Source organism: Zingiber officinale, chromosome 4B (assembly GCF_018446385.1).
Source record: "Zingiber officinale cultivar Zhangliang chromosome 4B, Zo_v1.1, whole genome shotgun sequence".
NCBI classification, from domain to species: Eukaryota; Viridiplantae; Streptophyta; class Magnoliopsida; order Zingiberales; family Zingiberaceae; genus Zingiber; species Zingiber officinale.
Genome location: NC_055993.1, coordinates 83594367 through 83703661, shown reverse-complemented (window position 1 = coordinate 83703661; position 109295 = coordinate 83594367). Strand labels below are relative to the sequence as shown.

Below are 109295 nucleotides of genomic sequence, written 5' to 3'. Positions count from 1 at the left end.
CATGGTCAGCAGATATCAGAGTAACCCTGGACAAGGGCATTGGACTGCGGTAAAGCATATATTAAAGTACTTGAGAATGACTAGAGATTATATGCTAGTTTACCAAGCAGACGATTTGCTCCCTGTGGGTTACACGGATTCAGATTTCCAATCAGATAGGGACAATAGTAAGTCTACATCAAATTATGTGTTTACTTTAGGAGGTGGAGCCATTTCATGGAGGAGTGTTAAGCAGAAATGCGTTTCGGACTCAACCATGGAAGCTGAGTATGTAGCAGCCTCTGAGGCAGCTAAAGAAGTAGTATGGCTCAGGAACTTTCTAATGGACTTAGATGTGATTCCTGGTTTGCCCAAAATCATCACAATTTATTGTGATAATAGTGGTGCAGTTGCAAACTCGAAGGAACCACGAGCTCATAAGGCAAGTAAACATATAGAGCGCAAGTACCACCTGATACGAGATATCGTGAAGCGAGGAGAAGTTGTCATCGCCAAGATTGTATCAGCGGATAACCTGGCAGATCCTTTCACTAAGGCCCTTCCGGCGAAAGATTTCGATCCGCATGTGGAGGGAATGAGAATCAGATGTATGGTAGAAGATATGACAGCTTAGTTATTAGTATAAGTGGGAGATTGTTGGAGTGTATACTGAAAGCCTAAACTTTTGTAAACATTTATGTTGAATAAAGAATCACATTTGGTCAATTTATTTGTAGTTGTTCAATTAATTTATATTGTAGATAACATAGTATGTGGTGTCACATATAGAAGATGATGTTATCAGTACCTTATAAATTATAAACAGTAGCTCACGACCAAAATAGAAAGGAACAAACCATTGGAATGTCGTAGTGTAACGCCCGCCCTTCCAGGTAGCACTAAGGCCACCCCAGAGGGACGGACGTCACTAAAACATAGACATCAATTATACTAATGCATATGGATTCATGGCAGCGGAAGACATATATAATTAATTGTTTTTTTTCATATCATAACATATACCATATGCATCTAGTTCTCTTAACATGGCATGTGAAGTCAAACGTACCAACATAACATGAGTAGGATATCATACTAGCTGAACATTATCATAAGCATAGGTCCAACATTGTTCACATGCATAACTTAGATAATTCAAAAACTTAAATAGATCTATCCACCAACACTTCCACACACATCCTCATTGTCTTTCCTGCTCTGCTCCCTTAAACAATCCATTCCTTGCCTTTATCTGCAGTACAAGGAAAACGTGTAGCTATAAGCCAAAGGCTTAGTGAGATCCTTGCCTACCCATAAATCCGAAAAACACATAACATAACATAACATGTAGAAACCATAGCATAGCATAACATAGCATGAAGAATCATAACATAGAACATATCTTATCATGTAAAAACCATAACATCTAATAACATAACATGAGGGAAAACATAACATAATATATCATATCACATAAGGAGCATAACATATCAGAGTATAGCATGTGAGTGTATATCATGATTCATATCACATTCTGTAAGCGCATATCATGAAGCATATCATATCATGTAAACATGTATCATAAATCATACCTGTTCATAAGGGTGCATAAACATAATTTCATAAATATGTGCATGTAGATGGAATGCACATATGCATCATGGAATGCACATATGCATCATGCTTCTTTCAAAACATATAGTATACATACTTGAATATCATATCATCATCATGAGAAGGGTCCCGGCTTGTACCACATGTAAACATAAATGCGCGCAATCCCTAGGACAGGGTAGCTAGCCCCGAACCTACTAGGGATCTAGGTCCGTTCATAATCCGTCGACCTAGGGGCGTACTGAGGAGCCCATCCCTTAACGAGGTCCGTTCATAGTCCGTCGACCCCGGGGCGCTTATGGAGTCCACCCTTGGTACAAGCCATACAAAGTAAAATATCATGCATATCATATCTCATCATATCATACATGTCATAATTCTTGTCATATCATGAAGAGAGCTCTTGGTCCCAACTTAAGGGAAGCAACTCTTTACCATAACATGAAGAATGCTCTTGGTCCCAACATAAGGGAAGCAACTCTTTAGGCTTTTCTTCTTACATAAGCCATTCACACATGCATTATATAACATGTTCTTATCATAACATAAAGTATAACATGTTATTTTCTTATCATCAAACTTGGCATATCATCTCATGAACTTAGCATAACATATCATGAACATGGCATATCATATCATATCATGAGTCTAGCATATCATATCATGACCATAGCCTATCATGTCATAAGTCTATCATATCATATCATAAACATGGCACATCTTATCATAAGACATAGAAATGCAACATATCGTAAAGCATATTTTCATCACATCATAAAGCATGAAAGCTTAATCTACTTATATATCAAAGTCTACATATCATGAAAATGCATAAGCATGTTTGGTTAGGTTTAAACTCTTTCCTAACCCAATTAATCCATCTTGGCCGAACCATATCAGTAGGTTTCAACCTCATTTCATTCCATATGAAGCATAGAACTTATCCACATAACATGAAAACTTGATCTAAGCACATACAAGGCATTATACTTCATGAATAAGCATGTTTGAGTTCAAAACTCTAACCTTAACCCATTTATCTCAATTTGGCCGAAACATATCAGTAGGGTTCTTATATCATTTGGTTTCATATGAAGCATAGAACTTATCCACATAACATGTAAACTTGATCTAAGCACATACAAGGCATTATACTTCATGAATAAGCATGTTTGAGTTCAAAACTCTAACCCTAACCCATTTATTTCAATTTGGCCGAAACATATCAGTAGGGTTCTTATATCATTTGGTTCCATATGAAGCATAGAACTTATCCACATAACATGTAAACTTGATCTAAGCACATACAAGGCATTATACTTCATGAATGAGCATGTTTGAGTTCAAAACTCTAACCCTACCCCATTTATTTCAATTTGGCCGAAACATATCAGTAGGGTTTCATATCATTTTATTCCATAAGAAGCATAAGACTTAAACATGTAACATGCACATTTAGTCTAAGTACCTATAGAGCATTGTACAAGTACCTACAAGGCACTATACTTCATGAATAAGCCTATTTGAGTTCAAAACTCTAACCCTAACCCATTTATTTTCATTTGGCCGAAACATATCAGTAGGGTTTCATGTCTTTTTATTCCATAAGAAGCATAAGACTTAAACATGTAACATGCACATTTAATCTAAGTACCTATAGAGCATTGTACAAGTACCTACAAGGCACTATACTTCATGAATAAGCTTATTTGAGTTCAAAACTCTAACCCTAACCCATTTATTTTCATTTGGCCGAAATATATCAGTAGGGTTTCATATCATTTTATTCCATAAGGAGCATAAAACTTAAACATATAACAAGCTCATTTAATCTAAGTGCATACAAGGTATTGTACTTCATGATCTAAGCATATTTGAGTTCAAAACTTTAACCCTAACCCATTTATTTCAATTTGGCCAAACATATCAGTAGGGTTTCATACCATTTTATTCCATAAGAAGCATAAAAACCTTGGTTATAAACATGTAAAAATTCATACATCACAAAGAGGTACAACTAGTATGGTTTCTATTTAAAATTCTTGACCTAAGGCCTTATAATCAATTTTGGCCGAACCATATAGATAGGTATGTCTTTTTTTTTTTTTCACAACATGAAGAATGAAGACTTAACTAACAACATGTGAAATTCATATATCATAGAGTAGAAAAAATTAAGCATGTGATCAAAGAAAACTTATTCTAGGTCCTCTCTTCCATCCTTGGCCGAAACATGCAATAAGGCTCTAAATTTCTCTTCTTTTTTTTTTCTTTTTCTACAACATGAAGCATCTCTTGTCACTTATTAACCCTAAGTGACTACCTATTCTTTATCTTGACCACATTCTTGCAAGAAAATTTTTAGAGTTTCGAAAAACATTTTAAACCGAAGCTACTTGTACTGCAGTGAGGGGATACTCACTTCCTTGCGCTTGTTTTCCTTAGAGATTTAACCTTTGTTGAGGATCCTTCCTAGAGAGGGGAAGCTTCCTTGCTCCTTGGTCTCGGCAAGAAGAGGAAATGGTGAAGAAGAGGTCACGGTGGAGGAGGAGGGAGTAGGAAGGTGAATGAGGAAAAATGCCAACTCATTTTAATTTCCTCCTTTTATTCATCATGAGAGGAGGAAGGAAAAATATATTTTTCTTCCTCCTTTCTTTTACTCTCTTCATAATTAAGAGAAAAGTCTAGATACATCCCTTCTTGGTGAGTAAGAAAAGAATATTCTAGAGCATCTCTTCATTAGAGAGGAAGAAGACAACTCTCACTTCTCCTTCTAAGAGAAGAGCCTTTTCTTCTTACATTTAATTATGGTTTCCCTCTCTTTTCTAACAATAATTTCTCTTGGTCTAGTGGTTATCTTATTCAGGCATCTAATGAGAGATCTAGAGTTCAAGTCTTAGACCTTATATATTTTTATTTCTATTTTATTTGTTTAAGTGTTCGACTAGGAGCAAAATTTAACTAAAGCATATATATTTTTTTCTTTATTCATGATAAAATATTCTAGAATTTTGCTAAGGACCCTATGGGTGTTACACGTAGTGTAATTAGGAATTAGTTTATCTTGACTATATAATTACACTAGTACATTTAGAGTGTATTGAGTAGGACCATTTGAGGTTGTTTCTTTTATACTAACTTTATAAAGGAACATATATCTCAGTTATTATGGAAGTGTGTGCTCTTAATCCTAATATAATAGCAAGCACATATATTTGATATTTATTTCTTTAATTTATCAATGAGTGAGATTTAGTTCGATGAATCAATAAACTCGATAAGTTGGGAAATGATATCACTTATAGTGTGTGTTGTTGATTATAGAAGGAAACTGTGTCCTAGAGATACTAGGTTGATAATGTCCTCAAGAGGAGCTCATAAGGATTGTCATGTTAAACTCTGCAGGTGGACTTAGTCCGACATGACGATAAGGTTGAGTGGTACTACTCTTGGATTAAGATATTAATTAAATGAGTTGTCAGTAACTCACTTAATTAGTGGACATTCGATATCTTAAACACAGGGAGACTAACACACTCATAATAAGAAGGAGCCCAAAAATATAATTTGGGATTGGTGCGGTAATTCAATAATAGTTCTCTAGTGGAATGAATTATTATTGATAAAATTAAGTTGTGTGTTCGGGGCGAACACGGGATGCTTAATTTTATCGGGAGACCAAAACCAATTCCTCCTCTCGGTCCCTATCGTAGCCTCTTATTTATAGAGTACTATACCCACATATACCCATCTTCTATACCCACCTAAAGGGGGTCGGCCAAGCTAGCTTGGAATCAAGCTAGGGTCGACCTAAGCATGGTTTAAGGTGACTGACCCTAGCTTGAACCCAAGCTAGAGGGGGCCGGCCATATTAAATTTAAAAGAATTTTAATTTTAATTTTTATTATGTGGAATATATAATTTATTAAAGAGAATTAAAATTAAAATATCTCTCTTGTAAAGGATCTACAAAAGATTAAAGAAAGAGATTAAATCTTTTTCCTTATTTGTAGATTGGTGAGATATTTTATTTTCTCTTTAAAAATTATTCACATGTTGAAAAATTAAAATTATAGAAATTTCTTTTTATCAACCATGAAGAGATTTTTGAAGAGAAATTTTATTTTTAAAATTTCCGGAAACAAATTAGGAAGTTTTAATTTGTTGATTAAAACTTGTCTAATTTATTCCTCCATGATGTGGCCGGCCATTATAGTTTAATTGGAAATTTTATTTTATTTTTCTCAATTAAATCATGTCAAGGAAATTAAGGAAATTTTATTGTAATTAAATTTCCTAATTTACCAAGGCTAAGGAATATAAAAGAAGGGGTGGGGGTGCCTTCATTGGATACAACCTCTATTATTTCTCTCCATCTTTTCCTTGGTGTTGTGGCCGGCTATCATCCTCTCCCTCTCTTCCTCTTGTGGTGGCCGAATCCTTCATCTCCCTTGGAGCTCTTGTAGTGGCCGGATACTACTTGGAGAAGAAGAAGAAGAAGGAGAGAAAGCTTGCATCTCTTGGAGCTTGGTTGGTGTTTTGTTCTTCATCCTTGGTAAAGCTTCTTTATTGTGGCCGAACCTAGCTAGGAGGAGAAGAAGGTGGTTGGTGTTTTCTCATCTCGGAAGATCGTTGCCCACACAACGTCCGAGGTTAGAAGAGGAATACGATAGAAGATCAAGAGGTTTTTCTAGAAGGTATAACTAGTAATTTTTCCTTTCCGCATCATGCTAGTTACTTATGGAAATAATACCAAATACAAGAGGCTTACGATTCTAGTATTTCGAATATGTTTTTCGATGTTGTGTTTTTTTTTGTTTTATTTATCCTTGTGATTTGATTGTTCTTTTCGGTTAACCTAAAGTTATTTTAGGAAATTAAATATTAGCTTTCCATAAAAGGTTTTGTCTAGTCGGTGGTGGTTGCTCCCATATCCAAGAAAGCCGTGTGCCTCGCCACGTCAGTACTGGGAACCAATTATGGAAATTAATATTTAATGGAATTAATAACTTAAGGTGATTTGGGTTGAACGTGTTAAGTTCCGCAGGAGACCCAAGTCAAAACCTAAAAGAACAAATACATTAAGTTTTGGATCAAACGTGTTAAGTTCCGCAGGCAATCCAAAATTTAATTTAAAAGAAAACATGGTAGCTAGGAAAAGGTTCAGACCTTTGTACAAATTTTTGTACAGTGGAACCTCTAGGTTTTCCGAGTAGCAACCAACACTCTCTGCTGCCGCACGCCTGACAAGACAGGTAGATATCCTCTACTAACATGACTAGCGTCTTTTTAAATTCTACGGTCAAATCTTCTTCTAGGTTTTCGAAACTTGGGATCGGACGGCTGAGAGCGACCTATCATGTGGTTTATAAGCCTCACGTGTGTCATCGTCTTCTCCACTTTGTGCCTTCATCTTCGAGCTTCGTCGTTGTGGCATTTCATGTCTTCGCTAGTGATCCCCCTGTACTCTGGCAATCTCCCGCTTCTCTGATCCATCTTCCGACTGAGGAATGGCTTGAGTCGGACGACACTGAATTCTGAGCCCCTGAGCACTAAATAATCATTCAAGGTCCGCTCGCACAGATATGGGCGAACGCTTGAGCCCGCACAGCGTTCATGACTCCGAGGGCGCTCGCGGATAGTCATACCCAGATGTCCACTAGGTAAGTTTTTTGTATGTTCTTTAATTTATCTCTAATCGCCTCTTATATTTCTTTGGTTCTTCGCGGTATTGAGTGGAGAGCCTGGCCATGTGTTAGAGACTCACATTTTTGGAACAGGAAGTCAAGCAGCTGAAGGCACCGAGCGGCCAATCATCTGCTTCTCAGAAGCAATTGGAGCAGATGAATGATGAAATGTCTCAACTAAGAGCCGATCTGGCCAAGAGCGCCGAGCAGTTGGAGGCGGAGAAAGCAAAAAATGCCGAGCAAGCCACCCAATTAGCTCAGCTCAATAAACAGGCCAACACCTTTGAATCCAAAATCCATTCGGCTGATACTAGGAAATTCCGGGCCATTGAAGATCTGGAGATCAAAAATAAAGAATTTCGGGTGTTGGCCCAAAACTTGAAGGATGCTGAGGCTGCCTTGAAGGCATAGCAAGACGGACGGTCGGCCGGCCGAGCAGACTGCAACGAAGGCCCAGCTCGACGCCAAGGATGAAGAGCTGAGCAAGTTGAAGGAAGAGCTAGAGGCTTCCCGAGTGGCCTTAGAGACTTATCAGGGAGCTGAGTCGAGTAGGTTTGTGTTGGAGTGTATACTGAGAGCCTAAGCTTTGTAAACATTCATTATGAATAAAGAATCACATTTGGTCTAATTATCTACATTTGTTTGTAGTTGTTCATTTAATTTATATTGTAGATAACATAGTATGTGGTGTCACATACAGAAGATGATGTTATCAGTACCTTATAAATTATAAACAGTAGCTTACGACCAGAATGGAAAGGAACAAACCATTAGAAAGTCGTAGTGTAATTAGGTATTAGTTTATCTTGACTATATAATTACACTAGTACACTCAGAGTGTATTGAGTAGGACCATTTGAGGTCGTTCCTTTTATACTGACTTTATAAAAGAACAAAGACCTCAGTTATTATGGAAGTGTGTGCTCTTAATCCTAATATAATAACAAGCACATATGTTTGATATTTATTTCTTTAATTTATCAATGGGTGAGATTTAGTTCGATGAATCAATAAACCCGATAAATTGGGAAATGGTATCACTCATAGTGTGTGTTGTTGATTATAGAAGGAAACTGTGTCCTAGTGATACTAGGTTGATAATGTCCTCAAGAGGAGCTCATAAAGATTGTCATGTTAAACCCTGCAGGTGGACTTAGTCCGACATGACGATAAGGTTGAGTGGTACTACTCTTGGACTTAGATATTAATTAAATGAGTTGTCAGTAACTCACTTAATTAGTGGACATTCGATATCTTAAACACAGGGAGACTAACACACTCATAATAAGAAGGAGCCCAAAAATGTAATTTGGGATTGGTGCGGTAGTTCAATGATAGTTCTCTAGTGGAATGAATTATCATTGATAAAATTAAGTTGTGTGTTCGGGGCGAACACGGGATGCTTAATTTTATCGGGAGACCAAAACCAATTCCTCCTCTCGGTCCCTATCGTAGCCTCTTATTTATAGAGTACTATACCCACATATACCCACCTTTTATACCCACCTAAAGGGGGCCGGCCAAGCTAGCTTGGGAACCAAGCTAGGGCCGGCCTAAGCTTGGGTTTAAGGTGGCCGGCCCTAGCTTGAACCCAAGCTAGTAGGGCCGGCCATAATTAATTAAAAAGAAAATTTAATTTTAATGTTTATTATTATGTGGAAGATTTAATTTGAAAGAGAATTAAAATTAAAATATCTCTCTTGTAAAAGATTTACAAAAGATTAAAGAAAGAGATTAGATCTCTTTCCTTATTTGTAGATTGGAGAGATGTTTTATTTTCTCTTTAAAATTATTCACATGTTAATAAAATTAAAATTATAGATATTTCCTTTTATTAACCATGAAGAGATTTTAAAGAGAAATTTTATTTTTTAAAATTTCTGGAAACAAATTAGGAAGTTTTAATTGTTGATTGAAACTTGTCCTATTTGCCTTCCAATGATGTGGCCGGCCATCACAAATTAATTAGGGAAATTTTATTTTATTTCTCTCAATTAAATCATGTCAAGGAAATTAAGGAAAATTTATTTCCTAATTTACCTAGGCCAAGGAATATAAAAGAAGGGGTGAGGGTGCCTTCTCAAGACACAACATCTATTATTCCTCTCCCTCTCTTGTTCCTTGTGGTGGCCGGTCCATCCTCTCCCTCTCTTCCTCTTGTGGTGGCCGAACCTCTCTCCCCTCCTTGGAGCTCTTGTGGTGGCCGGATACTACTTGGAGAAGAAGAAGAAGAAGGAGAGAAAGCTAGCATCTCTTGGAGCTTGGTTAGTATTTTGGTTTTTCTCCTTGGTGAAGCTTTTCTTTTGTGGCCGAACCTTGCTTGGAGAAGAAGAAGGTGGTTGGTGGTTTCTCATCTTGGAAGATCGTTGCCCACACAACGTCCGAGGTTAGAAGAGGAATACGGTAGAAGATCAAGAGGTTTTTCTACAAGGTATAACTAGTAATTTCTATTTCCGCATCATGCTAGTTATTTATGGAAATAATACCAAATACAAGAGGCTTACGTTCTAGTATTTCGAATATGTTTTTTCGAAGTTGTGTTCTTTTGTTTCTTTCTTTTCCTTGTGATTTGATTGTTCTCTTTGGTTAACCTAAAGTTATTTTAGGAAATTAAATATTAGCTTTCTATTAAAGGTTTTGTCTAGTCGGTGGTGGTTGCTCCCATATCCAAGAAGGCCATGTGCCTCGCCACGTCAGTACTGGGAACCTTTTATGGAAATTGATATTTAATGGAATTAATAACTTAAGGAGACTTGGGTCGAACGTGTTAAGTTCCGCAGGAGATCCAAGTCAAAACCTAAAGAACAAATAGATTAAGTTTTGGATCAAACGTGTTAAGTTCCGAGATCCAAAATTTAATTTAAAAGAACACATGGTAGCTAGAAAGGTTCGACCTTTGTACAAAATTTTTGCAGTGGAACCTATAGGCTTTCCGAGTAGCAACCAACAATTGGTATCGAGCTAGGGTTTTGCCTCATGTATTTGGTATTTAGTTTAATTATGCACATGTCATACATAATTTAGGCAGGTTAATAGTAGGAGGTGCTAACTCTATGGATACAGGATCCAACTATTATGGCTTTTAGTTAATTATGTGTGTGATTGGACCCTTGGACATGTCAAGGGCAATTTATATGTGTGTGCATGATTGTATTAAAATACAGCAGGAGCTGTATTTAGTTTTATTAGGATTTTATTTTTGATCTAGATACATGTACATTCCTTTTATGGAATATAGGATCAAAATGTAAAATTCTATTTATGTCATGGATCGAATCTTGCAAGCGTGGAACCTTCTAAGGACGAGGCAATGAACTCGGAGCAAGATGGATCGACAGTTAGACCGGTGGCGAATATGGCGACTTGGATGACAACACGGAGGACAATTAAAGATAAAAGCCATAATAGTTGAAAATTAGATTTTCTATTTATTGCTTTTATATTGTGCTGTGTGTGCATGTTAGTTTACAAGTTTAGTAGGCTAGCATAGTTAAAATTCCTCATTTATAAATAACTAAGTGGGAGAGGGATTTTTAAGTAAATCCCATGGTCTCCATTACTAGTTTGTAAGTGATGCAAACAAGCTTGCACGTTGGCTCTGAGTGCCTTCCTCCATAACGGATGAGCTTGTTTGCGGACCACTAGAACAGACTTCCATTTATGGATGACTATAGGAAGTTAATTAAGAGCGTGTGATCTTCCCCAACGGAAGGGGCATAATCTTATTAATGGACTTAGTGTCAAGTAATGGTATACACTTAGACACATCTAATAGTATCCTCTCCAACGGAGTCACTGTGTGTGACCAAATAATACCAACTATTAATTTTATTTGTCAACAAGTTAGGTTGACAAGATAATAAAATTAATGGGTTAAAACCCTCCATTTACAAATGTTGAATTTGTATACGTCCACACTAACGTGGCATACAAAATTCACGGTGTTTTAAGGTGTTGGTTAATTTAAAATAGTATTGTTTGAGGAATCAATATTATTCTAAATTTAGAGTTCTCACCAAAAGTTATTTGTGATTCTTAGGATGACTTTCAACCCATTGTCCATCATACTTCAACAAAATAGACTTACTGGACCAAATTACATAGATTGGAAAAGAAACCCGGATATTGTTCTTACTGCTGAAAGCTATAAATTTGTACTTGTTGAGCATTGTCCTGATGCACCCACTGGTGAATCTACCCAAGAGGAGATTGAATATCATAGGAAATGGGTAAAAGCAGATGAGATGGCGCGGTGTTACATTTTGGCTTCAATGTCAAATGTATTGCAACATCGGCATAAAGATTTACCAACAGCCTATGATATTATGAACAATCTCAAAGAACTCTTTGGGTATCGATAGGGCTTCTAGACAAGAAGCTATGAGAAAGATAATGACAGCCACCATGCAAGAGGGTACTCCTGTGAGGGATCATATCCTAAACATGATGGCTTATCTGAACGAAATACAGATCCTTGGAGGAGAAATTGATGGGGAAACCCGGATCGATATGATCCTCCAAACCCTACCTAGAAGTTTTGAGCGATTCCGTTTGAACTATAATATGAATAAAAGGATTTATTCATTAGGGGAACTACTGACAGAACTTCAGGTATTTCGTCACAATGCTCAAATTCACTATCTTGAAAATGGTTCTACTTCTAAACCAAAAGGTAAGAAGAAGAAGAAACAAACTGGTTCAGCAAAGAAAGTGAATAAATCACGAGTACAGGATTTAAAGTGGAATGAAGAAGCCAAGGGCAAGTGCTTCATCTATGAGCAGTCAGGACATTGGAAGGCGGATTGTCCTCGTAAGAACCAAAACAAAGGTATATCTCATACTCTAGTTGTTGAAACATGTTTAGCGGTGTTATCTACCCGCACCTGGTGTGTAGATACGGGAGCCACTGATCATGTCTGCAATTCCTTGCAGGGGATCCAGGAAACCCGACGCCTATCTGAAGGGAGATTATCGTCTGGGCAATGCTACTAAGGTGGCAGTTGTTGCGATGGGAGACGTCTACTTATCTTTTAGTAGAAATAGAAATTTGGTTTTAAGAAATTGTCTTTATGTACCCTGTTTTAGAAAGAATTTAATTTCAGTTTCTAAACTGTTTTTAGATGGATATTCAGTTTCTTTCAGTAATGATGTAGTTATTAAAAGAAATAAAGTGATTATCTGTTTTGGTGCATTAGTTGGCAATTTGTATATTTTAAATCCAAATTCTTCCACAAAGCAAAACATGGAAATTTATAATTCATCTTCTAATTCTAATAAGAGAAAAGAACCTGAAATGAACCAAGCATATCTTTGGCATCTAAGGCTTGGTCATATTAACTTAAGTAGGATTCGAAGGCTTATAGCCGATGGACTTTAAGTTCATTAGAGTTGGAAAATTTTCCAACTTGTGAATCTTGCTTAGAAGGTAAAATGACCAAGAGGTCGAAGGCCAAGGGGTATAGAGCCAAAGAAGTGTTAGAGTTGGTTCACTCGATTTGTGTGATCCTATGTCATCCGGGCAAGAGGAGGTTTGAATATTTTGTCTCTTTCATGGGCGATTATTCAAGATATGGATACATTTACCTAATGCGCAAGTCAGAGTGCTTTGATAAGTTCAAAGAATACAAGGGTGATGTGGAGAAACGACTAGGTAAAGTATCAAGACACTCTGATCGGATCGTGGTGGCGAATACCTCTTAGGAGAGTTTAGGAATTACTTATCGAGGTCGGGATTCAATCCCAATTGTATGCACCTGGAACACCCCAACAGAATGGTGTAGTAGAGCGAAGGAATAGGACTCTTATGGAGATGGTTAGATCAATGATGAGTTATTCGAATTACAATTCGTTTTGGGGATATGCTCTGGAAACAGCAGTATACGTTCTGAACTTAATACCTTCTAAATCAGTTTCTTCTACTCCCATAGAATTGTGGAATGGGCGAAAACCAGTCTAAGACATATTCGGATATGGGTAGTCCGACACATGTGCTGAAACCAGATCTTGATAAGTTAGAATCTCGTACAGAAGTTCGCGTGTTTGTAGGATATCCCAAAGGAACGAAAGGTGGTTTATTTTATAGTCCTAAAGACCGAAGGTCATTGTTAGCACCAATGCCCGATTTTGGAAGAAGACTATATAATGGATCACAAGCCCGATAGTAAAGTTGTTTTAGAAGAACTTAGAGAGGACATGTCTACTTGATTACCAACAAGACAAGATGAAGTACCACAAGAGACCGCAACACGTGTCACATGATACACAACCACAGACGGTGCCTCGTCGTAGTGGGAGGGTTGTAATGACTGAAAGATTCATGTTTTGGGAGAGTCTTGGACTTGATCCCGGGTAAACATGAACGATCGATCATATAATGAAGCACTCCAAGATATAGATCGACATCTTGGCAAAAGGCAATGAATTCGAAATAGAGTCCATGTACTCTAATAAGGTCAGGAGCTTGTAGAACCACTGATGGTGTAAAAGCCGTTGGATGCAAGTGGATCTACAAAGGAAAAGAGGACAGACGGAAGGTAGAAACCTTCAAAGCTAGGCTTGTTGCGAAAGGGTACACTCGGAAAGAGGGAATCGATTATGAGGAAACCTTTTCACGGTAGCCATGCTTAAGTCTATCCGGATACTCTTATCCATTCTCATATGGATTATGAGATTTGGCAAATGGATGTCAAGACGACTTTCCTTAATGGAAGTCTTGAAGAGAACATCCATATGAAGCAACGGTTTATTGAAAAAGGCAAAGAGCATCTAGTATGCAAGCTCAATCGGTCCATTTATGGACTAAAGCAAGCTTCAAGGTCTTGGAACATCCGGTTTAATGAAGTAATCGATCATATGGATTTATTCAAAGTCCGGATGAGTCTTGTGTATATAAGAAGTGTAACGGAAACGTGGTGGTATTTCTTGTACTATCGTAGATGATATTTTGTTAATTGGCAACAATGTCAAGGTATTATCGGGCGTAAGGGTATGGTTGTCCAAACAATTTGATATGAAGGACTTAGGAGAATGTGCACACATTCTTGGGATCAAAGTTATAAGGGATCGCAAGAAAAGAATGTTGTGTCTATCCCAAGCTTCATATATAGATACAATCCTTACTCGTTTTAGCATGCAAGACTCCAAGAAAGGTTTCTTACCTTTTAGACATGGAGTAGCTCTATCTAAAGAGATGTCTCCAAAGACATCAAAAGAGATAGAGGACATGAAAGCGATTCCTTATGCTTCGGTGTAGGAAGCTAATGTATGCAATCTATATACGAGACACGATATACTGTTTTTGGGCATGGTCGAGTGAATATCGAGTAACCTGGACAAGGACATTGGACTGCGGTAAAGCATATATTAAAGTACACGAGAAGGACTAGAGATTATATGCTAGTTTACCAAGCGAACGATCTGCTTCCTGTGGGTTACACGGTTTCTGAGATAGGGATAACATGAAGTCTACATCGGGCTATGTGTTTACTTTAGGAGGTGGAGCCATTTCATGGAGGAGTGTTGCAGCAATGCGTTTCGGACTCAACCATGGAAGGCGAGTATGTAGCGACCTCTGAGGCGGCTAAAGAAGCGGTATGGCTCGGGAACTTTCTAATGGACTTAGATGTGATTCTGGTTTGCCCAAAATCATCACAATTTATTGTGATAATAGCGGTGCAATTGCAAACTCGAAGGAACCACGAACCATACTATAGCAAGTAGAACTGTATCACGTATGATAGACGACGTGTAAGGGAGGAGAAGTTGTCATTGTGCATCTTGGTATGAGTGGATACCAATCCTTGCAATTTGATAGCTTTAGGGTTGAAGGAATCATATGGTGAGAGCTAGTCTTTGTAGAAGTGGGAGATTGTTGGAGTGTATACTGAGAGCCTAAGCTTTGTAAACATTCATTATGAATAAAGAATCACATTTGGTCTAATTATCTACATTTGTTTGTAGTTGTTCATTTAATTTATATTGTAGATAACATAGTATGTGGTGTCACATACAGAAGATGATGTTATCAGTACCTTATAAATTATAAACAGTAGCTTACGACCAGAATGGAAAGGAACAAACCATTAGAAAGTCGTAGTGTAATTAGGTATTAGTTTATCTTGACTATATAATTACACTAGTACACTCAGAGTGTATTGAGTAGGACCATTTGAGGTCGTTCCTTTTATACTGACTTTATAAAGGAACAAAGACCTCAGTTATTATGGAAGTGTGTGCTCTTAATCCTAATATAATAACAAGCACATATGTTTGATATTTATTTCTTTAATTTATCAATGGGTGAGATTTAGTTCGATGAATCAATAAACCCGATAAGTTGGGAAATGGTATCACTTAGTGTGTGTTGTTGATTATAGAAGGAAAGCGTGTCCTAGTGATACTAGGTTGATAATGTCCTCAAGAGGAGCTCATAAAGATTGTCATGTTAAACCCTGCGGTGGACTTAGTCCGACATGATAATAAGGTTGAGTGGTACTACTCTTGGACTTAGATATTAATTAAATGAGTTGTCGAACTCACTTAATTAGTGGACATTCGATATCTTAAACACGGAGACTAACACCTCATAATAAGAAGGAGCCCAAAAATGTAATTTGGGATTGGTGCGGTATTTCAATGATAGTTCTCTAGTGGAATGAATTATCATTGATAAAATTAAGTTGTGTGTTCGGGGCGAACATGGGATGCTTAATTTTATCGGGAGACCAAAACCAATTCCTCCTCTCGGTCCCTATCGTAGCCTCTTATTTATAGAGTACTATACCCACATATACCCACCTTTTATACCCACCTAAAGGGGCCGGCCAAGCTAGCTTGGGAACCAAGCTAGGGCCGGCCTAAGCTTGGGTTTAAGGTGGCCGACCCTAGCTTGAACCCAAGCTAGTAGGGCCGGCCATAATTAATTAAAAAGAAATTTTAATTTTAATGTTTATTATTATGTGGAAGATTTAATTTAAAAGAGAATTAAAATTAAAATATCTCTCTTGTAAAAATTTACAAAAGATTAAAGAAAGAGATTAGATCTCTTTCCTTATTTGTAGATTGGAGAGATGTTTTATTTTTTCTTTAAAATTATTCACATGTTAATAAAATTAAAATTATAGATATTTTCTTTTATTAACCATGAAGAGATTTTAAAGAGAAATTTTATTTTTTAAAATTTTCGGAAACAAATTAGGAAGTTTTAATTGTTGATTGAAACTTGTCCTATTTGCCTTCCAATGATGTGGCCGGCCATCACAAATTAATTAGGGAAATTTTATTTTATTTCTCTCAATTAAATCATGTCAAGGAAATTAAGGAAAATTTATTTCCTAATTTACCTAGGCCAAGGAATATAAAAGAAGGGGTGAGGGTGCCTTCTCAAGACACAACATCTATTATTCCTCTCCCTCTCTTGTTCCTTGTGGTGGCCGGTCCATCCTCTCCCTCTCTTCCTCTTGTGGTGGCCGAACCTCTCTCCCCTCCTTGGAGCTCTTGTGGTGGCCGGATACTACTTGGAGAAGAAGAAGAAGAAGGAGAGAAAGCTAGCATCTCTTGGAGCTTGGTTAGTATTTTGGTTTTTCTCCTTGGTGAAGCTTCTCTTTTGTGGCCGAACCTTGCTTGGAGAAGAAGAAGGTGGTTGGTGGTTTCTCATCTTGGAAGATCGTTGCCCACACAACGTCCGAGGTTAGAAGAGGAATACGGTAGAAGATCAAGAGGTTTTTCTACAAGGTATAACTAGTAATTTCTATTTCCGCATCATGCTAGTTATTTATGGAAATAATACCAAATACAAGAGGCTTACGTTCTAGTATTTCGAATATGTTTTTTCGAAGTTGTGTTCTTTTGTTTCTTTCTTTTCCTTGTGATTTGATTGTTCTCTTTGGTTAACCTAAAGTTATTTTAGGAAATTAAATATTAGCTTTCTATTAAAGGTTTTGTCTAGTCGGTGGTGGTTGCTCCCATATCCAAGAAGGCCATGTGCCTCGCCACGTCAGTACTGGGAACCTTTTATGGAAATTGATATTTAATGGAATTAATAACTTAAGGAGACTTGGGTCGAACGTGTTAAGTTCCGCAGGAGATCCAAGTCAAAACCTAAAAGAACAAATAGATTAAGTTTTGGATCAAACGTGTTAAGTTCCGCAGGAGATCCAAAATTTAATTTAAAAGAACACATGGTAGCTAGGAAAAGGTTCAGACCTTTGTACAAAATTTTTGTACAGTGGAACCTATAGGCTTTCCGAGTAGCAACCAACAGTTTGATCTCATGAAGTAAGCCTACATCCACTCAGATTCTTTTAATGACAAAGTCGTCGATCGGGCTCTTCGTCTGTTCGACCTGGCAATTGAAGGGACGTTCGAACAACTAAGGGAAGGTGGCTACCTCCCCGCTGCTCTATCAAGCAAGGTCATCAGTCGGGGCAAATTAACTGAGTCACTATCCGATGATGTCTTAGATTATCTAGAGTGAGTTAGTTTGAGTGTTTTGCCTCTGTAAAATTTTAAAGTTTCAATGAATGCTTGTCCGTCCAACTAACCTTTATTCTCTTAGTATGCTAATTTCTCAGCTCCATTTTCAAGCGTCGCGTAAACTCGTGTGGCCTCGTGTTTCTTTCGATCGATCGGTCGATCCGTTTTGTTTTCAAAGTTGTCACTTGACCGTTTTAGTGTAGACATGGGTTTAAGGTTGTCGCTCGACCGCTGACGAAGACAGGGGTTTAAAGTCACCGCTCGACCATTGATGGAGATAGGAGTTTAAGGTCATCGCTCGACTGTTGATGGAGACAAGGGTTTATAGTCGTTGCTCGATCGTTGATGGAGACAGGGGTTTAAGTTCGCCGCTCGACTGTTGATGGAGATAGGGGTTTATAGTCGCCACTTGACTTTTAACTTGGCCTGATTGGCCCAAGAGTCTAGAAAACTTTGGTTTTATTTATGTTGACCATGCATTCAGAAGGCATATGCACAAGTACATGTTGGGATGTATACTATAAGCCTAGCTTTTGTATGAACATCTATTTTTGAGATATTTTGAAATGAGAATCACTTTGGTCAAATGTCTGCATTTTATATTTGTATATATATCGATGCAGTTGTCAATTTAATTTATATTGTAGATAACATGGTGTGTGGTGTCACACAGAAGATCATGTTATCGGTTCCTTATAAATTATAAATAGTAGCTCACATCCAAGATGGATAGGGACAAACCATTGGAATGGTTGTAGTGTAATTTGGTATTAGTTTGTCTTGACTATATAATTACACTAGTACACTATGTGTGTATTGAGCATGACCATTTGAGGTTGTTCGATTTATACTGACTATATAAAAGAACAGAACCTCTATTATTATGAATGTGTGTACTCTTAATCTCGATATAACAACAAACACATATACTTAGTATTTATTTCTTTAACTTATCAATGGGTGAGATTTATTCGTTAAATCAATAGACCCGATAAGTTAGGAGATAGTACCATTTATATGGTGAGATAGTACCATTTATATGGTGTGTTGTTAATTATAAAGGGAAATTGTGTCATATTTATGTAGGTTGATGATGTCCCCTTGAGAGGCTCATAAGGATTATCATGTAAACCTTGCAGGTGGCCTTAGTCCGATATGATAATAAAGTTGAGTGGTACTACTCTTGGAGTCAGATGTCGATTAAATGAGTTGTCAGTAACTTATTTAGTTAACAGACATACGATATCTTAAACACAAGGAGATTAACGCACTCATGATAAGAAGGAGCTCATATTGTAATATGGGATTGATGCGGTAGTTCAATAATAACTCTTTAGTGGTATGGTTATTATTAATGGACTTGAGTTGGGTGTTCAGGGTGAACACAGGAAACCCAAGCCCATCGGGAGGCCTAAACCAATTCCTTCTCTAGGTCCCTGTTGTAGCCTCAATATATAAAGTCTCGCATCCACCTTTCCATATTTGGGTTTGGTTTAACTTGGTTTAGTTTAACTTAACTTGGTTTTAGTTTAACTTAACTTGATTTGGTTTAACTTAACTTGGTTTGGTTTAACTTAACTTGGTTTAATTTAACTTAACTTGGTTTGTTTTAACATAGTTTGTTTAGATTTTTTTCTAAACAAAATTTTATTAATTTTTCTTTCCTTGTAACCGACGATAAGTCTATAAAAAGGAGTATGATGTGGCCCCTAAAATCTAACTTTCTATTATTCCATAACTCCCTTCTCTCCTTGTGGTTGCCGCCCCCTCTCCTCCTCCCAGGGCCGGCGGCACAACCCCCTTTCCTCCTCCTTGTGGTCGGCGCCCTTTCCCTCTCCTAGCTTAGGCCTTTCACCCTCCTCCTCTTTGCTTAGGGTCGGCCCCCTTATCCCCTCCTCCTCCTTAGTGGCTAGCGCCACTTCTTCATCTTGGTGCCCGGCCGCTTGAAGAAAGGAAAGAGGAGGAAGAAAAGCAAGAAGAGGAAGAAGAGAAAGAAGAGGAAGAAGAAGAGAAGAAGATTAGAATGTGCCAAATCCTAGAGACTCCTTTTGTGACCGACGTTTTGGAAGAGAAGAAAAGAAGGGTGGTGTTGTCTTAGTAGATCGTCGTTCACACGACGTCCAAGAAGAGGAGAGGAATACGGCAGAAGATCAAGAGGTCTTTAGCTACGAAGAAAGGTACAACTAGTTCTTTAATTCCGCTGTGTATTTAGGTTTGTTCTCTTCATATTGATTTTGGATATCGATTTTGAATACCAACACAAGAGACCAGCGATCATGTACTTCGATCAAGGTGTGCTTTGATCATTCAAGAACTTGCTTAATTGATCAAACACATGTCTGATCGAACGTGTGGGTTGCTAGGAATAGTTCTGTACTTGTATAATTTTTGTACGAAAAAATTAAACAGAACAGAATTCCAGCGCCCTTCAGTACATTTATGTTTGCTCACGCACCTCTCACCCGAGCCTGTAGGATTGAAGATGATTCGCACTCCACGACTGCTCAGTCGTCTCCCATTTTTGTCTTCCAAGTAATAGGCCCCGAGCGGAGTTTTTGCACAACCTTGTAAGGTCCCACCCATGGTGCCTCGAGTTTGGTGACGTCGTCGACCGGTTTGACTTTCTTCCATACTAGATCATCGACTTGGAAAGACTTCGAGATCACCCTCCTGTTGTAGTTCTGCCTCATCCGCTGTCAATAAGCCATTAGCCGAACGACCACCTTATCACGCACTTCATCTACCAAGTCAAGCTCTGTTTACCTTTGCTCGTCGTTTCTCTCATCGTAGCATCGCACCTGGTCGAATTCTACTCCGACATCCACAGGGACTACCGCTTCTCCCCTGTATACCAGCTGGAATGGTATTACATCGGTCACCTCCTTTGGAGTCGTATGAAGTGCCCACACTTGAGAGCTCGTAGACCCAGCTACCTCCTGCGTGGTCGAGCCGAGTTCATAAGCCTCTGAGGATCTCCCGATTTGTAACCTCTGCCTGGCCATTGCTCTGGGGTAGGCGATTGAGGTGAAGGTCTGCTGGATGTCATAACCTTCGCACCACTCCTGGAGCTTCTGACCCGCGAACTGCCTCCCGTTATCCCAGACGAGCCGGCGAGGGATGCCGAATCGACAGACGATGTTCTTGTTGGTTGCTACTCGGAAAACCTAGAGGTTCCACTGTACAAAAATTTTGTACAAAGGTCTGAACCTTTTCCTAGCTACCATGTGTTCTTTTAAATTAAATTTTGGATCGCCTGCGGAACTTAACACGTTTGATCCAAAACTTAATCTATTTGTTCTTTTAGGTTTTGACTTGGATCTCCTGCGGAACTTAACACGTTCGACCCAAGTCACCTTAAGTTATTAATTCCATTAAATATTAATTTCCATAATTTGTTCCCAGTACTGACGTGGCGAGGCACACGGCCTTCTTGGATATGGGAGCAACCACCACCGACTAGACAAAACCTTTTATAGAAATCTAATATTTAATTTCCTAAAATAACTTTAGGTTAACCAAAAAGAACAATCAAATCACAAGGAAAAGAAAAAACAAAAGAACACAACATCGAAAAACATATTCGAAATTCTAGAACGTAAGCCTCTTTATTTGGTATTATTTCCATAAATAACTAGTATGATGCGGAAAGAAAAATTACTAGTTATACCTTGTAGAAAAACCTCTTGATCTTCTACCGTATTCCTCTTCTAACCTCGGACGTTGTGTGGGCAACGATCTTCCGAGATGAGAAACCACCAACGCACCTTCTTCTCCTTTCTTCAAGTTTCGGCCAAGCACTATGCTTCCAAGAGATGAAGATCTTTTTCCACCAATCAAGCTCTAAGGGATGTAAGCTTTCTCTCCTTCTTCTCCAAGCTAAAATCCGGCCACCACTTGATCTTCAAAGAGGAAGAGAGGTCCGGCCACAAGATGGAGAGAAGAGAAAGGAAGGAGGCCGGCCACACCAAGGAAGAAAAGAGGGAGAAAATAATAGAGGTTGTTCACCATGAAGCCTTCTCTACCCCCTCTTTTATAATCCTTGGTCTTGGCAAATAAGGAAATTTAATTAAAAACTTCCTTAATTCTTTTGCCATGAAAAGGAAAAATTTATTTAATTAAAAACAATTTTCCTTTTCTCAATTTACATGGCCGGCCACACCAAAGCTACAAACAAGGAGAGTTTTAATTAATTAAAATTTCTTAATTTGTCTCCAGAAATTTATAAAATTTCTCCAATAATTTAATCCCTTCATGATTGGTTTATAAAAAGGAAATTTAATAAATTAAAATCTTTCTTTTAAACATGTGGATAAAAAAAAGTTATCTCTAAAAATTAAAATCTCTTTTAATCTACAAATAAGGAAAGATATCAAATCTTTTCTCAATCTTTTGTAGAAACTAATAAAAGAGAATTATTAATTTTTAAACTCTCTTTTAAATCATGAACATGGTTAAAAAGGAAAGTTTTCTTAAAATTTAAAATCCTCCTTTAATCAACAAATAAGGAAAGATTTCAAATTTTAAACTCTCTTTTAAACATGTAGATGATTTACAAATAGGGAAAGTTTTTACCAAAAATTAAAACCATCCTTTTAATCTACAAATAAGGAAAGAGATTAATCTCTTCTCTTAATCTTTTGTAGAAAGCTATAAAAGGAAATTTTTAATTTTTAAACTCTCTTTTAAAATCATGATATCCACATAAGAAATAATTTTAATAAAAATCCTTTTAAATATTCTAGTGGTCGGCCACCTAAGCTTGGGACCCAAGTTTTGGCCGGCCACCTATATGGCTCATCCACTTGGTCTTGGCCGGCCCTAGCTTGGGTTTCAAGCTAGCTTGGCCGGCCCCATTGGATGGGTAAGAAGGTGGGTATGCGGTGGGTATAAATCTCTATATACTAGAGGCTACGATAGGGACCGAGAGGAGGAATTGGTTTTGGTCTCCCGATGAAATTAAGCATCCCGTGTTCGCCCCGAACACACAACTAAATTTCATCAATAATAATTCATTCCACTAAAGAACTATTATTGAACTACCGCACCAATCCCAAATTACATTTTGGGCTCCTTCTTATTATGAGTGTGTTAGTCTCCCTGTGTTTAAGATAACAAATGTCCACTAATTAAGTAAGTTACTAACAACTCGCTTAATTAATATCTAGCTCCAAGAGTAGTACCACTCAACTTCATCGTCATGTCGGACTAAGTCCACCTGCAAGGTTTAACATGACAATCCTTATGAGCTCCTCTTGGGGACATTCTCAACCTAGATCACTAGGACACAGTTTCCTTCTATAGTCAACAACACACACTATAAGTGATATCATTTCCCAACTTATCGGGCTTATTGATTCATCGAACTAAATCTCACCCATTGATAAATTAAAGAAATAAATATCAAATATATGTGCTTGTTATTATATTAAGATTAAGAGCACACACTTCCATAATAACTGAGGTCTTTGTTTCTTTATAAAGTCAGTATAAAAGAAACGACCTCTAATGGTCCTACTCAATACACTCTAAGTGTACTAGTGTAATTATATAGTTAAGATAAACTAATACCTAATTACACTACGACCTTCCAATGGTTTGTTCCTTTCCATTATTGTCGTGAGCTACTGTTTATAATTTATAAGGTACTGATAACATGATCCTCTGTGTGTGACACCGCACACCATGTTATCTACAATATAAATTAATTGAACAACTACATTTATCATAAATGTAGATATTTGACCAATGTGATTCTTATTTCTAGATAAATGTTTATACCAAAAGCTAGGCTTTTAGTATACACTCTAACAGTTCTGCCAGATGAACTTGATGATCATCTGCTCACTTATCTTTACCAAGGGCTCAGCCTCCACCCATTTTGAAAAGTAGTCCACAGTAACAAGTAGGAACATTCGCTGACCAGTTGCCATGAGAAATGGTCCCACAATGTCCATGCCCCATTGGTTGAACGGGCAAGATGTTGTGGATGACCTCATCTATTCAGTCAGTTGAAGCGAAATATTGTGATACTTTTGGCATGACAGGAATGTGGCTATCATCCGAGCGGCATCCTCTTGGAAAGTTGGCCAGAAGTATCTGGCTAGGAGAATCTTTCGAGCTAGCGAACGGCCGCCTGGATGACTTCCACAGGAGCTTTGGTGCACTTCTTGCAAGATGTATGCTGTGTCCTCTGGTCCAACACACTTGAGCAAGAGCCTAAAGAAGACTCTTTTGTACAGCTGATCTCCGACCAAGGTGAACTGTCCGACCCTCTTCTTTAATAAACGCGTTGCCTCCTGATCGACCGGCGTACCACCCGATCAGAGAAATTCAATTAATGGTGTTCTTCAGTGAATCCTATTCGATTGGCTGACTGATCACGATAAGTGATAATAAACTAGCTAACTTAACTAGTTAATCTACTGCTTGATTGTCCGATCGGGGAATCTTCTGTACCGTAACTTCTTGAAAATTTATCTTAACTTCTCGAAGGCTTCTTCATATAACTTGAGTCGGGGGTTGCTAATCTCGAACGTCCTTGTCAGTTGTTGTGCGGCCAACTGGGAATCCGAGTGAATAAGGGCCTTTGTGGCTCCGACATGTTGTGTTGCTTGCAAGCCGACTATCAAAGGCTTCATACTCAACCTCATTGTTGGTGGTGCGATAATCCAGCCGAACAAAAAGTTGTATTCGGTCTTCCCTTGGAGAAATGAGCAGGATACCGATCCCGCTGCCTTGTCGGGTGGAAGAGCCATCAACATATATTTTCCAAGTTGCTTCTAATCCGATCCGAGAATCTTCTGTACCGTGACTTCTTGAAAATCTATCTTTAACTTCTCGAAGGCTTCTGCATATAACTTGAGTCGAGGGTTGCTAATCTCGAATGCCCCTGTCAGCTGCTGTACGACCAACTGAGAGTCCGAGTGAATGAGGGCCTTTGTGGCTCCAACATGTTACGCTGCTTGCAAGCCGGTTATCAAGGCTTCATACTCAACCTCGTTGTTGGTGGCGCGATAATCCAGTCGAACGAAAAGTTGCATTCGGTCTTTCCTTGGAAAAATGAACAGGATACCGATCCTGTTGCCTTGTCGGGTGGAAGAGCCATCAACATATATTCTCTAAGTTGCTTCTAAGTTGTCATTCTGGATTTCTGTGACGAAATCAACCAAGACCTGAGCTTTTATAGCCGTTCGGGACTGGTATTGGATGTCGAACTCACTTAGCTTAGTTGTCCACTTGATTAGCCAACCGGATACTTTTGGGTTGAGGAGGACTCTGCCCAAGATACTATTAGTTATCATGATGATTGGATGGGAGAGGAAGTACGGACGGAGTCTCCGAGTGACTAGTACCAAAGCGTATGCTGACTTTTCCAGACCAATATAGCGAGATTAAACGTCTTTCAATATATAACTTAAAAAATACACGGGTTGTTGCTCTTAACCATTTTTCTTAACTAATGCTGAGTCGACCGCATTCTCGGTGGATGACAGATAGATCCAGAGCGGTTCTCCTGCGCTCGGCTTAGCTAATATAGGCAAAGAGTTGAGATAATCTTTAATTTCTTCGAATGCCCGATCGCACTCCGCATCCCACTAGAATTTTGTCGCCCGATGCAGCACCTTGAAAAATGGTAGGCTCTGGTTAGATGATTTGGATATAAATCAGAACAGAGCGGTAATACGCCCGATCAGTTGTTGGGCTTCCTTCAAGTTCCGTGTTGGAAGCATATCTTGTAGAGCCTTAACCTTGTTTGGATTGACCTCGATCCCCCACTCGGTGACGATGTATCCTAGGAATCAGCTGCTCTTGGTGTCGTATAGGCACTTGTTCGAGTTCATCTTTATTCCATAAGCCCTCAGAGTTTGGCAGGTCTCCTTGATGTCTGTGAAAAGATCAATAGATCTTGGAGATTTTATTAATATGTTGTTGACATATACCTCTATATTACGGTCGATCTGCGTCTGGAATACCTTGTTCATGAGCCTCTAGTAGGTGGTGCCTACGCTCTTTGGTCTGAATGGCATGACGTTGTAGCAGAACATTCCATCGGTCGTAATAAAGATGACCTTTTCTTGATCTTCTCGGGCGAGCGGCACTTGGTGATAACCTTGATAAGCGTCGAGCATGCTGATCAGCTCACAGCCTGTTGTAGAATCAACCATTTGGTCTATTCGGGGGCAACGGATAGAAATCCTTCGAGCATGCCTTATTCAGGTCACGGAAGTCTATGCAGACCCTCTATTTGTCGCTTGGCTTGGGGATTGTACGATGTTAGCAAGCCAGCTCGGAAATTGTATCTCTCGTATGTGGCCAACCTCCAGTAATTTCTCTATCTCCGCTCGGATGACCAAGTTCTATTCCGTGCTGAAGTCTCTTTTCTTTTGTTTCACTGCCCAAGCATCTGGTTGGACGCGTAACTCGTGCTGAGCCACACTTAGTGAAATATCAGAAAGCTCATGTGCCGACCAAGAGAATACGTCGTGATTCTGTCTGAGGCAGACTATCAGCTCCGTCTTTTTCTCACCCTCTAGATCAGCAGCGATGAAAGTAGTTGCTTTTGGGTGGTTAGGGTGGATCTGAACTTCTTCTTTCTCTTCATAGACCAGCGTGGGGGGCTTTTCAATGATGGCGTTCACCTCCAGGCGAGGTGTCTTCCGAGCATCTCGTGCTTCCCTTCTGACCATCTCAACGTAACAACGCCGAGCAGCTAGCTGATCTCCTTTGACCTCGCCCACCTTGCCCCCCACTTGGAACTTAATTTTCTAACAGTAGGTGGATACCACCGCTCGGAACTCATTGAGTGTCGATTGACCCAAAATAATGTTGTAGGTCGAGGGCACGTCTACCAGTATGAAATTTATGGTCCTTGTTCGCTTTAGGGGTTATTCTCCGAGTGAGATGACTAACTTGATCTGGCCGATCGGCAACACTTCATTGCCCGTGAAGTCGTAGAGCTGAGTTGTCATTGGCAGCAATTCATTCTGGTCAATTTGTAATTGATCAAATGCCTTCCGGTATATGATACTTATCGAGCTCCCTGTATCAATAAAAATTCAATGGACTGTATAATTAGCAATTATCGCTCGGATGATTAAGGCATCGTTGTGGGGGACCTCCACTCCTTCCAAATCCTTAGGCCCGAATCTAATCTCAAGTCCCTCAGCTTTTTCCTTGCTACAGCCAACAGCATGTATCTCGAGCCTCGGAGCATGCAACTTCCTTGCTAGGTTAGAATCTCCGCCGGTTGACCCTCTGGCGATCATTCCTATCTCCCCTCGAGCAGCATTATTCCGGTTCTCTTCTTCCCTTGCGGACGGTCTGGTCTGTTCGGAAGAGGCTCGGGCAGGGATTTGGTCCCTATGGTGGTGGTGTGGCTCGGTCGTCCTCTCCTCCTTCCTTCGTTTTCCAGATCGACTTCTGTGACGCTCATCTGGACGTGGCGAACGACGATGGTATCTGCACAGAACCGACCTACTAGCTGCTAGGTCATAGCAATCCCTGGTGTTGTGCGTTGTTGATTGGTGGAAAGTGCAAAACATTGGTGCCCACCTCTTGCCTCTTGAATGAGCGGTCGTCACCTGTTGTACGACATGTGGCTTAGTCTCCTAATGTGAAGGGGATCCCGACCGAGGCCCTTTAGGCAGTTGATGATTGCTCGATTGATGTCGCTCGGATGCTACTGCGGGCTCGGTGGTCGTCTCTTTTTTCCTTGCCTCTTGGGCTTCTCCCACATTAATATACTCATTGACCTTCTTTGGAGATGACCAAAGTCCTTCGGTGGCCGCCGAATGAGCGATCGGAAGAACTCTCCCTCGGTGAGCCCTTGGGTGAAGGCGTTTACCAACACATCTGAGGAGATTGCAGAAATACTGCTCAGAAGTCTTCTGGTGGCGGCGACTATTAGCAAAGTGGTGTAGGAATACTGGTCAGAAGTCTTGATGCTGTAGATCGAGTTGTTAGGCAATCGCTTAAACCACCGTTGCGCCGATCCAGATAGAGTAGTAAGGAATACTCGGCATTTCACCCCGTCCTTGTACTGGTGAAGGGTAGTCGTGTTGTCAAGCTTGGTCAAATGATCATCGGGATTGGTTGTTCCATTGTATTCCCTGATCGTCAGCAGGATGCAATGCTTAGGCAGAGGGTCATTTAGGATCCCCTCCGAAAATTGCTGATTGACCCGCTTGGGCGAGTTGTCTTCCCTCGCCGCTTTTCCCTTTTGTGTGTCCCGTACGGGCGCCTCATCCGAGGAAGATCCTTGATCTCTATCCGCTCGACCTCTTACTTCTAGGGGAGCCCATGATAGTGCTCAGTTAAAGGGGGCCGACACATTACGGGCGCCCTCGTAAGAGTCGATCGGTCTCCTATTTGGTCCCCGAGCGAAAAGTTGATCCGCTTGATTTTCTCTTTCTCTTTCCTCTTGTCGACCTGCTACAGAGGCAGCAGACTCATGTATTAGTCGATCAGCCAACACTTGTTGCTGTTGCTCTAATATTTTCATCACTCGAGCTTGTATTAGTGCATCGAGTTCGTCTTACGTCAGCGTCACTGTTGTGAGTCGTCCAACGTCTTCCATCTTCTTATTTGGATATAGGCAATATTCCCACAGACAACGCCAAATTGATTCTGTCCGAATGAAAGAAGCTGGAAAGTTGGGGATGGGGTGACCACTGACGGGAAGAAGACTTTGATCCTGCAAAACAAAACCAAACCAGGGAAGGGGTCTCTGGCGTTGACCCTCCGACGCTCAAGTCAAAATCAGGAAGAGAGAATGAGTAATCAAGAAAATGATGATCTTTGTTTTCCTCATACCTGACGCACCCTTTTATACCTTTCTTTGTGATCATTCGTCTGCCCTTATTTAATGATATTAATTGTCGAAAGAAGGCTTCTTTGTCTTGACTTCCATGCATTAATGATAGATGGGAGTATCCTTCTTTGTCTTGACTTCTGTGTATTAATGATAGACGAAATGTTCTCTTTTGTTTTCTCTTCTCCTGTGTAGTGTCATTTCTTGCGCCGGACAGGTGGTTCGAGCAGCCCGCTTTCCTGCTGACCGGACAACTAACTACGGGCTTGTTCATTCGTCCAATCGACCCATAATGTTCGCTCGTCTGACCAGACGGGTAATATGCTCGTCTGACCAGCCGAGTGATCCTCTCGACCTACTCCTATACCGATCGGGATAAACAGACAACCACCTTTAGCTGAGTTTCTTTCTGTAAGCCCTGGCGTTGACCGCCTTGACTTTGATCGACGCCGTGTCAATTGACCCGTGACAGGTGGGCTCACCCTTATCGCTGCATCAGAGTATTTTCTTGAAATTTTTTTCTTGTGCGTATCATTTTTCTTAAGATAGTATTATGTATATTAATATTAATGTTAATATAATTGATCTGGTGGTAAGGTAGGGCCCGACCGACAAGAGGTCAAAGTGGTCAACGTTAGGCGGGGGCTCGATCGGGTGAATTACCTTCGTGGTCAGTAGGAAGAGTAGCCGGTCCAACACTTCGACAACTCAATCAGACACCGAGCTTCCGACGCTCATGAAGCTCAGCCAGGGAGGCACGAAGGTCGAGCGGCCATCCCGCTTGACCAAACAGTGGATACAGCCTCGACCTGGTAGACAAGGCTCCCACGCCCGATGGGGGAGCCAACCAGTAGAGCATTGGTCGAGCGGACACTCAGCCCAGCTTTTGCATCACCTGAATGGCAGACTGGTCGAGCGGCTCTCCCGCTCAGCTCAATAATAGACAAAGGAGCAGTTGTCAATATCTTCCTAGGGATCAGTGTCACCGACAGACGATATGGTTAAACAGAGGATCGTATGGTGGAACCTTCCACTGTCACGTCAAGGACATGCTTGGGCTGTTAATGTATGACGTCAGACATGCTTTTCTGACACGACCTTTCCAGGTATGCTTTGGGAAGCGGTCACGCTTCTGGAAGCGTGCGCGCGCCTCCTGGGAGCTCTATATAAGAAGCCCCAAAGCTTCATCGGAGGTATATTTTTCATCACTGTAGCTACAGTCACGCTGCTGCTCCTTTCTTCTCTACTTCATTTGCTTGCCGTCCGTAGCTGACTTGAGCGTCGAAGAGTCATCGCCGGGGAACCCCTCCTCAGCTCGACACTAACGACTCTGTGGTTGCAGGCTTAGCTCGTGGGAGGTCCGCATCACCTTCAGTCGACATCCAGTCAACGTAAGCGCCACCTTCCTAGCGTCCGTCTATTCACACTCGGACAGGATCAAATTTGGCGTCATCTGTGGGAACGCACCTGAATCTGAGCTAAGGAGATGGAAGGAGCTGGATGTCTCCACATCGTGACGCTCACTCTAGAGGAGCTCGATGCGCTCATTCAAGTGCGGGCGACAAAGATAGCCGAACAGCAGCAGCAAAAGGCATTAGCCGATCGTTTGACGCAGCAAGCGACGTCGGCCTCAGGGGGTCGGGCGACGCACGAGGATCGGCTTGAAGCTTGAGCAGGAGGAACTGGCAGGATAGCGGACCATGTCACCTTCCGCCTAGCTGGCGACAAAGAAGTGATCGGCTGAACGACGAGCGGCTCCGATAGCTCAGCCAAAGATGGAGTCCGTTCGGAGGAAGTGGCCTCCACTGTTACGGGAGCTGCTGGAGACGGGGTGCCCCCCTTGTAGAGGCTTGGATGGCCGAGGTGGCGGAACAGGAAGTCGCATCCGTTCGGTGTCTCTTGCAGGAGAGCGGTACTTCATCGCCCAAGGACCCCGAACCCTCAACAGGGGTGGCGGGTGGCACTTCTTGGACTAATCCTGGGTCGATCGCCCCTCTCGCGCTGGGCGTCCGCTTGGCGGTCCCGTCACCCACAGTTGCGGTCTCCCCAACCGTACCCTCTTGTGAACCGACAGGGGTCAAGCCGAGCCGCTCCATCTCCTTGGCATCAGCTGCTTCAATCTCAGCTTGCTTAGAATTCATTATGTCGGCCGCCCAGGCGCACATCATGATGTCGGCTGCAAGAGAAGAACAGAATCAGTTAGGCTCAAAGGAAAAAAGTTGAGAAATTTCATACCTAGGCTGCTTGGGAGCTTCACTCGGATTGGACTCAGCCCAAACGCATACATCTCACCCTCCGACAACAATTTGTTAATGTCGAACTTTAAGGCGGCCAACATGTTGGCAACGTGGAGGTAGTCCGGTCGGGTCTTGAACTTCTTGAAGTCAGGTTGGGTAGGAAGCACGACCTGCCATTTGGCCCGGAAGCTTGGCAACTCGGAGAGTCTCAAGAAGAAGAAGTACTCCTTCCAGTGTTTGCTGGAGGAAGGTATTTTTGTTGGAGTGTATACTAAAAGCCTAGCTTTTGTAAACATTTATTTATTAAAATAAAAGAATCACATTGGTCAATATCTACATTTATTAAATGTAATTGTTCAATTAATTTATATAGTAGACAACATAGAGTGTGGTATCACACTCAGAAGATCATGTTGTCGATTCTCTATAAATTATAAACAGTTGCTCGTGACTAAGATAGAAAGGAACAAACTATCAGTATAGTCGTAGTGTAATTAAGTATTAGTTTATCTTGACTAATAAATTACACTAATACACTTTAAGTGTATTGAGTAGGATCATTTAGGTATATTTTTTTGTACTGACTTAGTAAAAGAACTAAACCTTAGTTATTATGGAAGTGTGTGCTCTTAATCCTAATATAATAACAAGCACATATATTTAATATTTATTTCTTTGATTTATCAAAGGGTGAGGTTTAGCTCGATAAATTAATATGCCCGATAAGTTGGGAAATGATATTACTTATAGTGTGTGTTGTTGATTATAGAAGGAATCTGTGTCCTAGTTATCTAGGTTGAGAATGTTCCCAAGAGGAGCTCATAAGGATTGTCATGTTAAACCCTGCAGGTGGACCTAGTCCGACATGAAAATAAAATTGAGTGGTACTACTCTTGGAGCTAGATATTAATTAAGTGAGTTGTCAGTAACTTACTTAATTAGTGGACATTCGTAATCTTAAACATAGGGAGACTAACACACTCATGATAAAAAGGAGCCCATAATGTAATTTAGGATTGGTGCGGTAGTGCGGTAATAACTCTCTAGTGGAATGAGTTATTATCGATGAACTTGAGTTGTGTGTTCGGGGCGAACACGGGATACTCAAGCTCGTCGGAAGGCCAAAACCAATTTCTCCTCTAGGTCCCTGTCGTAGCCTCATTATAGCCTCAAGTCCATCCAAATGTAAGGCTCTTCTTGGTGTCCAAGAAGGGGGTCGGACCATTGCTTGGTGACCAAGCAATGGCCGGCCACATCCTCTTGAAGGGGCCGGCCCTATAGCTTGGTGACCAAGCTTGTAGGGGCCGACCATAATAATTCAAAAAGGGAGGGTTGTTTTGAATTTTTAAAATCTTCTCTTTGTAGAAAACTATAAGTTTTAAAAGAGATATTTTAATTTTTAAAACTTTCCTTATTTGAATTAGGCCACATGTTTAAATAGAGAGTTTAAAAGATTTTAAAACTTTCCTTTTTTAACCATCCTTATGGTTTAAGAAAAGAAAGAAAAAGAATTTTTAAAATTTAAATTTTTTATCACCATGTTTAAAAAGGAAATTTTATAAGAGAGTTTTTTAAATTTTAAAACATGGTTTTAATTTTTTAGAAACTTTCCTTTTTTTAACTCATACTTTAGGAAAGAGAGCTTGTAAATTTTATAAGAGGTTTTCTTCCTGTAAAATTTAAAAAAAAATTATTTTTCCTTTCATTTTAATTGTGGCCGGCCACCTTGCTTGGTGCCCAAGCAAGGGCCGGCCAATAGGATTAAACCAATCCCAATCCTAAACCAAATAGGATTGATCATAATCATTGATTGGTGATTGATTCAATCAAGAGGAAAGAAAAAAAGAAAAATAAAAAGGAAAAAGGAAAAACTCTTGGATGATTTTATTTTTTGTAAAAGGTTTTTCCTTATTTGCCTTGGGCAAGTAATATAAAAGAAGGGGTGAGGGGGCTTCATGAGACACAACTCTTATTCTTTTGCTTGGGTGATCTCTTGGTGGCCGGCCCTCTCCCTTCTTCCTCTCCCTTTGCTCTCTTCTCCTTGGTGGTGGTGGTGGCCGGATTTTAGAAGAAGAAGGAGGAAGCTTTTGGGTGGTGTTCATCTTGGAGGATCGTCGCCCACACGACGTCCAAGGCGAGGCGAGGAATACGGCAGAAGATCTTGAGGTCATTAGCTTATAAAGAGAAGGTATAACTAGTATTTTTCTTCCGCATCATACTAGTTATTTTTCTTTGTATGAATTCTAAATACAAGAGGCAATTAGATCTAGTTTATCGAATTTATTTTTCGATTTTGTGTTTTCTTCTTTTTCGAATTTGTGATTCGATTGTTCTTTTTGGTTAACCTAAAGTTATTTAAGGAAATAAATATTAGCTTTCCTTAAAAGGCTTTGCCTAGGCGGTGGTGGTTGCTCCCATATCCAAGAAGGTCATGTGCCTCGCCATGCAGTCCTGGAAGCCAATTTTGAAAATTAATATTTATGGAATTAATAATTTAGGTAGATTTGAATCAATAGTGTTAAGTTCCGCTTGCGATTCAAATCTAAACCATTAAGAACAGATAAGTTAAATTTGGAATCAATGATGTTAAGTTCCGTCTGCGATTCCTGATTTAATTTCTAAAGAACACAATAGGTTATTTAAGGAAAGGTTCGACACTTGTACAAAAATTTTTGTACAGTGGAACCAGTACGTTTTCCTAGGATTAACCAACAATTTTGTCAAAGAAGACCAAGCCGATGCGAGATTGCAACAAGTAAGTGCCCAGCTCGGACTGTTTGTGGTAGTAAAAGTAGTGGAATACCTGAGGGGTCAGTGAAATGTTGTGCACTCGGAACAACACTACCACGCCACACAGTAGGCGGAAAGAGTTAGGGACGAGCTGGGTGAGCGGGACACGGAAGTAGTTGCAGACCTCGGTTATGAAGGGGTGAGCGGGAAATCGAAGACCGGCCACGAATTGGTCTCGAAAAAAACAAACTGTGCCGATCGGCGGGTCGTTGGGCCTGTCGAACGGGGAGGCTAAAACTATTTTATGGTCGGGTGGGAGGTCAAAGGTGTTTATCAGACTCGCAGTGTCGCCCGCGCCGAACCCAGTCTCCATGGTAGCGTACCAGAGACCGGGAGTGGGGTCGGACGGCTGCGAGGAACTCGTCATGGCCAGGAAACGAAAAGGCAGAAGGTTCGAAGGGAAAGATGGCCGGAAAACACAGAAAGATGGAAAATACGATGGCGGAAAAGAAGCAGTGGGAAAGCAACAATGGAGAGGGAAAGCTTACGAGAGGGAGAAGACCACCACAAGGAGCAAGGAATCGCTGCAGCAAAGAGCTGAGGATCGCCGGAGCATTGGACACAGAAGAACCGCCGGGGCAGAATCGTCGGAGAGCACGAAGAAAACACAGAGGAAGAAATGGCGACGCTGAGGCTTTATAAAGATGGGCGCGCTCGACCGGAGCCATCGAATCTAGGGCACGGGACTCAGAGCGCACATCCGACTGTTGAATTCGAACCTCCAAACGTCACATCAGCAACTGTCACCTCGGACGTGCAGTGACTGCGCCGGCGACACGTGACACCCTCCCACAGGGCAGCATTTAATGGGTGTGGGTGCGTGCTCGACCTTAATGGGGGTGATTTACGTGTATTCCGAGGATTAAAAAAAATATTTTGAATCAGATTATATAGCTCAAATTAGGATTAAAGAATTTCATATTGCATTTAGTTTCGGACCTAAATCAGATTGAATTATTTATAAAAAAAAATTAATCCGATCCGATCCATCCGAATTGACATTCATCACTAAGAATATCATAAAACCCTAAGGCCCAATATAATAATTTTTAATTATCTTATAATTAATTTTAAATATTAATTATAGTATATGTTTTAACTAATTTTTAAATATTATCAGCTAATATCTAATTGAAACTTAATTGAATTCTAAAATAATGATAATAAAGGCATTTTAGGAAACAAAGATCCTAAGGTCATTTAGAATAAAGCATTTTCAAAGAATAAAAATTATATAAAAATAATTATGCAATTGCCTTTACATTTTATATCTAAAATAATTTGTAAAACTATCCGAGAATATTCCCAAAGTAACCAGAGCATAAAAACAATTAAACAATTAATTACTTTTTTTGTTAAAAAAAAAAGGAAACTATGCCATGAGTGAATTTTAAACCTTTGTTTAACGATCAAACTCCATAATCATCGAGTCCACAGCTTAGTTGATGGCCCTGGCATCCAAAGATTAGTTTTAGCTTATTTCCCCTTGCATCGTGTGGCAAGGGATGAATATGTTCATTCCTCGCTAGTCTATTTCAAAATTAATACGAAAGAGATAAATCATGATTAATGAAAAGATAAGTGGTAGATGAGGTGAGTTTATACGGATTAATAGAAATTTATGCCCCACCAACCCTAAGATTCAATTCCAAAATCTTTGTGATAATCAACTTAACTGACCAACTCAAACATCTAATTACAATACACAGTAAAATATTTTCACCCAATAAAAAAAATATAGGACTATATATAAGGTGTATTTGAAGTAATACAAATTAAATATATTAAAAAACAATATGATCAATTGATAAAGTTACTATATGTGACTTAAAAGTTGCATATTTGAATTGTGAAAATAACATAGATTCAATATGACTTAATCCTTCCTTGGAATTTTGTCAACCTTGAAATTTTACATTGAGAGCTATCTTTGTCTTAATTCAATGATGATAAAAACGAAGAAAAAAACATTGAAACACAAGGGACTTCATTTGTGAGAGAATACTATCTTGTAAAAAGTATTACAGCATCTCCATATTTGAGGATAACAAAACACTTCAATGCTAGTTGATTTTTTTTTTTATTGGATTGTTCTGGATTCAACATTTGCAAAGGAATATAAGGGAAATTCAATAATCATAAATAATCTAAAATTGCTTACTTCCACACCTCACTAAGCTAAATCTTCTCTCTACTGAAGTTGGCCATAGCTTCTATGCATTCTTCTATCTATTACCATTTGGTAGGCCATTATTTTTATACTGTCTCACTATTCACACAAGGCTCCTATTAGATAGATGTATGCCCTCATGGATGATGAAAAATGGTTCGTTTCTTAAATGAATAGTTCCAGACAGTTGCTTGAGCTGATGCAAACCCAGTAATACTGACATGATGTATATGAAAGCAGTCGGTAGTATATCGAGTTTTGTCGCCATCAGTATTGTGGAACGAAAGTGCCAACGTAGCCAAATCCGACGATTATGAAAGCGATTGCTTGAAGATAGAGGTAGATGTAGTAATGATTTTTCCCATTGGCCAGGTCATAGCACCCACAGAAGAAGAGGTAGATTCCAGTACATAGCTCCATTAGATGTAATCTGTCATTGAGGGCAAGAGAAGGAACATGTCAATGTAATGTTATTCAAATGAAGATTGTCCTCGAAATGTTATTGTAACCTTCTCTCCTAAGATTTTTTTTTTTTAAGAATTTGATCAGTGAGTGAAAACAGCAGGGAATAGATGAATTGTGATTACCTGTCACCAATTCTAAGCCGTGGCTTCTTAGATGCTTTAGATTTTTTCATTATATCCCCTAGCTTCTCAGTAACCACCCATTCGTTGACTCTTCCTCCTGCTTCCAGGAGGCCACTTAAGGTTGCTTTTGTTCTATGCAGAGACATGACGTTCTCAAAAAGGACCCAGAACATCAGCAAGTGAAAAGACCTGCGAGGATCCATCGAGTGATGGAACTTTATGATTTAGCCAAAGAGATGACAAATTGTGTCTTCAAAATAGTATAGTGAAGATGTATAATTCCTTGAGTTCTCATACCTTGGTGTTCCAACAGAATTCAGCAGTGTAATGACTGAAGGAATGTACACTAAGCCCCACTTTGGTATTTGTACTTCGGGAACAAAGACAGTCATGGGGATAACAATGCAGTAAAATATGAAGGTCACAATATGACCTACAATCTTCCGGATGAAGAAAAAGCTGTATATAACGTAGATCTTTGTCCAGAGAGTCACTTTCTGTATTCAGAGAGAGACATTATTTATTCATTTATTTATTTTTGGTCAAAATTTGTAGAACATTAAGTATTTTTCAATAGCAATATTGAAAGGCAACTGACCTTATTCTTGCAGATCTCCAACAACATTTTCCTGAACAAGTTTGCTGGGCCACAGGACCATCTGTGTTGCTGATGGCGGAAGGCCTTGAAGGTACTTGGTAGTTCACTTTTGACCTTCACATGTTAAATAAAACGGATTAAGATATCATCTAAATATTATATTTACCAAGTTCGTGTTAGCAAATTGGTTTAATCACGTGAAAGCAACAGTATCCGCATCTTTCTTCTGGCATCGTCCAGTTGTTAATGCAACATTCAAAGTGCATCAATATTAAATATGTGATTTAGTTCATGCTTACTATCTCATTCAAATTTTACTAACTAATCTCAATAGTTAATGTATATACCTCGAGGTCTTTAAGGAATATATATTTCCATCCCTTGAGGCTTGCTCGAATAGATAAATCCATGTCCTCTACAGTCGTTCGGTCCTTCCAACCTCCTGCCTCATGGATAGCTGACATCCGCCACACCCCTGCAGTTCCTGTAGAAAAAATCTGCTCAAGCCTATGGAACAAACCTTTACCACTTGAGCATGATCTCTAATCCTCTCTCTTAGCTTATTTCACAATTTTAATCAATTCCAGGTGCGTTTAGAACTAACCATTGAAGCCAAAGAAGCCATAGGTGGAGGATCCCACTTGCTGTTCAACAAAGAAGTGGTAATCCAAAGACATCTCCTGCATCCTTGTCATCATATTTTCATTCGCATTGACTGCAGTAAATTAAGCAATGCACTATTAAAATAATTGCATTTTTCTGGATGTGGGGGCATGATGCCGTGTTTGATGTAGACTAGATTAGATGAATAAAATTGAGAAAAGAAGAATGGAGGGAGTAAAATACAGTGTCGGTGGCACGAGACGATTAGTTAAGATGAGGTAGCAGTGAGTATACGTTGTACATAGGAAAAGCTGTAAGAGGAGCCAGGAGGGAAGGTGAAACTTAAAGGTGATTTCGGCAGTACCAAAGCGAAAAGATAGGTTGGATTGTTTCTTCGTTAACCTTCCTATCTAAAGCTGCGGGAATCAGAAGGCAGTTGTTATCTAGCTGCTCACTAGGAGGAGAAGAGCAAGTAAAAGTAATGTAAGGAAATCTGAACAAGAAACGACAAATTTGAGAGGAAGGAACAGATACTGAAGAATTTATTAATCACAAGCTGCTGTCGCCGGAAATACAGGCACGTGATGTGTCAGTATCTCGCAGTACTAGAATCTTTTACCCTGTCTTAGTAGTAAAATAGAATTCTAACTATGTTAACACCACCCTTTGAAGTGTGTTTTACAACTTTTTTCATGTGATCTTGGATATGTGGACCTTTGAAAGCATATGCATCAATGTACTATGATGGCCTAATAAGTGTTTTAATTGTGAACCAATCTTATGTGACAATGATAGTGATCAAATCAAAGCATGAAATGAGCACTTGATCAGACCCCAAAAACAAAGGTATGCATCTCACCAACTAAGTCTATTATGTGGGGCTTATGCTCTACTTTGTAGGTCCTTATGCATCATATGTCTTTAACAGCAAATGCCTCTACCACCCTTTCTAATCAGAAATACTCGTGTAAACAAAAATAGAAGAAGAAGAAAGGTTCAGAATTTGTGAAAATTTGTTTCTATTTGTTAGCCAATGGAGCAGCATAATCCAGTGGGAACCACTGGACCACTGTGAATAAGCCTGCCACATCCATGACTGTCTGCTCCACATCATAATAATAATAATCACAATCATAATAGGTAAGATCACCGACACAGTTGCTTGATCTGACTCCGAGCTACTCTGCCTCTCGTATAATTGACTACCTCAAAGGGACCACTTCCCAACCCGGCTCCATGTGTCTTATAGGCTATAAGATACAAATATGTACTTAGTTTCTTCTCCTCATACAGTAAAACACCAGTGTTTTCACTGAAACGAGAAAATCTGACCAAACTTTTCTGGAACAATTTAAACTTCCGTAAGTTAATCTTTCAGACAAATAACTCTTTTTTGGCTTCACCAGGTAAGAGTGATTTTCTTATGTGTTGAAAAAAGATTACTTTTTTGTTGAAGGACAAGACAGGAGTGAAGGGGTTGTACCGAAGGTCCAGCGGCCCTGGACGAGGGCGACCTTGGGGTTGTGGATGAGGAAAGGGATGGTGCGGAGGAGGAAGTCGGGCTCCGGCTGGAAGTCGGCGTCGAAGATGGCGACGTACTCACACTCCTTGACGTAGTTATGCGTGAGCCCGTGCCGGAGCGCGCCCGCCTTGTAACCCACCCTGTCGTCTCGGATCGCGTACTTTATGTTCACCCCTTTGTTCGCCCACTTCCGGCACTCGATCTGCACCAGCTCCTGCCATTTCAACCAATTATCCGAAATGCTGTCAGATCCATTGCAAATTCATGCCAAAGTTGCAAATTTTATTTTTATTAGAGTTTACAAATTACAGTAGGAAAAGTAACCAGAGAAAGTAAATTGAGGATGAATTTCAAGTAGAAGCAAAATCCAAAATCCCTGAAAAGAAATGTTTTTTTCGCCAGTGATTGTCGGCGCCAATTGCCAATAAACAGGAAAAGGTCAAATTAGCCAGAGAGATGCGTTTTTATTCGCAAAGAGGGAAAATAATTACAGAAGTGTTTCAAAAAAAAAATACACGTCGCTTTGTTATTGGATAGATCTGGTAATTTTTAGGGAATAAAAAAGGAATTTTGTAATATTAATTTGATCTCGTACCTTAATGGACTCATCCGTGGAATCGTCGAGCACTTGGATGATGATGCGATCCGAAGGCCACGAGAGTCCGCAGGCCGCTCCGATCGAGAGCTGGTAGACCTGAAAAAAAAAAATCAACGAGATTCAAGAAGTGCGCGTTGGGAAGTAACGGCGGAAATTTAGGGCGGGAATCCTAGGCGACCGACGGCGGACCTCTTTCTCGTTATACATTGGGATTTGGATGAGCACCATGGGATAGGCGGAAGTGCCGAGCTCGGCGTCGTCGCTCATCAACTCCCACTTGTATCGCTTTTCCGGCTTCCGGCCGAGGAGTCGGACGGCGCTGATAACGACGGCCATGTAGACCTTCTCGACGAAGAGCATCACCGACAGGCTCAGGCAGATGTACACCGCCAGCTGCAGCAGCGGCACGACCACCGGCGCCTTCACCTGCTGCCACGCCGTCCACGTCTGATCCCGCGCCTGGATCACGCCCGGGAACATCGACGCCGTGGAAACCCTATCCATCTGGACCTCGAAAAAAGGGGTTTTCGTGCAACAGGGCTAAAAATCCCAAAATGCAGCAAAAGGGTCGGAGCAGGACAGAAGCGAGATCGGAGACAGAGAGGGGGCACGAACTCGTTGTTCAGGTAGAAAATTCCCACTCTCCGTCACCTGCTCCACACACCATTAATGAGCGAAAAAGGACCTCCTTTTCCTTTTACAAAACCCACCAAAACCAATAGCGCAAACGGAAGAGGAAGCAGAACTCACCAGATGCGGAGAAGAGACAACGGAGCGCGATCTATCGATCCCCGACCTCGTTCCTCGCTCTTCGCCTTCTCCCTGAGCAATGCAAGCTCAGTGATAGCCGAGGGAGGGAGGGAGGGAGGGAGGGAGAGAAACCCCGGCGTGTGCCACAAGGGTTCTGAGCACTGCCCTTAAATAAACGCTTTGTCTAACTCCACATGTAAATTAATTAATAGATTTAAAAAATAATAATACTGAAATAAAAGAAATTAATATTGCACCAAAATTCTAGTACATAATCTTAAATTTGTTACAACTTTCTGGCCCTCGTTCCAATATTTTTACCAAAATAAAATTATATTTCTTTTTTTTTACCATAATTTTTAACAAGTATTTCTTCTCGTAATTATAGTCTTGCTTAAAATTCTATTTCCAAATATTTCAGAAGTTTTTTTAAAATGGTAAAAAAATCATAATGACCCTCATTTGTTCTAAATTATCAAAGTGGTCATTTTTATTTTTTTTAAGCAAAAACAGTCATCCCGATAATAACTTAGGTACAATTACGGTCTAAACCCTAAAGTAAGTCAAATAAAAAATTATACAATAGAGGTGCTTTTATTACTTTTGTCCTATTTTTAATGCCAACTAAATTATTTGAATAACTTTCCATAAATTTTCAAAAAATAAATATGAGCACATTAAACCATTTTATTTCTGATTCGAATAAAATGATTAAAAAAAACAAGTTATTTGGTCTAAAATAATTTACCATTAATTATTATAAAAATACATGTAGTTCCCCGATATCAATAAAATTTAGCTTTGAAAATTAATTATAAATAAATACTTGTAATTATTATACCAAAACGAGAAAGAAAATAAAGGAAGAAGTTAAAACATTAATTTTTCTCTAGTATATTTTTCTATTTTGTTTTAATTTTTAAAACATGTAATGAGAAGAAGAGGAAATAAGATATTATTTTTTCTATTTAATTGATATTATTTTCTCTGATTTAATCTCATATTTAATATAAATAAATAAATAAATAATAGGATAGAAAATGATTTTTTTTATAGTTGGAAGAAATCAAATCTCCAGCAAAAATACTAAATTTATTTGAAGAATTAAAGGATTAAAGTCTTTTTAATATGATGAGAAAATAAAGCTATAAATAAAAAATAATTTTTAATAGTAAGGAAGTTAATTCAATCTTCTCTCAAAGGAGTCAATAATTTTCATAGCATAATTAAACTGTTTTTTAAATATTTTTCAAAACAATATCAAAATAATTAATTTAAACTAAAATTGAAAATATTAGTAGCTCTCAATCCATTCCATAAAAAAATTTATTAATTTTACCCCTGGAATATTTAATAAGAATTCCATAGTAGCTAATTGACAACTAGCAGTAGGTTCAACGACTATAAAATTATCAAGCTGTAATGCATAATAATATATATGACAACTTACTGTGTACTTTAAAATGTGAATTTTTTTAAGGCATATTTATTTTCTATTTTACTCCTTCTATTAATGTTTTTTAAAAATCCAGCTTATAATATGGTGTTATTCTTTGAATACAGTGCCATAATTATGGACAGTAAGGATTAAAAGAAAAGGTAATTACGCTTTTTGAAAAATATGAAAGTTAAGTGAGTTTTTTTAAAAAAAAATACAATTTTAATGAGCCCCTTCATCAATTAGTGTAATATATTTTAGATGAATGGACCGCTTATCATCTATTTTTGGTAAATAAATTTTAATTATTCATAATTCAAACTTGACAATTTGGGCACTCCAATATTCCATAATGAAAAATATTGAAAAGTATCTCATCCTATTTTTTATTTAAATACTTTACTTTGTGGCTGTGCTAATATTCCCCTTCTAAAAGAACAATATGATATATGAAATTTCCGTGGGATCTAAGAGATTATTTCTAATATTTGAATTGTGATCTTTTAATTGTAAAATAATAATTTTACATTATATCAAGGCTTCTCTTTTTTTTAAATACTATTATAATAATAATAATAATAATAATTTTGATTTAAATTATAATTATAAATAGTTATTATGTTAAAATAAAAAATAGGATAAAATACTTTGTTTGTAAATACTTCAAATGGAAGACACTTCCCGGCGCAAATCATGGCGCGTTCCTTTCTGGGCAATTTGACATTTTTTTATATTTATTTATTTATTTATTTTGTTTTGAGTGTTTTTCAGTGTGGGCGAAGCTCTAGTCAATCCATTCGGCTGCATCCCAGAAAAATTAAGTCAAAGCAAATCAACATGTAGCTCGTGTCGGCACATCGAATGGGTCCGCTGGTTCTTCTCATTGAGTCAAGTCGGACACGAGGGAGAGCCGGAGAGAAGAGAAAAAAATAGTTCAGTTCAAAATTTTATGAAGAAGTGTACAGGAGAGGGTAGTGAGCTTTTGGTCCCGAGCTCGATATTGGGGTGGTTAGCTTATAGTGAGTTTGGTCGCGAGTGTAAATATTTCGTGTTGATTTTGATATAGTCAATTAAGTCAAGTTAGATCCTATATATTTGGTCATTATGTGTAAGCATATAAAAGTTTAAGAACATAAGAACTAGGTGTTGGATCGAAAAGAATTTAGATATCTCCACAATTGCATGATATTGTCCACTTTTGATCTTTCCCATGTGTTTCTAATATGGGACTATATTTACAACCTTGCAACCCCAACAATCCCCCCCTCAAACAAAGGACCATAGGCTTCCCACGTCCGATCCTCGACCCACCAGGTCTTCCTGCCCCTCGGTCCACCTGACCTACTAGGACTTCCTTACCTAGTCGCAACTAGGACTTCCTGACTGGTGTCTGGTCCTCTTGATCCGAACATAGGAGCCCCCACTTTCTTTGTTCGAGGTCAATATTGTACCCACATGACTCAATCAGACCATAGCTCTTGTGCACAGTCATACCAATTGTTGGATCGAAAAGAATTTAGATATCTCCACAATACCATGATATTGTCCACTTTGGACCTAAACCCTTATGGTTGCTCTTGGGCTCTACCCAAAAGGTCTCATGCCAATGGAGATATCTTTCTTTTATAAACCCATGATCTTTTTCCATGTGTTTTCAATGTGGGACTATGTTTACAACCTTGCAACCCCAACACTAGGGTCAATTAAGTCAAGTTTAAGAACAGAGGTCCGAGCGCCCGGAGCATATCTTGGCGCCCGAGAATGGATAAATTCTTATCCCTTTACCGTTACATAGCCATTGCATGGAGAAAGAATTTGGCTCGCGAGGGGTGCCCGGAGAGGATCTGAGCGCTCGAACCGCGCCACATCAGCAAATGACTAGTTTCGACCAGTGAACTATAATAGAGTCCTGATTTTCTTCATTTGTAAAACACTTTGGCTATATTTGGTTGGGTGTAATGTAATGTAGCTTGTAATGTAATCAAATTTGTAATGTAATGTAATGTAATCTTGATTACATTACTACATTTGGTAATGTAATGTATGTAATATTTGATTACAAGGGTGATTATATTCTTTTGTTTGGTGTCTATTATTTTTTATAAGCAATATAATTTGCAATATTATAAAATGACAAAAATATCCTGCGGCCTCTACTGATGGCCGCTGCACCTCTGCCGGAGCTTACGGCAACCAGTGGCTGCCGCCGTTGGCCTCCTCCACCGTTAGCAACCACTGATCGTCGTCGCCCACCGGCAACCGACGACAACGACAACCGTCGGCGGCGGCGGCCAGAGGTGGCGATGGCGAGCGATGGTGGTCGCCGGCGGGCGGTGGTGGTTGCGGGCGGCGGTGGCGGCGGTGTGCGGCGGTGGTCGTCAGCGGCGGGCGGCAGCGGCTGCCGGTGGCGACAGCCGGTGGTGGTCGCCGGCGACCGCGAGTGGCGGCGAGCGACGACGGGCGCGGTGGACTAAGGATATATTCGACATTTAAATTTTGGTTAAATGATGACCTCATAATGTAATTGAATTACATAATATTTATTTTGTAATCCAGATTACAAAACTTCAATATCTTTTGTAATTAAGATTATATTACATTACAAATTTAAAATTAAACCAAACAAAAAAATCAACCTTGTAATGTAATCATGATTACATTACAAGATAGATTGTACCCTACCAAACGTAGTCTTTATGCATTCGGGATATTTCACTCTATTTTTCAAAGTCTATGTTTTTAAAGTTCTATACGAGTTTTCTCCGATTTTGATTTGTATCAAAGAATGAGTTGATTAGTTGAACTTTATTTACCTTAGATTGATAATAAATACTTTTATCTCGTATTATGTTAACTTTGTTTTTATTAAAATATTTATCTTAATCAAGTCGAAAGTTTTAAGAAAAATATACTTATCTTTCGGGATAGTTCACTCTTCTTTTATGATTCGCATGAAACCTTCAACGAGCTCGTGGTTAGTTTACCTTTATTTTTAGTATAATTCAGTTTTTTTTTTAATCATGTTAAAGAGAGTAAGAATATAAGACTTTGCTATATTATCCATCTGGTGCTTTAAAATTTAGAGTTTAGATAGAATTTAAGATTTAAGAATTAAAAAATTAATTACAAAAAATAACATAAGATGTATATCATCTCGAAAAAACCAAAGATATAATAAGATGCTAAATTGATAGATGGACCCAAAAGAGAGTTTATGAGGGTTTACCTCATTGTTGTTAAATACGACAATAATTGAATAATTTGAATTCTCGTACGTTTATTCTTTATTTATTATATTTATTACGGATAGGATGATATTTGCGTGCTCCTTATTAAAACTCTCGAATTTTATATATTTTTATTAAAAATCATAAAATTCTAATAGTACAATAGTATCAATTTAAGATGAATCTCATGCCTCCATGGTCATAAGCATAAAGTGACTTAGTCTCGGGTTATAATATAACGGTAGGATATCTAGATTATCACTTATGTATTTATAGTTCAATTTTCAACTATGATAAATTTATAGGATTTTTTTTTCTAAATATTGAATTTCTTAATTATCCGCCATCAGTGCTTCTCATATAGAAATTTTTTATAGGACTTAATTAGTCATTAAGAAGGTTAACGCAATTTATGATTGATAAATGATTTGACATAGTTAGCCTACTCAAGTCGTCAAACACTCTTGACGGTCATAAATAATTTAAATTATTCTATTATTATTATTTTTAAAATGGAAGTGTCGAGTAATCTGTAATTAGAAATTTTTAATATTTATTTATTTATTTTTCATAAAAGAGAAAGAGATTGAGAAATATTTTAAATAGAATACAATCGATTATGGAATAGGTGAAATAAAGATTGTTAGATATTTTTTTTATGATGGTAAAATTATCCTATGCAGAATGGAAAAATTTTATAAAATGCTGATTAAATTTTTTATATTATATAAAGTTGAATGTTAAATTATGATTTAAATATATGAGTAAAAGTGAGAATTATATAGATAAAAATATTTAGGAGGAGGTAGGGAGTGTTAAAAATGGATCCGATCAACTAATCCAATCCGAGTTGAATCAAAAAATATCAACTTCAGATTTGAGATTTTCATATTCGGATTGGGGTTATGAGTTAATTAGGTTCAAATTCATTTCGGATTAATCCTGGTTGATTTGAATTTAGAATTTAATATTTTTAGATTTTAAAAATTAAATTAGTTTATATATATAAATAGTAGAATGTTAGTATAATAATAAAAAAATATTAAGATAAAAAGTAAAAAATTATTGACAAATTAAAATAAATCGGATTGATCAAGTTTAAATTTAGATTTAGGATTTTTTTAAGAGTTCAAGTTGGAACGTAAGACCACCCTAGGTGGATGAGAAGTTATAGAGGTAGATAATAAATAAATAAATAAATATATATATCAGACAAAAAGTCAATTGCATCAATTAAAGAAATTCGAAAATACACGCTTTATTTATTTATTTATATATATATATATATATATATATATATATAGAAATGATATGCTGCGGACAAAGCCGAGCCGATCGCTGCGGACTTGCCTTCCTGATCGGTCTACAGACCGATCAGGGAACCGATCATTTTCTGATCGGTCTACAGACCGATCAGAAAGGCAAGTCCGCAGCGGTTCGCACGGCTTTGTCCGCAGCATATCATTTATATATATATATATATATATATATATATAGAAATATTATGCTACGACGCCTTATGTGCGGTTTTGCTGCGGTACTTGCCACGTCAGCGGCCTGGACCGATCAGGCTCCAACCTGATCGGTCTGGGAGTCTCCTGATCGGTCTGTGGATCGATCAGGCCCTAGGCTGATCGGTCCCCAGACCGATCAGCCTCCAACCTATCCACCTAAAAATCAACACAAAAAGGTAGGGGATCGGTCTGTGGACCGATCCACCTATAGCCTGATCGGTCCACAGACCGATGGGACCGATCAGCCTAGGGCCTGATCGGTCAACAGACCGATCAGGAGACTCCCAGACCAATCAGGTTGGAGTCTGATCGGTCCAGGCCGCTGACGTGGCAAGTACCGTAGCAAAACCGCACATAAGGCGCCGCAGCATAATATATATATATATATATATATATACACACAGAAGTGATATCCTGCGGGACTTAAGATGCGCGACTGTGCGCGACGTCGACGCGGCATGCCCTCTGGACCGATCAGGACATATCCTGATCGGTCTGGGAGGCTTCTGATCGGTCTGTGGATCGATCAGGACATATTCTAATCGGTCCGTGGACCGATCAGGATCTGTGGACCGATCAGGACATATCCTGATCGATCTGGGAGGCTTCTGATCGGTCTGTGGACCGATCAGCCTATAGGCTCCGCATGCCGCGTCGACGTCGCGATCCGCCAACGAAGCAGGCGCGCACAGTCGCGCATCTTAAGTCCCGCAGGATATCACTTCTGTATGTATATATATATATATATATATATATATAGAGAGAGAGAGAGAGAGAGAGAGAGAGAGAGAAATATTATGCTGTGGCGCCTTATGTGCGGTTTTGCTGCGGTACTTGCCACGTCAGCGCCCTGGACCGATCATGCTCCAACCTGATCGGTCTGGGAGTCTCCTGATCGGTCCCCATACCGATCAGCCTCCAACCTATCCACCTAAAAATCAACACAAAAAAGATAGGGGATCGGTCTGTGGACCGATCCACCTATAGCCTGATCGGTCCACAGACCGATCAGGCTTCGAAGCCAACTCTCACAGAGAGTTGGTTGATCGGTCTGGGGACCGATTAGCCTAGGGCCTGATCGGTCCACAGACCGATCAGGTTGGAGCCTGATCAGTCCAGGCCGCTGACGTGATAAGTACCACAGCAAAATCGTACATAAGACGCCGCAGCATATATATATATATATATATATATATATATATATATAACAAAAACTGCTTCTCCGTTTTTAATTTCCTTTTTCTATAAAAAATATTATTAGGACAAAAATTAAAGTGGGTTGCTAATTAAATATCAAAAGTACCTATATATCCATGTTAACCTATTTATTCTTTAAATTTATATTTTGATTTTTTACATTTAAAAAATAAACATCTAAAATAATATTTTTTTCAATTTCTCTTTTCACTTATTTTTTTAATTTTTTTCTTTTCACTCATTCTATAAATATAATAATAAAAATAAGAAAGAAAAAAATAATAAAAACTTAAAGATAATAAAATTTTTAAAATAATTGATGTAGTATATAGTTAAAAATAATTATATAAATTTAATAAAATAAATTATTTATTTTAAATTTTAGATACAATAAAAAAAAATTGATATAAGTGCTCTAAATATAAACATGTTGTTCTGGAGAAACAACGCACGAACAATGCCCGCTTTTGGCTGGGCATTCTGTCGGTGCGTTGTTGAGTGATATTGATACAGGAAAAGGATGAAAACGCAATAATTTTTTTTTTTAAAAAAAAATTAAACTCAATTTACTAAATAAATTTTGTAATTATCATAATGAAAAATATAATTGAATTTAAAAGCTAATTTAAAATTTAAAAAGTAATTCAAGAGAGGGAAAAATATTTTTTTAGGGTCTTAAGTATAACTTGAATAAATATATATAATCGTTGGTAAATAAATGAAATGATTGCAAATAATCTAAAAGACTTAAAGGTTTGTATCAAAGTTGTAATTTTATAAATTATAAGAGTAAATTACATATTCTCCAGAAAAATCCGAGCTAAACCAAGCCAACATATTTAAATTAAAATTTACAATATTAATCTAATAAAGATGTAATAATTCATTAAATAATTACAATATTAAATTATGATTTACAATATTACAATTCAAAGTAGGCTTTTTTATTAGGGTGAATTGAATTGTGAGAAGATTCATAGGGATGTGCAAATTCATATATACAAAATATTAGAAGTGTATTCAAATCAGACATGAACCTCTTTTATATTGTGAACTCTTAAATTTATGATAAATACTATTTTTTACTTATAAAAAACAACATATATAAATTTAATAAGGAATACGATATTTAATTCAATTTAACAATTAATAATAATTACTAATAAATATCAATAAGTAACCCCCAAGAGTGCAGTTGAGTGGTAAAATACTTACGAGCATACAAGAGAATCAAAATTAGAATATTATAGAGATGGATTACTTTCAAAATTTTGTATCTACTGAACAGTGAATCTCATGATTACTTATTTAACATATCTAAATTTTAAAATACTCAAATAAAATTTGGATTGAACGGAATAATAATTGGAGTAAAAGATGGATTCGTCATTTTAGCGGCCCTCAAAGAAGGTCAGATACTTTTTAGAAGAAGTTAAATTATAAAAGTATTTGTCCTAGTACATATAATGACCCTTTGCAATGAGAAAATTATGCACAAGACATTTTGTATTGTTGGAAATTAACCTTAAGATTTATTAGAGTAATCATCCATGTAAATACCGACTGTGTTAATCCATGAAACTTGAAATGAATAATAGCTATGGCAAATGATTATAACATTCATCCGTTCAGTATCGCCAACCTCCTGACTAGATACAGTAAATTATAAGGAATTTTTGATTAACAATAATATCACATACAAGGGATAAGGATTGAAATGGTGACACCACTATTATATACTAACTAACTTCCTATCCTACTTGAAATGAGTAGTAGTGAAACTTGTTGATGTGGTTGGATAATACTACACAATCTTAACAATTATGTTATAAAATAATAATAATAATAATATTCGATAAGTAAACCAAAGATTTTTAAAATTTTAGCAAAGTCATAAATTTAGTTTTATATAATAATAATACTTCACCCCAAAAATCGCATTCTCGTTCCGGATTTCCGTCATGATTAACGTCTAACAAAATCCAACTTGAAAATAAATAAATCGAGTCGCTAATTAAAAACCGCATTTTTCGGAGTTGAAAACACGGCGCTTTGCCTACCTTTTGGCGGCGCGGCGCGGCGCCTTGCAGCCAATCTCGCTGTCTTTTTGTGTTCCTCCTGCGTGGAGCGATGCGTGAAGACGAGGAGTCGTATTCTACTTATTTTAATTTATATTTAGTTACAAAAAATGTTAACAAATTAATTAATTAATTAATTAGAAAAAGGTAGTCAAGGCGATGAGTCATGAGTCTCAGTTAATGTAATCCGCTCCTCAATTAATGGCGAGCAATGGGTCGATTTGCACGCGTGGATTATGCATGTAACAACGCTCTTTTGTTTCTCAAGGTCTAATTTTCTATGCGACGTTAGTGCATACGACAAAGTCTATTTTGTTTTAAAACTTCCTTCTTATTTATAAATTTAATAAAAACTTTATTGATACAATTGATAAATTTAAATACATATATATTCAAATTTATTTATTTACTTTAACCAGTTATTCAATTTAATTGATCCTAATCGAGCCTCCGTATAACTAAATTTGCAAAAACAAGTCAAACATCATCAATTGTCGAAGTTTAGTCGCACACAATCTTCGAGTTTTAGACACGATTCGTCAGATATTCTTTTTTCCAATACTCGAGAAAAGTTGGCTCTACAAATAGGGCTATAAATGAACCAAGCGTTCGTGAACAAGTTTAATGTTCAGCTTGATAAGAACTTGTTTGTGTTCGTTCAATATACATAAGATTAATTAAATAAACAAGCTTGAACACATATGTGTTCAGCTAGTTAACGTTCATGAACAATGTTCACGAACCATATTTATTAATAAAATTATTTTCAATATCCTAAATAAAATAAATAAATAAATTTAAATTATCAATCAAATAATTAAAAATTTCAAACAATCTTGAATTGAGAGCTTGATAATATCTAAATGAACCAAACTCAAGCCAAGCTCGAACCAAGCTCAAGCCAAGCTTGAATTGAGAGCTTGATAACATTTAAACGAACCAAGCTCAAGCCAAGTTTCAAACAAGCTCAAGCTCATAAAAAATAAACCAAACCAAGCTTGAACACTCATTTCAAAAGTTTAGTTCATTTTAAGTTCAGCTCGGCTTAGTTATCTTATCAAACAAGCTTGAACACCTCAAAACTTGACTCGGCTCGACTTGTTTACATCCCTATCTACAAAGTACAAACTTACTACAAAAAAATATCATGCCGAGAATTAATCAAATGAAGGGAGAAATAAAAAAAGACAAAGCATTGTTTCACATGAACAACGAAAATAACATGACCATCCATACTAATCATATGGTGGAGCAACAAGGGTCATATATAAGTGTCATCTTTTGATGCTGCCAATCGATCTACAAAGCCGACAATGTTTCCGTCGCCAAATCCCTGATTGAAATTCTGTAAATCAAGATCCCAGGGCTCGTCGAATCGAGTGGCAGTATCAAACATGTTGGAATCTTGATCAGTGTCATACCACGCTTCGCCGCCTCCATAACCCAATGATCTTGGTCCAGCTTCAGTGATTGCTTTCCACACTTCTTCTTGGTCAATAATGGCATTCGAAACTGGAAGATCTCCTTCAGTGAATGCAAAAAGATGGTCAGAAACACTTGCGATGGCGGTATCAGGATTTGAAGGCACTACTATGTTGGTATCAAGAAAAAATGGAGCTAATGTGTCGTCTTGAACTTGATCCAGGCAATCAGTAAGACTTTTCTCGCTTGCATGAAGTTCAAGTTTTTCAATCGAACCGGACAAAATATTATCAGGATTTTCTTTGCTCAGCACATGTTCTTCAGTGCTGTCCAATGTAGGAGGAGACGATGAAGCATCTGCAGTGCAATGCCTATTGCTTGCGCCCGAATCCATGAATCCAATTGAAGCGGTGCTGCTGGAGCGAGTGTGCTTAAGGAACTTTCTTCTTGCCCTTGAAGACGCGGTACCATTGTCATTGTGTTCCTTGAAGAGCGAATGTGCTAAGAAGGAGATCATCTGTTTCTGCCTCGTCTCTGCTGATTGCACTCTCTGATTCACCGAATTCATCAGTTGAATTGTAGTTCGATTTTCATTCTGCAAACTCGCAATCTCTTGCAGCAGTGCTCTCTTATCATTCCTGAGCATGTCAATTTCACCGACCAATCTATCCTTCTTCGCCATTTCCATTGATGAACCTATTTGAATATGCAAATGGTGTGCTGGATACGACCTACGCCTGTTTATGTTTCTTAACAAATATTTCTTTCCTTTCGTAAAGGATTCATTCGCAAACTCCCATCTATCAGCATCAATCTTGTGGAAACCCTGAAGAAAAAACCCAACAAGATGAATTAACATCGGGTTTAAGATACTAGCATTTAAACCTAACAAGAACTTGATACTGTGTGCAAATAAAATAGGACAGAACTGACTTATTGACCAAAGTGATTCAAATTCTTTAGAAAATAATGCAGACAACAATTCTTTCTAATAGTATCAATCGGACACAACAAAGAATCTGGTTTACCTCAAAACTAACAAGTTGGCTTACTCATCAAATCATGTTTTCGATCCACTTTCGTGAAGTGATTTTCTGGAATAATTTAGTAAAAAAATGCGGTAAAAATCACATCCACACTAACATGTTTTTGCTGTAGAAATAACAGAAGCCTATACACATTCACAAGTCCATGGGTAGGAGCACTACTTAAACATGTTTTTGGAAGTCATACAGAGATTTCTATGTTGGGAGTCTTCATCTACTCCTCACACTCAGAGACCCACACTAAACTCACTATACCACACCCTCATTGATATGAGTAAACAAATTTTGAAGTAGTTGTATCAGACAGTTACATACACACACTTGCCAAGCTTTTGTATTCCAAGTAATACCATATATTTAGTCTTAGATGTTATGTAAAATAATGTTTCCCTTAACCAATTATGCAAATTTATAACCATTGTTAGAGAATGGTCTCTTGTCACTATGAAGAGCTTACTTATTAGCAATATTCTAGAACTAATACACCACACAGATTGTGAACAGAAGAGAGAACACTATTTTTTGTGCAGGAATATTGGTAAGAGAGAAAGAGATTGTCAAGATGAAAAGGATGAGATTACAGTGTCAAAAGAAGTGAAATTGAGATTTCAAAGGTAAAGTATATGAGTTGTAGAATCTACATGCCTTGACCATCAGACTAATGGTTGCCTGTACGATATGGAGAAATCACATTCTGATTCATTGAAATCACATTCTAATGTAAGAGATTTGTCTCCACTTTCTGGAATTTGCAGTCAGACCTAACATCATTTTTCACTATTTGTATCAACCATAAGTCAGTACTGCTTGGAGTTGGTACTTGCAGCAACTACCCATACCTAAGAACTAGGATTTATGTACTGATCATGAAACCGATATCCAGCTAAGATGATTAAATCATATTCTCAATGCATATTCTTTAGTCCTAAGTTGCATACAAATCTGAACTTCAACCTTTAGTATCAGCAGTCGCTGCTGATCTTTAGATTGGCAAATCCACATTGTTGGCCATAAACGACTTGGTATTTGACTCAATTATATAGTCAAAGAAGTTTCACTCTTCCTCATTAATTACTTGAGTCAAGCACTTAAAAGACTACACCATTAGGCATCTTCTCATATTCTTAACTATTTGTCTTACAAACTTCTGTAATACTTCCATTGTTCCAATTAAATGTAGACTTAACAATTACATCATCAGCACTGACAAGGGCAACATCTCCAATTTCTGCATCAGAACATTAACCCAATGTCATTTCAGAGAATTAAATCTTTGTATTCTCAAAACTTTTTTTTATACTCTCATTTGTGTTAGTAATGCCCTCCAACATAGAAGCTCAAATTTGATTCCAGTGAGAATCTAAGAAGCCTAAAAAAAGGTTTTTCATTATGATTTGCAATGCTTTCTGAGACATGGCTATTGTCAACCATTCCAAAAGTTTGTTAAATATAGTTTGCTTAGTCTCGAAGTTGAACCTTCAAAGTAAATTTGGTTCAGAGGGCACATCAATCATATCCCTTTCGAGTTTATATTTGTTAATTGACTAAATTGAGGGATATGCAAGAGCTACTCCTCAAAGAGCTTCAGTACCTCTCAGCAAGATCAGGATAACCAATTTTTTGAGAAGAAAACTTATAATCTCTATGAAAACCTCTATTTCTCTTGTATTGTTCTATCATAAAGCACTTTGAAAACTTACAATCTCCATAAAAAAACTCTATTTCTCTTGTATTTCTCTATGATTAAACACTTTCAGATAAATTACCCACAGTTAGTCACTACCTCAGATCTAACAAGTGAGTAGTGACTTGTTTACTTCTTCACCAGATAACTTTTCAAACTATGGGAGAGTCATAAGAAGAGAGACTTCATAGTATCTCCTTAATCAATCAAAAGGCGAACCAATAACAGCTACTTCTACATGAAGAGTAGATCAAAGAGATCATCTTTCATAGACCATGTGAAAAAACCTGAAGGAACAGGCTTTTAAATAACTACGGCAGTAGCTAGAGAAGTATTAGATATTGAAAATTTGAAACAACATTGAATGATCGAAAAAAGATAAGACACATTTTGCAGAATCAGCCCCGTTTCTGAAGATGAGTGAGCATTCAACGAAAAAAAACACAAGCATAGTAGATGACAACACTAGCTACAAATAAACAGTTAATCTAATCTTATATTGCAAGTATTTAGGTTTACCTCACGAGAAGATACGCCACACTCCAAATTACAGCCAATTTTTGGCGCCTCTCTTAACATTTCAATCTCGTTGGCGTCGGCACCGTAACAGATGTAATTTCTGATTGATTGTCTTATCAAGTACTACATAAGGATTACAGGAAGTGGAGAACACACTATTTGCCCGTTGACAATTGATTACAATATAACCTAATTTAAGATTCCACTGAAGTTCCCGCTAACTGGGTGCTAAAAGAAAGAACCAAGTTGCTTTTGCAGTTTCAAACAAACAACATTTCAGAAAAAAAAACACCAAAAACTAAAAAGAATAATTGCAATCTTAATTATCCCTCTGCTATTGAAGGATACAATGTCATCTTATTAGCCCTCTGCAGCACGCAATCTACACAGCACCAATACACATCATAAAAGAATACAAAAGGAACCACATTTGGGGAGAATTTACAACAGGAAAGGAGGAGTAATATACAAGGAGAATAAAAGAATACAGAAAAAAAAATGAATCGATACGCACATAAGTGTTGAGCTGGCGGACGAAGCTAGAGAAGTTGTTGTGCTTGAAGTGCCCGGGAAGGACGGTGCAGGCGAACTCGACGGGGTCCCACACCACGAAGCTCCGCCCGGCGGGGGACCAGGAAAGGATGGCGTCGAAGGCGGGGTCGTCGACGAGTTCATAGGTCTTGGATAGGAAAGGAGGAATAGGGGCGGTCCGCAGCGCCTCGAGAGGCTGAGGGATTTCCTCACCGCCGTCACCTCCGTCGCCCGATTGGAAGGAGAAAGAAACCAAGGGGAACGGGTCGTCGCTGCGAGGTTCCTTCTTTGGCCACGCGCGCGGTGACTGAGAGGCGTCGGCAGCCGAAGACGTGGAGCTTCTAGAATCCATCGGAGGGAGATTGAATTTCGGAAGAGGGAATGGAGTTGGAGTGGGCTCACTGGTCGGCCCTCTCCTTATATATATACTCCTCGCAATTAAAAATCATCGCCTATACCACTCAATGCACGGCACGTCGTGGGAACCAACCGTTATAAGACACGTACGCAGAATTGCAAAGGGAGCCACGGATCTGACAGCCGTGGTCGGCAGATATTTGTTCTGTATCTTAGCAGCGAAGGAAGCGGACAGTCGCCATATATATATAGATATATAATTAATAAAATAAAACAAAATTTAATTATAAAATCTTGATAATAATTTTCTAAGCTCTTATCAACTGTGCTAGACACTTAATATTAAATGGCCAGTTAACATGCACCTTAATCGAAGCCTACTGCATTTGAAGTACTCTAGCATCCATATGAAAGCTGATTTCCCAGGTATATTTCTTATGAAAGCTTACTTCATAAAATTAGACCTTTCTAATGCTTTATTAGAATAAACAAGTAATCATTAACCTCGTAAATATACCTATGGAATAGTATGAGCATTGGATTAGTGAAAGCTATATGGAGGGTTTTATTTTTATTTTTTTTTGGTACGAAAACCTATTAAAAGGGATATGATTAGGAAATTCATCCTAACAGTGAAAGAAAATTTTGTCCTCGTTTCAAGTCAGTGGCTCTGTTTATTTTTATTTTACATGTTAAAATGGGACAAAAAGCGTAGAATAGATTTATAGAAGTTTAAAGGGAGAGATAATAGAATCCAAGACGAGCAAATAGCTACAATCACATGGAGAACAAGAGGTTCCTTTAGTATTATGACCTTTTAAGTGCACAGGGAGGCGTAGGTAATGCAGGTGTCTGACTTTGTGAAGTAACTTCATTGCCTGGCAATCTTCAGTCAGTCCTCATCAAGAGCATAAACTATTACGGTTCTACTTGGTGCATAAACTGAGAAGGACCAAGGCCTGTTGTCATGTCTACCTTCCTGCATATTCACAATTATAGGGTCATTTCAGATATACTAGATTCTAGAAGATACCCAATAAGCAAAGTCTCACCTTAGAAAAGTATTGTGCCGTGTGATCAATTCGGTCGAATCCGCCAAATAGTTTATCATCAGAATCCAAAACCACCTGAAAAGCGTGTATACCAATTACCCACGTGGCATTAAACTAAAGCTGCATTTGCACCAGTCTCTATATGTTTGTGCAAATCACGACAGATTGAAAAGATAATTGCTAAACTCTTGAGGATTTAAACTCATATTATAAAGTGAAATTATTCGAGTAGCTCAGCAGTTTGAGTGTCATTTATATGCTAAATAAGTTAGCAGCAGGTCCCCTAAATTTACCTTATATTTTCCAGATTTTAAGCAACCAACGCGGTAGTTGACATAGCTGTTGGTCCAATGAAAATTGAAAACAAATACCAAATCACCTCGTTCAAAAACAATCATCTTATCTCCCTCATCTTTTCGAGAAATATATTGGTGCTCTGATGTCATGAACTGCAAAAACCATCCAATTAAAACAACGTTCCAATATAGAAAAGACATTGAACGCAATGAAGAAAAAAGACCTTATGCCACAATTTGTTAGTTAATAAGACGTCTTTAATGTTTTTGGACCTTATACACCAAAGAACTATATACCTAGAGTTATCGGTCCCTTAATTTTGCCAATCACCTTCTGGAAATATATTCTACCCTATCTTGATAAGATCTCAGTAGCCTCTGAGTCCATCAATTCGTCAAATAAAAAATCATTGTTAGAATATTTAGTTATCTTTTTTATTATACACTTACTGTCCACAATACTTGCAGGACTTTCTCTGTTTGTTTTATTTGCAACATTTTTGCATTTTAAGGAGCACAAATTTAAAATACAACATCTTTACTTTTTTCACATTAAGAACATGAAAATGGGCATTTAGAAAAGTTGTCTATTCCTTTACCATACAAAAAAATTCCAGAATAAGCATATAGACATGCTTAAGATTTTATGCAGCTGCTATCCAAACAATATCAAAACTTGCTATGCTGATGAGCAAGAATACGTACCTCATATTTCTCCTCAAGATGTTGCATTGCTTGATCAAATTCTTGCATTCCTCGATACCTGAGATATTCTGCATCACCCTGACATTACAAAAAGTAGTTTGCTAAGTATTTACATGCAAATATCCTAAAGGCAACTAACTATTACATAGTGGACCACACATACAAAATCAACCTTAAGAGTTCCTATATATAAAATATGCAATAATAGTAGGTAATTAACAGCGTGTACATAGATATTGTTAGAGGTATTAGATAAATAGAGTGAATGTTGTTCCATATTAATAGAAATAATTTTGGTATCATCATGAGATATTGTATCTTTTTTTTCCACAAATTCTTCAAGGTATGTGAGTCCCCTTTTTGTGGTTAGAGTATTTTTTCCCCACAGCTGTTCAGGTTTTACCATGAGTCTATATAATACTCATTTAATGACTATCTCACGAATATAGAAGCAATACAATAATTACTTTTCACAAAAATTTTCAGATATTAGGGTTGACTTCTTTAAATAAAGGAACAGTCTGCAGCTTGGATATGATATGTATTCAGTTGGCATGTTCTCTTGATTTCCTTGAATGTCAGATTTATATTGCTTCTTTCATAAGCTACAAAATTATCAGAGAGAAGAATGTCACTTAAAAATGCAAAAATTGGCATTTCTAGCACACAGTTGCATCTAATAGATAGCAGCGGAAAAGACATTGTATAGATGTGAAAAAAAACTGATGTTTGTGTAATGATTGAAACTACATAGGGAAAAAAAACAATCTGATATGAATTATCAGTTAATGAAGATAATCTCTGTTTTCATTTTTAGTCCGCTATCGTTTTTTATCAAAATTTTACTTCACTTTCTTGTGTCTTCTTATAGTAAAATGCAATACCACCATACAAACTTACTAGATCAAACATACGACGGCATTTGTCAAAACTAAAATTGTTCCCAGGCACTATCACTCCATTTGGAAGATGTTGCTCGCCTCTAGGAAAATCAATCCATTCTGAAAATGGAAAGAATTAACATATAAAGGATTGCATCAACGAGTATGATTAAAGTAAAACAAATTTCCCAATCTTTCAAACTTAGAATCCTTCAAGCAAAGTGGCACCATTACCTGGATGCCCAAACTCATTTCCCATGAAATTCAGATATCCTTCACCACCTAAACCCATTGTGAGTAGTCTAATCATTTTGTGTAGAGCTATTCCACGATCAATCCTTGGGGTTGATGGTCTATCCAGTGCCATAAACCCATACATATCCTACATCAATAGAAAGAAAATTGAGACTGTAAAATCAAAATTCATATAGTTCCCAACAAAGATAAATATGAATCCGTGCATTATTCACCATTTCATTTTTTTATGAATGTGTTGAAATTAGAAGGAAAAAACACACAGAAGTTAGCCTATTGAAAAGGAGGCAAGATTTGAACATTAGAGCACTGGCAAGGAGAGTTGTTCAATGCCAATATCTTGCATAAATTATTAAAAGTTTTTCACACTTTAACCCCAATGATTAGCTCTTATAAATCAAGTATAGTAGCCCCCATTTTAGTAAATTAATTGACAAACTACATTGGCATATCTACTAGACAACATGACAGATTTAAAAGAGAAACTTAACGGGAATTTCCATGGCTTAGTTTATAACTTAATGATTTACACACTAGACATGCCAAAATAGTTGATGGGAGCATCATAAGAACCTTGTCCATCAGCCAAAATGCAAGTGTCTTATCACCAACAAGAGCTTGGTCATGGCTTTCAGCATAAGCCACACATTTCTCTAGCCACCTCCTGTTGGTGAGAGTGTGAACAATGTCGCCCATCTTCCAGTCTTCATCCTTTAACCTGATGAATGAAAATCATGTAAGAACCACCTTTAAATCTTTGCAGTGAGAAAATAAGTAGGCTTGGACACTTAAATTTGCTAGATCTGTCACCAGGAAACATGTTCAGCATGTTCCCGACTAAGTCTGCTTCGTTGGACAGAAACATTGGTGGAAGGAAACAAGTCAGGGGATGTGAATCATCTGAACTTTTAAGATGCTTCATTTTATTTATTTGGACAACAAATTAAGCCACTATTGAAGCCTTGTAACATGGTTATATCAAAATTTATGAATAGCATATGACATTACAAGGAATAATGGAAGCAAAGAAAAGAGATTTCATCAATAGAATGAAAGAATACGATTTTTTTTTTTTTTAAAGAAAAGAGTACAGAAAATAGCACAAGTTCATGTAGTGCTTACTCCATAAATTCAATCCATTTATCCGGAATAGCCATATGAAGACGATAATCAAATCCTACACCACCGTCTTCTACAGGTATGCAGAAGGTTGGCATTCCACTGACCTATTTGAGTACATTAATGCATTTAATAAAAGAAAAGAAAAATGAAAGAAAGTTAATGAATACAACCAATAGTCAGTAGCAGCTATTACTAAACACTAAAAATGTCATAACTGTTCTTATATGAGATTGCATATCGTTTGTAAAATCTGCAAGACAACTAAAGTAAAATTCACAGTGGATTTCAAGAAATCTGTTTTCCAACATGTTAGCTAATAAGTTTCATAAGGCTTCCTGATCAAATTCATTTATACCGAAATATATATAAATACTGAAAATAAATGAACAGGACGCTTACATCTTCTCCAATAGTAACAGCCTCTGGAAAAAGTGCATGGATCATATCGTTTACCAACATCAAATAGACCACCGCATCCACATCAGCAGCATATCCAAAGTATTCATTGTAATTTCCAGTAAATCCCACCTATCATTAAGCAGTAATTAAAAGAGAACAGCAAAAATCAAGAGATTCATGTGGCATGTCGCAATAGTTCAAAATTTTATCACAAAAATATAAGTTCAATATCATAATAATAAGAGAACACCAAATAGACTTTTTCCTCCTCAGATGAGTGTACAAAATATCACATTCCTATAATAAAGTTCAGTGGCACGAACATATCTGCATTACCACTACCTCTAACACAGGGATGTGTGAAATTCTGAACATAACGATAATATACGGGAAAAAAGTTGCATTTCAAATGGGAAACTCTGAACTATTTTTGATAGTAAAGAAAGTATCCTCTAACCCCAAGTCCATGATGAGTGTACATCATTGAGGTTACACCATCAAATCTGAACCCATCAAACTTGTATTCTTCTAGCCACCATCTTGCATTGGATAAGAGAAATCTTAAGACCTAGAAAAAGATAAGAAGATGAAATGTTTGAAAATTTAAAGCTAAAGAGGCCTGAAAAAAGAAAAGGTTTCCTTACTTCCCAACACCCATAGTTAAAAAGGCGAGAATCCCAAATCCAATGAAAGCCTCGTGATCCAGAATGGAAATAGTGTGAATCGGTACCATCGAATTGATTAAGCCCATCAAGTACATTGTTGCTTGCATGGCTGGAGATAAAATGGAGAATGTTTAGAAGAGAGTATATTTCATAAACTATCTGACAAAAATGCAGACCTAATGATATGATTGATGTTGGAATATTTATTTTCTGAGAGAAAAAGAGAAGAATTTACATTTAGAGTTATGTAGGTATATGTGATCACTAGCACCAAAACCATCTCGTACTTTTGGATAGATAAATGCCATGTAGTCACATGGATGTATAGGGCATGTAGGCACAAAATAACAAACAGAAATGTAAAATGACAATGAAATAGATGAAGAAGCCTATTACGTCTTCTCATCCCATGCTTGAAGAGCTAGAGGATCAGATAAAACTAAAGGCATTTGTTTTGTAATATATAAAAAATTACTTCAGTGTACACATGATTCTCCAATAATTAAATTGACTAGCAGACTCCAAGGTGTTCTAGAAGTTCAAATGTAAATTTAGGGAAAGAAGTAAAGAACAAAGTAGGAACTTTATGGGTGGAAAACAAAGTAAATAAATGCAGTAGTAAATGAACGTTACCTATGATGAAGAGTGTTCTAGAAGTTCAAATGTAAATTTAGGGAAAGAAGTAAAGAACAAAGTAGGAACTTTATGGGTGGAAAACAAAGTAAATAATTGCAGCAGCACATGGACATTACCAATGATAAAGAGTGTCCATATGTATGTATGTGGATAAACATTAACCAAAAAATATACTGAATAAACCAAAAAGAATGATGTAACTTTTCATCCTTTTAAGTAAAAACAAGAGTCACCTGTGAACAATATCCATGAGAACAAGAAGACCTAGCTCATGGGCTCTATCAATCAAGGACTTAAGCTCATCTGGGGTGCCAAAGCGGCTGCTCGGCGCAAAAAAGTTAGTAACATGATACCTGCAATCCAATGTATGGTTGTTAAAAGCGTGGAAAAGAAAATCTGTCAGCACAAGTAGCAAATCCATAATTGAAAATTTACTTTCTATGAATCAATCATTTGAAGAGTACACAATCAATAACTCAAGAATTCAGAAATAAACCAGAGTATTTATAAAATATTACTCCTTTTAATGAAGACAGGTATGCCATACACCAGATTGTTGCTATTTCAAAATTTATTTATTATAGAAAATAATGTACCAGATATGCACCAGATTGTTGCTATTTCAAATATTAATTATTATAGAAAACCTTTACCAATAGCTGACATAGCATCGCAAGAGAACAAGATGAACAACCTTTGTTGGAGGAAACTTTAAAGTAAAAATTCTTATTAATTGCAAGTTGATTATTCCATCACTTGCTTATAGACAGGGGACTTTATGAAAAACAAATTAAAAAAATAAACAAATCGGGAAATACAATAATCCCTATGAATTGATTGCCAAATGAAGCGACTAAATAACAAAACAATACCAATTAATTGACTAGCCATAATAAAATATAGCATATCAAAAATGAAAATTTATCAAAATGACTTAAGTTATTATCCAAAAATTGGAATTCAGTTCAGTCAAATTAAATCCTTCTTGATCTGCATAATTCTACCCCACCAAGAAGAATTCAGCTCTTGAATGGGGAGGTAAGACTTTTCTAATTGAGCTTTGCAATGTCATGCATAGGTGCGAAATGGAGGTGCCTTTGTGAATGGATTGGGCAATGGGTGCTCCAATTCTTCAAATAGCTCGAGAGCAAGGTATTGAAGTTTGTCCTTAGAAATCCAAGGATAATCAATCTTTGAAAGTCCTTTTCAATGAGTTGTATCTATCTTTAGATGCATCTGTGAGGGGCTATCATTATTTAAGAATCCCACAATACATTCCATCTAAACCAGTTGTGTTATAGATGGGAGCACATGAACTAACATTGTCATATCTAGGGTGCAAATGAATCGAATCGAGTCGAATAATATGAGAATATTGATATTTGAGTTCGAGCTCGAAAATACAAATAATTTTGGCTCGAGCTCGATTCGAAATAAAATTCGAGCTCGAGTTCGATTCAAATTGTTCGAGCCTTGATTCGAACATATTCAAATTATAATTTGAAATGACTTAAATTCTATTTCGGTTCGAAATATTCAAACCTTAATTTGAATATATTTAAGTTAAAATTGTGTAAAACTAATTAGAATTCGATTCGAGTTCACCTTGCGAGCAGCTCGTGAACAATCAATCAAAATAGTATAGGTTCGAATTCGGCTCGAAAAAATATTGGAACATGTTCGAGTTCAGCCCAAATTTGATAATTTCGAATACAAATCGAATATTTTTCGAGCCGGCTCAAGAAACTCGCAAATCGGCTCGATTCGTTTGCACCCCTAGTCATATCGTGACCTATATGCAAACCATCAAACAAAGAGTGCAGACAAAGAAAGACTAGGATGCCCCCTGATATAGCAGTAAGTACTCAAGATTGCAAATTAGACTAATATTCAAATTAGTGGATGGGCTGATAACATATGCATTAGAATCAATTTTGCTCACAAATTGAAAGAAACTAGAGGAGTGAGCACTAAGTTTCTTGAAGGAGTTTCTAGGAAAATGTTCATAATGGATGTGGACAAGCACATAACCCCTACATTGTACCCCTTAAGTTTACGATGTGTATCTCTTTGACTTTTTATAAACTTCACTACACAATATAATTTTTCCCACATCAGTATGAATCTCTCTAATGTGTTCAATAAAATTATCATCAGATAAATAAGAAGTCGTAGGTAAAGGGTTCAAGCCAATAGGTTAACGAGTTCTTGACCAATAAACAACTTTGAATGGGTTACAACTAGTATACCAATTTATTGAACTGATGTACACAAATTTTATAAAGGCAGAATAGAATCCAAACACTCAGTTCTTCGCCAACTAAACATTTAAGCAAGTTGCTTAAATTTTAGTGGAGACTTTGGTCCAAAAAATAGTTGAAAGTATAAATGTAAGCAGCCCATGAAGTCTAGCAATGTTCCTAAAGAATAACTTGACTATCCACGAGGCATTGTTATTTATTACAGTAAAAAACATAAATGTGTCATCATCAAAAATCAATCCACTAATACTATAATAGAATCATGGCTCTAGTTTAGGAATTAGCAGTGGTGTGCACAGATTTATATTTTACCTAACTGCCTTAGTCGTCTAACATGTGCAACACAGGGATACAATCCAAGCAACATTTCATTGTAGTGAGATTTTTTTTTGAAAAAAAAAATGAAGGATCCAACACATTATGTGGATCCAAGCAACATTTCTCCATCAACTTGCATTGCGAGGGCATAGGTTGATTTTTAAAGTGCATCAGAATGTACTTCCATCAACTTGCACTTCATTTCTACCTAGACTACTATTGATATTTGCAAATCATGCTCTTTCAATCTAATATCATATTGTACCAGTCAAAGTAGTGTTTGAGTTCAGTGACTCAATTGAGGAATAAGTTCAGTGTCTAGGCCTAGTTTAGATGAGTGTCAAAAAAAACAATCTTATTCTTCCATAGTGAAATAATAACAACATGCATCGTATGTTGCCTAAGTGAAGATCGCTAGAGGCTTCAAGCTTAACTAATCCATCAGAATGTACTTCTCCATCAACTTGCACTTCATTTCTATCTAGACTAACTATTGATCTTTGCAAATCATGCTCTTTCAGTCTAATATCATGTTATCCTAGTCAAAATAGTGTTCCAGTTCAGTGACTCAGTTGAGGAATAAGTTTGGGTCTAACCAGCCATCAAGGTAGATGCTTCAAGCTTCATTAATCCAATTACGTTAATCTCATGTCTAGGCCTAGTTTAGGTATGAGTGTTAAAAAAACAATCTTATTCTTCCATAGTGAAATAATAATATCAAGATGCATCGTATGTTGCCTAAGTGAAGATTGCTAGAGGCTTCAAGCTTAACTAATCCAGTTATGTCAATCTCATGTTTAGGCCTAAGTTAGGTATAAGTGTCAGAGAAGTGATTATTCTTCCATAGTGGAATATCGATCATGATGATATGGTGCCTAAGTGTAGATCAATATAAAATGTATGATCTAGTAGCTCAGGATCCTTATCCGTTGTCAACTTGTTAAGTATGAAACAAACAAATAAATGCACAAAAATTAACTAAACTGACTAAATTAAACAAAAAAATTCAAGAAATGAATGAGGGAACCGAGTGGAAGTGAGCCTCTCTATTGTAAAATTTACACTATGAAGACCTTGAACAAGCAAAATTTCCTTTATGACTCAAAAATGACCCTTTTTTATTCTAACTTTTTGAATCCTATAAAAGAGAGAAGCCATGAGAATGGAGCTTGCTCGCAAAGTAGAAGTCACTATTTGACGTTGACTTGACACAAGGACATCAAGGGTTCTATGTTAACATAGTGATAAGGTGGATAAGGAAGAACGATGCGAGTGGAGAATGATGCAAATAAAATTGGGCAAGACCAAGGTGAGATAGTGTTGGGATTTGTCCAGCATTGAAGTGGTGGCTAAGCGATGGACGGAGGTGGTGTCAAGATAACAATGACAGGAACTATTTAGTGTGTGCGGGAGAAGGTGGTAGGAGTAGAATTTTGAGAGACAAGGGAAGATGCAAGATCAACTATATTGGATACCGAACTAGGAGTTTGGCTCTAATACCAATTGATGACACAACATATAAAAAAAAATAAACAACCTTACATTACATAGAGAAGATGCATAGAAATTCCTTCTCGTTGCAAAATGATTATAACATTGACTCAACATTGTTTGTACAAATCAAACTCTACAAAAACTAAAAATTAAGCAAATCAGAACACACAATAATCTCAATTAATTGACTACCCAAAATAAAATCTAGAAATCAAATATAACAAATTGCCAAACAATTTGGATTATTTCCCAACAATTGGAATTCAAAGCTCAGTCAAATCAAATCCTTCCTAATCTGCATTAATAATAGTTAGAACTCAACAGACAGACTTCTTTATTTTTAAATAACAGCTACCCCAACCACGCTGAACCTTCATGAATGCAGAATAAAATGCATCAACGTCAACTAAGGGGTAGAAGAAATTAGAACAATCTTCACTGAAAAAAAGGCTTTAGAATAGGAACTTCATAAAGAGGCTGATTCATAGACAAACATCTAGATATGGACACATCTATGCATGAATACAGACTTATCAAAAGCAAACACCTTTATATGGATCTGTAGACATAGATATAATGAATATCTTTGTCAAACATGTCAATAAAATTTTATGTAAACATGAGTGTGGGTTTAGACTTCATCCTGAACAAAAGAAAAACAATTAGACTAAGATAGCTTGCTTGTGTGTGTGTCCAGTTCTTCACTTTGGCATTCCAATTTGTTGGCCTTTGCATTTCCTTGTTTTAGGATTATCAAAAAATATATCAACTATATAGCATTGGCTTTTCATACTTCTTGGGAATTTGAAATGATACATATGCACAAATATAAATACCATTGCCATAGTTTAATGTTCTTGCTGATACACCATGTGCACCAGAAGCAGAAATCAGAAAGAAAGACTGTTACACTTTGAGCATGCTACAGTCTAGTAGATTCTAGTTCTAATTCATTTATTTCACAGTAAAAGAAAATACCAACATCCTAGAGATCAGAATGTCCGAGAGATATGGTAATGCTAAAGCAAGGCATCTAGTTTGCTTGTACCATCCAACAAGCTGGAAAACTAACATAATCTTGATTATACTTATAGATGCATTTCTTTCAGAGTTGACATTAAATCACTGTGATCACATTTTTACCCATAAGTGAGTACAGGTAATCTTAAGTCTGTTACTTATGCTCATAGAAGAAAGGCATCGGCGACCTTAAATATTTCCATATAGGTAATCCCAAGTCAACACGATAAAAAATCTTGAAATTCCCAAGTCTCATACTAGCAAAATTGATAATCATCATAAAACAAATCAAACAGCTTAGACAAAGATCAAGATGGTAAATGCATTTTTGTAATCTGGTGGCAATGAATGCAATTCATAGAGCTTCTGGCATTTCTGAACCACAATACATAACACCATTAAGGAAATGTGCAAGGCTACACATGAGGTGTTGCCACTATTAAGAAAATGTGCAAGGCACCAACGTGGAAAAATATTACCCAAAGCTAGCATAATTTGAGTGTTCTTGAATGGCCATTATCTGAACAGCATTGTACCCGAGCCTTTTGATTCGTGGCAAAACATCATCCCTAAAGCTGACATATGTATTAATCTTGCCCTCCTGCACAAGCGCCCACAAATTACTGATGGTAGCATAAATTTCTTGAAATGTAAGCCAAATAAGCAACAATAATTGGAAGCTTGAATTTCACTCTACAAATACAAGTTTTGTATGGCAGGTGGTTATTTTTTGCTTTACAATTTAGAAAGATGCACACTTTAATAATCAAAATAGAAGGGAAAAAAATCATTACTATGCACACAATCACTGACGCTCTCTCAAATTATCTTTCTCAGTCCTGTATTGGCATGTGGTTCCCAATCAGGCATCACATTGTGGTAATTCAAAAAGAACAATGCTTACGTTGAGAATTTATACAAATAAGAGCAACTGTAGTATGAAGATCACAGAGAAATATAAAGTAGTCAAAATTGTGAAACTAAACATTCACAAGAATAACCATACCGGACTACTCATTCCAACATGTGATTCATAAATACGCAAGGACTTTGGGGCTTTCGGCAGAGGATGTTTGAATACATATCTTTCCTGTACACATATCAAAGTGTTATGGGAAAATAAGCAGATTTATGAATGAAGTTTCTACAATAATGGAAGCAATGCTCACAAGAACCTCCCTTCATCCTTTGAGATAGAAGGGAGAAACGACAATAATGTGAATAAGAATAAGTAACTTGCCAAATTGCTAAATACCACATATGTAGTGGCGAATAGCATTCCATACCTCTTCAGGTGGATCATAGTATATTCCATTATATGGAATTTCATGTGGTGCCTGTACAGAAAACTTGATCCAAGCAGGAATTGAATCCTTGATGCCAGAGGGAGTATCCATGCGTATCTAACAAGAAGATTAAACATTTTTCGTTGTATTACTTTAGTGACACATATAAGACAAGCTATTCCTGTGATCCTCAAGTTTGTTTAATATACTTCAGAACACATATCTTAATTAAAGAATTTAAAATATCGGTGCATCAGCAAACATCTAAAAGTAATAGTGAACATCAATACTAAAATTGTACTATTCAGTACTCTCTCATAAAATCACATGGTGTTATTTCAAGATTTCCTTTTAATAATGATTGTACTATGTTTCTAGTTTTAGTAGTGAGGTGCAACGGGCATGATTCTTCAGACCATGACATCTTATTTTTTTACTTGAAAGAAAAGTCATGGTTTAAATAAAAGTATTAGAGTATTGTTTAGTTCTAGAGTCTCAATCTCTAGCTAAAATAGTATAGCTTCAGTACCATGTCATGCCAACAATAATATGATTTGGTATGTTCCAAAGTGCACAGATATCAACTTAAATGAATTTTAAAAAGTCAACAAAATAAATTTTTTTTGAAAGGAGTTATAAAACCATTTAAAAAAACATCTCATCTTCACTAATGACTTATAATACTACAATGATTGTTGTGCCTTGGAGGAGAGCATTTGTTCTTGTAGCATTATACTGATATCAACCTTATAATTTCTAGACCCAAATAAATTATACTCCTAGGATATCTCGTATCGAAAATAAATTGGTTTCACTGCATATTCATTTAACTACTAGGAGTTGAACTGAATTGACACAACCAGAACTAGAAGAGGCACACGGACAAGATACAGATAGTCACAAACTCAGAATTTATCTTACTCCAATACCCCTCCATTTTGTTGTTGTTGGTGCTTCCCTTCCTCCCTTTTAATTATTGTTTCACCCCATCCCCAAAATTGGTAGATGAAATCAATGAATGGGTCATGGGAAGAAAATATTGCTATCTCACTCACAATTTGTTTCATACAATCCCCAACAAGGCAAACACTTTCTCAAACGATACCACCGAAATAATGATGAAAGTAATGACAAAGTGAAATCTATGAATATAGTACTGCCTTCTTAATTAAGCATCTCCAAATATAAGCATCTCAACTAAGTGATCATGAATCACTAATACCATAAAAATAGTCGTGCATTAGATATGAGCATTGGTTGCTAGAAAAATGTTTTAGTGTGCTCTAACTCCATAATTTTCCAATATTAACTTAACTAATGCTCCTAAGATATCTAGTGTTTGAACTAATTTCTTCACATGTTTATAAAAATAGCTCGGTTAACCACTAGGAGTTAAATTTGGATTCAAACAATTGGCATTGTCCATACGAATGCATCTTAGTTTCTCTGATGTCATTCCTCTTTGTAGCTGTTGATGCTCCAGTTGATGATTCTTCCTTCCCCACCCTCTCATATTTTAGAGTGTTCATCTCCTCCCTTTGAATTCCAAATGGAAGGATGAGTCAAGAGAAGAAATCTTTCTGTTTAGACAGATTCCATACAGTCACAAGGTTTGTTTAAGTCATTATTACCACAATTGTATTGCCAAGAGAGTTTCAATGACATTCTCCCTTGTAGACACGATATTGATATTGTCCAACAGCTGAAAAGATATGTTTTGATTATGCGAATCAATACCAATCAGCATTTGCAACAGTGGATTAAAAGAGTGGTATTGAGCTATTCTTAATTTAGTATCAAGTGTTTTAATTTTGATTTTAATCATTAAGGATTCATATTAACATTGATATAATGAATGACATAAAGCATAATTCAAAGAATCCAAATTCATGAGAGTCAAGGATGTGGCCATTGATCATTGAAGGTGAATAGTGCAACATTAGGGAAGTAAACTTTATCTAAGTAAATTTCATCTAGGATAATTTTTGCTGATGCTTGTTGAATAATCTCATCCAATTATTTTTTAATGTGGTGATTCAGTCTAACTTAAGACTCCAAATCAAGGAAAAATTTCAGCCAATTGAATTAATGTGGCAATTCAATCCTAATTAAGGCTGCTGGTTGAGGAACAATTTCAGCCAATTGGAATTAATTTGGCAATTCAGTCAAAACTGGAATGTATACTTTAGAGACTAATGTAATCAATTATCTTCCATTCTTCAAGGACAAAAATCTAACAAAGTAACATAGGCTGAAATGGGCCAATACATGATCACATGGACCTCACAACAAAGGTAGTTCTTTCTGGCAATTTAAGAGGACGAGGGAAAATCTTCAATCCAGCTGTATGTTTTGGCAAAATGAGGTATCTTTCATATGAGAAACTTAAGTGATTTGTCAATAGGACAGAAAGCTCAAATAAGCATATAAAACATACAGAATCATTTTGCCAGAACCCAATTCTATACAATAATCTCCCTTCTTTACATCCTAAATAAACAAAATTGCAGCCAAATTATTTGTCACTGCTAGAAACTGTAATCAGTCTGCCTAGTGATTGGTTTCAAGCTTAGATCATAATATAGATTCAGGTCATGTGCCTATAATTAAATTAACTGCAAAGAACTGGCACAAGTCAAGACAGAAATTTGGTGATAATAGGCACTGGAAACAAAGGTGAAAATATAGAATACATAGTTTCCAAAAGAACATACCTTTACCCGTGAGCCATGTGGAATAGGCGGAGAGCCATATGCATTATTTGGTACAAAGACCTCCCAAACGCCATATTCATTCTGAGCATAATTGTTCAGTAAAATTCAGCAGAAGAAACAATGATGAGATTCACATATATGAAGAAAATTCATAATTGCGTATTCTTGTTCTGCATAAATGTCCAACAAAATCAGATTATATAGACTATACATACACTTGTGAGAGGTAATTAGTTAAATAATCAAAAGCATGGGAAAGAGTTTTATACTTGGAACTTCCTACAGAATGGGACACTAACAAAACTAACCCAACTACCTACTGCTGGTTTTACTGAGGTTTAGTTAGTTTCAGTATTTTGAGAACATATATGCAAAAGTTCATGTAGTAGAATACATTATGCTGTCAATGATTTAAAAATCATGCAACAGTTCAATCTGTGCATCATCACTTGTGATGAAAAAATCATAAGAAAAGATGCATGGTGCCAAAACATAAGTTTTGGGACATTCAAAGAAAGAACTATATAAAATATAAAAAAAGAGAAAAAATCCAGGAAAGAGGACTTCACCTTGGTCATGACATTCGCATGGGGGTTCCAGTTGTTGAAGTCTCCTATGAGTGTTGCCCACTGAAATTAAAACCAAGTATTTACTTCTCTAAGAGAATAAGCTACAAAGAAGTAAAGAAAATGCAGACTCCATCCATCACTCTGAATTAGTATCCCTTCAATATATCCAAATCCTGATTTAGCAGATATGTTCAGCAAGCAATATATTAGGACACAACAACCAAACAACACACCAAGATGTCTTACAAGTGTTTAAAAGGAAAAAGGTAACATAAATAACTGAGGAATCCAAGATAACATATCACATGATAAATCTCAAGTTGCACATTTGATAAATTCAATTTTAACATACAATTCATGCTGTTCAAATCTAGCAACACAAAGTCATTAATCTACACAGTAGGACAATCAATTTCTAAGAATCAAAGTCACACTATATTATACAACAGCAATAGCATGTATATCCCAACTATTCTGCATTTAAAAACTTCTTTGTCAACTGACTCCATGTTAAGTGCCCTAAATCTGTAAAAAACTGCCAAATCTAATAAAACCTAAGAATCAAATCCATTAGAATCTACACAGGTGATTGCCACATTATGTATAGGTAACCTTATTTCAGTTTCTTTGTACGATCACTTGTAAGCTGTAAGAATTGTCCCTTAACCCCTTAATCAAGCTTTCTGGTAATTAATTATCATAATTATTATGATCAAGTAATAGTTCTTTGGTTCCTCAAGTAAGATACTCAGCAAGCTACATGTTCAAACATCCAACTGCCTCATTATATAAGCTTGAACAATGGTCAGAAAACCCAAAAATGGATAACCATGCTGGCAACTTAGATGAGATGATGAAAATAGTTTTAAAAAATAAAATAGAATATAAAAAGGTAGGATATAGTTACCAACAATAGGTTCAACTAGTTGAAGTATCAAAGAAATAGCAATTTAGAATATAAAATGCCTGAGAAACTTAAGGCAAATAGTTTCATCCATCAAGTTTGAGTTGAAGGTTCTTGATAGACCTATAATTTTAAAACCTACAGAAGAAACAGGTGCTAGTTTACTTCTCAAAGAAAAAAATGGTAAGGAGGAAATACTTAGTCAGGCTCAAATAAGGTCTCACATGTTCATATCAGCTAAATTGCCAATGGGTTCACCAACAATTCCATAACTAAGGGCATGTTTTAATTATGGCATTTTCTCAAAGGGCGCACTTGGGTTTTAGAATTTTCCAAAGGACACACCATAGTTTTATATTTCCCAAAGAGCTTATTAAAAAAAACAAAAAATAAAAAATTGCAATCCGCTAGTCGAGCGGCCAGACCAAGCGGTGGAAGAATTTTTATATTTTCTATATTTTTTTTATTTTTTTTAATAAAAAGGATATTTTGAGAAAGCAGTACCCTCTTTAGGAAATATGAAAGTATGGTGCACCCTTTGGGAAATTCTAAAACACGAGTGCGCTCTTTGGGGAAATGCCCTTTTAATTATGATGCCCGATTTTAGTTTGTTTAGAATTGTGTGTTGTAGACCGTAGATAAATTCAAATGTAACTAAACTCTAATGTAAAGTTGTACATCATAAAATCATTGATAATCAAATCAGAATACCATGATTTCAAACTCATAGATTAACAACAACAAGACCCGGCAACCCTATTTCTCACTAAAGGAGGTCAGCTATATGGATCATCCTACGTCATTGAGTTCAATCCTCTACTATATCATATCATCATCTATAATTAAATGAATTTTCATGTTCATAGATTAACAAAAACACAAATTTGAAATTTCAATTCAGCCACAAACCAGTGGCCAAATACACAGAATTAAAATGTGAACTAACAATTAAACATGGATAGCTAACATATTAAAAAAAAATGTCAATACTTGATTGTCACAAGACTACAAAAGCTTATAAGATGGTTATTGCTAAAACAAAAGACCAACCTCTGCTCCAGGAGCCCATTCCCGATAAGTGATGCCATTCTTGCTGGAAAATACAAAAAAAAACAATCATGTGTTAACTATCATAAGAAAATCTTGAATAGTAATTATCAACACAGCAAGGACAAAACAGCATTAGGGTATAAAGAAGGCAGCGCAAAGAACCTATATATGATACAGTTTTTGAGTTCTCACAAGTTCTAGTGGCATAGGTTTTATTGATTTTATATTCATCATAGTAACGCAAGGGATTAATATTTACAAGGGTATGAACAATCATTGTCAAAACCAGCTGATAACAATACAGATACCAAAGATCAGTCATCTTATTTAAATTGATGGTTAAGTTAAAAAAAAGTAGAGAATCACAAAAATATTACCACGAAATCACTTAACTCCACTCGAAAATGGACTAGGTTGAAGAAAAATTGTGAGATCACAAATGAAAAGGATGGAATAGGTTAGAAATTTGCCAACCAAAATTGATTTTGATAATCTCGATTGATCAAGTGAACTCTTTTCCAATCTTAACTTGAATACTATCTTAGACATACAAGTGAGAGAGATAGCCCATGTTCCTCACATGAATTGTCAGTTAAGTCCTTCACCTCCTTGCTGCCTAAGATTTGTTATGACATCAATGAAAAAAACTTGTATTGTCAGATTTGATTTACCACTGAGTAGATTAAGCACATTATTAACCTCTTCTTCCTTAGAGTTTCATCGAGAGTTATAATACCTCTCTCGAGTCTCCATCAGTACTGCTCCAAAATCCCCTTTTCAATTAAAACCAATAAAATGGAATATTAAGTAATAGTACAATTTAGTAAATAAGACATTAATATCTAATAACATATAATTATTTTATATTATTAAATGTGATAGCCTCTATTAATATGTTTTTTATTCATTCTATACTAATAAAATATAACTTATTATCTATCAATAATCTAAAAAATATCCATTTAATTTAATAATAAAATAGAATTTGATATCTAATATGATTGAAATCGCTGACTATTTGTTATCCATATTGTGTAATTATGCTATTCGATGATAGAAAAGATTGAAAAATCATTTGCCACATTGTCTCAGATTATGATTTAAAAAAAAAAATTCACAGATTTTGAACTCACCAGCTGTACTGATCAAATATACCCAACAGATAGAAGAAAATTTTTCTAATGGCTATCTGAAGTACATCATCCAATTCAAGTTAGGAAGCCATTTTAGCAGAACACCACTAGGCAATACTTCCAAATTTGTGTGTGTGTGTGTTTTGCATATAGGTGTCTGTTTGGCAGTTCTCCAAAAGACCCACCCATTCAAGGTGGCATATTGATATGAGATGTTAGTATACTTAACAATCTGGGTTGATGATAGAAAATATTTTGGATAGTAGAGTGAAATCTTTGTGCTCCAACAACAGGAAGTTCAAGGGTAGAAAAACATTCTTGCTTGTTGTGGATATTTTGTGACGTAAATTGCACATAGAGATATTTAAGAAGTAAGAACATTTAGCTGCTTCTTTAGAAGGCCTAATGAATTCTGACATAAAACATCCACAAAACAGTAAGGATACTAAATTGAAACTTAGGAGAAAAAGTTTGAGCTTCTGAAACATTCATGGACAAGAAAGGTTAAATATAGGTACATGGATCATCCCAGACCCTGAATTAATGTAGCATGTTGCATTGAGGCTTCCTTTTTTACTTGATTATTTAGTACAAAGAAAAAAGACAGCATATGTCAGTTAGAAATAAGAGGTGTGCCTTAGAAGGATCGGTCTTGTTCAAAAAAACCCATTAAACAAGTCAGGATTCAGTAACATGAATCCATACAAAGCTAAAGCAATCAACCTGACCATATTCAATTCATTGAGAAGAATGACAGTAACATGAAGATCTATGTTCTACAACTTGGCTTCACCTTCTAAGGATATAAATAGACAAACCTATCCCATTCTCAATTAGAATAAGGTAGTGAAACAATGGCTTCATGAGATGAACATCTCACTGTAAATTGTGGGAATTCAAAATTAAGATTCACAAGTATAAAAGCCAAGGTGAGGAATGATGAACAACGGCTTCCATCAGATGCTAAGATGCATAATTATACCTGCGCTGAAAGCCAAATTTTTCATAGCCACAGGAAAATTTATCTAGACCACCTTCATTTTGGTCAATCATCTCGCGCATTTTCTTGTAATGGCTATATCTGCAATAAAAAAAGTTAAGATATCACTCACTAAAGCTAATTTCTTGATATCAGCAATAACATAGATAGACAAGGAGAAAATGAAGAATGACAATTTTTTTAGCACTAAACAATAATGCAAAGAACACCATAAATGACAGTTTGACTGGGATGAATAAGAAGTAATTTAGTGTCCAGTTCCTATTTTTTCATATGAAAACAAGCATTGCAGTATTGAACTTCCAAAATGGAGGCTCCAAGAAGAGAACCATAAAATTGAAATAAGAATCCAGCATAAATTAATAGGGACTAGCAGGTCAAAGTTGTTCATACGAATTCTTCTATGAACAACAATTGCACTCTTGAAAACAAAATAACAAGATGACAAAGGATATGTACCTACCGGTAATCAAGATGTCCACTGAAACCCCTTAAAGTTGGATCAATTTCATAGATCCTTTGACCAGAACCAGGAGGAGGAATAGACTTTGGTTGTCCTTCAACCTCAACATTTTCTTCATCGTTACTAACTTCACTAATGATATGAGGAGCGACTATTGTTTGCTCTTCTTCAGGGTCAACCTTCTCCTCACTTACTAGGTCAGTTGTTTCTGGTAACAACTGCAAAGGAAACATAGATCATAGATGTCAAGTTAACAACAGCGCAAAATGTGTTAAAACAGTGATTTGAGAATTCAGAAAGTAAAATGGTTGCTTAATGAATCAGACATTCAAGTTATGTATGTTCTAGAAAGGTCAAAGTCGAGCAAAAAACATATTTAGGACACACATATAGCAACTTAAAATAGCTCAAGATGTGTTAAAATGGTGATTTATCAATTCAGAACTAAATGATTGTTTGGCGAATCAGACTATCAAGTTATATATCCTAAAAAGGTCAAAGTTGAGCAAAAAACATATTTAACTAATAATTCTGAAGAAGGATTCAGCCAACAACTTCAAGAGCAACCATCAGCTATATTGCTCAGACTCACAGATGAGTATCCACACTAAATATTAAGCATCCGACATGACTTTCTAAAAATTTTACACGTGATAAATAAAGACATTTAATGCCCATTCAATGTGTCAGCATTTGAGTGTTTGATATCAAACAAGGGTATAAAGGTGGAAAATGAAACGAGAGTGTGATTCATAGGCCAATGGGAAACTACTGAATAAGCTTGATGAAATATTTTTGTGATATGTAACTGAAGACTATGAAACATACGCTTTTTTATTATCACATGAGGCAATATTTTGTGTGACTCGAGAGTAATACTTGATGTCATGAAACAATAATTGCAATGCAACATAAAGGTGAAAAATAAGACAGATATATCTACTCACCTCTAGACCACTCGATATAGCTTCTATGTTTGAAGATGTGTCGGTGGAAGATGACGAGTCATCACTTTCAGCAGCCAGAACTAGCACTTTGCCCATTGCAGCAACAGTTGAAGATACAGGGTCAATATCATGAGAAGTACCTATAATTCATTCACTTTAAGGCCTTGTTTCCTACAAAGGAAAAAAACTACTAGGGAAAAAAGATAATTGAAAAAAAAAACTCATGGGATACTAATGGCATAATATTTTACATTCAATTGTTCCTTGGGGAAGGAAAGAGGGAGGACAACTTAAATTTTATATCTTTATTTATAAAAATAAATAACAATAATAATTTTTAAAATTTTAAATTCAGATTTGTATTTCATTGCTCACAAAAGTGACTTTTCTATCCAAATCAGACGAAAGTAATATAGGAAAAACTAAAAAAAAAATCTACTTTGTATTCCTCCCTCATTTCCACCTAAGGAAATGGAGGATAAGTATATTGAATATCAATAATCAAAGAAAATAGCATCTTCCCATCAGATTGATGAGAAAATTCATTAATTCAACCAAGGGTATCTTTTATGACATAGAAAGTGCAATAAAGAAAGACTGAATAACATTAGAGGTAAGACAAGAATCAAATTATTTGTACAACTAACACTTTTCACTAGTATTGTTGTATACTTCGTTACATTTCTCAAACATAATTCTGTAATTATTCAAAGCAACTACAAGAGGAATTTTTACCTTTCACTTAATTATTCTTATTAGATCAAGTTGGCTGCTACAGAATCTATTTGGCATTTCACATTAACTATCAAGAAATATGCCAATTACATAATATAACAGCTCCATCATATATAGACAGCTAATTGCAAAAGAAAATTGCTCTTTGAGAATTGAAGACACGTTGTTCAACAATCCCATTTCAGCTCATAAAGGACAGCATAAATGCTTATCCATTGGGCAACCATTTTCACTCTCCTAAAAGAAAATGACAGCTAATTTCGAATTCTAAAAGCTCTTCAAATAATAAACACAGTCTACATCAATTCAGATATAATGAACAGCATCAAGATTTTACAAATAGAAAGGTCTTTTCAATTCCCTAAAAGATAATTCAGTTTAAGGATGGCATTGTTAATGTTTATAATTGAATAATCATTTTATTCAGTTAGCAACTCATCTCAAACTCCCCGTATCAACTGTCATCAAGAAACTGAAAATTTGTAATACAATATTGCCACATAACCAATCAGAGAATATTTGAATTACATCCTGCCTGTAAGAGATTGATCCTGAACTACATATACAATCTCTCACCCAAAGACTACAATGAAACTTTTGCAGTTCTACATCCTAACTGTTCAAGCTTGAAGATACAATCTATGCATGCATGCTATGGTATGAAACTCACCATCCAGAGCCAGAAAAAATTATCTATTATTCTTGACTTTTGCAAGATGCCAAAAGTAACTCTGACATCTTGATTCTTGAATGTGTAAATTCTTCTCTAGGTCCTCCATGCACATGCAAATTTGAATCAAGGATAGTAGCGCATTGCAAATCCATTGCATACCCAAAGAAAATGACCTAACACAAGTGACACCCCACATTCCCACCCCAATGAAAACGCATAAAGCCTCATTCTGAACTCCAGACGAACTCTGATTACGTCATTGCTATTAAAATAAAATAACTTCAACAATCTGGCTTCAGCTCCATGGTTCTGTTGGGATCATTTATTAATAAAAGATTTTTTTTAAAAAAAAATCACTCCAAGGAATGCAGAAGCGAGAAGAAAATAACAGTTGCTAATGAAACGAGATCAAATGACACTCCAAAAGGTAAATAAGACAGCACGGAAATAACAAAAATAAAAATAAACCTCAGACTTCTGAAGGCAGAAAAATTGAATCGAAAACACAAAGAACACAACAATAACACCAAAATTGCCATCAACCAACAAAGCAAGCAAATGCCTCACCAGATATCCGCGCCTTTGTGGTCGGATTCCTACGGACGTAATCGAGGCGCACGCTGCTGCCCCTCCGCAGGCTCCTCGATCCGGATCGCGCATTTATCGGCGAGGTGCGGAGTGCAGGGAAACGCGTTCCGACCAGAGCGAACGTCATCATCCCGAACAAAAACAAAAGAAAACGAAGCAGAAGCAGCTATAGACAGTGAAAAAAAATATGCAAAGCGTGACGCGAGGAATGCGATCCACAACGCAAGCGGCCGGAGGAAGGCGAAGTAGCCCTGCCGTTTGCCTCTTCTTCCTCTCGAATGGATCCCTGATTCGCGTCCGGCAGATACTGGCGTAGTTAGCCGGATCGATCGGCGAGATGGAAGCTGAGCGAGCGAGTTCCAGAGGTTGAGAGTGAGAGAAGGGGTCGTCTATAAAGCCAGTCGTCTTGCACGAGGACAACACAACCGAGAGCGCCTGAGATGGGACTGCGCCACGTCAGCAGGTAGGGGCAAGGGAAGAAGATGAGTAATGAACGGCTTCCTTTCCTTCTTCTTACCTGTGCACGTCGCACGCGGAGAGTGGGAAAGGCCGTTCGCTTTTTTCTCGTCGTTTAATTTATTTTTAGGCGTCATGATCCTTCACCATTTAAGAAAAGTATAGTATAAAATTAATATCTATAGACATAATAAATGTATTAATACAAATTATTTAGCTTTTTGAATCTTGTAAAATTTTAATCGTAAAAGTTTTATTATTATTTCGAAATTAGTTATTAAGTTATTTATATTTATTTTCTAACTAATATCTAAATTAAAATAAGATGATATTAGTTCAATTTTAATTTAAAATTTAAATATTTTGATGTGATCTTAATTTTTTTCTCCATAAACAAACGAAATGGCTGTCACTGCCATGTCGATCCTTTTCCGGCAGGAGCCAGCCAAGGGCCTACGATTACGAACCTTTGTTTTTTGGCAAGTGGTCCCTAGTCAACATAATATCAATGGACGGTCAAGAACGACCTATCTCGTAATCATGGTGCATATTTGGTCGTCCGAGTTATGATATTAGGGTAAGATATTTAAATTATAGATATTTATAATTTAAACTTTAACTATGATATATTTATAAAGAATATACTTTTAAATTTATCTTCATCATCAATAGAAAAATTCCAAAATATTGAATTGAGCATTCAGACTAGTTAATGAAATTAATGAAATTTATTATTATTATTATTATTATTATTATTATAATAGCATATTCCTCCTCTGCGTCTCTTTGTGCGATGGCAGCATGGCACCGAACCAAAGAGATCTTTAATGAAGCCGAATTCGAACATCTGAAGTATTATAAAAAAAATGGCATCCTAACTTACGGAGAAAAAGACATGAGAATAATAAAAAAAAGACAAAATCATACATAACAATATTCTCAAAGACTTGCGTTTTAATTTTCCTTTAAAAAATGAGTCTTCTTATTAATTATTATTATTATTATTATTACTATTATTATTATAAATTATTTTTAATTATGGACCTAATAATTATGAACCCATAGTTGTTATAATATACACTTTAACTCTAATCAATATTAATAAAATGTATTTTAACAACTTTAAACTATAACCACTATATATATATATATATATATATTTCATTTATCATTAACACTAATTAATATAGCTCTATAATATAGATATATTCATCCATTTGGATTGAATCTGTTAGGTTGACTCATCCTCGTCAAAAGTGAATTAAGTTAAAATTTTATTAATTCATTTTAAGATGAGCATGTTGGTGTAGGTTGTACTGATAATCAGATTTTGATGTATGATGAATAAGTTAAAGTTAGATATGTTGTTTGTCTAACCTTTTTACCGAGTGTGCAGGAGTTGACTGGTCTGAAGGACTTGGCACCAGGCTGAAATCTAACTAGGTCCGCGAGACCCGATAGCTGGTGGGAAGTCCAAATAGGTTCGCGGGGCTCGATATCTAGTAGAAAATCTAGTTGGATCCGTGCGACCTAACAACCGGCCGAAATCCAGTTGGATCTGCAGACCTGACAACTGGCGAGAATACTTGGTGGGTCAAAGGTAGGTCAAGCGACTGCAGTTGGTAAGTGGAGATAAGCAACTGGAGGAGAGATCCAGTGAGGACGCGTTCCCCGTTGAGGGAACTATAGGTGTCAATCCAGCTTAGAGTCATTTGGGAAATCTAAGCTGAGGCCTTGACTAGATCCTGATCTCGGAGAGATAGGATTTAATTACCACTATTTTATTGTGTTGTGTTAACTCTATTTTGCAGAATAATATATTTTTTGTTACTTGGACTAACCCTTTTTACAAGGAAAAAGCTGTTGAAGAAAAGGGGAGTCTGGGCGCCCGAAAGGGATTTGAGCGCCCGAAGTTGGTCCAGGCGATCGAACTAGAAAACTTATCCAAGAGCTGAGTTGGAGTGCGTTGACTGGCCGAGCCAAGTCAGCATGGTCCAAGCGCCTGGAATGGGCCAATATAAGGGCCTTTGACCAACAACTTCAGAATATCAACTGTTACGACTTTCACTCTTACGTAATGCTAAAAAAAAGCTCCTACGACGCTGTGAAGCTCCTCCGACAACTAACGATCAAGATCTTCCTATTTTCTCTATTGTCGGTAACATTATTTTTAGTTCTTGTACTAAACTTTATTTTCATTATAACTATTAATGGATTGTCCCATGAAAGCACTCGTCGTGTGCATGCCTTGGAGTAAGAGTCGTCAAAGGCTCTGAACCAAGTAAAACTACTTGTGTTACCATGTGATTGTCCTTCTTCTTCTAGCTTCTCTCTTTTATTCTTCCGCTATATACTTTGATTTAATTCGCTCTCAATTTTCAAAAAATGTTATTCATCCCCTCTAGCATATTTACGGTCCTACAGAGCCAACCTACCTGAACTCATGATTCGGGTCAGCCCGTGGTGGATTGGATTTAGACCCAACCACGGTTCATATTCGAATTGGACTTGACCCATAACCAAGTCAACGGACTGGGTATCTGTTGACCATATTCTGAGTTAGAAACTGTAACTTGTTCGGTCTCTTGCCCGGCGGTTATAGTTTCAGGCCAAAATAACCACTAGTTCAGCCCGTTGATTCAGGTTTTTTCCCATTTGAATGTTGGTGGTTCTAGCTAACAGAGATAAATGAGAGTAGTTTTATTGTATTTTTTTTCAATAGTTGAGATCATTTAACCATTTTTTTTTATCAATGACTTTAATATAGTATTTGTTACTCTCCAAACTCTATAAATAGAGAGTTCATTTCATTGTTTACACGCTCATTTTCTTTACTTTCATTCTCAATTCTACAATCTCTATGCGCTTTCAACTCCAATTCTACACAATTTCGACTTCCACTTCCGAGTTTTGACCACAATGGAAGGAGGCTAAGGAGGTTCTTCATCTCGATTTCAGAGGGGCAAGGAAATAGTGAATCAAAATGAGCTCAACATTCAATCCTAGGGTTGTGCAAAAAAAATTGAGAAACCAAAAATTAGATCGAAACCAGTAGCTTACTAGTTCTAGTTAAGTGGTTTTAATTGATTTTGGTTAACTGATAACCGGTCGAACTTTTTGGGTTAGCATTTTTTTAAACTGATTAATCTAGGGCTAACAAGTGATAAACTAGTTTTATGAAAATTTAAAAATACATCAACAGTTTAACACACGTTACACATCAAACATTCTCTTTGTATAGCACAAATTCAAGATTTCTAAATTCTAAAGGATTACAAAATGAAATCTTCAAGCTTCAACACCAGTTTCATATAAGGATATAGCTGATAGGACCAAACGATTTTAAATATCTCCACAATGGTATGATATTGTCCACTTTGGATCTAACCTCTCATAACTTTACTCTTGGGCTCTACTCAAAAGGTCTCATGTCAATAGAGATATTTTTTTCTTATAACCCCATGATCTTTCCCATGTGTTTTCAATGTTGGACTATCTTTGCAACCTTGCAACCCCAACAACAGCCATTGCAGCTTCTTGTAGCTGGGCTTTAGTCCACTTAGCTGGGCTAGACTTTAGTCCACTTAGTGACACTTACCAGGCCTATCGATTCTCAATTGGAATCGGTTAACCAACCAGAATCGGTTCAATCGGAATCGGTAGAATCGATAATAATATTGGTTAGTTAATCGGTCGTCTATAAAATGTGGTTAACTGAAATTAATCAGAATCAATAAACCGATAAATTGGTTAACTGACCGGTTGAACAAGTCTATTCAATCCACTAATGATGAGACTGAGCAACTTCCGACACTCGAAGTTCTTTCTTTAAAATCTTTTATTTTTACTAAATATTTTGAGAATATCACCATCGAAAGAATTGTGTACAAAATTTAAACACTACAATACTTCCTATAAATTCCAAGTTGGAGGTGGCTATCGATCATTGAAACGACACGTAGAAGTGAAGCACCCAATGAAATATGGAATTGACAGTTTTCAAGCACAATTATCTAGATTTACCACTGTGAAAGTACTGATTTTGATTATTTTTATATTTTGATAATAAATTAAGAGAATCATTAGCTAGATTTATTTTCATTTAATATCTTTCATTTAGTTTTGAATATAATATATTTTTGAAGATTTTTACAAAGAATTTTTTAATTTATCCACTAAACGTGTTTCTAAAACTATATGTACTTGTATAATTAAAAAATTAGTAGAACAACGGTGAAAAATTAATTAAAAAATTTAGTAAAAAAATAATAAAGCTTCTTTATATTATGATATTTAGAGTGATCATTGACAAACATATTTATATATGAGTGTGACTTATCAATCAATCGATAACTCTAGAATATCTAAACAAAATTATTAGTATATAGAGTTTTTGATGAATTGCATAGTACTCACAATTTTTCACAATTATTATATTTAATTTTAGAAGAATATATATTAACTCATAAAATATTTTAATTTCAATATCATTTGATAATGTTGTTGGATCGTAGATTCGATAGAGGGGGTTGGGGGTGAATATCGATTAAAAAAATCTCGAGTAAGTAAATACGCAGCGGAAAGAGTAAAACAAAAAGAATGACATAAGTAATTTTTTACTTAGTTCGGAGCTTGTGTCGACTCCTACTTCAAGGCTCGCACACAAGGGTGCTTTCGATGGACAATCACTAATAATTCGAAATATGGATTACAAAAGAAGTACAGGAATTATTAGAAAATAAAACAACCGACAATAAATAAATACAAACAAATTAGCAATTAGTCGGAGAGCTTTCGCAGCGTCGCAGGAGCATAGAAGAGCAGATCGTGAGTTGTTGTTTCTGACTCCAGCCTTGACCCTCCTTATATAAGAGGTTCGGGGCGCCCGAAACCTTTAAGGCGCCCTGAATATGACGTAGCCGAGCCAACCAGGGCGCTCTACGTGGCGAAATGATGTTGCGGATAGAAATTCACCTCCGGGCGCTCGGAACCCGCCCGGGCACCCAAACCCTCATTTTCCAGCAGATTCCTTCCTGCAAGAAAACGTTAGTTCGAAGGCAAAATATAAGATATATATCCTGCAAAACAAAATATTAGAACAGTTAAAATCAAACAGAATATTAATTAGATTCCATCTCCTCGAGACCAGAATCTAGTCACGATCTCGACTTAGATATCCGAAATGGGTCTAAGTCGGATCGACGCCTAATGTTCCCTTCTCGGGAATGCGTCCTCACAGTCACTCCACTCCAGTGACTTACCTTAACTTACCTGCCAGACGTCCGATCAACCCTTCGACCCGTCTGGACTTCATGCCAGCTACTTGGTCAGCCCGTCGACCTAGCTAAGCTTCTCTGCAACACTGAGTTAGCACAATATTAGCATATATCAAGTATAACCTAGGGTTACCTCCTAGGGTTGCCTAGCTTCACTCACTAAGACTTCCATTATCTGGCTTCACTCACCAGGACTTCCTCCACCTAGTTTAACTCACTAGGGCCCGACTTCACTCACCGAGACTTCCACCACCTAGCTTCACTCACTAGGGCCCGACTTCACTCACCGGGACTTCCACCACCTAGCTTCACTCACTAGGGCCCGACTTCACTCACCGGGACTTCCACCACCTAGCTTCACTCACTAGGGCCCGACTTCACTCACCAGGACTTCCACCACCTAGCTTCACTCACTAGGGCCCGACTTCACTCACCAGGACTTTCACTTTGCCTAACCTTTGGTTAAGACTTACCTTTGCTAGTCATCTAGTCCTGACTAGACTTCTCACTCCCAGACATCAGGTCCTGTTTGGGTCAACCCTTGGTCATATTGTCAAACATCGAAACCCTAGAGGTCGATTGCACCAACAAATGTTACTTTTAATAGCGTTAGTATTGATGAACTAAAATTTATGTGTCAACCTATTATTGATCATTTATTTTTTTGATATTCATTTTGTATGTCATATTTTAAATCTATGTATCCAAGATGGATTAATAATTTTAGAAAATTATATCAAATCAATTAGAACAACTATTTTTTATTTATAATCGCATCCATTTATAATGAAAACAATATGATGAATTTTGTAAAAATAATAAAATGAAAACTAAAATTTTTTAATGTGATGTATTAACTATTTTTTATTTATAATCACATCCATTTATAATGAAAACAATATGATGAATTTTGTAAAAATAATAAAATGAAAACTAAATTTTTTTAATGTGATGTACTAATACATTGTTGGTTGCTACTCGGAAAATCTAATGGTTCCACTGTACAAAAATTTTGTACAAATGTCTGAACCTTTTCTTAGCTACCATGTGTTCTTTTAAATTAAACTTGGATCGTCTGCCGAACTTAACACGTTTGATCCAAAGTTTAATCTATTTGTTCTTTTAGGTTTAGACTTGGATCTCCTGCGAAACTTAACATGTTCGATCCAAATCACCTAGGTTATTAATTTCATTAAATATTAATTTCCAAAATTGGCTTCCAGGACTGCATGGCGAGGCACATGGCCTTCTTGGATATGGGAACAACCACCACCGCCTAGACAAAGCCTTTTAAGGAAAGTTAATATTTAATTTCCTTAAATAACTTTAGGTCAACCGAAAAGAACAATCAAATCACAAGGAAAAGAAAAACAAAAAAAACACAAATTCGAAAACTATTTCGAAATACTAGAATCGCAAGCCTCTTGTATTTGGTATTATTTCCAAAAATAACTAGTATGATGCGGAAAGGAAAAATACTAGTTATACCTTTTAGAAAGACCTCTTGATCTTCTACCGTATTCCTCTTCTAACCTCGGACGTTGTGTGGGCAACGATCTTCCAAGATGAGGACGGCACCAAAATCCAAGGATGAAGAACTTTTTCCACCAACTAAGCTCCAAGGGATGCAAGCTTTCTCTCCTTCTTCTTCTTCTTCTCCAAGTAGTATCCGGCCACCACAAAAGTGTTGGTTGCTACTCGGAAAACCTAGAGGTTCCACTGTACAAAAATTTTGTACAAAGGTCTGAACCTTTTCCTAGCTACCATGTGTTCTTTTAAATTAAATTTTGGATCGCCTGCGGAACTTAACACGTTTGATCCAAAACTTAATCTATTTGTTCTTTAAGGTTTAGACTTGGATCTCCTGCGGAACTTAACATGTTTGATCCAAATTACCTAAGTTATTAATTCCATTAAATATTAATTTCCATAATTGGTTCCCAGTACTGACGTGGCGAGGCACATGGCCTTCTTGGATATGGGAACAACCACCACCGACTAGACAAAACCTTTTATGGAAAGCTAATATTTAATTTCCTAAAATAACTTTAGGTCAACCAAAAAGAACAATCAAATCACAAGGAAAAGAAAAATAAAAGAACACAACTTCAAAAAACATATTCGAAATACTAGAATCGTAAGCCTCTTGTATTTGGTATTATTTCCATAAATAACTAGCATGATGCGGAAAGGAAAAATTACTAGTTATACCTTCTAAAAAGACCTCTTAATCTTCTACCGTATTCCTCTTCTAACCTCGGACGTTGTGTGGGCAACGATCTTCCGAGATAAGAACCACCAAGCACCTTCTTCTTCCTTGCAAGTTTCGGCCACCACAATTCTCCAAGAGAAGTAGAGGTCCGGCCACCACCACCAAGCTCCAAGGGATGCAAGAAACAAAACCACCTTTCTCTCCTTCTTCTCCTAGCTAGAACCGGCCACCATCAAGAGCTCCAAGAGAGGTTGCCACCGGCCATAAGAAGAAGAGAAGAGGAAGAAACTAGGGCCGGCCACCAAGGAGGAAAAGAGAGGAGAAGAATAATAGAGTTGATCACCCGTGAAGGCACCTCTACCCCCTCTTTTATAATCCTTGGTCTTGACAAATAAGGAAATTTTAATAAAAAATTCCTTAATTCTTTTGTCATAAAAAAGAAAAATTATTTTAATTAAAAAACAATTTTCTTCTTTTAATAATAATGGCCGGCCACTTCTAATTCCCCAAAACAAAGAAAATTTAATTCACACAAGAATTAAAACTTCCTAATTTGTTTCTAGAAATTTATAAAAATTTCTCCAATAATTTTTATCCCTTCATGATTGGTTAATAAAAAGGAAATTTTATAAATTAAAATTCTTCTTCTAAACATGTGGATAATTTCCAAAAGGAAAGTTATCTCTAAAAATTAAAATCTCTTTTCAATCTACAAATAAGGAAAGATATCAAATCTTTTCTTAATCTTTTGTAGAAACTAATAAAAGAGAATATTTAATTTTTAAACTTCTCTTTTAAATTATTATCATGGTCAAAAAGGAAAGTTTTTCTTAAAAATAAAATCTCCTTTCAATCTACAAATAAGGAAAGATTTCAAATCTTTTCTTAATCTTTTGTAGAAAGCTTTAAAAGGAAAGATTTAATTTTTAAACTCTCTTTTAAAACTATGATATCCACATAAGAAATAATTTTAATAAAAAATCCTTTTTAATATGATGTGGCCGACCACCTAAACTTGGGCTCCAAGCTATTGGCCGGCCACCTTTAGGCTTGGCCGGCCCTAAGCTTGAGCTTCAAGCTTAGCTTGGCCGGCCCCTATTGGTTGGGTAAGAAGGTGGGTATGTGGTGGGTATAAATCTCTATATACAAGAGGCTACGATAGGGACCGAGAGGAGGAATTGGTTTTGGTCTCCCGATGAAATTAAGCTTCCCGTGTTCGCCCCGAACACACAACTTAATTCCATCAATAATAATTCATTCCACTAAAGAACTATTATTGAACTACCACACCAATCCCAAATTACATTTTGGGCTCCTTCTTATTATGAGTGTGTTAGTCTCCCTGTGTTTAAGATGTCAAATGTCCACTAATTAAGCGAGTTACTGACAACTCATTTAATTAATATCTTAGTCCAAGAGTAGTACCACTCAACCTTATCGTCATGTCGGACTAAGTCCACCTGCAGGGTTTAACATGACAATCCTTATGAGCTCCTCTTGAGGACATTCTCAACCTAGATCACTAGGACACACTTCCTTCTATAATCAATAATACACACTATAAGTAATATCATTTCCCAACTTATCGGGCTTATTGATTCATCGAACTAAATCTCACCCATTGATAAATTAAAGAAATAAATATCAAATATATGTGCTTGTTATTATATTAGGATTAAGAGCACACACTTCCATAATAACTGAGGTCTTTGTTTCTCTATAAAGTCAGTATAAAAGAAACGACCTCTAATGGTCCTACTCAATACACTCTAAGTGTACTAGTGTAATTATATAGTTAAGATAAACTAATACCTAATTACACTACGACCTTCCAATGGTTTGTTCCTTTCCATTATGGTCGTGAGTTACTGTTTATAATTTATAAGGTACTGATAACATGATCCTCTGTGTGTGACACCACACACCATGTTATCTACAATATAAATTAATTGAACAACTACATTTATCATAAATGTAGACATTTGACCAATGTGATTCTTATTTCTAGATAAATGTTTATACCAAAAGCTAGGCTTTTAGTATACACTCTAACAAAAAGCTCCAAGCAAGGAAGAGTTTCGGCCACCACAAAGAGGAAGAGAGGGAGAGAGGATGGCCGGCCACAACACCAAGGAAAAAGAGGGAGAAAATAATAGAAGTTGTGTCTCATGAAGGCACCCCAACCCCCTCTTTTATAATCCTTAGCTTTGGTAAATTAGGAAATTTAATTACAATAAAATTTCCTTAACTTTCCTTGACATGAATTAATTAAAAAAAATAAAATAAAATTTTCCAATTAGACATATCATGGCCGGCCACATCAATAAGAGCAAACAAGGTAATTTCAATCAATAATTAAAATTCCTTATTTGTCTTCGAAACTTTTTAAAAAATAAAGTTTTCCTTTAAAATCCCTTCATGGTTGATAAAAAGAAATTTCTATAATTTTAATTTTTCAACATATGAATAATTTACAAAGAAGAAAAATAAAATATCTTTCCAATCTACAAATAAGGAAAGAGATCTAATCTCTTTCTTTAATCTTTTGTAGATCATTTTAAGAGATATTTTTATTTTAATCTCTCCAATAAATTATATCTTTCACATAAGAAAAATTTAAAATTAAAATCCTTTTTAATTTAATGGGGGTCGGCCACCTAAGCTTGGGTTCAAGCTAGGGCCGACCACCCATGAGCCAAGGCTTGGCCGACCCTAGCTTGATCCACAAGCTAGCTTGGTCGACCCCTATATCATGGGTATGAAGTTGGGTATAGGTGGGTATAGTACTCTATAAATAAGAGGCTACGATAGGGACCGAGAGGAGGAATTGGTTTTGGTCTCCCGATAAAATTAAGCATCCCGTGTTCGCCCCGAACACACAACTTAATTTTATCAATAATAATTCATTCCACTAGAGAATTATTATTGAACTACCGCACCAATCCCAAATTCCATTTTTGGGCTCCTTCTTATTATGAGTGTGTTAGTCTTCCTGTGTTTAAGATGTCGAATGTCCACTAATTAAGTGAGTTACTAACAACTCATTTAATTAATATCTTAATCCAAGAATAGTACCACTCAACCTCATCGTCATGTCGGACTAAGTCCACCTGCAGGGTTTAACATGACAATCCTTATGAGCTCATCTTGGGGACATTATCAACCTAGATCATTAGGACACAGTTTCCTTCTATAATCAACAACACACACTATAAGTGATATCATTTCCCAACTTATCGGGCTTATTGATTTATCGAACTAAATCTCACCCATTGATAAATTAAAGAAATAAATATCAAATATATGTGCTTGTTATTATATTAGGATTAAGAGCACACACTTCCATAATAACTGAGGTCTTTGTTCCTTTATAAAGTCAATATAAAAGAAATGACCTCTAATGGTCCTACTCAATACACTCTAAGTGTACTAGTGTAATTATATAGTTAAGATAAACTAATTCCTAATTACACTACGACTTTCCAATGGTTTGTTCCTTTCCATTTTGGTCGTGAGCTACTGTTTATAATTTATAAGGTACTGATAACATCATCTTCTGTATGTGGCACCACATACTATATTATCTACAATATAAATTAATTGAACAACTACAACTAAATGTAGACAATTTGACCAAATGTGATTCTTTATTCAAAATAAATGTTTACAAAAGCTTAGGTTTTCAGTATACACTCTAACAATCTCCCACTTATACTAATGACTAAGCTGTCATATCTTCTGCCATACATCTGATTTCCATTCCCTCCACATGCCGATCGAAAGCTTTTGCTGGAAGGGCCTTAGTGAAAGGATCTGCCAGGTTATCTGCTGATGCAATCTTGGCGATGACAACTTCTCCTCGCTTCACAATATCTCGTATCAGGTGATACTTACGCTCTATATGTTTACTTGCCTTATGGGCTCGTGGTTCCTTCGAGTTTGCAACTGCACCGCTATTATCACAATAAATTGTGATGATTTTGGACAAATCAGGAATCACATCTAAGTCCATTAGAAAGTTCCTGAGCCATACTACTTCTTTAGCCGCCTCAGAGGCTGCTACATACTCAGCTTCCATGGTTGAGTCTGAAACACATTTCTGCTTAACACTCCTCCATGCAATGGCTCCACCTCCCAAAGTAAACACATAGCATGATGTAGACTTACTGTTGTCCCTATCTGATTGGAAATCTGAATCCGTGTAACTCACAGGGAGCAAATCATCTGCTTGGTAGACTATCATATAATCTCTAGTACTTCTCAGGTACTTTAATATATGCTTTACCGTAGTCCAATGTCCTTGTCCAGGGTTACTCTGATATCTGCTAACCATGCCCACGGCAAAACAGATATCAGGTCTCGTACATAGCATTGCATACATTAGGCTTCCTACAGCCGAAGCATAAGGAACTGCTTTCATGTCCTCTATCTCTTTTGATGTCTTCGGAGACATCTCTTTAGATAGAGCTACTCCATGCCTAAAAGGTAAGAAACCTTTATTGGAATCCTGCATGCTAAAATGAGCAAGGATTGTATCTATATATGAAGCTTGGGACAGACACAACATTCTTTTCTTGCGATCCCTTATAACTTTGCTCTCAAGAATGTGTGCACAATCTCCTAAGTCCTTCATATCAAATTGTTTGGACAACCATACCCTTACATCCGATAATACCTTGACATTGTTGTCAATTAACAAAATATCATCTACGTATAGTACAAGAAATACCACCACATTTTCGTTACACTTCTTGTATACACAAGACTCATCCGGACACTGAATAAATCCATATGACTGGATTACTTCATTAAACCGGATGTTCCAAGACCTTGAAGCTTGCTTCAGTCCATAAATGGACCGATTAAGCTTGCACACTAGATGCTCTTTGTCTTTTTCAATGAACCCTTCTGGTTGCTTCATATGGATGTTCTCTTTAAGACTTCCATTAAGGAAAGTTGTCTTGACATCCATTTGCCAAATCTCATAATCCATATGAGCAGCAATGGATAAGAGTATCCGGATAGACTTAAGCATAGCTACCGGTGAAAAGGTCTCCTCATGGTCGATTCCCTCTTTCTGAGTGTACCCTTTCGCAACAAGCCTAGCTTTGAAGGTTTCTACCTTCCCGTCTGTCCCTCTTTTCCTTTTGTAGATCCACTTGCATCCAACGGCTTTTACACTATCAAGTGGTTCTACAAGCTCCCAGACCTTATTAGAGTACATAGACTCTATTTCAGAATTCATTGCCTTTTGCCAAGATGCTGCATCTATATCTTGGAGTGCTTCGTCATATGTTTGGGGATCAGGTTCATGTTTACCCGGGATCAAGTCCGAAGACTCTCCCAAAAACATGAATCTATCAGGCTGCCTAACAACCCTCCCACTACGACGAGACACAGTCTGTGGTTGTGTATCATGTGTGACACGTGTTGCAGTCTCTTGTGGTACTTCATCTTGTACTGTTGGTACTAAGGTAGACATGTCCTCTTTTAGTTCTTCTAAAACAACTTTGCTACTGGGTTTGTGATCCATTATATAGTCCTCTTCTAAAAACTGGGTATTGGTGCTAACAATGACCTTCTGTTCTTTAGGACTATAAAATAAACCACCTTTCGTTCCTCTGGGATACCCCACAAACACGCGAACTTCTGTACTAGATTTTAGCTTATCAGCATCTGGTTTCAGCACATGTGCTGGACTACTCCAAATCTGAATATGTCTTAGACTGGACTTTCGCCCATTCCATAATTCTGTGGGAGTAGAAGAAACTGATTTAGAAGGTACTAAGTTCAGAATGTACACCGCTGTTTCCAGAGCGTATCCCCAAAACGAATTTGGTAATTCTGAATAACTCATCATCGATCTAACCATTTCCATAAGAGTCTTATTCCTTCATTCTGCCACACCATTCTGTTGGGGTGTACCAGGTGCGGACAGTTGAGATTGAATCTCGGCCTCTGATAAGTAATTCCTAAACTCTCCTAAGAGGTATTCGCCACCACGATCAGACCGTAGTGTCTTGATACTTTTTCCTATGTAACACCCGAAAATTCTCAAAACTATTTTAGGAATATTCTATGATTTTTCTGGAATTATTAGATATTTTTCCGGAATTTTCCGAGTAACGGAAGTAGCAAAAATTATTAGAAAAGTAAAATGGCTTAAGCGGGAATCGAACCCGGGACCTCTCGGGTCCGCTAAACCTTTAGTTAGCCTTAGTAACCGGTGAACCCAACAGGGCCGTGCTGAAAGGAAAGGGAATCAATTATATTTATAATTGGTTTGGCCGAATTAATTACTTGGTATAAATAGGAAATTTAAGTTGGGGTTTGGTTTATTTTTAATTGGGTTCGGCAACCTCTTCCCCTCCAAACCCTCACGCCGAACACCTCTCCCTCTCCTCCCTCTCTCTGTGCAAACCACAAGGAGACCTAGGGTTCTCTCCCTAGGGCCCCAAGGACATCTTCCGGCGACGATTTCAGCACAAGGACGTTCCCCTCCGCGAGTAGAGCACGTGGACGCGAGCGAATCATCGAGAAGTCGTCTCCACCGGAATTTCTAGCGATTAGATTTGTAAGAAATCTAGCACACAAGGTAAGAAACCCCTCACCTGCAGTATAAGTAGCTCCGTTTGGTTTTATACGCACTAGTTTAACTATATGCAGTTTTTATCGACGCATAGGGTGAATTTGACCCTCCTCGCAGATTTAGGGATTTAGTGAGTACTTCTAGATGGGCCGGACACGTATTCCCTCTTCAGTGGGGGTTCCTAGACGTTGTCAGGTGCCTAGAAGTGGTCTCCCTAATAGAGGGGAGAGTTGGGGCACACTAGGTGTTCGATAAAATAGCTAGTTAAGTTAAAATACAAATTAAGCATTTTAATAGCTCAGTTAAATGCATTAGAAGCATTTAAATCAGTAAATCAGTTTATTTTATCTTATATGGGACCACGGTCCAATGGGTGGGCTCCCACAGTCGCCTCTAGGTTCAGACAACCTAGCTCTAGGTTCAGATAACCTAGAAACAACAAGTTAAAACAGTTAGCTATATTCAGTATTTTATTTTCAGTGGCACTGTACTGGATCAGATATCCATTGGGTTGGACTCCCACAGTCGTCCCTAGGTTTAGATAACCTAGTTAACCCTACTAAATTCGGGACTTGTAAACCCGGGTCTAGTTAGGGATGCGCGCACAACAAGTACAGTTGCCGGGCCCAAACAGCATGATTATGTATTTTCACTTATTATGAATTAGTTTTCAAAGCTCAAATTAGTTATGTTAGTTGAGTTGGAATTCAGTATCAGTTTAGCTACAGTTTAGCTTATTATATGTTCAGTTTAGTTATCTTTATTGATTCATATGATTAGTTGTCATGCCATGATTGTATGCTTATATGCCATGCCATGTTTAGTTTATTCAGTATACTTAGTATATCCTTTCAAACAGCATGATTTAAAATCATATTTGCATCGTATGCATGTTTTAGTGAGGTAGATGGTTTCTTACTAAGCTCTTTAGCTTACAGATACTATTTTCCTTATATTGCAGATACAGGTAAAAGGAAAATGGACTAGCAGTGGAGGCTGGAGGTCAATGCAGATCAAGATGGGTGTGGAAGGAACTGGAATAAAGATCCTAGGGATCTAGTTTTATTTTATTATGCATTAGAACGTGTTCAGTATACATTAGTACTTATAGCAAGCGTTATCTTATGTTTCTGTTAGTTAGCGAGAGAACAGTTTAAAAACCTTGTTAGTTTTGGTTTCCATATGTTTACATGCCATGAATTAGTATTCTATGCCTTAATCATGTTTAGTATGTTAGCCATTACCTAGTAGAATGTTCCTCTTAGCTTTTATAGTGTTGTGTAATGACTTTGGCACGCATCAGTGCTGATATCAGGGGCCTGACGAATCGAACCCCGATCGGTCAGATCGATCAGGAGTCTCCGATCGGTCGGTAGATCGATCGTCACTGGATCGATCCAGTTGTTCCGATCGATCCGTGGATCGATCGAGGACCCAGGTCGAAAATGGTTCCCGATCGGTCGCCAGATCGATCAAGAGCCACCGATCGGTCTCATCGACCGATCAGTCACCGGATCGGTCGGTAGACCGATCCAAACGCGTATAGTATCGCAATGTGGTTTATGGATCGGTCGGTTGAACGATCCGGAGTTTCCTACCGTGCCAGATCAGTGGATCGGTCTGTTGATCGATCATAGATTATCTTCCCTAACATGTGTACAACTCCTAGGTACACCTGAACACTAAGTTAAACTTACATTTAGTTCAAGAAAATTTTAAATCGGTCATTTTCCCACATTAAGAATAGATAGCATCAGCATCGACCTACCTAGTCAGGGAGGCGGGTCGTTATAGAGTGGTATCAAATCGTGTTCCATACTTCCTACACACACATCAAGATTGAACCTACACTTCCAAGTAAGAATACCTCTACTTTATTTATGTTTCTTGCTTTTTTTTATAGCTCATGTTTATAGATAAACTGCATGATAGTATGTGATAGTATATAACATGATAACGATAGTTATACAATTATGATTGTAATAGTTATTCATGTTCGTCCTCTATGTCTTTAGCAATGGCACGAGGACGCCCACTAGAAGGGCACTAGCTCGAGCCCAAAGAAGAGGCGTTCGGTGCCTCCTCCCGACCTTACAACATTAGTGGCTCAATTGAACAGCAACATGAAATAGCCACCTTAAAGGCTAATCACCAGAGTACTCCCACAGTCACCCCGACGACCAGAAGTCTTAGAGGTTCCACCAACCCAGCCTACAGCACCAGCCCAGCAGTCCAGCAGATGAGCCAAGAAAGGAAGCCTATCTGATCCATAGTAGAGAGTCAAGCCGAGAACTTCTCGTGCACTAGTGAACCATGGGATGCACAAGCTTGGTTCAAAACACCGGAGAGCACGATGAAGCTTCGGATCGCCGTAACACGAGAAGGTGAAGTGTGCCTCCTTTTGCCAGAGACGCACGCATGTGGTGGAAAGAATCGAACGAAGCGCCCAATGAACCGGATGTCAGGGCTGACTTTAGAAGGAATTCTTCGAGGAGTTCTTTCACATCGGTTACAAACCACCACTACGACGAGTTCACGAGTTTCGTCATGGCAACCTTTCAGTTGAGGAAGCCGTGAAGAAATTCAACAGTTGGCTCGTCTATGCCCGAGCTAGTCAAGACAGAGAAAAACGAATCCGGTTGATGCTAAAGATGCCGAGGCCGAGATAGCGAACGTGGTGGTGGCGCATAGGCCACAAACCACGAGGAGTTAGTGAGCGGTGCCTTGACCACAGAGCATTACCAGTAACAAACAGCAGAAGCAAGTCTTCTCCGAGTCCAAAGGCCAAGGAAACTCTCACACTCAAAACAGCAAGGCCACAGCTCTAATCGGAAAGGGAACTCCAACAACAAGCAATCGTGGAGTGACCCAAAAGGAGGACTATCTAGCAAGCGACCCAGCTATCCAAAGTGTGCTACTTGTGGGAAATTCCACCTGGGGTTTGTCGCAAGGGCACACGAGGATGCTTTGAATGTGGACAAGAAGGGCACATGGCCAAGCGGTCCGAACAAGACCGGTCTTCCTCGGCCATAGCAGATTCAGTATGCAGGCCAGCCAGATTGGCTCGTCTATGCCCAGAAGGTCCACTTATCAGCCAGGGCAGATTAGAAGCCCCTCCAGCTCTGGCGAATGCGAGGATCTACTCACTCACCGAGAAGACGAGCCAATGCCTCGACGTCACAGTCGATTAGCATTTTACAAGATAGCGCTCGCTCTATTTGACATCAGGGGCAACCTATTCATATATAGCCGGATGTTCTCCGAAAATTAGAAATACCCTCGGAGGTACTCGGTCGACACTACCTTCAGGAGAGATCATGGCATCCACGCACCGCTCAGTGCCGGTCATTATAGCGACAGAGAGCTCTTTTGTGATCCGATAGTGCTAGAGATGACCGACTATGACGTTATCTTTGGAATGGACTTTCGATCGATACGGTGCTACCATAGAGTGTCGTAAATAGAAATTCATCTTCCAACCTCAAGCGGCATGCAATTTGAATACAGTGGGAACCAAAGAGAAAGGCCAAGAAGTTTCTCTCACCTATGAAAGCACTACTGGATTCAGGATGTACAGGATTCCTAGCACACGTAGTCAACGCCAGCCAGGACAAGAACCAACAGCTAGCAGAGGTTCGAGTCGTAGGTGACTACCCAGCAGTCTTCCCTGAAGAGTTACCAGGCTTAGCACCAGACAGGGAGATTGACTTTGAGATAGAGCTCATTCCCGGTACAAACCCTATCTCCAAAGCGCCTTATCGCATGGCTCCAGCAGAACTGAAGGAACTTCAGGAGCAACTACAGGAGCTGCTTGACAAGGGTTTCATACGCCCGAGTCATTCACCATGGGGAGCGCCTGTATTGTTCGTGAAGAAGAAGGATGGAAGCATGCGACTGTGCATAGACTACAGATCACTGAACCAAGTCACGATCAAGAACAGGTATCCCCTTCCCAAAATCGATGACCTGTTCGACCAGCTGAAGGGAGCAGCAGTGTTCTCTAAGATAGATCTCAGATCAAGTTATCATCAGGTGAAGGTTAAAGAAGGGGATATACCCAAGACAGCATTCAGAACCAGATACGGACACTACGAGTTCGTAGTCATGCCCTTTGGCGTGACCAATGCTCCAGCTACATTCATGGATCTCATGAACAGAGTATTCAGGGAGTATTTAGATAAGTTTGTTATTGTGTTTATCGATGACATTCTTATCTACTCAAGAACTCAGGAAGAACACTCAGAGCACCTGAAACTAGTATTGCAGACCCTTCAGCAGAACCAGCTATACGCCAAGTTCAAGAAATGTGAATTTTAGCTAGATCAGGTGTCCTTCCTGGGTCACATCATCTCAAAGGATGGTATTATGGTAGATCCCAGCAAGATAGAAGCAGTAAGTAACTGGAAGAGACCTAAGAACGCCAAAGAAATCAGAGCTGGGATTAGCAGGATATTACGAAAGTTTGTAGAGGACTTCTCCAGATAGCCTCCCACCGATGACTCTTACCGAAAGAATAGGAAATTTCGGACGGAGGATCGTGAGAACTTGAGCTAAAAAGGAGATTGACCAAGGCTCCCATTTTGGCTCTACCGGACAACACCAGCTTTGACATCTATAGTGATGCCTCTAAGTTGGGACTAGGAGCAGTACTGATGCAAAACGGTAAGGTGATCACCTATGCCTCCAGACAACTCAAGGATTATGAGAAGAATTACCCTACTCATGACCTTGAGCTTGCAGCAGTAGTGTTCGCTCTCAAAATTTAGAGACATTACTTATATGGAGCTCAGTGCAGAGTGTATACAGATCATCAGAGTTTGAAGTACTTCTTCACTCAGAAGGATCTGAACATGCGACATCGCAGATGGCTTGAGCTGGTCAAAGACTACGATATAGACATCCTCTACCATCCAGGGAAAGCCAATAAGGTAGCCGACGCACTTAGCAGAAAATCCAGTGCTACCTTATTATCTCTTACAGCCATGTCACCGCCCCTACAGAAGGAGATCGTAGATTTCGGTCTTGAACTCATCGTTGGACAGCTCTCTACTATGACCTTAGAGTCTACTTTGCTTGGTGATATTCAGTCAGCTCAGGAGCAGGACCCTGGAATTCAGAAAATCAAGCAAGGGCTAGCAGAGTCAGAAAGTAGAGAATTCAGAGTGTCCGATAGCGGGGTGTTGTATTTTGGTGACAGACTCTGTGTTCCAGATCAGGAGGAGCTATGGAGACAGATTTTAGATGAGGCTCACAAGACTCCCTATGCGATGCATCTATGTTCCACCAAAATGTATCAAGACCTGAAGAACCATATTTGGTGGCCCGGGATGAAGCGAGACATCGCCAGATATGTTAGCATCTGCCTCACCTGTCAGAGGGTCAAGGCAGAACATCAGCGACCAGGAGGAGTCCTGCAGCCTATACAGATTCCAGAATGGAAGTGGGAGGATATCTCTATGGATTTCATAGTGGGACTGCCCAGAACCACGAATGGTTTTGACGCCATCTGGGTAATAGTCGACAGATTGACTAAATCAGCCCACTTCTTAGCTATCAAGATATCCTACTCCATGGAGAAGCTAGCTCAGTTGTATCTCCAGGAGATCGTCAGACTACATGGAGTCCCACGAACCATCATTTCAGACAGAGACATCAGCTTCACAGTGTGTACAGTCAGCATTGGGCACTAAGTTAAAGTTCAGCACAGCATTCCATCCTCAGACAGATGGTCAGACGGAGCGAGTGAATCAGGTACTCGAAGATATGCTCCGAGCGTGTGCCCTAGACTTCAAGGGAAGTTGGTGCAAATATCTGAGCTTAGCAGAATTTGCATACAACAACAGCTATCAGACCACTATCGGTATGACACCTTATGAGACTCTCTATGGGCGGAGGTGTAGATCTCCAATCTGCTGGTATGAGAGTGGTGAACAGAAAGAACTAGAGCTTCAGACAGATCTAGTAGCAGATACCACAACTATACACAGATCCGCCAGAGGATAGAGATAGCTCGAGTCGCCTAAAAGCTATGCCGATACACCACCCTTAGAGTTTTCGGGATACGGTGTTCCTAATAGCTCCCATGAAGGAGTGATGCGTTTGGGAAGAAGGCAAACTTAGTCCCGGATATGTGGGACCATACCTTATCGCCAAGAGTGGGCAAGGTAGCATATGAGCTAGAGCTACCCCAGAAATGTCACCGTCCACAACGTATTTCATGTCTCTATGGTGAAGAAGCATACCCCAGATGCCACCTTGAGCCCCAGTCGGTACAGATCCGCGAAGACCTCAACTATGATAATCGGCCTATTCGGATAATAGACCGAGCGGTTAAGAAATTGCGGAATAAGGAAGTACCATTAGTCAAAGTCATTTGGCACACCACAAAAGAGGCAACTTGGGAGACAGGAGAGAAGTACCCAGAATTATTCTAAGTTCGAGGACGAACTTTTTATAAGGTATGGGGGATTGTAACGCCCGAAAATTCTCAAAACTACTTTAGGAATATTCTATGATTTTTCTGGAATTATTAGATATTTTTTCGAAATTTTCCGAGTAACGGAAGTAGCAAAAATTATTAGAAAAGTAAAATGGCTTAAGCGGGAATCGAACTCGGGACCTCTCGGGTCCGCTAAACCTTTAGTTAGCCTTAGTAACCGGTGAACCCAGCAGGGCCGTGCTGAAAGGAAAGGGAATCAATTATATTTATAATTGGTTTGGCCGAATTAATTACTTGGTATAAATAGGAAATTTAAGTTGGGGTTTGGTTTATTTTTAATTTGGTTCGGCAACCTCTTCCCCTCCAAACCCTCACGCCGAACACCTCTCCCTCTCCTCCCTCTCTCGGCGCAAACCACAAGGAGACCTAGGGTTCTCTCCCTAGGGCCCCAAGGACATCTTCCGGCGACGATTTCAGCACAAGGACGTTCCCCTCCGCGAGTAGAGCACATGGACGCAAGCGAATCGTCGAGAAGTCGTCTCCACCGGAATTTCTAGCGATTAGATTTGTAAGAAATCTAGCACACAAGGTAAGAAACCCCTCACCTGCAGTATAAGTAGCTCCGTTTGGTTTTATACGCACTAGTTTAACTATATGCAGTTTTTATCGACGCATAGGGTGAATTTGACCCTCCTTGTAGATTTAGGGATTTAGTGAGTACTTCTAGATGGGCCGGACACGTATTCCCTCTTCAGTGGGGGTTCCTAAACGTTGTCAGGTGCCTAGAAGTGGTCTCCCTAATAGAGGGGAGAGTTGGGGCACACTAGGTGTTCGATAAAATAGCTAGTTAAGTTAAAATGCAAATTAGGCATTTTAATAGCTCAGTTAAATGCATTAGAAGCATTTAAATCAGTAAATTAGTTTATTTTAGCTTATATGGGACCACGGTCCAATGGGTGGGCTCCCACAGTCGCCTCTAGGTTCAGACAACCTAGCTCTAGGTTCAGATAACCTAGAAACAACAAGTTAAAACAGTTAGCTATATTCAGTATTTTATTTTCAGTGGCACTGTACTGGATCAGATATCCATTGGGTTGGACTCCCACAGTCGTCCCTAGGTTTAGATAACCTAGTTAACCCTACTAAATTCGGGACTTGCAAACCCGGGTCTAGTTAGGGATGCGCGCACAGCAAGTGCAATTGCCGGGCCCAAACAGCATGATTATGTATTTTCACTTATTATGAATTAGTTTTCAAAGCTCAAATTAGTTACGTTAGTTGAGTTGGAATTCAGTATCAGTTTAGCTTATTATATGTTCAGTTCAGTTATCTTTATTGATTCATATGATTAGTTGCCATGCCATGATTGTATGCTTATATGCCATGCCATGTTTAGTTTATTCAGTATACTTAGCATATCCTTTCAAACAGCATGATTTAAAATCATATTTGCATCGTATGCATGTTTTAGTGAGGTAGATGGTTTCTTACTAAGCTCTTTAGCTTACAGATACTATTTTCCTTATACTGCAGATACAGGTAAAAGGAAAATGGACTAGCAGTGGAGGATGGAGGTCAATGCAGATCAAGATGGGTGTGGAAGGAACTGGAATAAAGATCCTAGGGATCTAGTTTTATTTTATTATACATTAGAACGTGTTCAGTATGCATTAGTACTTATAGCAAGCGTTATCTTATGTTTCTGTTAGTTAGCGAGAGAACAGTTTAAAAACCTTGTTAGTTTTGGTTTCCATATGTTTACATGCCATGAATTAGTATTCTATGCCTTAATCATGTTTAGTATGTTAGCCATTACCTAGTAGAATGTTCCTCTTAGCTTTTATAGTGTTGTGTAATGACTTTGGCACGCATCAGTGCTGATATCAGGGGTCTGATACGAAATCAGAAACCCCTGATCGGTCAGCAGACCGATCAGGGACCTGGTTATGCGAACAGAAGTTTTCTATTCGTTCCCTGATCGATCCGTGGATCGATCAGGAGGAGCTGGGTCGCGAAAAATGGTTCACTGATCGATCAGCAGACCGATCAGTAAGCCACTGATCGGTCTCATTGACCGATCAGGGACCAGCTGGATCGGTCGGTAGACCGATCCAGCAGCGTACAGTATCGAAGTGTGGTTTATGGATCGGTCGGTTGAACGATTCGGAGTTTCCTACTGTGCCAGCATCAGTAGATCGGTCTGTGGATCGATCCGAAGTTTATTATCAGTTGTGAACACCTCCCCTAACATGTGTACAACTCCTAGGTACACCCAGAATACTAAGTTAAACTTTACAGCATTTAGTTCAGTAAAATTTTAAATTAGCCAGTTTTCATTCCGCATTAATAGTCCAGCACAGCATAACTGTAGCGACCGACCTCGCAGCCTAGTCAGTAGGAGGCGGGTCGTTACATCCTAGTCGTTTCTCCACATCAACCTTGTATTCTTTGAACTTATCAAAGCACTCGGACTTGCGGCGCATTAGGTAAATGTATCCGTATCTTGAATAATCATCTATGAAAGAGATAAAATATTCAAAACCACCTCTTGCCTGGACAGACATAGGACCACACAAATCAGAATGAACTAATTCTAACACTTCTTTGGCTCTATACCCCTTAGCCTTGAAAGGCCTCTTGGTCATTTTACCTTCCAAGCAAGATTCACAAGTTGAAAATTTTTCCAACTCTAATGAACCCAAAAGTCCATCGGCTATAAGCCTCTAAATCCTACTTAAGTTAATATGACCAAGCCTTAGATGCCAAAGATATGCTTGGTTCATTTCTGAAGGTTCTTTTCTCTTATTAGAGTTAGAAGATGAGTTATAAATTTCCATGTTTTGCTTTGTGGGAGAAATTGGATTTAAAGTATACAAATTACCAACTAATGCACCAGAACAGATAATCACTTTATTTCTCTTAATAACTACATCGTTACTAAAGGAAACTGAATATCCATCCAAAAATAGTTTAGAAACTGAAATTAAATTCTTTCTAAAACTGGGTACATAAAGATAATTTCTTAAAACCAAATTTCTATTTCTATTAAAAGATAAGTAGACGTCTCCCACTGCAACAGCCGCCACCTTAGTAGCATTGCCCATGTAGACAGTAATCTCTCCTTCAGATAGTCGTCGGGTTTCCTGGAACCCCTGCAAGGAATTGCAGACATGATCAGTGGCTCCCGTATCTACACACCAGGTGCTGGTAGATAACACCGCTAAACATGTTTCAACAACTAGAGCATGAGATATACCTTTGTTGCTTTGATTCCTACGAGGACACCTTCCAATGCCTCGATCGGATGAAGCACTTGCCCTTGACTTCTTCATTCCAAACTTTAGGTCCTCAGACTCGAGATTTATTCACTTTCTTTGCTGGACCAACTTGTTTCTTCTTCTTCTTTCCTTCGGTTTAGAAGTAGAACCATTTTCAAGATAGTGAATATGAGAATTGTGACAAACAAACCTTCTGCTGTTAGTAGTTCCGCCAATGAATATACCCTCTTGTTCATATTGTAATTCAGGCGAAATTGCTCAAAACTTCTAGGTAGTGTTTGGAGGATCATATCGATCTGGGTTTCCCCATCAATTTCTCCTCCAAGGATCTGTATTTCGTTCAGATAAGTCATCATCTTTAGGATATGATCCCTTACAGGAGTACCCTCTTGCATGGTGGCTGTCATTATCTTTCTCATGGCTTCTTGTCTAGAAGCCCGATCCTGATGACCAAAGAGTTCCTTGAGATTGTTCATAATATCATAAGCTGTTGGTAAATCTTGATGCTGATGTTGTAATACATTTGACATTGAAGCCAAAATGTAGCATCGCGCCATCTCATCTGCCTTTACCCATTTCTTATGATATTCAATCTCCTCTTGGGTAGATTCACCAGTGGGCGCATCAGGACAAGGCTCAGTCAGTATAAACTTATAGCTTTCAGCAGTAAGAATAATGTCCAGGTTCCTTTTCCAATCTATGTAGTTAGGACCAGTAAGTCTATTCTGTTGTAGTATGATTGACAGTGGGTTGAAAGTCATCCTAAGAATCACAAATAACTTTTGGTCAGAACTCTAAATTTAGAATAATATTGATTCCTCAAACAATACTATTTTAAATTAACCAACACCTTAAAACACCGTGAATTTTGTATGCCACGATAGTGTGGACGTATACAAATTCAACATTTGTAAAAAGGAGGGTTAAACCCATTAATTTTATTATCTTGTCAACCTAACTTTTTGACAAATAAAATTAATAGTTGGTATCCTTTGGTCACACGAATAATAGCAGTGACTCCGATGGGGAGGATACTATTAGACGTGCCTAAGTGTATACCATTACTTGACACTAAGTCCATTAATAAGATTGTGCCCCTTCCGATGGGGAAGATCACACGCTCTTAATTAACTCCTATAGTCATCCAAAATGGAAGTTTGTTCTAGTGATCCACAAACAAGCTCATCCGATATGGAGGAAGGCACTCAGAGACAATGCGCAAGCTTGTTTGCATCACTTACAAATCAGTAATGGAGACCGTGGAATTTATTTAAAATCCCTCTCCCACTTAGTTATTTCAAAATGAGGAATTTTGATTATGCTAGCCTACTTAACATGCATACTAACAAGCACACACAGTCACAACATAAAAAGTAATAAATAGAAAAACTAATTTTTAACTATTATGGCTTTTATCTATTGTTGTCCTCCGTGTGTCGCCAACCCTAGCTACTGCCATCTTTGGCCACCGCGACCGGGTCTAGATGTCGCATCCATCTTGCTCCTTGTTCCGCTGCGTCTCTGGTCCTCAAAAGGTTCCATGCCTTGCAAGATTCAATCCGCGACATAAATAGAATTTTACATTTTTCGATCCTATATTCCTCGAAGGAATGTACATGTGAACTAGATCGAACATAAAATAAAATTTACATCTATCGATCCTATATTCCATAAAAGGAATGTACATGTAACTAGATCAAAAATAAAATCCTAATAAAACTAAATACAGCTCCTGCTGTATTTTATAATACAATCATGCACACACATATAAATGCCCTTGACATGTCCAAGGGTCCAATTACACACATAATAACTAAAAGTCATAATAGTTGGATCCTGCATCCATAAAGTTAGCACATCCTACTATTAACTTGCATAAATTATGTATGACATGTGCATAATTAAACTAATACCAAATACACAGAGGCAAAACCCTAGCTCTGATACCAATTGTTGGTTGCTACTCGGAAAACCTAATGGTTCCACTGTACAAAAATTTTGTACAAAGGTCTGAACCTTTTCCTAGCTACCATGTGTTCTTTTAAATTAAACTTGGATCGCCTGCGGAACTTAACACGTTTGATCCAAAGTTTAATCTATTTGTTCTTTTAGGTTTAGACTTGGATCTCCTGCGAAACTTAACACGTTCAATCCAAATCACCTTGGTTATTAATTCCATCAAATATTAGTTTCCAAAATTGGCTTCCAGGACTGCATGGCGAGGCACATGACCTTCTTGGATATGGGAACAACCACCACCGCCTAGACAAAGCCTTTTAAGGAAAGTTAATATTTAATTTCCTTAAATAACTTTAGGCCAACCGAAAAGAACAATCAAATCACAAGGAAAAGAAAAACAAAAAAAAACATAAATTCGAAAACTATTTCGAAATACTAGAATCCTAAGCCTCTTGTATTTGGTATTATTTCCAAAAATAACTAGTATGATGCAGAAAGGAAAAATACTAGTTATACCTTTTAGAAAGACCTCTTGATCTTCTACCGTATTCCTCTTCTACCCTCGGACATTGTGTAGGCAACGATCTTCCAAGATGAGGACCACCTAGCACCTTCTTCTTCTTCCTTCAAGTTTCGGCCAAGCACCAAAATCCAAGGATGAAGAACTTTTTCCACCAACTAAGCTCCAATGGATGCAAGCTTTCTCTCCTTCTTCTTCTTCTTCTCCAAGTAGTATCCGGCCACCACAAAAGCTCCAAGCAAGGAAGAGTTTCGGCCACCACAAAGAGGAAGAGAGGGAGAGAGGATGGCCGACCACAACACCAAGGAAAAAGAGGGAGAAAATAATAGAAGTTGTGTCTCATGAAGGCACCCCAATCCCTTCTTTTATAATCCTTAGCTTTGGTAAATTAGGAAATTTAATTACAATAAAATTTCCTTAACTTTCCTTGATATGAATTAATTAAGAAAAATAAAATAAAATTTTCCAATTAGACATATCATGGCCGGCCACATCAATAAGAGCAAACAAGGCAATTTCAATCAACAATTAAAATTCCTTATTTGTTTTCGAAACTTTTTAAAAAATAAAATTTTCCTTTAAAATCCCTTCATGGTTGATAAAAATAAATTTCTATAATTTTAATTTTTCAACATGTGAATAATTTACAAAAAAGAAAAATAAAATATCTTTCCAATCTACAAATAAGGAAAGAGATCTAATCTCTTTCTTTAATCTTTTGTAGATCCTTTTAAGAGATATTTTAATTTTAATCTCTCCAATAAATTATATCTTTCACATAAGAAAAATTTAAAATTAAAATCCTTTTTAATTTAATGGGGGTCGGCCACCTAAGCTTGGGTTCAAGCTAGGGCCGGCCACCCATGAGCCAAGGCTTGGCCGGCCCTAGCTTGATCCACAAGCTAGCTTGGCCGGCCCCTATATCATGTGTATGAAGGTGGGTATAGTACTCTATAAATAAGAGGCTACGATAGGGACCGAGAGGAGGAATTGGTTTTGGTCTCCCGATAAAATTAAGCATCCCGTGTTCGCCCCGAACACACAACTTAATTTTATCAATAATAATTCATTCCACTAGAGAATTATTATTGAACTACCGTACCAATCCCAAATTACATTTTTGGGCTCCTTCTTATTATGAGTGTGTTAGTCTCCCTGTGTTTAAGATGTCGAATGTCCACTAATTAAGTGAGTTACTGACAACTCATTTAATTAATATCTTAATCCAAGAATAGTACCACTCAACCTCATCGTCATGTCAGACTAAGTCCACCTGCAGGGTTTAACATGACAATCCTTATGAGCTCATCTTGGGGACATTATCAACCTAGATCATTAGGATATAGTTTCCTTCTATAATCAACAACACACACTATAAGTGATATCATTTCCCAACTTATCGGGCTTATTGATTTATCGAACTAAATCTCACCCATTGATAAATTAAAGAAATAAATATCAAATATATGTGCTTGTTATTATATTAGGATTAAGAGCATACACTTCCATAATAACTGAGGTCTTTGTTCCTTTATAAAGTCAGTATAAAAGAAACGACCTCTAATGATCCTACTCAATACACTCTAAGTGTACTAGTGTAATTATATAGTTAAGATAAACTAATTCCTAATTACACTACGACTTTCCAATGGTTTGTTCATTTCCATTTTGGTCGTGAGCTACTGTTTATAATTTATAAGCTACTGATAACATCATCTTCTGTATGTGGCACCACATACTATGTTATCTACAATATAAATTAATTGAACAACTACAACTAAATGTAGACAATTTGACCAAATGTGATTCTTTATTTAAAATAAATGTTTACAAAAGCTTAGGCTTTCAATATACACTCTAACAATGTACCAATACGTTGAAATTTAACATATCAATTATTACAAGATTCATATCAATATACAGAGTTATTATGTTATTTTTTGCATAAAATATTAATAATATTAATTTATATTTATTTTCACAATAATAGAATATTTATAACAATAGTTGTGAAATTTTAAAAATATTTAATGATGTAACTGAATAACTTTTCAATTTTTATTACCTTACTTCTCATTTAATTTTAGAAAATTTTGTAGTATAGCATTAGTTTTAAATGAAAATACTATTAATGAATTTTTATCTTCTTGTATATTAGTAATGAAAACAAAATAAAGAAAAATATTTTTTTTTTCATATTTTTGAAATTTATTTAGTTGCATTTGTTTTATATACCCTAGATATATATTATAAATTTTACGAGAAATATTAGGTTTGTATTGCATTTTAACTTCATTTAAAGATTTTTATTTTCCTAATCTAAATAAATTATATATAATATAATTAGAAATTATTTATATGATATCGATAAAAAATATACTATAAAATATAGAATACAAAATAATATTTCTAAAATATAAAATATTAGTAGTAGTAATTTAAAAGTTACAAAGCACAAAATTTATTAAAAGAATCCACTAAAATTTCACAAAGTAACTTGAGAATTATTTTATAACTTCTTTTGATTTTAATGAAGCAAATAACCAATTATATTTTAATATCCTAAAATGGCGGTCATAGAAGACTTAAAGTTTTCCCATCTTCTCGATTGTCATAATAGAAATTTTAGCTTATACAGTATCAACAGTTGTTATAATACAAACATTCAATGTTAACAGTAACATATTGGATGAACGACGATCGACTTTATCTCCCAACTCATTAGAAGCCCAAGTATTACTCAACGATTGGAGTAGAGCTAAAAAAAGAATTCAAGGAATGCAACAGTTAGATGACGAAGTCGAAGAATTTAATACCGAAGAATAAATACTACAGGAATGGGAAATGGAAGTGAGTAACAATATTCATAAGGTAAAATAATAAAAAAAAAAAGTAAGAAAACTATGTGAGATTTGATTCCCCTGTTAGTTAGAGCCCTAGGGTCAATCATTTGATGATTGTATTATGGACTTGTTGTATCATATTCTTATATAAATAAAGGCATTTGTTTTTAGTTATTATACTTACTTGTATTGGTGCCAAATAAACTAAGTATAATAGCGTCCTTGAGTAGAAGGTTCTTACCTATATCAATCGATTGGTTGAATCAATAGTGAGATGATATAGGGAACACTACTCTTAATCATTTCTAGTCGAGTATTAACATTCAGGGACAATGTTAATGCGACGAGACTAGCATGTAGGTCAACTCAATGACTTGATCTCACAAGTCATGGATATAGAGATACCAAGTTGATACATGGGTATGCATTGGAGAATGTATACTGAATGACCCCCCATGAGAAAGTATCATGGATCGTTATATGAGTGTCATATACTTTCTCATGTGGCTATTAATATGACTACTAGTCCTTAGACCTGAAGTCACCATGGATCCCTACATAAGGAGTTATGTACTTTGGTTTCGTCAAACGTCACCCGTAACTGGGTGGACTATAAAGGCGATTACTGGGTATGTAACGAATTATGCAGAGGGATGTGAGTGATGTAGATGGGATCTATCCCTCCTATATGACGGGAGAGACATCGATATTCTTGATAGAGTGAGACCACTAAGTGCATGGTCATGCCCAAATGAGACAATATGAGATATTGAGCTCATTTGATCGAATGCGTCTACTTGGAGTTCAAGATTTAGATTGGTCAGAGGATGACATGGTCTATGCCTCACATTGATCAATCTAGATGTTTGAGATAGAAGGACACTTGTCATATATTGTGAGGAGTCACAATTAGTAGTCACAAGGTGATGTTGGATCTCAACATTCTTGTAACTTGGGTAGTAATGATGTGTTGCTAGATACCGCTCATTACTTATGCTCCTAAATGGGTTTAGAGGCATTACCAACGTTACAAGAACCTATAGGGTCACACACTAAGGATAATTAGATGGAGATTAGGTTCATATGATGAACCAAGAGGACTAGATTCATGTGATGAATCAAATTG

At 37.4% G+C, this 109295-nt stretch overlaps 3 protein-coding genes across 5 annotated transcripts; all 3 read right to left on the bottom strand.

Annotated features, from left to right (window-relative positions):
* Positions 1–35627: 35627 nt before the first annotated feature.
* Positions 35628–40556, bottom strand: LOC121975333 (probable glucomannan 4-beta-mannosyltransferase 9). The gene is made up of 10 exons (XM_042526919.1): positions 40419–40556; positions 39858–40319; positions 39666–39764; positions 39032–39284; positions 37550–37660; positions 37293–37429; positions 36946–37059; positions 36645–36844; positions 36348–36536; positions 35628–36190 (listed from the first exon to the last, which is right to left on the bottom strand). Exons 2-10 carry the CDS (start codon positions 40170–40172, stop codon positions 36028–36030), a joined length of 1581 nt encoding a protein of 526 aa, XP_042382853.1. The 5' UTR covers positions 40173–40319; positions 40419–40556; the 3' UTR covers positions 35628–36027.
* A 10473-nt stretch (positions 40557–51029) lies between these two features.
* On the bottom strand, positions 51030–55598 carry LOC121975332 (heat stress transcription factor A-3-like). 3 transcript variants are annotated; one of them, XM_042526917.1, is made up of 4 exons: positions 55058–55195; positions 54892–54925; positions 54544–54655; positions 51030–52120 (listed from the first exon to the last, which is right to left on the bottom strand). In XM_042526917.1, exons 2-4 carry the CDS (start codon positions 54897–54899, stop codon positions 51134–51136), a joined length of 1107 nt encoding a protein of 368 aa, XP_042382851.1. In that variant the 5' UTR covers positions 54900–54925; positions 55058–55195; the 3' UTR covers positions 51030–51133. The 3 variants fall into 3 exon arrangements, with proteins under 3 accessions (XP_042382851.1, XP_042382852.1, XP_042382850.1); XM_042526918.1 differs by having other exon boundaries at positions 54544–54643; XM_042526916.1 differs by lacking the exons at positions 54544–54655; positions 54892–54925 and having other exon boundaries at positions 55058–55598.
* A 445-nt stretch (positions 55599–56043) lies between these two features.
* Positions 56044–79075, bottom strand: LOC121975331 (1,4-alpha-glucan-branching enzyme 2-2, chloroplastic/amyloplastic-like). The gene is made up of 22 exons (XM_042526915.1): positions 78577–79075; positions 76602–76741; positions 75655–75872; positions 75174–75272; positions 73059–73101; positions 71105–71164; positions 70536–70616; positions 67822–67938; positions 67542–67625; positions 67015–67136; positions 61676–61795; positions 60786–60915; positions 60599–60709; positions 60142–60270; positions 59743–59846; positions 59194–59338; positions 58600–58747; positions 58385–58485; positions 57485–57562; positions 56777–56932; positions 56484–56558; positions 56044–56410 (listed from the first exon to the last, which is right to left on the bottom strand). The coding sequence occupies exons 1-22, from the start codon at positions 78725–78727 to the stop codon at positions 56324–56326; spliced, it is 2499 nt and encodes an 832-aa protein (XP_042382849.1). The 5' UTR covers positions 78728–79075; the 3' UTR covers positions 56044–56323.
* Between the last annotated feature and the right edge of the window lie 30220 nt (positions 79076–109295).

Bases quoted from the DNA above. Each gene is read 5' to 3' on its own strand.
- LOC121975331 (XM_042526915.1), bottom strand. From the start codon at position 78,727: ATGATGACGTTCGCTCTGGTCGGAACGCGTTTCCCTGCACTCCGCACC. The intron at 60,916-61,675 runs GTGACTCTTGTT...TTTTATCTCCAG, and splicing joins CTCATGGATATTGTTCACAG to CCATGCAAGCAACAATGTAC. The intron at 58,486-58,599 runs GTAATGGTGCCA...TTCCATTTTCAG, and splicing joins AAATGAGTTTGGGCATCCAG to AATGGATTGATTTTCCTAGA.
- LOC121975333 (XM_042526919.1), bottom strand. From the start codon at position 40,172: ATGGATAGGGTTTCCACGGCGTCGATGTTCCCGGGCGTGATCCAGGCG. The intron at 39,765-39,857 runs GTCCGCCGTCGG...TTTTTTTTTCAG, and splicing joins CAATGTATAACGAGAAAGAG to GTCTACCAGCTCTCGATCGG. The intron at 37,661-39,031 runs GTACAACCCCTT...AATTTACTGCAG, and splicing joins CCAGGGCCGCTGGACCTTCG to TCAATGCGAATGAAAATATG.
- LOC121975332 (XM_042526916.1), bottom strand. From the start codon at position 55,426: ATGGATTCTAGAAGCTCCACGTCTTCGGCTGCCGACGCCTCTCAGTCA. The intron at 52,121-55,057 runs GTGCGTATCGAT...TTTTTTCTTCAG, and splicing joins TCCGCCAGCTCAACACTTAT to GGTTTCCACAAGATTGATGC.